Source organism: Strigops habroptila, chromosome 4, assembly GCF_004027225.2.
Source record: "Strigops habroptila isolate Jane chromosome 4, bStrHab1.2.pri, whole genome shotgun sequence".
Lineage (NCBI taxonomy): Eukaryota > Metazoa > Chordata > Aves > Psittaciformes > Psittacidae > Strigops > Strigops habroptila.
This window is the reverse complement of record NC_046358.1, coordinates 83,168,058-83,282,012: the sequence shown is the minus strand read 5'-3', so window position 1 is coordinate 83,282,012 and position 113,955 is coordinate 83,168,058. Positions and strand designations below refer to the sequence as shown.

The 113,955-nt window shown below is 53.4% G+C and overlaps 4 protein-coding genes across 9 annotated transcripts in view; 2 read left to right on the top strand and 2 right to left on the bottom strand.

Moving 5' to 3' along the window:
* The first annotated feature begins 1,497 nt into the window (after positions 1-1,497).
* On the top strand, positions 1,498-3,230 carry PLD6 (phospholipase D family member 6). Its single transcript, XM_030482333.1, has 2 exons — positions 1,498-1,941; positions 2,035-3,230. The coding sequence occupies exons 1-2, from the start codon at positions 1,518-1,520 to the stop codon at positions 2,271-2,273; spliced, it is 663 nt and encodes a 220-aa protein (XP_030338193.1). The 5' UTR covers positions 1,498-1,517; the 3' UTR covers positions 2,274-3,230.
* Positions 3,231-3,641: 411 nt separating this feature from the next.
* MPRIP (myosin phosphatase Rho interacting protein) lies at positions 3,642-84,289 on the bottom strand. Of its 6 annotated transcripts, none has more exons than XM_030482327.1 (25): positions 83,691-84,275; positions 73,698-73,775; positions 71,897-71,962; positions 52,364-52,515; positions 49,643-49,727; positions 45,115-45,325; positions 43,361-43,877; positions 37,771-37,912; positions 37,141-37,257; positions 34,256-34,312; positions 33,358-33,426; positions 33,059-33,148; positions 32,606-32,715; positions 27,796-28,381; positions 26,797-26,913; positions 19,990-23,856; positions 17,230-17,377; positions 16,545-16,662; positions 15,674-15,833; positions 15,442-15,561; positions 14,955-15,041; positions 14,062-14,224; positions 13,547-13,632; positions 12,390-12,455; positions 3,642-10,022 (listed from the first exon to the last, which is right to left on the bottom strand). In XM_030482327.1, the coding sequence occupies exons 1-24, from the start codon at positions 83,808-83,810 to the stop codon at positions 12,423-12,425; spliced, it is 7,299 nt and encodes a 2,432-aa protein (XP_030338187.1). In that variant the 5' UTR covers positions 83,811-84,275; the 3' UTR covers positions 3,642-10,022; positions 12,390-12,422. The 6 variants fall into 6 exon arrangements, with proteins under 6 accessions (XP_030338187.1, XP_030338189.1, XP_030338190.1 ...); XM_030482329.1 differs by having other exon boundaries at positions 12,394-12,455; XM_030482330.1 differs by lacking the exon at positions 12,390-12,455 and having other exon boundaries at positions 43,718-43,877; positions 83,691-84,289.
* A 19,471-nt stretch (positions 84,290-103,760) lies between these two features.
* LOC115607465 (tumor necrosis factor receptor superfamily member 13B-like) lies at positions 103,761-107,091 on the top strand. The gene is made up of 4 exons (XM_030484786.1): positions 103,761-103,899; positions 104,881-104,997; positions 105,557-105,784; positions 106,817-107,091. The coding sequence occupies exons 1-4, from the start codon at positions 103,761-103,763 to the stop codon at positions 107,089-107,091; spliced, it is 759 nt and encodes a 252-aa protein (XP_030340646.1).
* A 5,852-nt stretch (positions 107,092-112,943) lies between these two features.
* Positions 112,944-113,955, bottom strand: part of LOC115607619 (ubiquitin carboxyl-terminal hydrolase 22-like) — an 8,880-nt gene continuing 7,868 nt past the window's right edge. Inside the window, exon 4 of the mRNA XM_030485116.1 lies at positions 112,944-113,558. Coding sequence (XP_030340976.1) covers positions 113,516-113,558 — 43 coding nt within the window. The 3' untranslated portion in view covers positions 112,944-113,515. The remainder of the gene's footprint in view (positions 113,559-113,955) is intronic.

Sequence of the window (113,955 nt, the reverse complement as noted above, 5' to 3'; positions counted from 1 at the left end):
CCCCTCATGTGGGCTGAAAGTGGGGTGAAAGCAAGAGATGTAATTAGAAAAGCACAGACAGATCAATAGCCAGTGCTAGGTCGGTGCTTGCTCTCGTAGCAATCTTTTATGAAAGCTTCTTTTTCCACTTGAAAGCTGTTCTGCTCCAATCCAGACCTGCATAACACAACAGGTAAGACATTACTTGGCATCGTTTGATTGCTGAACTGTTTAATCTTTTGAAGAATAGCTCTCCCAAGCAATCCAACGTTAAAACCCAGTCTCCATCGAGCCTGCAGTCGGTGCATAAGCAGCCCGTGTTTCTGAACAGAGGTGTGGTTTCTTCTGAAGCAGCAAATAGGTGAGCACAAGGTCAAGGCTGAGGCTTCATCATCTTCTTCCTCGTGCTTGTGTTAATGGTGAGTTGTATGCAGTGGTGCTTGGTCTCTGCCCTGGTCTGTGCCATGGACAACCAGGCTCTGGATAACGCATCATTTTTGAGGCAGGGCAAGGAACCCACTAACCTAACGCTTATAAAATGCTCACAGAAACGAAGGGGGAGAGCTGCTAAGTCTGTGAACACACAAAGCAGATGTTCTTGCCTGCCAGAACAGATCTATACATGGGATTACCGAATAATTGCCTGGGCCAGTTCCTGCAGCTCCCAGATTATCCCGCGGGCGCTCCTTTTGCCATCAGAGAGAGTGTGCTGGAATGTGCAGAACTTAATTAACTGAAACTCATGTCTGCAGCCATCTTTCACCACCTTCCTTCCCTCTAAATGCTATGCCTCGAAGACAAACTGGTTGAATCATAGAATCCCAGACTGATTTGGGTTGAAGGGAGCTTAAAGCTCATCCATCCCTTCTCCCTTTGGGTTGAAGGGAGCTTAAAGCTCATCCAGCATCCAAAGCTCATCCAGTCCCTGCCACGGGCCGGGACACCTTCCACTAAAGCAGGTTGCTCCAAGCCCCTGTGTCCAACCTGGCCTTGAACACTGCCAGGGATGGGGCAGCCACAGCTTCTCTGGGCACCCTGTGCCAGTGCCTCAGCACCCTCACAGGGAAGAACTTTTTCCTTATATCCAATCTAAATCTCCCGTTTCAGTTTAAACCCATTCCCTCTTATCCTGTTGCTGCAGGCCGTCATGAAGAGTCCCTCTCCAGCATCCTTGTAGCCACTTTAGTCACTGGAACCTGCTCACAGCTTCTCTTCTCCAGGCTGAACACCCCTAATGTCTTAGCCTGTGCTGCAGCCCCTTTACTCTCCTCGTTGCTCCTCTGACCTTGCTCCAACAGCTCCATGTCCTCCTTACATTGGAGACACCAGAACCCTCCACTGCAGTGCCTCATCGAGCCAGGACCTCCCTTTATCCCATGTGCTTTTCGGTGAGTACCGAACAGGGCGGTGTGCGCGGGTGAGGGCAGCCCGGAACATCTCAAACCCGCCGGGTCCCCGCTCAGCACCTCGGGAGGCTCCCCCTGCTCTAACCTCCCTCCGGCCCACCCGCGCATGCGCCGGGCCGCGGCGGCGGGGCCATGTGGGCTGTGGTGGCTCCGCGGCGGCCGCTCCTTGCGGCGGCGATGGCGGCGGCAGCGGCGGGGCTGGCCCTGGCCGTGGCTGCGCGGCGCTGGCGGCGGCGGCGCCCGGTCCGCGAGGTGCTGTTCTTCCCCTCGCCGCCCAGCTGCACCGAGGCGCTGCTGGCCGAGGCGGCGGGGCCCGGCGCGCCGGTCCAGCCCTGCCCCTGCCCGCTGCCTCGCAACGACTGCTCCCTCAGCCGCCTGCTCCGGAGGCTCCTCTCCGCCCGCCGCTCCCTTGAGATCTGCCTCTTCGCCTTCTCCTGCCCGCAGCTCGGCCGCGCCGTGCGGCTCCTGCACCGCCGCGGCGTCCGCGTCCGCGTTGTCACCGACGCGCAGTACATGGGGCTGCGGGGCTCGCAGATCGGCCTCCTCCGGCACGCCGGTGAGCGGGGAACGGCGGAGCGCTGCGGGGTGGGCTGAAGCCACAGCGGTGGGGTTCTCGGGTCCCGCTGAGGAGGTGGTTGTGTCGTTGTAGGGATCCAGGTGCGCCACGACCAAGGGTGCGGGTACATGCACCACAAGTTCGCCATCGTGGACCGGAGGATGCTCATCACGGGCTCTCTCAACTGGACCACGCAGGCCATCCAGACCAACCGGGAGAATGTGCTGGTGGTGGAGGATGCAGAGTACGTGAAGCCATATCTGGATGAGTTTGAAAGGATTTGGGAAGAGTACAATCCCACCAAGTATAGGTTTTTATCCCAAGGACAGTAAGTGAGCTGCCACGTCCGGCTGGTGAAGTATTAGCAGATGATAGCATTCATGGACTTTAATATATAGACATCACTGCATTATCCACTTGGTAAGTGGATAATTTAGGTAAGCTCCTCCAGAGATGCAAAGTTCTCTCTACCCTGAAGAGCCACAGGTCCTTTGCTGTGGGTCATTCCCATGCTAGAGAGAACAACCCAGCTGTATGGGGAGTTGTGTTGAGGATAGCTGTGATAGGGCTGCCTCCGGAGAGCTTAAAACACTGCAGTGCCCTGGTGCAGATGAGGTGTTCACACAGTGCTAGTAGGTGTTTCAATGGTGAAATGGGTGTTTCTTAACTGGATATTGCCATAAGGAATTGTGGCCCAACACAAAGGAAGAGTTAAGAGGGCTACAGCGAAGATAAGAGTTTGTATAGATGGGTTAAGCACCTTAGTTATGTTTCTTGTTGGCATTAATTGTTAAAAGTTTGTAAAGGAAATCTATAGGAAATAAGAAGGCAGAGATTAGAAGTGTGTTTTGATTTGGTACACGGTTCTTTTGGTTTAAGATGAGGGTTTAAGATGAGCAGAGCTCCAGTGTAAAAGCTTGAGGTAGCAGGTAGTAATGAGTGCTCATCTTCCAGTAGGGAAGTGTTGGGATATCTGGGAAGAAAGGAGATATTCTCTGGGATCAGTCGGTCTCGAGTGCAGACCTGGCTGCAGTTGGCAGTGGCAAGGATGGGGGGCAAGTGAAAAATAAGAAGAAAGGAGGTGAGATCTCTGTCCCTAGAGGTCAGGATGGAACACAGATGGGTGCAATTGAGACTGTTTAACTACCATCTGTGTAAGAATTACTTAATCCTGAATATAAAGTGCCTCAGAATCTTTCGTTTTGATTTGTTTTGCCACCAGTTTTGCTTTGATACAGCAGTGCCATGATGGGCACTATCAAATAAACTGTTTTCACAGAGAACCTCGACATCATCATCTGGTTTTTTGTGCTCCAGGCGATCCCTGTGGGTTGGTTGTTCCAAACATCCAAATCATCAAGACCTCCTGTAGATCCTTAGATGTTATTTAGGATACATGGAATAACAACATCAGAGGGCAGATTTGTTCTAGCAGAGAAAGTTGGCGTGGGTCTGGAGGAAAAAGCATTGCTATTACATAGCACCCATGGAAGGAGCTGAGGAAGGTGGTTCTCTATTAAATCCCATTCAGCAGCATTAGATTTACACTACTTCAAACATATTATTGCTATTAAATACTACCTGTTTTAGTAGCAGTAGTGACTATAAAGGCAAACACCTCACTTACTTAGGTTCAGGCTCTGGCCTCTTCCTGTAGCAGCATCCTCTTTGGAAGAACACACCTCAGTACACAGCATGCAAAGGGTGGTGCAAAAATAGTTTATTAGGATATAGTTAATGTAAAGTTAGGTAATTCTATTTACAAAATAAAAAGGATCAGCTACATCCATGGGCACCTAGCATGTCACACAGGGGGCTGTAAGGAATAAATACAGTGAGAAGTGACCTGTTACAGTGAGCAGTTGGTGGGGAATGGTGGCTCTTAAGCTCTGAAATAAACTGGAGTGGAAGGGAGAAGGGAAGGAGAGAGGAGCTCGCACACACTGAAGAACAGGAGCCTCCAACACCTGCTCCTCTTTCCGGAGGGACAAAATGACACATGAGATGCCATTTCCAGGACTGATCCCTGTGGAAAATCCCCTTAAAAGAGGCTGTTCTGCCCTATGGATGGACAGGGCTTGAGGACAACTGTGCTCCCATCTCTCCTCACTATAAGCCTGCCTGGGTTTGAGCTGCTTTGCTTGGATAGAACCAAGGCAAAGCTGCCTGTTCCTGTTAGGATGGAGGAGGAAGACAACCAATACCACTCCAGGTACCACCACAGACTTGCAGAGCTGCCTTTTTCCTCCCCAAAACTTCATCCTTTCCCATAAAACTGATTCTTTAAAATGATTCCTTAAAATCTCGAGCCATCCAGAACTCCAGGTCCCAGGAGGGTGGGCACAGGTCAAAGCCTCTGTGTTCATATCTGCTTCCTACTTACCACGGTCTCTAGTATCTTACAACATGCTTTGCCATCTCTAGTTTAGAACAAAGAGTGTTCTTGTCAATCCTGCACACGGGCAGCACATGGAGAAAGCATGAAGAACACAACAGTGATTGCACTCATCATTGAGGAGTTCATGACCAGCTGCCTTAGTTCAGTTAGTACCAACTTACTTGGCTCTTCAGGGTTCTGCTAGTAAACCCCACACTCTTGGTTTCCTTCAGTAGTCACAGACTGAGGCAGGGCAAGCCTGTTGCTTCCAGCCTGGTGCTCCCTGATCCTGTACATTGGATTCTCTGATGAGAAATGCCTTCTACTGCAGGATCACCTAAGTTCAACTCAGCAGCATCTTATACTGCAAGTTATGTCTGAAGTTACACATTGTGAGTTGCGGCGCGCTTCAGGACATGTGTCTGTACAGCAGGGTCTGGTGTTCCCTTGTGAAGTCCAAGAGGATCTGGAATGTGCTGCACACGGGAGTTCCAGCACTACAGCAGTGCCTCACGAGCCCGTACCCACTGCACATGGTGTGCTCCGTCACCGAGTAGCTCTATAGTAGCACACCACTAGGTCACAGTCTGCACATGCATGATATTCATGCCACTACCAAATAAATACAACATTATGGAGCTCTCTGTATGGAAATAAACCAACCCAAGTTTATAGGTTACAGTTCTCAAACCATGTGCATGATCTTTGGACGAGTATCTCCAAAAGTAAAGGTACAGGTCAGCAGAAAAGGTTTGTAAAGATATTTATAACAGTCATTAAAACCAAACCAGGACAGTTTATAGGGTGGGTTGGACATGTCACACTCATTGCTCTTCTCCCAACCAAAGCGGGACATCTGGGTTAAACCAGGATTTAAACCTCAAAACCACAACGTAGGCACAAAAGAGACCCCTCCACTGATTGCTGAGTAATAAATATGTACATGCGTGCTCTGGATACTATAATACAGGCTTTAAATTACTCTTTTAAAAGACAAGAATAACAAAGCTTGGGGTTTTCTTCTCTAAAAAGGGGGAAAAGATTACAGAGCAAAGGCAAGCTGCAGTGAGTGCTTCAGTGGCCACAATCCAGGTACTGCATCCGACCAGGGGAAAAGGCAAAGGACTAGTCTAAGTGCAGAGCTGGTACAAGAGGGAGACACTTTGCAGTGCTGGGGACACTGCTATTGACACAGAGACCTTCCTGGGTTGCAAGATACTGGGTTTGAAGCAAATGAACACAATTTGCTGCTGCTTTTATATGTGGGCAAAGAAAAGGTCACATTTAAAGAAGGATTCAGCCTGTTTCAGGAGAGACAAATGGTGCGAAACTCTTACACAGGAAAATCATTACTTGGAGCCTGTGCCTGCACCATCCTCACACTTGACTCTTCCTACACGTCACATTTCGGTACTACCAACAGTGTAGAACTGTGCAAGATGCAGCAGCTTGTGTTTTACGTGTTGCTGTGTAGCTGTGGTGCCCTGGAAAGCACCTGAAGCAGGTCCCTGCAGTGGTACCACACACCAAAGGGTGATGCTGGGCAGTGGGATGATGCAAATAGACTTTGAAAGCCTTCTGTGCAAGTGGGGAGCTCACCCTCTCCCCCTGATGCTTTCCTCCCCTCTCCACACACTTCCTAATTTAAATTGCCACTGATTCATCCTGAAAGATGGGAGAAGCAGGAAGCAGCAATAGGATAACTACGGCACATTGATACAGGTGAAAAGCTTCCCAGCTGGCTTTCTGCTTTGTTTCCCTTTATTTTAAAGCACTGCTCTCTGCAGAAATATTTGTTTTCGGCTGCTTATTGGCTGTATTGGCTGTTTATCTCTTCCTATAATGCCTCTTGCTTTGGAGAGATGCTTAAATACTTGTCAGGCTGCGAGGAGAACAGACCCCAAAGCCTGGAGCTTGCAGCCACCATTCACAATATCTGTCTGCATCCCACAGCATCATCCCTCTTCCTCTCTTTCTCTGGTACCCCCAGAGCTCATAGCTACTACCATAGGATATCGTATACAGCATTCCAACCCAGTGATGTGCTGCCCCAAAGGGTGCAGGTGATCCTGAGGGTGCCAAAAGGCCCCTAATACCTCCTTGGGACAGCACAGTCAGGCTCTCTCTTAGCTTTCAAAGGAACCAAATTCCGCAGTGGCAGACGGCTGCTCCTACATGCTACAGCATGAAACCACCACCATGTTCATGAGAGACCCCTTTGCTTAGCGATAAACACTTTAAACCCACATCATCCAGCAAAAAGATTCATTAATTTGGCTTATTAAACATTGCTAAAATCATGGCAGAGGCGGCCAGTCCCACTGGTCCCTCACACACCACGTTCCCTGCACTGCCCTCCTGTTCTATTTCAGCTACATCTTGTTGTTAGTGCCAGTTTATACCTTTTTCCCCAGCAAACCTGCCTGTTCTGCCTTCCTCAGCTATCTGCAGGTCCAGAGAAGCTGCCAACATTAAATGAAAGCATCCTGATAGCAAACCTCTGAGCAGCTGATCCCCCTTGTCTGATGCTGTTCATACAGAAGGATGGGGGGTGATGGGAGCACTGACACTGTGTGTAGAATAAGGTAAAAACACAGGAAAGAGTGAAGATAATCCAGCTGCATCCCTGCAGCCCCTCACTTGGGCACATCCATAGGAAGGAGCAAGAGCTGTACAAGTGTTCCCGAATGACTTCCCCCCCATAAACACCAGTATATATGTATATAAATAAGAACACTACACTCCAGCCTCTCTTCACAGGGTAATGCTGAGCCAGAGCACAAGCAGAAAGCACATCCCTGACCTTCCTTGTCTTCTGTACCCCTGTTTTTATCTTACCTTCTTCTTCCTTCCTGCCCCATCCACCACTGAAGTGCTGCCACCTTTGCCAACACACTGCAGCACCTTCCTCACCCCTCTTAAACACCCAAATCCCATTAGTGTATTTACATATGAGCTTCACCTGGTAGCTCTGCCCGTGCCCTCCACTAAGCTGTTCTCTATTAAGAAATAAGGCTCCAAGCAGGAGCACTGGCAAAGAAATCAAGTGTTTCTACTCAATACCTAGGACTAAGCTGCAAGAGAGGATTGCTTAGTGTGAGCAAGCATAGAGCAGATAATATCCCTCCCATGGAGAGCCTCAAGATACTCAGTGGCATGATCCTGGATCAGAAAAGGTCCGTCTTGCATCCTCCACAGCACCCACATGCCAATGCAGACAGCAAGTACATGACTTCTAGTCCTCATGAGTGCTTCTGAGCAAATGAAGTACGCAAGGAAAAGCAGGATTTGCTAGGGGATGTAAGAAAGGTCAGGGTCCACGTGGCGAGAAGGAGACCAGCACATGTTCCTCTTGGTTGGCTAAAAAGGATAAAGTCCCATCGTATGTCTTGAGAGAAGAGGAAAAGGAAGGCATCCTGGAGCCAGTGATGTCTTGTAAGGGAAGAGCACTGGCCATGCTCCTCCATGGTGGGATGGGAGGAGGACTAAGGCAGCTGCTGGCTGATGGGTTAAAGCAAACACAATGCAGGAAGCAGCACTGAGACTCTCGGAGTGGCTGGTGGCTGATCAGACGTGGTCCGTGTGGGTCATGGCTGGAAAGGCTCCTGGGTCCAAAACATCTGAGGGCACGTGCCTGCTGACGAGGGAAAAGCCTTTGTATCCAAGTGGTTGAGCATCTTTCCTGTCCTGCTCCTATCTCCAGGACTTCCATGTACACCCAGGCAGAGATTACAGAGCACCGCAATGGGAGAGCATCCCTGTACGTGCTCTGCTCACTGCTCGGCACTGGCATCTTGGCTGGGGACAAGTGGGGCTCCTATGGGCAGGACCAGAGTGCTGCCACAAGGTGCCAGGCTGAGCACTTGGCCATGGCAAGGCCACGCAAGCTGGATGAGAGCCTGATGCACGTCGTGGTTCGATGAAGCCATCTCCTGCTGAGGGTCTGAGACACAAGCTTGCTGCTCTGATGGGAAGGATGAGGGCGAACACTCTCACCCACCATGGTCCAACCTGCCAGGACTGGAGGTGCCTGGTACCAGCCTTGTGGTGCTCACTGCTCCAGGGCTGCAGGGAGAGTTTGCTCTATGGGCTGTGCTTGTACAACCACCTAACAGCCCCAAAATCAGCCATGAAAGCACATAGAGCTGCCTCAACCATGTGTTAAGCACCTGATAGACAAGGCGATGCTTTGCTCCATGTAAAGGCTTGGGTGCATCTTTAACAGCCCAGCCCGATGTGATGTGGGTCAATAAGCAGCTAAACAGGGCTGGGAAGCCAATGTGCCAGAGCACTGCTTCAGCTCTGCTTGGTGAGGCAGGACCTGAGGTCTTTACAGATGGCATCTTGCAAATCAGCCTGGGATAAAGCAGCACAGGCTGCTTCTAGGAAGACAACCTCATGTGCTGCATCTAGTGCTACTAGCTCCCTCAGCTCTCTTAGTTTGCATCTCTTTATGGGCCTCACGGTGCTGAATTGTATGCTCTTTGAATACAGAAGCTATCAGGACTGAGAAGGTCTGAAGCACATACTGGTTTTGAGATCTTTATTTCAGGAAAAAAAAAAGATTAAAGAATTAAAATAGGAGCTGCCCTGCTGACAAGAAGAGTTTGAATTCAAGAAGCTGATAAAAAAGGGGCATTATATGCATTGAGCACTGTGCATTTTCAGTCAATATCGGCTCTACTTTCTACTCTACTTTCCTTTGACTAGGAAAAGGGAGTTTCACATGCGCACAGACCCTGGGATACACGGGACTCAATGAGAGGAAGGGAGTAACAGCAATAAAAGAGAGTGCTGGGCTTGATCTAACAGAGGCAAGGAAGTGATCTTAAAGCTCGGGCCCCCAAAACACCAACTCCAACCACCAGCGAGACGGGAGGCAAAGACACGCGGCTGGGGCGGACTCGATGGTGCGCTGGAGCATCTGCAGCTCCCTATCCACAACTACTGCAGCCACCAAAGCTCCACCAGGCTCCGGCATCGCCTACATTCAGGATACGGCAGAGTCACGGGGCAGGAGAATCACTTCTTGCATCCTTCTCCAGCGGGATGTCAGTGTTTGTACCTCCAGGCTGCGTACGCCGACACGGACCTGCGCTCCCCGACAGCTTCCCCCAGGCTTTCCCCCCCTTGTAGGTGCAAGTAATGCAATCGAGATCCAATGGTTAGATTAGGCTCCTGGCGTGCTCTGAGCACTGGGTCTCTTGACAGCAGTAAGGGCTAGGAATGGCTGATACGCTGATACCACCACCCAGGCCCTGCTTGCATACCAAAACAGTTGGTACGACAGAGCTAGCTTATTAACAGGCTACTGAGCCTTAATACTGACACTTAGTGTAATGGTTTACAGTAAAGGAGGGATTCTCCTACAAAGCGCCAAAGAGAGGAGGGGGAAAACCACCCCACTCCGATCCCTTCCTCTCCCTCTCAAGAGTCTCTGGAGCATCTCACAAGCAAGGGAAAGGAGCTGGGAAGGCAAAGGGGTGGCACCACCACCGCGGCGCCGGGTCCCGTCGGGGGCATCGAGACGAACGACAGCAAAAGGACAGTCGTAAGGAAGGAGAGACAAACGGTGCTGGTGCTGTGCTGCCTCAAGCTGGGAGGTGCGCGTGGTCAAGCGGAGCGGGGAGAACTAGGCATTCTTCAAGTCCCTGGATTCAAAAAGCTTCAGGCGTTCTTGCACAGTCAGGCCTTCCTTCAGACTCTGGGAGAGACAAAAGACACACGGCGTTGGGACACGGGTGGTGGGTACGGGGCACATGGAAAGGGTGCGATGCTCAGGCAAAAGGAGATGTGGGCAGCAGGAGAATGGCCTCGTAGTGGAGGGATTAGTGGGACATGCTAAGAGAGAACACACGGTTATGGAGGGTGGTTACTGGTGAAGAGCCCCTAGAGAGAGGGTGAGATTGCGGATGAACCAGGCGATGAGGGACATGCTGCAAGTGGGATTAGCTCCGCATGGAAAATGACCTGGAGCCTGCATGGTGATGGGGGTGATTTCAATGGAGATCCGGGCAGGTCAGCTCGGATCTGTTATGTTAAAGCACTGTGCTGCTGAGCAGGACCTGCAGGCTGGTCCTCCCTGCACCACTGCAGCATCGACTGGATGTGCATCCATGCGGGACGCTCCTGGCTCCAGTCAATGTGTGGGCTTTGCTCAAGCAGTCCTGTAACTGCGGTTTTGGTGCTAGCGACAATCCCACTCTTTCTCTAAGCCCATTTGGGGGCTCTCCCAAGCCAAAGCTGCCTCTACTGCACAAGGTTAGACAGAGGACTCGCTAAATGCTTGCTTCAGGTCTAGCAGGATGTGATGGCTGATCCAATTCGGATGCAGCATCCAGACTGCAAGGCACAACACTCCGATAGACACCAGAAAAGCCCATCCCGCTAGTCCTCAGCATTTGGATTTGTGAAAGCTCTCATTACACATGGGGACCCAGGAGAACAGCTATGAGAGGAGTAGAAACCCAGAAGCAAACTGCTTAACTCCTATACAACAGCTTTAACCTGAAACTAGCCCAAGGAGATGCACAAACCTAACACCAACCTTCACTCCATCCTCCAGCCCCAAAGCTGTGATTTAGGCTGGATCATGATGTGCTTTACAGACCAAGACATGGCAGGTTCAGAAGGCACTGACCTGAATGCAAAGCTCCTTCTATTAACAGGCAGCCAGCTCCCCTTTTGCTTGTACTTCCCTATGTACAATCATAGCACAGGTTGACATAAGACTTTTGGGCTGGGTTTTCTTTAATGTGTGTTTATCAAGGCAGGAATCCACGATGAACTTGCCCTGAGGCTGTGCAGATTCCCATGGTTACTGTACTGCTTTACATGTTCCTCCTCCCACAGCCCCACAGATACAGAACGAAGCAGCACGGAAATGAAAGCACTAAAATGGGTTGAATTTCCAAATGCTGTGTGCTCTTTTCAAAGGGCAGCAGAGTCTCTTGGGATGTGAGTATCTGAACAGACACTTCCTAAAGGAAGTTTACTTTGGGCCTCTTTAAATGGGCAGCAACCCATGGATTCCAGTTTGTGCATCTGATGTCTCGTGAGATGGAAGGAGACAACAGAAACCATCAGACTATGCTGCCTGATGGTATAAATTCCAGCAAATCCACCCCATAAGCAGTCTCACAACCCATTCAAGTTGCTCATGAGGGGAGCCTGATGAAGGGAGACTAATGTAGGATGAAATCTGTCCTAAAGGGATCCTCCATCAGACTTCCTGGGGCTCTCCAGGGAGCTGGGGAGCTCCCCTCTCTTCTCTAACCTCCCTCTGCAGATGCTCTAACCTCAGTCTTTACCAGGGGCCAGTAAATCAACTATTGCTCCAGTTACTCAAGGCTCATTAGGATCTGCCTCATAGCTCCCTCCTTTTGCTGGATGAGCTCAGAAGCCTCAGGCCAGCAGGATGGAGGTGCAATGCCAAGGGATGGAAAGCAGTGGGGTGGACACCAAGGAGCTGGAAGAAGCCTGGAGAGCAGGAGGAGGAGGAGGTTACTGGGCAAGGAAGACTCTTTTGCTCAGGCACAGATCAACCTAAAGAAGCAGCAGCTATAGGTAAAAGAAATTTAGGACATCCCTCTGCAGCTGAGACCAGGGCCACCACTTTACATGCTCCAGGCTTATGTGGGAAGTGCATTTATAGGCATCCCCAACCCACTCCTCATCCTGGCTAACAGCAGAAAGGCTGTTTTCCTACAAGACCTGGATGCTGCTGGAGTTTAGTCTGAGGCATGCAGAGTCATCCAAGCATGCACACTCAGTGTCCCACGCTCCCAACACAGCCAACAGGAACCATGTCCAAATCCTCTCTGTGATGGTTAGCTGTGTTGGCAAGGGTGGGAGGAGCAGGAAGACAAGAAAGCCGTATTCCCCATGGAAAAGGACTGCATTTCATATGGATCTTGGGTACACTGACTGCTCCCCTTCTCCCTCCCCCAGTAAAGTAATTAGCCATAAATAAATCACAGTCATTAAGAGCAGAAGGGCTCTGGTTTGCCATGTGCATGCAAAAGTGGCCGCTCCAGTGGTGGTGGGTCTTGGTGGGTGCCGGTCTGTTTACCTACGTGGCAGGGAACCTGGACTCGGGTTCATTTCAGTTATCCCATGAGACCTGCTCAATAACGGACTGTTGAAGGAAGAGGCAAAATAAAGAGAAACAAAAACAGAACAAGAAGCTCATCAATCCCAAATGCATTGGTGCAGCCCCAGCCCCCCAGCGATGCGAGCAGGCAGAGCCCATGCTTGCTCTCCTCTCCTCCTTCCCCACCAAGCAACACACACAATGGGGACCACTCCATAAGTGGTCTGAGTTGAAGTGGTGAAGGGAAACCCAGCATCAGACCTGGCCCAGCAGGTCTGGGCTGCCCTGAAATGCACAAGGATGCTCTCTGCATTTACTCAGTGCAGCACAGACTGTTTCCTCTGCATGGGCACTGAGCTAGAAGCCTTCTGCCTGTCCAGCTTCTTGCTCCACACAAGATCCCAACCACTTCAAACATCAGCATGAGACACCAGGTATCCAGTGGTGACGGCAAAGCAGGCTTTGCCCATGCTGATCTTCCTTCAACTGACCTATGGTTAACGATGACTTGTGAGCAGCTTTGTTTGCCCTTTTTTATCCCTGTGGTCCCAAAGCAACAGCCAGTGTGGAACATGATGTGACTGTGGCTGTCAGCAGGCCAAGCAGGAGAGCTTGGCACAGCATCACTCAGCTTTGAGACCCACAGCCAGAGAAACCCAGGGCCATCTGCACCGTGTTAACACACAAGCAAAGTGTGTGTTAAATACACCCAGGACCAAGGCATCGTTGTTCCATGTAAGACCAAAAACCTTGCAGTGATGAACACTAAAGCCTAGAATGATGTGCATGTTTCCACCTAAATTTCAACTGAAAACGGGGAGCAAGTACTGGGAGAGTCCTCCTGTGAAAGACCAAAGAACAGGGTGAACTTCATCTTTCTTTCAAGTGGGGAGCAGCTTCACACCTCCATCTCAGCAGGGTCAGGACTGTGTATGGGCATCTTGGGGGGAATAGGCCCTGCCTGGCTGCTCAGCCAACCATTTTGCAGTCAAAAGCTCACTTTTCTTCCTAGTGACTATCACCAGTGACTGGGACATTCCCAGTTTTCTTCCCCTATCTTTCCTTCCTACCTAGGACCACCACTGGAAACTAATACTGGGTATTCCCATCACACGGGGCAGGAGATCTGTGCTCACCTTTGACCTGATATTCCTTAGTTGCCGGCTAACACTGGATCTGTCTTTCTTCAAGAAATCAGGGTTGCTTTTTGATTTCATAATATCTGGGAAGAAGCAGAAGAAATGGTGTTAATGTGGTGCCTGTTGCATCCCTGCAAGGAGCAGGGCTGGGGCTTTTCTGCCCTCCCATCCCGGGCAAGTGCCCTGCTGTGCCCAACTCAAAGCAATGCTGCTGTATGGTCAGAGGGGACTCTCAGTGTCTCCACTCCCCTGTACCATGAGGTTTTCCCAATGCAAAGTGCCAGAAGGCTTTCAAATCCCATCAACTTCCATCTGTGGGCTGGAAGGAAGAACTGCCACAGGAGGGCAGCTCCACTGCAAAGAGTGGAGGTGGGAAGCAGCATGAAACAGCAAAAAAGCCCCATGGCAAGTCCTATCCTCAGACCCATTACTGCACAAGGGCTCATATGCCAGGATGCATATGTTAGCTCAGGAAACCCATGATTCCATAGAGCTGCTGGAGGAGCACTGACCATATCCCGATACAGTGGTGTTCACAGGGGATTTCTCTCCCTGAGCTTCTGTGGCTGCTTTCAGCTGCTCTTTCAACCTGCTGATATCACAGTCTGCCTTGGCCTTCACGATGCTCAGCTCTGTGTAGATGTCTTTGTACTTGTCGCTGGCGTATTTCTTATCCTGGCAAAGGAACAAGAACAACCCAGTGGAGTCAGACACACAGTTGGAGCCGAGGAGGTTGTGAATGCACTGAAGAGGAGCTTGGCAAATGCCCACGGAAGAAGAGCCGGCACCAGGGAGAAATGCTTGGCTGGGGCCATGCACATATTTCATACACAGCCTAAAGCTGCCTCTAACAGTGGGACAGGGCTTGGGAGAGGCAGAAAGCTCTTCCAGTGGTGAGCGTGGAATCATGGAATGGTTAGGGTTGGAAGGGACCTTAAAGACCTTAAAGGAGAAGAGCATACAGCACTGCCCATGCATACAGCCCCTTCATTACAGGATTACTTGTTTGTGGGTTTTAACTTCAGCAAAGACACAGAAATCCAGCAAAATTCCCAGAAATGGCCTTGGCACAGAGGCCATCCAGAGCAAACCAGATCCAGTGCTGGGAGGCTGGGCAGATCCCTAACACTGACTATTTTTACCATTTAAATTTGATCTGATGTGACAGGAATAAGGAAAAAGCACTGAAGGGATGTTTCCCACACGGTCTCCCTTGAGGGGGTAAGTCCTAAGCTGACACGGTTGTGGAGTGCTTTACTGATGACACCAAATGGGTATTCAACTCCACGCAGGGGAAACATTAACTATTGCTTCAAATCTGGGTATAAGTGAGCTGAAATCTGAGCACACACACACACAGGAGCAGAGCACATAAGAGGATTTGCAGAACCATCCCTGGCATTACCCTCAGTGCTGTCTGCAGCTCGTCTTTGAGGGAGCTGATCTCCTGCTTCAGGTACTGGATTTCTGACTCTTTGACCCGCAGCAGGACCTGTGGGAACAAAAGCAGCACATGTTCACACCTGAGAGATGCAGCATGATCCCGAGATGCTCTCCCACTGTGCCCGGTGACAACCTGCTACATATGGTTCACCCATCTGGTTCAATGAGAAAATTAGCCCTGGGTCTCTTGGGAACTTGCCCAAGCTCCCTGCACACCCCTTGTTTTCTGTCCCCACTGCTTTGTATGGACTGGATCCCAGGGGACAAACAGGGTGTGTGTGAGAAGGGAACATCAGGACTCCATAATCCCCTGGCCCCACTGCACCCCATAATGCACAGCACTGAGCAGCCACACAGACCCGCTGCATGGAGGTATGGATGGCTGTGGCATGCTCCCAGGGGTCCAAAGTCACTTGTGCTTGCCCTTGGGCAAAGCAGAGCTCACTCACCTCCAGCTCGTAGGCATCCTTGCCTTGTGTAAGAGGCGACCCAGCAGCCTCTCCCCCGCCCTCCCCGGTCAGCAGGGTCCTCAATCGCGTGATCTCCGCAGCCAGGCGGTTATTCAGCTCCTGGGAAGAGAAGGAGAACCATGTGGGAATGGGGAGCATGGCCACGGCTTGGAGCCCACCGTGCTGCCCACTGGGCTGTCACCCCCTGCCCTGGGCATGGGGAGGATCTCACCTGGTTGTGGGCATTGAGCTCCTGGTTCTCGCGCTGGCACTGGCGGAGGGCCTGCCTCTCAGCCTCCAGCGCCTGCGCCAGGTGAGCGTTCTCCAAGCACTTCTGGGAGTACTGCTCCGAAAGCACCTCCAGCTCCCGCTGCACCGACTGCAGCTCCTCCCTGTGGAACACACACGGGTAGTGCCCTCCCTGCACACATACTGTGCCACCAGCACCCCGGGACAACACAACTGGGATCTAAGCACTAAGGAGGACTTTGTGTGTTCCCTTTGGGAAAAGCCTCAAGCCCAGAGTGAGGTAACTCTTCCCTCTCCTGGCACAGCGGTGCTTGGGCACCAAAGGGGATGGGAGGTCTCTCTCTAGGGGGTTAAATGGCAGAAACTTCCTCAGGTTTCCAAAACTGAGCTGAGATCTATCAAGCTAAACTGAAAGAGGGGAGATTGAGATGAGCTCTGAGGCAGAAGCTCTTCCCTGTGAGGGTGCTGAGGCGCTGGCACAGGGTGCCCAGAGAAGCTGTGGCTGCCCCATCCCTGGCAGTGTTCAAGGCCAGGTTGGACACAGGGGCTTGGAGCAACCTGCTCTAGTGGAAGGTGTCCCTGCCCATGGCAGGGGATTGGAACTGGGTGAGCTTTAAGGTCCCTTCCAACACAAACCATTTTATGATTCTAAGCCTGGTCTGGGCACTTGCGACCGGTGTATTTCCGCACCTACACATCTTACATAGATGCACCAAGGTTAATAAAGCTGCTTGGCTGTTCTGCTCAGCTCCCACATGGGGATAAGCCAAAAACTGAAGGAGAATAAGGGGTGTCCCACATGTGTGATCTCTTTGCAAGACACCGTGACAGAAGGAGGAGGATGATGGTCTTACAGGTATTGCCTTCGGAGGGCCTCGATGTCGGCGTTGACGCTGCTGATCTGGGAGCGCTGGGACTTCTCCAGCTCCCGCTCCAGCTCCTCCCGGTGCGCGTTCTTCATGGCTTCAATGGCTGCATAGGACACACAGTGCCCAGCACAGCATCAGCACCCAGCACAGCATTACCACCCAGCACCACTCCACCCAAGGGCATTCTGTTTGAGCTTTTGTTTGGTTTTGAAAGGAACAAAACCCGAGCCATCCCCATGAACCTCCCACAGCTTCACAGCTTCAGTTTGTGTTCCTGGCTTCTGCAAATCTTAATGAAGTGCAAACAATTGTCCTATTCACATGTTTTTTGCTGAATTGTGGGACTCCTAACGCAGAGTCCTCGGCTCCAGTGCTTTAAAACTCCCTGGGGCACCAAAGAATGAATTCAGTGTGGAATTGGCAATAAATTAACCACAGGAATGACCAGTGCCAGACCACATTACAGCCAGGGAGAGGGGTACCAAGCCTGGAGAAGAACCAGGAGATGGGCCTCCATCCAAAACATCTCTCCCACCAGCCCTTTTCCATCTTTCTGTGATCCCCACCCATTCCATGCTCTGCTCCTCTGTACTGGAGCAAACACCACCCCTTTGTCCCCATCGACACGGAGCTGTCCCGCCACAGGGGACCCTGTGGCATGTCCCCATACCTGAAATGGTGGCAGCCGTCTCCTCTGCCAGCAGGCGGTCCTTCTCCTCCCGCAGCTTCTCCAGCTCCCGCTGGTGCTGCCGCTGCAGGTCCTCAATCTTCTTCTGGTGTGTCTCCTCCATGGCTGCAAAGCCCCTTTCACATGTTGCCTGCAAAAGGGATGAGGGGAAGGGGTTGGCCTGTGCTGGGCTGATATCATAGTGGTGGTGAGACCACCGGGAGCCACACACCAGTGGATAGGTCAGCACCCATGTGCTATCACTGGGATGTTCTCCCTCCCCAACCATGGAGGAGCTGGCTGAGGATGAACCTCGCAAGGTCAGGGCTTGTCCTGCAGTCACTAGACCCTACTGTGCTCCTTCTGCTCTCTTCTGCAATGCCTGATTTCATACAGCCACCTCTGGGGTGGACAGCAGGTGACTCCTGACAGCAACAGGACCTTAATTCCCAACTGAGCATTGCTTCAAATGCTGCACAGGCAATTATTTGGTAATTGAATTAATAGGAGTGAACTTAGGCCAGGGCATGGAGCAGTGCTCTGGGGCTTAGGAGTCACCAGGGGTGAGATCCTGCATTCCAGCATGGTCCTTCTGCCCCAGATGCCTGTTTCCAGCTCAGCCACCAGCCTGGTCATCCCACCGAGGGCTTCAGGATGCTGGATGGACACACGGCTGCAGGACAGAGGCAGGGCAGCAAAGCCACAGGCAGGCTCAAGCTATGAGCTGGGAAGGGGCACACACTGGGGACATGGTCCTCAAGCCCCATTAGACAGCTGGGGGCAAACCTGATGCTGAGCACTGCACTGGGCTTTTCTCCCTTTTCATGCTCCAGGCTGGCTTTATTTCCTGATTTCTATGGATTTCTTCTTGATTCACATTTGTGTTTTCCAGGGGAAGCAAGAACTGTCACCTTGGGATTCCATGGGAAATTTAAGGGGGACAAATTCACCTCCCTAGTGACAAAAGTGCTCATGACAGTCTCACACCACTGACTACACTAACATACCCTCCTCGGCACCACTTTTTGTCTAATGCTCTGTAACCTGTGCCATCCTCATTCCCTATTTTCAGCTCTGGTGACTTTTTCCCCTCATTTTTAAGTTTTAATCCCGAGGCATTCTTCACTTTCTCAGCCTTATTTGTTTTTGAAACTCATAACTCAGAGCCAGAACCTGTCTGGACTTGTCTTCGAGTGGCGTGAAGGAGCCTTGCAGGGCTCTCCATTACACCTCTAATGCTGGAGGAAAATGCTCCTCCATAGGTCTGGCTGTAGATTCAGTATTTAATGTATTGTAAATGCATTGCTACAAATCCAGGACATCTGAACATGTACAACCCAGTACCTCGTGTTACTGATGGTACATTCTCCATCAGGTTCAGATGAGAAGAATCAAGCACATTTAAGCCTGTAAATTGGACAGCTTTGCCATTGCTGGTTAGCTTTCTAGCCAAAGGAACTTCTTACTTTGCTGGCTGTCCCTCTGTTTCCTACCAAGGTGCACAGAGAAGCTGGCTCTGCTCTCCTCCCGGACCCCTCTGCTTGGAAGATGCTTTTTGCCCTCTTCCAAAGCAAGAACATCCCCTGGTATCAGCGCCCTGTTTGGTGCCTGGCTCACAGGACAAGGTTACTCCTGTGTCCTGCTGACCTGGGCGCAGGGTTCAAGAAGGACTTTCCCTTCCTAAGGGTTAAGATGGAGGAGATAGCATTGAGTGAGCACCACTGCTTCACCCTCCTCTCCCCAGCAGTTCTCCCTCCCATGGACGCTTGATTCACACGACGGGATGCAGCAGAACTACTGCTCTCACCAGGTTAAATCCAGCTTTTGGCTGGAGCTGAGCCACGCTTTACCCCATGCCCAGATGTGCACTGAAGATCTCATGGCTGGAAGGAAGCTCTCCTGTACTTTTGCTCACTCTGAAGAACGACTGCTCCATGAAAGCCTCAGCAGCGTGGCCTCTGCACACAGCCTGTATCGCTGCCCGTTCAACCTGCTGCTGCCAAGAGTCCTCTGCTACCCTAAACCCACTTCCCAAGTGGAAATGCTCTCCGATCAAAAGCAAAACACCAATCCCAATAGGTTATTTTAGATGCTGTACCATCTCGGGCTAGTTTTACAGCAATGTGAATGATGGCATTTAATTGACAATGGGTTTCTTTGCACCTCGCCTGGGTTTCCTGTAACTGTGCACTGTTTGTTGTGTAAAGACTTGCTGGCGTACAACACACCACCAGGGTGGTTCTCCTCACAGCCTCGTGCTTTGCTGTGGAATTTGGCATCTGTTTGCAGCTACTTTCCCCAGGAACATACGTTTTGAGAGCATTGAGTTTCCATTTCATCCTGCATTTTTGAGGGCAGCAGAGACAGACTGGAGATTTGATCAGATTGAGAAAGACAGAGTTGAGGAATGCTTTTAAGGGGAAGTCATGAAGAAAATGCACCTCAGGTATGAGAAGAAACACTATGGTCTTCATAAGGAAGGAGAGCGTGATGTTATCAAGCTACTTTGACACTCTCCCTCTACATGCAGACACCACCTCCAATAATCAACCCTCCCACTGAGACCAAGCCTTCAGCAATGCATTTAGAATACCCAAGCATAGAGAACAGGAGAATGCCATGCTTTAGAGAGACCGTTCTACCACTTTAGGGCTTGCTTCAGCATGCTGGCTCTTTAGGGGGACACCCTAACAAGCAAACCCCAGGACCAAATGCACCCTCCCGGTCACTCAGCAGCAGAAAAAGTGTTAAACGTATCAAGACCTTTAAGTTTTCAAAGTCTTTCTGGTATTTCTCCCTCAAGGTGGAAGCGTTCCCTTCTAAATGCTTGTTCTCCAGCTCATCCCTCATGACATTCATCTGGGCCTCCAGCTCCTGGATGCGTTCCCGCAGGCCATGCATGGAGTCCAGGTCACTCCCAGGGTCCTGTCCGGTGCCACCAGCCTCAGTGGCCACCCAGGCATCCCCATCACCCGGGTCCATGGCGGGGGACACCTCGGGGTGCTGCCTCTGGTACTCATCCAGGGTCTCCTGCAGGCGCTGCAGGTTCTGGTTGTAGTGCTCCTGCAGTGCCTGCAGCTCCTCGCTGTGGATGACCTGCAGCTCCTTGATCTTGGCTTGGAACTTGTCCTCCAGCATCTGCATCTGCTCCAGGTGGTATCGCTCCATGTTCTGCTTGTCACGGACAATGGCATCCAGCTGGTTGAGCCCTTCCGTCCTCTCAGCCTTCAGAGCATCCTCTGTCCTGTTCAGCTGCTCTATCACGTTTCGGATCTCCTCTTCATACCGTCCCTGTAACTCACTCAAGCTCTTGCTGTGCTTATGCTCTTCTTCCTCCAGGAGCCTCCTCTGACTGTCGAGCTGGGCTACCTTTGCTTTGAGATCAGCATTCTCCCTTTCGAGCATGGCAATCACCTCGCTGTACTCACCCTGCTGCTTCCTAAGCAAGTCTTCATACTCATCCCGAAGGAGAGAGACCGTCTTCACGCGCTCTTGGCAGAGAGCATCCATGCTCTGCAAGGACTCCTTGTAGGACTTCATCTCTCTTTCATACTCCAGCCGCACTTTGCAAGCAGCATAACAAACCTGAGCCTGAACAATTGCATCGTGGACTAACAAAGAGGAATACCTTTCAAGGTCTCCCATGCACGAATGATACGAAAGACTCTGAGATATCTTCAGGAGCTTCTGACAGTCTCTCATTGCCTCCTCAGGAGGCAGAGAGAGTAAGGCAACAGATATCTCCTTCAGAACATTAGCTTTGTCCTTTAGTTGTTGGGCAAGATCTTCCTGAATGGAAACAAGAGCTTCACTGCTACAGTCCTGCAGGCTGCCCATCTGCTCCACCTTGGCTAATTCCTGACACTGTCCCATTTGGAGACGGCTCCCATCCCAGGAGATTTGGGTTCTTTCTGAAGCATCTTTCTGAATCTCAAGTGCTTCAGAAATCTGGTGCATAACTCTGTCAAAATCAGGAGTCCTGTACGCTTTGATGATCTCCTCCAACATGCACTTATGCTGCTGGAGAGCTGTTTTGGTATTATGGAGGTCTTCTTCAATGGTTTTTAATCTCTGATGAAAAGATTCTCTCATTTTCTGTGCAACAAACCCAAGTTCTGCCTTGACCAATGTAGCATCTGCTACAGCACTGAGAAAACACGGAGAAAAGCCCAAACTTGTTGTTTCTGGTTTGCCCTCAGCTTCTCCTTCTCTGGTGCTCAAGTGCACTCTCAGCTCCTCCACTTGGCTCCAGAACTCCCCTTCCAGCAGCAGCTTCTTAGATAGGACGCTGGCCAAACTGATGGCTGTATGAGAAACATTTGCTGGCTCCAACACCACCACCTCAGCCGTTCCCTGGATCTCTCTCAGAAGCTGAGATATCTCAGAGCTCGCGTTTTTCAAGGACTCTGCTATTTGGTTGATGAGAGAGGCCTCAAATGCCACTCTCTCCGAGAGCCACCTCAGCTGGCCCATGTCAAACACTTCCACTCGCTGCTCCTTGGAGACATGCTCCTCTTCTCCCACATAACCTCCTTCTGGAGGAGGGCTATTCGTGATAAGCCTTTCACTCTGCTGATACTCTGATGGGATTGGCGCCCCTCTCAAGGCTTGGATTGCGTTTGATAAGGTTGTTTCCATGCTGGAGAGAGTAACAAGGAACAAATCACCCTCTTTCTCCTTGTCTGATGTGGGTAAAGATCTCAGTTGCTCCCTGCACTTCTCTAAGCAAGTCAGAGCTTGATCATTTCTCATTTGGAAACCTCCCAGCTCGCTAACGTGGCTTTCTATGAGCTTGAACTTCTCCTGCCTCTCATTCTCCAGCTGCGAGATCAAAGCACTGACTTGGGATAAGCTGGTCTGAAGCTGTTCCCGCAGCTGAGTCTCGGTGCTGGCCCACTGATGGTGGAGGGCAATGAGTGTCTCCTGGTTATGGCCGTGCTGGCTCTCAAGCTTCATCGTTACATCTTTGAGCTTTTCCTCTGTGATATAAAGTTTGGTTTCCAGGGAATGGATGATTGAGAGATAGGTCTCAGAGTCACTTGTCCCCGATGACAGGTAACCAAGAGCTGGCTCTGATGACATGCTTTCTTCAGACAGTGATCTGTCCTGGCTTGTGTCTGAAGAGGTGCTGCTTGTCCAGTTCTTCTCTGATCCATCTGGATGGATGTATTTCTGGCACTGGATGCTTGAGAAACGGATTCTTTGCCTCTTGGCCCCCATGATTCCTACATCGGGCTTTGTTAAGGCTTTCTGAACCAGCTCTTGGTCCTGGAGCTCTACAGCTTTGGATGGGGAGCCAAATTCCTCTGTTTGCCTCTGGCTGGTCTCAAGAACCTCATCGTCCTCCTCCTTCAGTGCATAAGTCAGAGCTGGGAGGACATCCTGAGTTTGCAGAGGCTGCCCTAGTTGGGATGGATGACTTTCGTCAGCCTCGAGATCGTGGCCAAGCTCTTCTGCCTCCTCAGCACATGGACCTGTGCCTACACTAGCCAATTTCTTTAAAGCCTCCTCCTTGGCCTTTAGCTTTATTTTAGTCTCCTCCAAACTGCTATCTAAAGCAACCATTTTAGCCAAAGCCTCACTGAGATCTTGATCTTTCTTCTCCACAATTCTCAAGTGCATTTCCTTAACGTGTCTCAGCTCTTCTTCTTTCTCCTTCAGCACCTCCTGCACACCCTGGAACTGATCCGACACCTCCTCGAACGACTGCTCCAGGTTGTGGTAGTTGGTCTCTTCCATTTTCAACTTTGCTTGCAGCTTTGCCACTTCATTATCCGACTCAGCAACCTGATTCATGAGCTCATGGAACCGACATTTGATCTGATCTCTCTCTCTTTCGAGCTCCTTGATGTGCTCTGCCAGTTTCTGGATGCTGGCCTCCTTCATCAGTAGTTGCTCCTCCAACTGGTGGACAAGCTCGCTGCCTTCGAACTTGGCACTCAGCTTCTCCTTCTGCAGGATCTCCATTTGCTGCTCGCTGTTCTGCAGCTGGATCTCATACTCATTGGCTTTATCCTCCACCTCCTTCAGGCTCCGTATTAAAACCTGCTTCTCCCTCTCACAACTCTCCAGCAAAGCCTCGTAATTCTTCTGCAGCTTCTCCTCCATGAGCATCCGCGCTTGCTCGCTGGCGTTCAGCTGCCTGCTCAGGTCCGCGATCCTGTCTTGGAGCCGCTGCACCTCCTTCTGATGGTCCCTTTGCAGAGCCTGCTGCATTTCCAGGTCCCGCAGCTCCTGGGTCTTCTCCAGGAGCAGAGCCTCCGCGCTCTTCAGCTTCTGCTCGCTGGCCTTTAGCTGGGAGCTGAGCGCGGCCTCGCCGTGCTGCCACTCCTCCAACTGCTCTTTGGCTTTCTCCTTTTCGCTCCTCAGGTCGCTCTTGAGCTTGGCCAGGGTCTGCTCCTTGATAGAAAGCTCTGCAGCTGCGTTGCTGAGCCTCGCCTGCAGGCTCTGAATCTCAGCTTCGTGGTGCCGGATCACGTCCTTGGCCTCGGCGTAGCTGCGCTTCAGCGACTGAATCTGCTGATTGATCAGCTCTTGGCGCTGGCATTGGGCTTCCAGCTCGCTTTGGAGGTCTTGGTTGACTTTGTGGAGCCTCTGCCAGGCACCTGATGGCGAGGCGGCCACCTCGGTCTTAAAAAGATTGATTAAATACTAGATTAGTAACACTCTTGGCTCTCCCTTCTGAGTGTCACACCTCTGGCCAGGCAGGCCATGGAAAAGCTCCTCGCAGTGATTTGGCTGCTACACACATGCTCCAATTGGGATGATTTGTTCTTGGCATAATTTGTTTGGTTTGGTTTAACCTTTTTTTTTTTTTTTTGTTATTTTTGAATGAGCAATAACTGCTTTCCAGTAACAGAAAACATGGACCACAACATCAAAACAGCTGTACAGTAACAGGCTTAAAAGGAAAACAAAATAACCCAACCAAAACTCAAATAGAACCAAAAAAAACACACGATGGAAAAGAAACACCAGCAGTAAAACAGAGACAGACAAGAGAAAAACAGGGTGTGAAGAAGGAAGGATGATAACAGGTTAAGAAGTGCTTTTTGAGCATGTTTGTTCGGGTTGTTGTGGAACAAAAAGTGCACAGTTCAGGTAACACAGTCCTACCGACCCAAAGCAACAACAGAAAGTGAGGTGACAGCAATGACATCACATCCCACCCCAACGCAGGACAGCGGCGTGGCGATGTCATGTCTGTGCCTGCCAAACAGGACTTAGTGGCTGCTCATCGCATGACAGAGATGTTGTTATGTTAAAGGTTAAGACTAAGGAGGATCTAATTCCTCTACCTGCAAAAAACAAACCCAAAACCCAACAAAGGACAAAATAAAAGAGCCCGACAAGTGAAGGCAGGGGAAAAAGGTGTGATGAGAATGTAAACTAAAAGAAACCAACCTTTGTGAGACTCAAACCAAAGCAATGTAGCATGCAACGAGAAAACTCACAGAGAGAGAACTCATGCAAAAAGGCGACAGAAATGATGTATCTTGAAACAAAATACACAGACAGGAAGAGGTGAGAGAAGCACAGCGTGAAGCCTAGGAATTTGGCCTGCCTTTGCTGTACTCTGGTTGCTGATAAGGAAAGCCCACAGATGTGACACTCAGTTATGTTAAGTTATATTTCATGCTTTACACCAAAAACATGCAAGAACATCCGCCCGGGACAGGTTAGTACGTGACCCTTCCCACCCACCACGACTGGAGCCCGGGGGCATCTCCAGTCTGTTTGTGAGGAGCAGGAGCTCCCACTGTTTCTCCCAGTAGGGGTGTCCCATCCCAAGGAAACTCAGAGCAAGAGAGGGGTTACACGAGGCCAGAGAGGCTTCGGTGCATGGCACATGCATCAGGGTGGGGATCTCAGTGGCTGCCTTATGAAACGTGCAGCGTTTTTTATGTCAGGGCAGTGCTTGGGGGTCTATATGGGGCTGGTCTTGCTGCCAAGGATGGGGTGGTCCCCCCCAGGTAGCTCAGAATGGCAGCAGTCAGGCTCCTCCATCATCCCCCCCCATAGACAACCTCTCAAAGTTAGGCAGGATGGAGGTGGGGGGCACAATTCAGAAGGTCCATCCAAAAAGATGTTTGCCCACAGTGTGGGGCTGCAGAAGCACCCCAGTGATTCCATTCCTCCACCCCAGTAGGGGTTTGGTGGGGTTACTCCCTTCTGCAATAGGACTTTAATCCCTCTGCTCCCAGGGAAACACAAGGGAAATCCCCAGAACAATGAAACTGGAGCAAGCAAAAGCATCCAGCCCTTCCAAAAACCCTCTCCAACTTCTAGATCACAAGTTGGGTCACTTCTCGCTGCAGTGATGATTTCTCAGCCCTTCTGCAGCCTTCCCCCTCCTTGTATCAAGGCACTACGGCCAACTTCAACTCAGCCAATCTGACGATGGATTCAGCATCCAGCTTTTAGCCCCATTCCCTGTTTTTTTCCAGGCTCCAGGCAAACGAAGGCCGGATGCCTTTGCCCCAGGGAAGTAGGAGTTACTCTTCCAACACTGACAATTGAAAATGGAACTCCTCCAAGCAAGCACTGTCAGCCTGGGGACTCCAGAATTAAATGTATTAATAACTCCTCCAAGGAGATCACTGGAAAAGAAGGCAAGATGCTCCTCTACCTGGGCTGGCTCCACTGCCTGTGCAACTCCTTCAGGGGAAATTCCTCCCATGGGAAAAAGGGACACAAGATTCAGCATCAACACCGGGTTTGCTGCCATGGGAGCTCAGTGTGTGGTCACTTTGATCCAGAGCCAAACTGGCCAAGTACATCCGAGCAGGTCAAAATGCTGCCCCTGCAAGCAACAGGGCTATGGACCCATGAGAGCAGCCAGAAGCTGCCCTGCAGGCGCCACAGCTCCTCCGGGCATGGATGCTCCCAGAGGAAGGGCTGGGAAAAGACCGCTTTCTTTGGAGGAGGGGAGGAAAGGCTTCCCAAGAGACTCTCCCGTCTCTTTTGCCAGAACCTCCAAAACACACGTAAAGGCTTTGCTGAGGAAAAGCATCTTGTAACAGAAGAAACCACCAAGATCCAAGACAACAGGTTCTCCTTGTGCAAATCCTGCTCTGGCTGCAGGGAATGTGTCTGGGAATACGCCTGCATGTGCTGTGTTTGCCCATGTAACCACCACACCAGCTCCCCATGCAGGAGCACACTTAGAAAGCCTTATGAGCACCCCACAGCCTGAGGGGAATACCTGGAGCATAGAAAGAGGGTAACAGTGGTTGCATAGGCACACACAGGATAGATCAGAGGTGGACTCTGCTGAGGTCCCACCTGCCTACCATGGCTGTGTATTGTTTTCCCTCTGGGATGCTAGTAGGCAATGCTATCTGCTGCCTGTTGCATCCCAGATCAGGGGTTTTGTTAAGCAGATGATTCTGTAAGGCTGCAGAATTAGCAGTATTTGCAAGAAGATCAAAGCTCCTAGAGCCCACTCAGCGGTTCACATCCCTGCGTCAACAAAGGTGCAAGCACGAACACCCCACACCGAAGCCCACCAGGGTCCCCCCTGGGCACACGCAGAGGAGGATGGTTTCTCTCTCCTCCCTGCTCCCCTACCTGCAACACGTAGCCCTCACGGGCGCTCTGCTCCCGGCCCAGTGCCACTTTCAGCTGGTCCTGCAGGTGCCGGTTCTGCTCCAGGAGCTCCAGAGCCTCCTTCTGCTTCTGCTCCAGCTGGAGGGACACAGAGACAGAGTCCAGAGAGTGGGCAGGGGGTTGGTCATAAGGAGCAAGGGGCTCGGAGACACAGAACAGCACGAACAGGGCTTTTGATAGCACTGCTGCTTTGCTCTGCTCTGGAATCTGTGTTCCATTTTGCCAGGCAAAACCCCTCCCCTCTGAAAGAACTAAGTTATGTATTAGTTTAGTTCCTTAAGCTCACTGCAGCGAAGGGTGAATGGCACCAGCTTGTGCCAGGCATGACCCTGGCAAATCCCAGCCCAGTTCAGATTAGTGATACTCCTGGTTACTTCCTGCCCGTACCCCTAATACACCTCAATCCCAACTAACAACAACCTTTGTTATCCCAGGCATGGATCTCTTCCAAGTGAGCTGAGTCTCCTCCTTTCTTTTCCTAAAATCTAAGATTGTTTGACGTAGGCTCCTCAAAAAGGGAACCTCTGTTGTGTGTGCTACAACTGAAGCCAGTTTATAGTTTTGTAGACATAACCATAGACACAAATCTCTACAGCTGCAGAGGCACGCAGAATTAGGAGCTTGATTTTAGGGTCTGGTTGATACACACCAGTTGTGCCCATCTCATCAGAGGCAGGCTGGCCAATAACCAACACGAGTGGTTGGGAGTGGGTAACAAAGTGCCACTCTTGCAAGAACAGCCCTTTCTGCAGCCGTGGGAACATGGAAGCTGCTGGCAGGGCTGAACGGGAATGGACATGGATCTGTGCCCTGCCAGCTCCCCAGGGGACCCTACAGCATCCCCGCCCCTTGCCATTACAAAGCAGGAATAAAAGGAGCTTTTTTAAGCCTTGCTCAGGCTTCTTATAGTTACCACAGTGGCCTAAAGGCTGTTCCAGCACCCCACACACCCTCCTTTACCTCCTTCTCCAGCAGTGTGGTCAAGTGCTGCTTCGACAGCCCCTCATCCCGGTCCTCAGCATGGGCGAGGTGCAGTGGCGTGATGGGGATCTGCTTCTCCTCCCGCAGCGGGGTGGTCTCCACTTGGTGCCAGCGCTGCTCGATCTCCACGTGGACGTTCTGCGGTTTGATGTCTGCTGGGACGGGCAGGATCCGATCCACCTCCATCCTCAGCGCCTCTTCCGACCCTGCCCCATCCACAGCATCGATCATCTCGAAGCGCTTGCGCCGTTCCTCCCGCCGCCGGGCCCGCTCCCGCTCCAGCTCTCCCGGGTCGGTGTCGGTGGCACCGGTGTCCCTGGGGAAGGTGGCAGAGCCGCTACTGGAGGAGTCTGCAGTGTTCGCACGCTCCTGCACCAGGGCTTGCTGGATGGGGCGAAATTCAGCCCAGTCAAAGGTCTTGGACCGTCCTTCTCGCCGGCGCTCCCGGGCACGGCTCCGCTTCTGCTCCGGGTCCAGCTCAGCTTGTTCTGCATCTGGCTTCTCGCTTGGCTTTGGACCAGTCTCGAAGGAAGAGCTTGTTTTGCTTTTCTCTTCCGGCAGAGAGCTGTGAGGACAGAGAGAGGGTGAAGGAAAGTGTCAGTGGGTGCTCGAGACAGCCAGGCGCTCCCACGCATGCCTTGAAGAGCTGGGTGGAAAGGGGCTGCTGGAAGCCCAAGCCAATGCCAAGTGGGTGCCCCCCTGCCCCTCCATCTCTCATCGCCTCTCAGGTGCAGGAGCTGCTGCTGCCTTTCCCTGGGGTCACACTGGTGTGCAAAGCTTTGGTGCAAGCGGCCCCAGATGCTCTGGGTACCCATGGCCCCCAGACAGCAGCTGATCCCAACCTCACTCCTCCTCAGCAGCCGCCCCACGGCTGGTGACCATGACCCAGCAGCAGCCCGTGGCCGAGGCAGCGACCCCAAACCATCCTGCCAGGCAGGGAAGAGGCTTCCAAAGCTCCTCCAGCACCCGGTGGCTGGCTCAGTGCCCACCACCCTGGTTGCAGGGCTCCATGCACACACGCTGGTCGATGCAGCCATAGTCATGTACTTGCAGGGAGGATGCCACCAGTCCCACCAAAGTCAGTCTGGCTTCAGAGCTGCGGGGCGGAGAAGCAGCTCCCAAAGGTCTTGGGTAACAGGGGGGGAAGGTTTTCCTTGAGCTTGGCAAAGTCGGGGTATTAATGGGTTGAAAACTTCTCCGTGCCACTATCTGCACTGAAGGCACAGATCTCCCCTGGGGAACCAGCCTTGAGGGCAGCACGGGGGCTGCACGCTGTATGAGCAGTTGTCAGTGCAGCAAAGGAGAGCAAGAGTTATTCAACAAATGCCCATTTCTCAAGCAAGGAATAATTTTGAGTGCTGAGGTGGTGGGTTGGGAGGGGAGACATACTTGTCGAGCAGGGAGAAGTTAACAGGGGAAGGCAATATCATTTCCAACCTATGGATAATCCATAATGCAGGATTAGCTTATTAATACATGCCAGCCTTGTCACATGCAGATCAAAATCAGAACGGAAAACAGCAGTGTGCTAAGTTTGCAGAGGAAGCCATCCCGAGGGAGTGGCAGGCATGTGCTGAACCCTCTTTGCTATCAGAAGCCCCTAAGATGCCTCCTGAGGCACAGCCCTGCTGCTCAGGCTGACTCCTGGCTTTCCCTGCTTCCAGTACAACCACAGCCTCCCCTCAGGCTGCAGCCTCCAGCACAGCCTCAACAAGCTCTCCAGAAGGACACAGTGGGAAGAGCTGGAAAGCAGCTCCTCAGGCCCTTCGCTGCAGGCAAATCACTGCTACTAGGGCTCTGACCCATGGGACCACATGCACTGAGACTGCGGTGACCAGGAGGGAGCAGCACGGCCTCTCCTCCAGCCTTGGAAACACACCCCAGCAGCCAATAACCTCATGTATGTGCATACACCCAAAACAAAGGATGGAGCAGAAGAGATGACTCTGCATGGGTCCGGGGCTAGTATCTTCCGATGCACTTTCATCCACGATCAAACCACAGGCTCAGTAGAGCTGGATTGCAAGACACTGACAGTTACAGGCTAAAAGCAGCTTGAGATAATTCTTTCTTCAGCTCTGTCACTTGCAGTGAACAGAATAAACCCAAAGGCACCACAATGAAACCTGCTCGCTCCTCAACCATGAGAAGATACTGCACAATTCCAAAGCCAGGCACTCAATCTGGATTACAGCTGCATTTAAAACAAGTAAAACGGGATGAGATTGAGTCTTAAACTGCAGAAGAGCACTAGGAAAAAATGGGGTTTGGAGGCCCCTTGGATGCTGTTGAGAGGCAGAAATGATGCTGCTCTAAATACCACATGGAAGAATCTCGGCATTTCTAAAGGTGACACATTTCATGAGCTCATTTCTCCTCTCCTGCTTTCCAAAGGGCATGGGATGTGTGTCAGGGAGCAGCGAGAGCCACTGGGGACTGGGTTAAGACACTCAGAAAACTGACCCAAAGATTCTCGTTTCATCTCCCGCAATTGCCCACGGCTATTAATTCTGCTCACACATCTCACATCTCCTCCATCCCAAATTAATTCACATCACGTGTTTGTGTGTGGGATCTTTGCCTTGAAATGGTATTTATAGGTCAAAATGAAAAGTCAGGGGTTTTAATACGGGTGGCTGTGGGAGCGGTGTGTGCAAGAGGCTGCAGGGAACTGGGGGAGCTCTGGGGAGCTCACCCTCACCGGGGAACCAGTGCCCCAGCGCTGAAGCAGCCACCTTCTTGCTTGTGGGTATATTATATCTGCATGGTGATCATTAGCAGAGGGTAATTAGTGTCTCTGCAGACTGCAGGTCAGTGCTGAGGGCAGGGAGCAGCGCAGCATCTGCCCCCCCGCCAGGGGCTGACACATGCAGCAATCTAAACAGTAATTAGGACTTGAGTAACGAGTGTGTTTGGCACAGTGGACACATAGCAGTGGGTTAATGAGAAACACAGCACAAGGCTGCAGGAGCATATGGAGTCAGACCAGCCCTGGAAATGGGGTGAACACCATCATCCTCTCAGCGCAGTCAAACATCCAGGCTAACGTCCCTCTTGCACCCCAGCCACACTGTGCAGACATTTGCCACCTCTCCATCGTGAGCCTTTGGCTTTCCAGCAGCCCTGTTCGGAAGGTGGGTGCAGATGTTAATGATGGGCCTGAAGCCAGCTGGGATGGGATGGGATATCCCACACCATGGCAAGGGGCTTGTGATCAGGGACCGGTAAACACAGCCCTGCTCCACGCACGGTGCAGCCCTTCAGCTAGCAGCAACATGACTAACCCATGTACCCCATCCAAATCAGTGGAAAACAACAGAAGTGCACCTATAATTCCCTTTTCCCCAGCTCAGGATTGTGACTGATGTTCTATTAATGCAGTGTAACAGGTTACTGCCCAACTGGTACCTGTGCTTGGACCCTCTCATGGGGGTAAGCCAAGCCAAACCACTTTGCATGGGCTTGGAGCAGATGCAAAGGCAGCAAGCACAGGACTACTGTGCTGCAGTAACCTGTTGAGCTATATCTGGCTCTTTACAGCAGAGAGATCCCCTCAAATTTCCTTGGTCTTCATCTTCATCTATAGTCACATCGGAAGATACCAGTGTGGGGAAATCAAGTGTCAAGACCATGTTGCTTCTTCCCTTCTCTCTGGCTTTTATTTAAGGAAAAAAAAAATAATGGGGGGGGAAAAAGGAAAGAAAACTAAATGGAAACTGCAGGACTTCCCATCCGAGGTGCAGAAAAGGAGCATGCAGTGAATCACGAGATAATACAAACCACAGAACGTTAATACAGGAGAGAACACAGTTTTCCAACCTGGGCTTCAGCACGGATAGTTTCAAAGAGAAGTTTTTCCTGGGATTGCATGGAAATCAAACACACACAGGAATGAGGAGAGAGGCGGCTTCCCCGAGACCCCCGCGAGATCCACCAGAGCTCGGGCAGGGCTGGGAAATGGTGGCCGAGTGCCAAGCGGGATGGGGAAGGAGAGGCTGGAGCATCTCCGGGTCAACAGCACCGGGTGAGAAGAGCCATTCCATCAATGCAGGGACAAACCTGGCAAAAACCTGCTTGTTTCAGCTATGGTAAGGACAGGAGACGGAGTTAATGGTGCGGCCGTGTCCATGAAGCCTGGAAGAAGTGACCCATACGAGTGTGGCTGGCACAGTTAGCTGTGAGGAGGTTAAACACCCTTTACCCGCAGCCACAAGCGCCCACAGAAGGTACTCTGTGAAGCGAGGGGGTCCCTTCCTCTGGCACTGGTGGCAGGAGGAGACGTGAGCGTTACTAAGGGGAATGAGCTCTGGAAGATCAAAAGAGGAGGGAAGATTTGCTGGCTGGAGTTTAAAATACATCAGAGCCAAACAGCTTCTAAATTGAACCCTGGGCTCGTGCTGCTGTGACCCGCGAAGGGGATGGGCAGCTCGTGCTGAACAGTAGCCAGAGGAAAGGGGGAACCCGGCACAACTGAATCCAAGTGGTTTCACAATACCTGGTAGGAATCCAGAGGAGCCTTGATATAGGAACAGTATTGCATATTCCTACGCACAAATTAAAGCCACATTTTCAACCCTCTTTGAAATGTGCACGCGTTAAAAGAGTAACTCAGCATATCAGCATCCCCACAAAGCGTATCCAAAATAAGCCCAGAGAGAGGGATGTGAGAAAGAGCCGCAGCTTCCAGGAACGGACAGGCTCAGAAAGAGGAAAGAAAAGGGATAAGGGAAGAGTTATTCCTGCACAGCAAACCAGACAACTGCAGGGGCTGCTAAACTCCCCCCTTTACCTTGTTACATCTGGAGCAGTGGTGGGACGAACGTGCTTCATGATGGTCTGGATCCAGTTGCGGCGAATGCCCGTCGTCATGGCTGAGAGAGTGAACTCCCCTTCCTTCGTCTAGGGAGGGAGGAAAACAGGCTCAGAGCAGCTGATTGCACCCACCAGCACCTTCCCATGCCCCCAGTACAGCCCTGCACCCAGCCCCAAGCCCCCAGTGCTGGGACATTGCTCACTGGCTGCGTGGAGGTCGCATCCAGCCCCTCCATCCCCAAGCATGCTCACAGTGGGAATTAGGCCATAAATCCATGGAGCTCTTTGAGGGTGCTGGGTGGCCTCTCATACGTGTCTGGGGACATGTTTCCTTTGCCACAGATGAGCATCCCCAAGCAGTAACACAGCATAAGCAGCCCCATTGGCTGTCCCACAGCCAGACTCTTCCTTCTTCCCATGTTTTCCTTACATGGATCTGGAAGCCGTAGTTTCGCTGCACCGGGTACTCAGTAACATCATAGCACGTGGATAAATCGATTTCTCCATCCAGGTCAGCTGCCTGGAGAGGGAAGAGGTAAAATAAGACCTAATGCTTTATGACCCCAAAGCGCAGTGGGCTCACAGCGAGGAGGTTCTTGAGAAGCACAAAGCACTCTGAAGAGCAATGCTCCAAGACCTTGGCATCTGGGAAATCAACCTGTATGGGGTTGGTCTGGGAGCACCTGAGTGCAGAGCGATGGGTTGGATGCTGATGGGGAAGACACTTACCTCCTCAGCCACTGAATCCCGGTAGTATCTCAGGCTCTGGTCGGTCAGCACAAACCAGTGCTTCTTCCACTAGGAAACAACCAAGACAAGGCAGTTACACTCTTGCTCCTTCCACATTAGCAGAGCCCAGGCAGCTTGTCACAGTCACCCAGCAGAGACACCCTCATTTCCCCTCAACAGGCTGAATGGGAGGTAAGGAAATCCAGGGAAGGGGATTGCAAACAGCCAGTGAACCCATGCTGGCACCGGTGCCTGTCTCTAAGGCTGTGATAGAGCAGCGCATCCCGTATCCCTCCGGGAATGGACAGGAGGAAGGCAGCAGCGGCTACTTCCCTCAGTGCCAGCTCGGAAGCATTTATTTATTCCTTGGCCTTGCCATTTCCCCAGTGTTCAAGAGGCCTCATCTGAGCCGCATTACTGACGCCAAAGAGGTTGCTGGGTCGCAAGGGAGCTGGTTGCTCCCAGTCTCGTGACTAATAGAGAACGGGAACACTAAACCAGTGCTGCCATCTAAGCTGCCCCAGCTCCCTAGAAACCCAGGACATGATATCCCACTGTGGGGCTTTGAAACCTCCCCAGGACAGAGAACCAGATATTCCTGCTCCAAGACAAACACCATTTGCACAGGGTTTGCACACAACCACTGCTGCCTAGCTCCAGAGTTAGATAAATTCCCTGTCGCTGCTTTGCCCGAGCACCTACAAGTGGTTTCTCCCATCTGGAGCACGGCCCGATACTCATCCACCTTGCAAGGACACTGGAGCTTTGTCAGTGCCAAGAGCAGCCCCATGTGCAGCCGGCACAGCCAGGACATCCAAGTGAGTGTCAGCTGCCAGAAAACAGGACTGACCATGGCATCAAACACCAATGTTAAGGGCAGAGCTTCCCCCAAACTCACCTGCCCATCCTCGTACTGCTTTGTCAACCAGCCCTTCTTGAAGTTCAGCAGGTCAGGCTGCAAGAAAGGAGAAAGGTGAGCAGAGGGGAGGGCAAAAGCATCTGCACCCAGAAGAAAAGAGCATCAGCTCTATAAAACACAGCACAGCAATAAGAGAGGCCAGTAACAGTTAAATTCAGAGAATTGTAGAACAGTTTGGGTTGGAAGGGACCTTTAAAGGTCATCTAGTCCAAACTGGATCATTATACTGTGTGGTGGCTAAATGTCCGCTCCCAGGAGGAACAAAGACCTGCTGTATGGTTTATTCAGGCTGTTCTCTTCCTAGCACTCCTCTTGGAATTTCCTACTGCTACACCAGCATTACAGAGGAAGGAGAAGCAATGAATTAGCAAGACTGCAGGCGGTTTTGTCCCTCTATTGTATATTACAAAAGTGCTATGGATGCAAGGCTGCATCCTAAGTTCCCAAGGATGGAAACACAGGGAATCCGAGCACTGCACCACCCAAACGACACCTGCTCTTTACTCCAAAGAGGGTGCAATGGGACGTTGAAGCCCTCAGAAAAGCAACCAAGGCAGCGTGGGATAACTCCTGCCAGCCCTCGCTCCCAGCCCTGCCCGTGTGCAGGGAAGGATGTGGTGGAAATGCTTTCACTCCCTCGAGGCTGAGCTCCTCCAGCTGCTCCACGTGCTGCAGAGTGGAGGAGGAAAGGACAGCAGTGTGTGAAATGCAGCTGCAGTGCCTGAAACAGGGTATAGCAATGGGATCAATGGAAAACTGGGGTCTGGAAGCCTATTCAGTCAAACCAACGCTGGGAAGCACACACATTTGGGTGCTCCCATCGTGGTGGGAACACAGCCCCACTCCACAAAAACACAGGCGGGAAGTAAATGCCATGCTGCCCTTCGTGAATGCCTGTGGAATGCGATGAGGGAACAGAGAGACACCAGCTGGAGCAGCCCTGGCTGTGTTGTGGCTGCAGGCAATAAACGCACCAAGCCCTCCCAGGGCCTGCTGATGAGGCAGCAATAAGCCATGAACAAACTATAGAGAATATTGCATTGGCCATGACTACATCCATCTCTCAAGAGCTGGGCATCCTGATCTCAGCCCTAATTTACCCTGAGAGAGCAACATCACCACCTCTTCTCTGCCAAAGTGCAGGTAAGATCGTGCTCTTGGGGTCTGGGTCCTGTTGAAGCCCTTTCTTGTGCTACAGGAGAGCATCAAGCAAAGAATCTGTATTTGGATCAGAGATAACTGGCTCCCAACTATGTAGAGAAGGAAAACAGGACTACAAGAGTTAGTTGTTCACTTGTTATTTATCAACTGGGAATAAACAGAATCATCTGGAAAAGCAGATAAATCTCTCCTTAGCAGCATTCATACTACACCTCTTAGTTTCTCTAAAATTTAAGCAAAGCTATAGAAGCAGACAGAGAGGAATAATGCTGCTAAGCAGTATACGCATGTTTTAGACTGGGCTGCAGTGAGATACTACAGAAGTACCAGGAGCAGAAGGTTTCTCCTGCAGGTCCCACTCCACATGGAAACCCTGCTTTTCTCTGAGTGCTCGGGCAGACAGGAGAGCACAGACTGTGCTTGAAGCTGCAAAGCTACTGCAGCATGAAACGTCTGGGACCAGCTGCCACTGAACGGTGCAGACATTAGAAACCAAAATGAGATGAAGCACTTGATGGAAGAGATACCCAACGCAGCACAAGCCACAGCTCCTCTGTAACCTATGGAGCCTAACAAGGGATGAACTCTCACTTGGCTTTTATCCTGATGGATAACCGATTTCATCTGACACAATGAACCCAATGGGCAGGGGAGAGTCTTGCAATCACGGTTGCAAGCCAAGCAGGCATGCAGGTTTTTGTTATGCTGCTACTTTTATAGCAGGAGTGGCACAACACAGGCTTATTTAATGTAAGGAAAAGCTTTTCTTCCCACTGACTTTCTTGCCTTCACCAGATGCTGTGCATTGCCATTTAAAGTGCACCTCTTGCACCTTTTTATTACCACCAAGAATTTAAAATCCCTCTTGTGGCTGTACAAGTCTACATGAAAAGCTACAGGAGGACTCAGCCACTGCATTTTTTCTGCAAGTCCTAGAATGGAAGCTGCCCCTCCACAAAAAATGCAGCTTGTATTTACAGTGGCTCTGTAATCTTTGTGAGAGATTAGCAAGTGTATTTATTTTGCTCCTACAGAAGGGTGGTGAGTGAGAGGAAAGCATTCTGTGTTTGTTCTGTACTGTTTGCCTTCAGGTCTGCTGAGCATTTGAAATATGCAAAGGGAGGAAAGCTCAAGAGGGAGGTTTGACCCCTCCTCACAGCCTTCATCCCACTCACACCCACCTGCAACTGCACAAACATCAAGGTAGTAGCATTAGAAAACCGGGCCATGTGTTAGCTCTGTCTGAAGATGCATCAGTTCATGACTCAGAGACAGCACAGGGCAAAGAGGAGCTCTGGCTGGCAACCCCAGCACCTCAGCGGTGACCTACAGCATCAGTGTCTAACACATCAAGCAAAGCATTGAGGAAAGAGGGTATTCCAGGGAAAAATAACTAGCAAAATGGGTGTCTGCTTTCCAAGCTGCTGCTGTATTGAAGGAAAAGGACTCCTTGTAAGACTCTGTTTTAAACAATAGAAGGAAACAGGCAAGAAGTGCAGGTCTCTCCAGCTGAGCCCCTGTGACTCTCAGGATTGGTCACACCTGATTCAGGTCAGTGAAACCTGCTCCAAATCTGAGTGTATCCTATATCCTACGTCCTGGCTCTGGCGAAAGCAGCAGACAGCCCAGTTTTCACTGGACCTGCATGGGAAGGGCCTCTCACGTCCTGCCCCAAGGCAGAGGACACGGCCCTGGCGTCTCACCGTCATAGAGGACTCTGTGGACCTTCTGTCCAGTGACTTTGCCCGGCGGTGCGGGGACAGGGGAGACGCAGACACATCCAGGATGGAGCCCACAGCTGCAGCTTCACAAGTGAAGTCCTGTGTGAACAGCGTTAGCCCAGATCAGTGCAGGAACTAGGACAGAGTCCTGCTCTCTTGGCTCATGGCATAAAAATCCCTGTTATTAAAGGACATCTCAGGCTCAGAACAAGTGTCACTGCACTGGCAATACGTTTTTGTCCTCTCAGGCACTAATTTGTTCCCAATATATCTAAGCATATCTGGGACTCTCAAGACTACCTATTTCTTTTGTTACCTCACCCCATCCTGCTGTGTTCTGCCATTCCAGATCTGAAGTTTCCCTGTTTCTATTTTGGAGGAAGGAGAAAAGACAGCCTCATTTTCCACTCTGCAGCTGGGCCATGAGAGCAGAGCAGCAAACAGCAAACCTGCATAGGCTGAGCACACACAAACGGTCTGGCTCCTGCATGAGCCTGCCTGTGATCCAGATCCCCTGCTCCAGCCAGGGACAAACCCTATAGCTAAACCTTCTATTCTGGGATGCCAGATCCCATCTTCCAAACCCCACAAGACTTGGGATGAGCAGCTTACCCGTTTCCGTGGGAAAACCCTCTTCTCACTCCTGCCCTGCCGCGTCTCACTGGAAAGGGCAGCACTGGCCGACACGTTCGTTTCCATGTGCTCTGCGTTCTCAATATCTAATGCCTCAAATTTTTCAATTACCTGGGATCTCCTGGAAAACAGACAGGAAAAGGGAAACCAGAACGGATTTAAACCCCAGAACTGAGCTGAGCTGTACAACCCCACACATTTAAGGCTGCAGAATTGCTCGACCCCAGTGTTCATGCACACCGGGCTTCTGGTCCCTCTCTGTGAGCTTCAGAATGCACAAATCCAGGGCAAAAACCACCCCAATCTGACAATGCATCATTTCACCTATGGCCAAAGAGGGACAAAAACCTCCCTAGTATCCTCTTAAATATCTAGAAACCCCTTGCAAAACCAGCAATAACTATTTACTCATAAATTTTACAGCCCTTTGAGAGGCAGGGACTGAGCTTTGGCTCAAGCTTTGTCTTTACTCTCCAGCATTGCAACTGTCGATGGCTCCCCCAGGTCACAGAGCAGACACAACAGACCAAGCTGGGGTGCAGAGGTAATGGGTGGCTGTGGGTCACCCTGTGCACCATCACTGCAATAGATAGCCTGTAAAAACTCAGCCACAGGTAACACCCAGAGGGCTGCACTGAGAGAGGAGTGTCCATAGGTGCCTCCAGACAACAGGTCTGGCTTGCAGGTTGTAGCAGCTGAAGAGGCATGAGATGAGGAGCACCCTGTGCAGGCACCCCCTGCAAAACCCTGGGGCTCTACTCTCCTCTCAAACTGGTCTGCAAATCCAGTATGGACAGCAGGGAGCACAACTTGGGCTCTCAGACACTGCCTTGGTGACCCATTGCACCATGGCACTTAGATCTCTGAGGATGGAGGAGAACTATGAAGAAATGTGGATAGAGCAGGAGCTGACCCCAGAGCAAACCCAAACGGGATGCTCCTAAGAAAGGAGCAGGTGGAATTAAAGCACCATTCCAGCAAGAAAAGCTGCTCGCTGACCCACAGGAAATACTGGAGTTCTCAAAGGACCTGCTAGTGTCTAAGTTTGCATGCCCAGGTTTCTGTATCAACCTGGTCTTTAACCACAACATGGGAACATGAAGCAACAACCCACCACCACCACACATGCCAACTGAGCTCCAAGCTCAGTTCTGAAGCTCCCCAAAAGCTCAGTCCAGGTGAGTTCTGGACACAAAATCCATACCCACACATGCTGCATCTCAACTCAGGGCTGCTTGCTCTGTGTGAACCTCTAATGTGCATGAAAACCACAATGGTAACCACATGAGGGGAAACAGGTTATCCAAAATAGCACTTTTAACACTTCCCAGAGAAAGGAACAACAGATTAAGGGCTCAAAACCCACAAGATGTTCAGTTTTTAACCAACATTTGCACCAAATTCCATCAATGAAACCAACAGTCTGAGCACATCACATCCCCCAGGGGGCTGGAGCCCCCCACTGCTGCTCAGAGCCAGGCTGCCAGGACTGGGTGCTGAAGCCCACAACCAAAGAGGAAGGGATAAAATCGGCTGGGGGAGACTTTGCTTTGTAAATCCAAACACCTCTGATGTTTTTATGGGACATGTGCTCAGCCCCTGCTGACTCCCAGTTTGCAGACTGGGAGCAGGCAGATCCCAAGCTTGCACAGAGCTCCCAATCTCTCTGGGATGTTCTGCTCATGAGATGTCCATTCACAGAAGCCTGTGGAGCATAAATCCACATCCTCCATTCACCAACAGATGGGGAATTGCTTTGGAAATGCAGTATTTGAACCTTTTTTACACTGGCCCAGCCTTCTCTGAGTTTCAGTTTAGGAGGGAGTAAGAGATCCATGAATTAACATTGTCTGTGCCCTATTTAGGTGAAGGCCTGAAGAAAAACAAAATCAGGAGGAAAATAAAACCAAACCAAAACAACCAAATAAAACCATAAAACAAAATCAAAAGCAGGTTGATTTCTCATGAAAGGGGCTGCACCACCAGGTTGTTCTACGGCTTGAGATTGAGATGAGATGGTAGCGAAGCAGGCGAAGTAAAGGTGGACACGTCACACAGCAACACAGCAGGAGAAGGTGGAGAGCAACAAGACCTGGAAGAAAATAAGGCTGGAAAATGAATGAACAGAAGAGGAAATTATATCTCTGCATCTACATACAAAACAAAATCAAAATCATTCCAGTAATTCGTCATTAAAAAAGGGAGGAGGAAAAAATAAATCACTGCAACCAAATCACAGCCCCGGGGGTTAATATCATCCGGATTACAGGAAAGAATTGTCTTTATTTCCCATTAGCTCATTTCAGAGAGGTTACTGCTAGAGATCCTGGAGGAATGGGGAGGGGAAGGGCTGTCCTCTCCTCCCCATCACGAGGGGAGAACTGCTCCCTCTGAACAGCAGCTCTGTGTTGCCAAAACAAGGCTGCGGGCAGGTACCAAGAAGCGTTTGAAAAGCTGCGGTGCCATTCAGTGCTTTCTCAGCTACAAAGCTCATCCCAAGTTGTTCCTCGGCCATGCAGGCTGTTAATCTTTTCCAGGCCATTAAACCCGAGCTGCAGATCTGGGCTGTGAGGTGGAGGGGTGTGTGTGGTAGGAAGGAAAGCTATAAAGACCAGCACGAGCTATCGTTAAAGTGATTCTCTTTGATTGGAAGAAAGGGCTTGTTTTTATTGGATTCATTCATTATTGAGCAGCAAGAAAGACAGTGAGTGTCAGGGAAAGGAAGAGGAATTTTCCCAAAAGGTCCACAAAAATGAAGAAGATAGTTTTACAAGGAAAAAAATATATATACTTGGGAAAGCAGGCACTCCTCTGTGGGTAGAAGCTGCATACAGAGCAGAGCTTGCCATCTCCAGAAGCTCCAGAGAAGGGATTTGAGAAAGGAAAGTCTTTTAAGCAACTTCAAGCAGCTATTTATCAAGGCTAGAAACAGACCCTCAGCCCCCTGACCATGCTCCTACAGCAGATCCAGCAGATGCCACAGGGGACTCTTGCCAGCATGAGCAGAACATGGGGTCAACCAGGAAAACCACAGGTTTAGAGGCTGCATCCCTAAAGTGTGCAAGAAAAGCCAAGTTTGCCAATCAGAAATCCCAGTGCTTCCCGGGAAGCTGCATAAAGAAAGGGCTCCAGGTCTCTGCACCCCAAGGACTCCCCACCTGATGGTGGTCTCCTTCCCACCCTCGCGAGATGTGCCAGGATTTATCCCTGCAGCTGCAAAGTCCCACTGCGATACAGGGACCAACGTCCAGGGACATCCCTGACGCTCTCTGTGCCAAACAGGCTTCAAGATTCATCCATGGGGTTTCCAAAGAGCTGCCCCTGCTCTTTCACCCTATGGATGGGTCTGAGATGGGAATCTGGAGGCACGGCAGCCCCGTCCTGCCACGTGCCAGCAGAGGGAACTCGCACTCTGCTGCTCCACCAAAATCCTGGAGATGATCTCCTGCTTTCTGGTTCCTGGCTCTAAGTGGCTGCGAGCTCAGACGGGGCGTGGAGGCAGCCTCAGGTATAAATGGTCAACATGGAAAACTTCCAGCCCAATCCTGGACTTAAGTCTTGTAATCTCTCTTACTATAAGGAAACGGGACAAGAAACCAGCTTTATCGGGAGCTAAGCCTGCAGGTGTGCCACTCAGGATGCAGCACAGGGTACCTAAAATAATCCTTCTCCATCCATAGCTCAGACACTCGCACTGATTTGTGGTGGGTAAACAAAGAAAAAACGGGAGGAAGAACCCAAAATACCACCAAAATCAAAGCAAGTTCGTTTGGCTGCACTGAGGGATGAAAGGCAGATCTGAACCATGCCTGGCTGGCACCTACGGGGTTGGCATATGGGCAAGTGACTTCAGGCAAGTGTTCCTGGATGTGTTAGTGGGTTACTGAGAAGGATTGTTAGAAATGGTGTTAAACTCCAAGGGAAAAGCTGACCCCAACAGCAAGGAAGTGAGTTATTGTATCTGCTCAACCTCAAGGAGCACAGCCTGAGCTTGGAGGAATAAAATAAGAGGGATATGGCGACTAAGTAAACAAATTCAAGAAGCAGCCAAGCCAAGCTGAGTAGGGTGCTGGTGAATGGTCATTCTCTGGTGTGATGCTCTCTGCCATCAACCCCCTCCGAAACACTGACCCAGGCTCAGCCCCATGGGCAGCAAGACCTAGTGCAGCGCCTGCTCCTTTCCCTACACCCATTCTGCTCTGATAAAAGGCCCTACTGATAAAGCACTAAAAACCTGTTAACAGCTCCAGGAGCCCAGCTGGGCTGGGAAAAAGAGACTTTCCTTGGGAAAAGGCACCCGCCAGCAGGCAATGAATGGGGCTGACATTAAAAAAGGACAGTCTATGCCAGCAGCATCCTCTCCTAGGCCCATTATCTGCCTGTAAATCTGTTCCTCCCTGCCCTCGGCTGGTACATCCCAGCTCCATGCTGGATCCCAGTGCTGCACGATACCCCGGGCTGGAGCAAGGGACTGTCAGCACTAGAGGAACACGCTGTCCTCTCACAATGGGACAGGCACTGGCCAGGGCGTCCTGTGCAAGCAAACCCATGCTCTCACCCACACCTGAACCAACACACTGCACCAGTTCAGCCAGCAAACCAGCAGTCACCAGCCTTCTCTCAGCCCAAGAGGCCAAGAAGCCGTGTGGCATCCTTCTCCCTCCTGGGGAAAGCCTAATTCCCAAGGCAGAGAAAGCCAAACCCATGTTCTTCTCCTTTATTCCCAGCCCAGCACTCGCTGTGCGCACTGCCAGGGCTGGGCTGGGTTTGGGATCCTACTGCCGACTGGCACAAAGTTGTGCCATACTTCCCAGACCCACTTCCAGCTCCTGGAAGCCAGGCTGGAAAACAATCCTTTAGGGGCTGGGAAGAAACAGAGGAGAAATGCCTGCTGAAACCGTGCGAGAGAGAACATGCCCGGAGGAAAACCAGGGCAAGACAATCAGACTGGCAGGCGGCCCTCTCGCCCGAGGCCTGTCTCCTGGTTTGCTCTGCTGCCCTCCCTGCACAAATCCATCTCTCCCAGGGCAAGTCGAGCCTGTCCCTTGCCCGGAGAGCACAGAACATGCCGGTGCATGGAGCAGGCGTGTGTGTGTGGATGCTCTCCCTCCCAGTCCTCCTCCACACTAAGCAGTTCTGCAGCCCTGCTTTGGCACTGCACCCGCCTCTCCTCTCCCAGATTAATGCCCTGACATTCTGCAACCTCTCTCAGCTCATTAGGCAGTTGCATAAGGTACCTGGCACTAACACCATTTAGAGAGCTAACCTAGTTAATGGTGCCAGCTGCCAGAGTGTGCCGTGCTGGGGAGGGGACAAGGAAGGGTGGGCTTGCTTGCAAATACAGCCACTGAGAATCACCCACCTCAGCCAAGCATCCTCAGAGCAGCCAGGCAGGGTGATACCTGCCCGCTGGCACTACTAGAGACATCCCACCACCTAGTCAGTGTGGATGAGCATCCTTCAACCCAAAAGCACTGATATAAAGGGGTTCCATCCAGAGCTGCAGCAGGGATGCAGCCTCACTACTGTTGCAAGCATGCAAGGAGGAGATGGGCCACTCATCCCTTACCTTCTCTCATTGCCAAAGAGCCGGGCCACTTCTTCTCTCCCAGGGCTACGGGCCCGGGTTCTCCGTTCTAGCCGCTTCCTCTCCACCTGGAAGGCCTCCCGATTACTGATCCTAATGGCCTTGGGAACGTCGGCCAGGGTGGTGTACTGCCGGCTGGCTTTAAAAGAAAGGGGACGCCCCGATTTTTCAGCTCCCCTTCCTACATCTCTGTTGCTGGAGTCCTTGTGCATGGGGCAACTGCTCTTCGAGTCCAAGGAGTTCAGAGAGAAGCTGTGACTCATTCGGTCGCCTGCTTGGGTACCTGGGGAAGGAAAGGGCTGGGCATGCTCCTGTGAGGGCGATTTGGGATAACTGTACCTGTTGTTCGGGGTGCTGGGGCTGGGGGGGCTCGGTGGGGGCGGCAGCTGCTGCTCTTCCAGCTTTGAGTCTTGTTTGGTCTTCTCCAAGGAAAAGTACCCGCTCTCGACACGAGTCTTCCGCCCGCAGTCTATCCGGTCTCCGTTCATGGAGCTCTCGTCTAAGGGACATAGAAGACACCGAGCTTGGTTTCAAGTACAACTTGGTTTCAAGTTGGATTTTGCTTTTAAGATCACTATGATTCCACCGAGGAGAGGAACAGGAAACAAGAGCCCCAGCCCCACGCTGTCCCACCTCTTGCACTCTTGGCTTTTCTACCCTGACCACCCTTCACGCCCATGGAGATGGGATGGTCTGCAGGGAACTGGGGATGCTGGTCCAACCCTTGGGTTGGGCTTGCATAGATGAATAATAGATGGTTAGGGTTGGAAGGGACCTTAAGATCGTCTAGTCACAACCCCCTGCCATGTGCAGGGACACCTTCCACTAGAGCAGGTTGCTCCAAGCCCCTGTGTCCAACCTGGCCTTGAACACTGCCAAGGATGGGGCCCAACTTCTCTGGGCACCCTGTGCCAGTGTCTCACCACCCTCACAGGGAAGAACTTCTGCCTAAGATCTAATCTAAATCTCCCCTCTTTGAGTTTAAAACTCTTCCCCATTGTCCTATCACTGCAGGACCTAAACCTTCAAACCAAGAAATGGATGGCTGCAATCACAGCTCTGCACTCATTTCCATCCCTGTCCTTCCCAGCCCAGCACTGATCACAGCTCCATGGGCACAAGGCAGTGAACACCTCGCTCCTGGCAGCTGGGAGCGGGTGGAAAGCATCCCCCATCCGAGTGGGCAGGTAAAGGAAACATCCATAGCCCATGGGACCTGTCCCCAGCTCCGGCAGGCAAAGTCCCCAGCCCCTATTGTTCCAGGGAGAACAATGCCACGGCCTCGGCGCCTTCCAGGGACTCACTTGGGAGACCAGATGTAAACAGGACCCTGGAGGAGGAAGGGGCGCACAGGGCTTGGCAGCCCCTGCAGCCGGACACAGCCTAGGATGTGGAGGGGCTAGAAATGGCATTTTCTCCTTCATTTTGCCCCCAGCACAAGGGCAACATCACCTTTGAGGGCAGGCAGCCCCATCTCCCTGCTGGGGCAGGATTGGGCTCCACTCTGCGGTTTTCCAGCATGTGATGCCCATTTTTTCCTTCCTGAACTCCAGACCGTAATGCCTTGGTCCAGTCCCTGCACAGCAGCGATGAGATCTGCGTCCTCCTCCTTACTGGGATGCTCCAGGAACCAAATCCACACAAAACTTTTCCCTCTATGGTGGTTTTCAGCCAGCTCAGCTGCTCAAACCAGGTCACAGCAGCATCACACCAGTGCCAGCATCCCCATCCCTCACCTTCTTTGCTGTCCAGCACAGAATCCTTCAGGGAGCTGGCAGCCCCAGCCTGGCCTTGCACTGGGCTCTGCGCTGGGCTGATGCCGCTGCCCCCGTCCGCTTGGTCTTTGCCCCTCATTTCTTCCTGCCAAAGTGTGGATTTGGTGGCAGGGATCTTCTCTGCACTGGGGATGTTGCTGCTGGTCACAGCCATCTTCGCGGGACCAGGCTCCTAAAGAGAACAGGGGATACAGCAGGGTTAGAGGGATTGCCCCAGCTCCACACACAGAGTCCCCATGGGGCTGTTCATGGAGGTGTGGGAGCCACGTGGGCTTAGGTGCTGCCCATGATGCTCAGCCACGTGCCACCACCACATTCCCAAGGGAACAAGCTCGCAGGTGGAAACCCTGCCCAGTGTGGGACGGGTCAGTATAAAGTGACCATCGCTGCTCTCAAAATGAGACAGGAAACATCCTTTGCCAGGGAGGGCTCCAGAAACCAGTCGCACCTCCCCATGCATCCAGCTGGGAACAGATCCAGAGCAAAGGCAAGCCAACAATTGCTTCGGCCAATGCTGCAGCAGCACCTGGCTTTGTTTGGGATAGGAACTGCTCCTCCCAGCATGGCACGCAGGACGCTCTGGCCACCTACACATAACTCCTTGGGGAAAGCTCATCTCATGCTCACACAGCACGGAGGGTCCATTCCACTTACACTCCAGCACAGTAGCTCTTCCCAAAAGCTGCCTGGTGCAAGCATGGGGCTCTGCACCCACATTCATATGCAACGCCACAAACTCACAGAGAAACAGGTCTGTCAGGTCCTGACTCATGGGGAACCTCTAAATGCTCCCCTCACCTCTGCCAAACCCCAGTCTGGGGACACTGCACCCTCTGTCATTGATGGAAATGAACACAGCAATTCCTCATTACCCTCTGCACATTCCTGGTCCTTCTGTACAACCCCAGTCTTTCTGCAGGCTGTCTCACAGCCTTTCACAAATACAGACCAACACCAGCCTTCTCCCCTGGGACCCATTTGCCAGGACTGAGTTTTCTCACTGTTATAACTAACATCACCAAAAAACCCCAAAGAAATCAAGCTAAAGGACACAGGATGGAGAAGAAAATGAACTCCCTGCCTCCAGCAGCTGTGTTGTTTGTTTGTCACAGCTGGTTTGCTACAGGCCACTGATAAAGAGTAAAACCCATCCAGTGCTGCTCTCCTGCTGGGTGCTTCGTTTACCTAACAGGCTGCTTGTTTTACAAAGGAAATACAACATCACATTGAGCTTTATGCTACTTGAAAACAATACCCATCATCTTAACTGCCTCTCACGGGGCTCTGGAGTCCACCCGATGATGATGGCTGCTTGGTGGCCCCAGCCTGGGCAGCCCAAGTTGGGTGCATGCCCCAGAAGAGGCAGCAGCTTTCACAACAGGGTTTGGCTTTGCTCCTTAGCAGCTGTTTTGCTGTTGTTGTATTAAGCTCCTGCATTAGCAGATTATTTTCCTTAAAGCCACCAATAAATCAATGACAATTAACCCCCCCCTTCAAAGTCTCCGGATTGTGGGAAGTTTCCCAGCTGCTTGTTCCCTTCCCACAGAGCAGGGGGAATCCAGGAGTGCCTGAGCCAGGAAACAAGGGCTGGGGACAGGGGCTGCAAAGAGCATCCTCTCCACATCAGCAGAGCCTCTGGTGGGTTTTAGCCCTGCATGTCCAAATCAGCATTTGGGCTGCTGGGGATCTCCCAGGGAATGGGTCCTGGCTCCGTTCACAGCCACAACAAGCAGCAGATAACAGCAATTTAAACAAAATCCCCTTGGAAATTTCACTGCAGTGTTGGAGGTAAATGATCCAGAGTTCATGGGCATCCTGCTCCAGGGAACCCTCCTTGCGAACAAGCTCTAATCATCAAGGTCCCCTTCACGCTTAACCATTGATCCAAAAGCCCAAAGCTCATCACCAGCTCAGGATATATATCCTTATATATCCCTTCCACACACCCCCACATAATTATTTGTAGATATGTATTGAATTAGACAGAGCTATGAGGGCCAAAAAGCAGTCTATAAGCAAGCAAAGAAATTAACTCTGTGGTATGAACAGCTCCAAAGAGGAGTGGGCACCAAAATCAGCAAAACAGGCCCAAAACAGGCCTCCAGTTGCATTAAGTGTGTCTGGGCACGCTCTGCTTACCTGAGCCTGCCACACCCCTGTGCAAACAGAGAGCAGCACCTCAAATCCCACATTTCAGCCCCAAATCCTGCAGGCAAAAGCAGCCCAGTGGCTCCTGCTGCCTGCATTGGAGTAAAGCAAAAGCTGCAAGAGAAACCTGTCCTTTTGCCCTAAAACTGCAACCTGCTTGCAAAGCGAAGGTGTAAATGCCTCTAGGATTGCACCAAACAACCCCTGTCGAAAGATCTGGAATCTCTGGAACCATTCCAAAGAGCTGGAATGGTATTGCCAGCTTCACCTGCATTGCTCCCACCCCACTGATGTTACAGGGGAAAGATGCAAAATGATGAGGGGAGCTGGAAATAGCCCTGATGCCCCAGGAGTGCCAGGCTGCAGCCAAGCTCAAGACAAGGAAAAGCTACATGGGAGTGAGAAAAAGCAGCAATATCCATTGTTTTAATGATTTCTTTAACTCATAAAGGTGTCCATCCCTCCCTGAGCAGCTCTCAGACAGGATCTGCTGCTGGATTAGTGTGCTGCTGTCTTTAGAAAGAAATCAGGCTTTCTCCGCCAACACACGGAGAGGGAGCTGAACAGCAGCCAGCTCCAGGAGAAGCCATTTCACAGAGGGGGATTTGGTGCTGCTTTTCTCCCCAGCATCCTCTCTCCTTCCCTGGTCCAGCTGCCTGCATCAGCATGGTTCAGGACACAGCAGAAAGATGCTTTGCAGGTTGCTTTGCAGTACCCAACAGGTTGCTTTGCAGTACCCAACACAACACAGCATCCATCTGGCAGCAGGTCCCACACAGAGGTCGGTTTTGCAAGTGAATTTGAGTCTTTTTCCAGTGCCAATGGGATGGAGAGAGTGGAAGGAGGGTAACAAGTGGGATGGGGCTTGGGGTGGACCACTCCAAGCCGAGGAGGTGGAAAGTGCCACCAAGCTCCATGCTCACCCCATCCTCAAGCACCTGGGAAGCCCGTCTGCGCACAGGGAGCCAGCATCCTTCCCGCAGCCGCTTCCCTTATTTGGTGCTCAGGAGCACGGATCCTGTACGGTTTCCAAGAAGTTTCCATGGTGATGAAACGTAACCCAGAATGATGTTTTTCTGGCTCTGCGCCTCTTCTCCTTTCCACCCCGTCCCCCTCCTGAACCCAGCCTGGGTTTAGTGTTGTGCCAGGGACGGGGTGAGCATCCCTGCCCTGCTCCATCAGCTCGCTGGGGTGCCCTGAATGCAGCAGCACCCCCTCTGGGGCTTGAGGATGGGGTGAGCATGGAGCCTGGTGGCACTTTCCACCTCCTTGGCTTGGGGTGGTCTGCTCCAAGCCCCATGGGGCTTGAGGATGGGCAACTCGTAACACATCAGCTCTTAGCCATGGAGAGAAGAGGCATCTTCCCTGGAGCACCACCAGAGCCAGTGCTCGAGGGGCTGTGATGACCCCAGGAGGAGACTTCCAGCTTGATGTGCAAAATAACATCATCTCCCCCCTATTTTCCCATTGCCCAAAACCTGTTTATCTGATGGAGTGATGGAAACTTGATTCAAACAAAGACCATACCAAACCCACCATGGCCCAGTCTGCACCAGGACCACCCTGAGGACTTCACTGAAGGGCACCTTAAGACTGGGGGCTCAGGGATACTGTTTTCAGCCCCATGGCTCGGCCACAGGAGCCCTCCCAGCTGGTCCCCTGCAGCAGTGGGACACACACCCGGAGGCCAGGCGGCCTCAGGGATGCGGCTGTTCTCAGCCCCGGCGAGGGACCAGGGTGGCCTTGGGGTCACGTTCCCCATCTGTGGGATTCTCCCCCATTCTGGCCACGTGGGAGCCCGGCGGGAACGAGTGAGTCACGGCCGGGCCCCACTCTTTACCATTTATAGTCAAATTGAGCATGAAGCCACTGCTCAGTCCCTGGAGAGCCCAGCTCCGGCCCCCGGAGCTCCCAGCCTGGCCCTGGCCTTTAGTATTTTCCTTTCATTCCCATTATCTCCGGGGTCATCTCAAAGGGGGTAACCGGAGCCTGATGGAATTTCAGCCTGTTTCTGCCAAAATGGCCCGGGAAGGGGCAGCATCTCTCCATGGTCCCCCACGGGGACCACGTGGATTTGTGTGCGCACCCGGGACAGCGTGTGAGGGGCTGGTGCCACAAAACAGCACCCAAGGGGGGCAAAATGTGGCCCCAAAGCAGCCAGAAAGCAGCAGTGTGTGAGCCTGGGAAGTGATGACCAGGAATGAATTTGTACCATCCTAGCTCTCACCCTCTGCACAAATCCCACTGGACGAGTGGGTTTGGGGCATCTTCCCCAGCAGCAGAGTAATGCCATGGTCCTGAGAGGGAGGCAAGGGACCGGTGTGTGTCCCCCTGGGGTTACCTGGGGAGTTGGGGGCTCTACCTTCCTCTTCTTCTTCTGATTTTGCTTGTTTGTCCTTGGATAGACTATCAGCATCTCCAGCCACCTGCAGGCAGAGAAAGCAGAAGGTGAGGTGCGTGCTGAAGGGCAGCACACAGGGATGGGAGCGATATTCACACTCCTGTAATGCAGCTTCCCACAGGTTGCGGATCCCAAAGCTGTTTCCCCACCAAGGGGGGCTCTAACCACACTGGCTGGGGGGATGCTTCCCTATCCCACCTCCAGGACAGGCTGCCTGCAAGCTCCAGAGATGGAGCATCCACGTTTCACCCCTAATCCCACCCTTCTGGGGTTTGTAACTTGGCCATAGCACAACCCCAAGCTGGAGATGGGCACACGGAGGAGCTCAGCTTCTCAACCTGGTCAGCGTGGTAAATGGTACCCAGAAACCATCCCAAGCAGCTCCTGGGGGGAAAATGAGGCAGGACAGAAGGGGACGAGGGATGACCCCAGGGTGCTTTGGCTCAAACCTACTCACTGCTAGAGCGAGGCCATGGCCAAGGCTGACATGGGACAGGGATTCAAGGATCCTGAGAGGGACAGAGCCTCCAGCAGGACCTTCCCCCTTCAGCAATGCCAACACCTGCACACTGCACACAAAGTGCTTTTGTCCAAGAAAGAGCAGCATAAACTTGGCATTGAGAAGCCCATGCCCTGCACAAGCTGCTTATTTGGGGGACACTCCTGTGCCCTCTCACAACAGCCTGACAACCTGCCTCTGCATCTCTGAACATCACAGGGATCCATGGACCACTGGGAAACATTCCTGCTTCAGCTGTCTCTGCTTCCCTCTCCTGTTCCACCCACTTCACACACTGCTGTAAAGCGTTTTGGGATGACCACATCAAGTGGGTTTTGGTTAAGCAATAAATGCCAGAAGCACGGAATGAATGTAAAACATATTCTCCCCTGGCTGGGGGAATCTTCCTGTCGTGCTGCAAGTGCAGATGGAACCCGCCTGGCTCACAGTCAGAGCAGGACTCTTTGGGGATGATTAATGCTTGCAGTCAGGAGCAAATGAGCTGCTTCAAAATCCAGTGCAGGGCCAATGAACAATAAATCAGCCCCACCTTGCTCTGCAATGCCTCTCCCTCCCATACAGCGAGAGCAGGACCAGCAACAATAGGCTGAGCTGTGAAGCAGGGTGTAAGCAAAAGAAAAGAGCAAGGCTCGTGATGGGAGTTGGCCTTGTTTTGGGGTATAACCATTGCTTCTGCCTTGGTTAGAGGAGAGGAGATGGCTCCCCCGTGCCACGATTTCCCTGGCTATGAAGCTGCTGCAACCCCACCGCTGCAAATGGGGACAGGAGGGTGGTCGTGCTGCCAGAGAACACCAAGACAGTGCACAGAGGGGGAATCACCCATGCTCACATGTCTCAGTAGAGCAGGGAAGTTTCAACACATGAGAACATGAATCTGATCAAAATCCCAAGTTCTTGGTAGAAAAATGACAATTTCAACCAGTATTTACCAAAATGGGGGAGTCACAACCAAAGAAAATGCTTGGAAATAGAAATCATCTCAACAGAAAGCACTGACTTTGCTGCTGCCAGGGCTTGGGCAAGTAGGAGACACGACCTCAGGAAGAGGTATGGCCCATCCCTGGCCAGGTTGGACGGGGCTTGGAGCAACCTGCTCTAGTGGAAGGTGTCCCTGCCCGTGGCAGGGGGTTGGAACTAGATGATCTTAAGGTCCTTTCCAACCCAAACCATTCTATGATTCTAAGAGTGGGAAAAAGCGAGCACTCCGTCCCTTCAACTTTCTTCTCTAGTTTCAAATGTCAACAAATTTTGGGAGGGAGCACTGAGCTCCACACGGGAAATGCTCACAGGAGAGCAGCAGCACCCTTGCAGTCCACCACTGCATGCCTGCAGCTTGGCTCTCCCCGCAGCTCTGCACCCTTCAACCCAAGCCAGCATGTGAGTGATGGATAAGGATGTTTCTAGGTCACCATCCAACACCTGGAGTTGGGAAATCTACCACGATCTGCTCATTTTAGTGGTCTAACCAGCAGCGTTGCTGAGCAACTGCCCCCCAGGGGCAGGCGCTCCTATGAGCGATGATGTTCTAATCATCCTCAGAGGTCAGATGCTCCACTGGGACCAGAGGAATGGGCTGCATCCATCTCCTCTGCCAGCCTGTCCACAGCCTCCAACCCCATCCTGTTGTTCACCCTGCAGCCAAGCCAGCAAATAGCTGCTTTCTGCTGAGGCTCAAGCTGCCAAGGCCAGCCCAGGAGCACCTCGGCATCAGATGTATCCTCTGAGCACCCCACAGATGCTCCAGTGTATCTCAGCTTGCTCCCAGTGGTAAATGCCCCTAGGAATGTTGTTCTGCAGCAGGAAGCAAGATATTGCCCAATGGCAGACAAGAAAACTGACCTGGAAACGGTGGCCTTCATAAGTAATGAGTGACTCAGGAGCATCTCAGCTCTGGGGCCTGGCCAAGGCTCCCAGGAGAGGCTGAGTTTCCTTGAGCATTGGCTCTGAAAGGTGTCCAGCACGTTGGGAAGCCTCAGGCTCCAGCCTGGCATGGCTGAGCACATGCACTAGGCATGGAGGAAGGACTTACTGGGTATATACACTGGGACAGCACCCAGTCTTGAGCAAGGTCCTACCCACCCTCCTCTTCCTCCTGGCTAAGGGAAAAGCCTTGTGGTGGCTTGGTCCTGGACTGCACTCACCCGCTGATGATCTCCTTGTTCTCAGCCCGGATGAAGTGCTCCTTCTCCGGCGTCAGGATGCACAAGGAGAACTTCTGCCCTGTCCGGCTCTCCCCGTCCACCACATCTGTGCACTGGTTCATGTTGATGGTGCCCTGCGGGAGGGTTGTTGGCTGCAAAGGGAAGGAGAAAGGAGCAATGGTTAAGGACGGAAGAGCAGATGAGTGCAGAGTTGAGCCCTAAAACCTCTCCTGGTGGACACCAGGATCCTACACACCAAGAGTGAGTATCCAAACCCATTCGTGTGCAGTGCTGGCATACAGCAAAGCCCTGTGCCACACATATGGGGACACAGGCCAGCAGGCACAACTGCCAGCCCGCTCCAGTCCACTGCTACCGGCAAGATGCAAGATAAGGCACCAAGTGGTTGGCTTTGGGTTTGCAGCTACAAACCATCTGGGGTGGTGGGGTGGCACCTGAGGACAGGGGGTGGCAAAGCAGCAAGGCCACACTGCCCTCAGTGCAGGGCAGCATCACAGACAGACAGACACACATGCCAGAATTTCCCATTAAAAACATGGAGTTCACCAGGGAGGGACCACAGCATAAAAGGGACCTTGTTTGTCTGATGGGCTTTGCAAATACACTGTCACCTCCCAACCCACTTGCTCCAAGCAGACACAGCACAGTGGGACTGGCTGTGGCCCCCCTGGCCTGAGGGGATGTGAAGGGACCCAGAGGGGTGTCAGCACTGACAAGAGGTGACAGGTCCATCTGGAGTGGTGCTGGCTCATCCGATTACAGCGTGGCCACCACTCCAGGTGCACGGTGCTCGGTGTCAATGGGCTCGGTGACAATGAGCTCCCCACTGCATCCTGGTGTGAACCTGTACTTGAGGCATAAATGACCAGGCAGAGAGACCCCTCTGAGCTGCCAATGGCACCAAAGGAGCACCCAAAGCAGCTCACAGCCATCACGACCCCACCAAAGTCTCACTGTGCCCTCCAGATGGCCAGGCCAAGGTGGGAATGGATTTACAGATGCTGTTAAGGTTTCTACCATGGAATCCACAGCTCCCCTGCCAGCAAACCTCTTCCAAAAGCAGCCTGCACCATACAAAGAAGGGAAGACTGGGGAGAACATGATGACCCCAGCCTACAACCCTATGAAATTCAGACCAGCCCCCTGAGGTCCCCAGTTTACCCATCTGCAGGCCATGGGAAATGCCCCATTCCCCAGGAAAAGGGCTTTCCCTGCCCCAGGAGCATCCTATGCCAGCCCAGGGGCGGCACGGAGCTATCATGGGTGCTGCAGCATCAGTGCCCAGCATGGGCAAAGAACAGGACCAATTATACATCAGGGACACCAAAACCTCCTCTTTTCCTTTATGGAAATCAGCATCCACAGACCCTACGGGATGGAAGGAAAAGGAAGGAGAGCAAAGCCCAGCCCAGCCCCCAGCACGGCGCAGGCACCGCTGTGGGGAGTCGCCTCCTAAAAGGATTTTTTGTCTTAGACAACAAAAATAAAACCAGGAGCTATAAAAACCCATTGGAAAAACTTTCTCCTGCTCCAAGTGGAGCCTTAGAAACGTTTTTGTCTCATTCAGCACAGCCAAAGCCTCCAGGAATGTAAGGTCTGGGTCCAACCTCCTTCCTGATCCAAATCACTAGGGAATGCAACCAGGACAGGGGAAAAAGGGGATGAGGGTGTCTCCAAGAGGGAACCCTGAGCCGCTTGGTCCCTCTTGCACCCCTCAATTCCCAGGGAGGCCCTGCAGGGAGCTGGTACAGGGAAGGAGGAGAAGCCTCCCTGCTCTCCTCCCTCTTTCACCCCATGGCAGCGTTCAGGGCGGCTTCCCCGGAGCTCACACCCAACCCAAGCGTGCCCGGAGCGGAGGAGCCGGTTTGGGGCCCCACCACCACCGGACCAGCCCATGAAGTGGTTTTGCCACACACCTCTCCTTGCGAGGGTGAACGTTGGCATCTTGCACAGCCCAACCCATCCCCATCCACTATCGCACCTCCAAGCCATGATGCCAGGAAGAGGGGCTGCGAGCAAATCTGGTTCTAGCCCAACTTGTGCCTGTGGCCAGGGACAGGTCCAGCACCAGGGACGAACCCACTACCCCCCTGGCATCCCCATGGCTCTCGGAAGCAGATGAAACCTGACAGACCAGGAGCCTGGCTCGCTCCAGATGTAAATTCCTTTACACCATTTACTTCCTTCCTTGTAGGCAGCGCAGGAACTTCAAAGCAGAGCAAAATGCAAATGGCATCAGGTGGAAATGTGCACACAACCTCCACTGAGGAAAAGGATGGGGCAGCACTGAACCCTGGGAGCATCCCAAAATCACCCAGGATCCCAATGGAGGAGATGGCCATGGCACACAGCTGCTCTCCCCAAGGAACCCGGAGAACAGGGACAGCCTTTGCGTGCTGAAGCTGCAGGGTGGTGGTGTGGGAGCAGGGGAGATGGGAGAGGCCCTGAAGCACGGGACAAAGACACACGGACCCCTTCCCCACCTATGAGCACCCGTTTCTGTGCTGGGGGGTTTCTCAGGGCTGGGGTTCCCTGAGGAAGGAAGAGCAGAGCTGGTCCCCGGGCTGGTCCCAGGTCAGGTGAGGACTGCATGGCCTCAGCAACTGGAAGGGAATAAATAAATGCAAAAGCAGGGAGGTGTTATACACCAGAGACACCAAAACAACAACAAGGCTGGGACTTCAACCAGCCTTTTGAAGAGCAGATGCTTTGATAAAAGCTTGAACTCAGCGTCAGACCCCAGGGCCATGGGGAGGTTTCGTGTCAGGGTGAGGCAGGAGCGGATGCTCAGGCTCAGCTCCGGCTTCTGCCGATCCTCACCTTGCAACAGCCCCATTCCCAGGCACTGGCCCTTCCTCTGCTATTTCCATTGCTGCAGTCAATGGGATGGAGCACACAGCTACCCCACCCCACGACTGGATCCGGTGCCTGGAAGCCCAGCAGGGTGCACCAGCACAGGACACCATTGTGGGCACCATCACAAGCAGCATCTCCCCTTGGTGCCTCCAGCCCAGCATAGTCCCTGCCACATGGGGAAGGCAGCACTTGCACCATCTGAGCAGCTACAGCTCTCCATGCTGCCAGTATCAGCAGGGGAACCAGAGCCAAGAAACAGTCGGGTTGTTGTTTCCCGCTGGTATGACAGATCCATATTTACACACACACGTGCTCACAGTGTCCCTCTTCATATTACACAAAGCCTATAGTACGCTCTCTTCCTCCTCCTCCTCTCCCTTCACCAGGCACCCAGGAAGTGAGTCACGCCATGCTCTCCTCATCCACAACCCCAGCAGCCTCCAGATGAGATGCTCTTAGGAAGCAGAGCCCAGCAACTGCAGCAGCCCCCACCTTCTACAGCGGAAAGGAAGGAAAATATGGGGACCTATTATAAGCCCAAAAGAAGACATCCCAAGTGCGATGTTAATGGGGGAGACACAAATGTGGCAGGAGGATGCACAGTGCTGGATGCTCTGTGGGCGATGAACTCCCAAGCGCAGGGGTTGATGCTGTAAGTCAACAGGGTTTATCCACAAGAGTCCCTCATTTCCATATAGTTTTGAAGAGCTGAGATAGAAATAGAGGATTATTTAGACTCAAAGACTTCCAGATTTTCCCCAAGTACCTTCCCCATCGTTTCTAAGACACTGGAGGAGCTCGATCCAAAAATACAACAGAGTTTTGCCCAGCAACTGTACACAAGATGTTTTCTGAGCAGGTAACCCCAGGGTCAAGCTCCTGCCACAGCCTCGGTGGGACACGGCCAATGCCCACGCCATTCTCCAGGGCTATTACACAACGTGGGTTGATGAAATCTGGAACACAACCTTTAAAGAAAGGCGACGGGGCAGGGGGAGGAGGCAACCAAACAAAAGGCACATTTTACTTTCTGCCAAGAACCAGGAGGGGAAGGGAAAGAAAAACCCCACAACCATTTGTCTATCTCGCATGGCGGGATGGTTGCCTTGGCACCAGGGGCTGTTCTGGGGGGAGACCATGGCTCTGCTGTCCTGTTCTATTGCGATGCTGCACGGGAAGGGCTTGGACCGGCTCTGCCCTGGCTCCCAGCACTGCTTCAGAGCCTGCAGTGCCTGGGGAAGACACATCCATAAATGCTTCTTGACAAATGTTAATTCTCCGAGCTAAAATATTCATGAAGGTGGCTGCCGAGAGCGTGTTGCTCATTCGCAGCACTCCTCACTGCTCTGCAAAGGCAACTGCTGAACATAGAACCGCAGAATAGTTAGGGCTGGATGCTAAAAGCTTCATCCATCCCCAGTGTCCAGGCTCACTGACTGTGATGCTCAAGGTGGGATGCAAGCAGGAGCGTTGCTGTAGTGTGGGAGGGAGCAAAACTCCACTGCCCCATCGCCATGGGTGCATTAAGGCAAGGGTAGCAACACAGCTTGGACAGGCAGCTCCCAGCACCAGCACGGCACAGGGAGCCCACACTGGAGCCACATCCACCCTTCCCACCAGCAAGAAAGCACCAACTCCTTGAAAAGTCACAGAGAGCTCCCTTATCAGCTATGTACGGCATCCCTAAATCCCAGATAGGGATGCACCAGCACTGGGGCTGCCTCATCCTGCTGCTGGGGTGCTGAGCTGATGGTCATGGTGTGCCCTGAGCTGCCCAGGCGCTGGGCAAGCCAGGCTGGCACAGCAGCAGGGCTCTAATGAGCCTTTCAGGCTTCCTGCCACTAGAAATGAGGTTATTGATATGGCCACAACACGAGAAGAGCTCTGCGGCGGGCAGATTTTATTACACTTATAGATCATCTAACAGGCTGAGCATCCTGGATTTATTAGATTAGACAAAGGCTCTTGAAAACAAGCTCTGAAAAAGGATGGACTGGAGCAGCCACCCATCAAAGGGGGAGCAGAAGGTTGTGCTCCTCTATCCCCACACAGCTCTCTGCTCTCCCTGTGCCATCCAAGCAGGAGGTAGGTATCTTTTCTTGGCCACCTGAGCACATCTTTCCCACCCACAGCCTTTCCCTATCAACAGCTACTGCTCAGTGAAGCCACTGAGAAACCTCTGGCTTGCTTAAGCCATGCCATGCTCTCCACAACCACAACCCCAGCAGCCTCCAGACAAGATGCTCTTAAGATGCAGAGCCCAGCAACTGCAGCAGCCCCCACCTTATAGAGTGGAAAGGAAGGAAAGAAAGAATGGGGAGCTCTTGTAAGCCCAAAGGAAGAAATCCCAATCAGGACATGACTGGGGAGACGGGGATGCTGTGGCAAGAGGATGCACAGCACTGGATGCTCTGTGGGCGATGAGCTCCAAGGCACAGGGGCTGATGTTCTAAGTCAAACGGGTTTATCTGTATGAGTCCCTCATTTCCATATATCCCACACCAGGCAATAAAAAACCAGGATTACTGTGGGTAAGGGAACTGAATGGAGGTACCGCAAGGAGCCAGCTCGGGGAGGTGGGCTTGGAAGATGCTTTAGCCCCATGCCTGCCTGTCCCTGCATGCCCAGCCCTGTAGAGCCCTCCGAGCCTCTACCAGGAGATAAACCAACATCAGCTCCACTTTTGCCGGGGGAAGGAATTTTCTCTCCAGGGAACAGTTTGGTGAGGGGGTGAATTGCAGGGGCTGGGCAGGAGAGTTCAGCCAGGGGCCGCTTCTAAGCAGAGTTGGTGTTTATGTCCATAGACAGCGAGTCTAAACACTGAGTGAGGCCGTGGGCTGGCCACAAGCACCCTGGAGCTCCTCTCCCACCCAGTGCCACCTCGATGAAGCACAGCAGCACCCACCCCAGGGGTGCCCACACAGCAAGTTTGGGGTCGTGCGTCCCATCCGCATCCATCCCCATGGGCACCCATCCGGGGAGCCGGTGCTGGAGCGGCATGATCCCGGCTGGAGCTGTGCTGGAGAGGCTGAAGCCGGCTCCTCTTGGCCTTATATGGGGATTTTCGCACCAGTGTTGCAGCTCCCAGCTGCTCCCAGCCCAAAGCGGGGTCAGGAGCTGGCAGCCAGCGCTTAGCCTGCCTCCTTCCTGTTAACCTCTTTCCTGCTGAACGGCATCCGAGGGGTCCCTGTGCGATGGGGACAGCCCTATCCTGTCATGACAGTCACCCATGCCAGGCAGGGAGGGTGACCAAGTGGGTGGCAGCATCCCTCAGCGCTGGGGTCCAACCCTCTGGGTCCTCCACAGCATCCCCAAATTCAAGGAGCCCTTCAGGGAAACTTGCATCCATGCACATAGACACTCCATGTCCAACTAGAGGGGAAGAGGGACAGAAGATGCAGAGAACATCGGCACTGTGATGGGAACAAGGGCAAGGTCCCACTGGGATCAAGTCAAGGGGCTGCTCTGAGCTGCCATCCTGGCTTTTTAGGGACCAAAGCAAAGCCCAGCATTGCACAAAATGCTTGGAGCAGCTGCTGAACCCATATACTGGTTCTTTGGGGACCAAAGCAAAGCCCAGCATCACACAAAGAGCTTGGAGAAGTTGCTGAACCCATATCCTGGCTTTTTGGGGACCAAAGCAAAGACCAGCATTGCACAGAAAGCTTGGAGAAGCTGCTGAACCCATATCCTGGCTCTTGGGGGACCAAAGCAAAGCCCAGCACTGCACAAAGAGCTTGGAGCAGCTGCTGAACCTATATCCTGGTTCTTTGGGGACCAAACAAAGTGCATGGGCACTTGCCAGCCCTGCCACGCTGAAGGCACCATCTCACAGCCCTTCAAACCCAAGAGTTATTCTTCCCTCTTGCTCTCTGGGATTTAAATGCGTTTCAAATGCAAAATGTCCTCCTCCCCTCCTAGAATGGGGTGGGAGGAATACATGATAACGGATCCGACCCCATCTGCTCGCAGCTGCCAGCGTGGCATCTTCCCTGCTTCCCGACGCGCAGGCACAACAGCTACAACAGCGACCAAGCCAAAGGGGAAGCAAATAAGCAGCATTCCAGCGAGTTGTCATGGTAATCAGCCTGATGGCAGAAGCCTGGTGAGACCATGAGCCTAGGGACTGTACAGGCGGTGATGGACCAGAGCTCGGTGCAGGGTGAATTGCCTGGAGAGGGAAATGCAGTCATTTGGGGGTGGGAAGGAAAGGAGGGCTTCATTTGCATCTTGATAGTTGAGTTTTAAATTGCACTGTTCCAAATTGGCCTTGTCAGCTTTGTTCTCCACCCCCTCGATGTAGGAGACAAGCCTCAAGTGGTCCCCTGCACCTAGGGCTGCCAGGCACACACCATCACCTCCGTGCACGCCGGCTCGCATGTCCCTCCCCAGCAGCAAAAGGGCTCCACCAAAACAACATCAGACACCACGTCCCCATAGCAGGGCTCGTCAGGTCACCCGCACGCAGAGATGGTCATAGACACGGTGACGCCAGCTTTGGAGACAGCTCAGGAGGTGGGAAGCTTGGATTGAGGCTGGATGATCTCCACCCATGTTGGCCAGTCACCCAAACCCTGTCCAACTGCACCTAGACATGGACTGAGCATCTACCTGGGCATTGGTTGTGCTGGAGAGAAGAGGCCAAACTGGGGCAGGCTCTGCCCAACAGCCCAGGCTGGCTCTGCAAACCAGTCACACCAGTGCTGAGGCTGCTTAAAGCTCATCCAGTTCCAACCCCCTGCCATGGGCAGGGACACCTTCCACTAGAGCAGGTTGCTCCAAGCCCCTGTGTCCAACCTGGCCTTGAACACTGCCAGGGATGAGGCATCAAATCAGACTGTTTAGAGACTTCGGAAGATGCAGACTAGAAATCAGAGAGGAGAGAAAGGGCTGTGAATGAGCTGCTGCTTCTGTCTTCTCTGAACCAGCAAGGATGGGCATGGCCAAGGTAAAAGCCATCAAAGGAAAGCAGCAAATTAAAGCAACCAAAGCCCTGTACCTCCCTAAGTGACTCCATCTCCCCTCCAGCCTAGAGGGGAAGGAGGGACGGATCTCCTGGTCTCCAGCCATCCCACAACCTCTCCTGCAAGCAAACCAGAGCAATCAGAGCAGACACATAGCAACAGACAGAGCCATCAGCATCACCACAGCCCTGCAAAGCCACCTCTGACAGCCATCATCTTGAGCTCTGGATAATTTAAGGCCCTGCATTACACCAGCTCAGGAAGCAGTGAACTGCACACAGAGCAAAGTGAAAACTGGCAAGTGCTTCCCACAATAAAAGAGCACATAAAAAGGGAAGACATTTCCCGGGGTTTCAGTACAAGAAAAAACTTTCCATTCCATATAAACTAGACATTTTCTCTTCTTTTTCTTCCACTAAAACACAAAACTAAAAGGAAAGCACCACCTCATGATGGACCACACCAGCAGAAGCCTCTCAGCTGAACACTCAAAAGACATAGGGTTAGACCCACTCAAGCCAACTCCATGCTGACCCGATGCTGCACTGCAGGGCCACAGATGTGGTTTCTCACCAGTTTGGCTTATTTTGGGCCCAGCGGATTTTGCTTGACAGTGGGTAAAGGCAATTTATAGGTGGTCAATGCTCTTCCCACCCCACCACTCAGACAGAGGTCACCCAGCACGTGCCTTCTCTCCCTTCTATGGCAAAGCAGAAGGCTCTGGTCCGGATGCAGCAAAGCAGACACTGGTTACATTCCACACTGCACATCTCTTGCTGGAGCCGTGCACTACACCCCATGTGGTGGGGTTTCCCCAAGCCTCCACTTTCACCCCCGAGGACAATCAATGCAGCCCCTTGCACCAGCACTCAATGGTAAGGAGGTGAGGAAAACCCTAGGGAAGGGCAGCACCAGATCCGCAGGAAGCTCGGGCAACTCCCATGAGTGCAGATGCTTCAGTGGAAGCTCTCGAATCCAGCCAAATGAGTCTGGAAATCTCATTACTTCCCAGAATTGCTCTTATGAGCTTTGCAGAGCTTCCTGCTGGGCTGGGAATACCACACAGCCGGGCTCCCAGGGCGCTCGGGGGGCTGCAGCTAGAGGTGCAAAGGCCAACCCAAGAAGAAGAGGTTGGGTTGGCCAACCAAGCAGCACCCACATCCTGCACCTCACCCCTATAGAAAACCCCATACCTGCTCTGCTCTGTGCTGCTCCCAGCAGCTTCCATACAAGCTTGGACTTCACAGACCTTCCCAGAAGCCGAGGCGGTGGCTGGAAAGCATTTTCCAACCTTTGACCATTGGTCATCCCACTGAATGGCACAAAATGGGAGGCTTTTTGGCCCAGGAAAGGCAGTTCCAAGCAGAAAAGCTTCCAACAGGCACACATTGCTGTTGTGTGGCAAGGAGACTGCCCAGCCAACAGCTCAGGCTGGGCTTTGCATGGTGCAGTGGAAGCACTGATGCAGACACCAAAGAGCCATCCTGGCCAGGCAAGCACCACTGGGTTCAAAGGCAAAGAGCACACTCAGGGGAAAAAGTGCTCTGAGTGCCCACCATGGTTAGGGATAAAGGCTGGGAATAACACACCAGGCTTCCGGAGCCTGTGTCCCAGGGGAGCAGTGTTTTCTCCCTAAACCTGCTGCTCACATCTGGCTCCTGCACTTGCACAGGGAAAAGAGCAAATTCACAACCATGAGCACTCCCCACAACCTCTCATTTGGCCCCAGGAGAGAGGAGAAATATGGGTCTGTTGCCTCCGAGGGGGATGAGCCCCAAGAGATTTCTTCATCCCCCATGCCTGGGACAACAGACTGCACAGCATCATCCTGTGCACGGCATTAACCACCCGTGCAAGCCAAACGTCCCCTTCCTCCACACATCTGCTCCGTCCATAATCCCCACTGTCCCTCCCCTAATGGGAAAGCAGCCAGAAAAGTGAACCAAAGCCCTAATTATATCCCAGTAGCTCCCCAGTGCCCTGGTGATCTGCTGTGACTTTACTGATGCAGTTACAACAGGGCTGGTGCAACAAGGAGGAAAGGGGCGAGGATGGGTGTGCTCCAAAAACCCACCCTTTCTCCCCACCCACAGCATCACAATGGGTGGAAATCCCATTGCAAGCTCAGGGTGCTGCTGGGACACTTCTAAAACCAATCTGTGCACCCATCCCCTCCACAGGGATCCCCCAGCACTGCAAGTGTCACTGTATGGGACTGGGAGGAGAGCAGTGACAACCATGGACCACAGTGGGAGAGCATCCCACAGCCACACTGCAGATTCCCAGGCCATGAAATCATGGAGAGACACAGCTATGGAACCTTTAGCTACAACACATGAGGTGTGCAAGAGAGAGAATCCATATCCACATCCCTGTAGCTCCATGGCAAAGGATGCAATAGGGCATGGGCTTGGAGTGCGTGCCAGGAAAACATAGGGAAAAACCCCTTCCTGGAAGATGGGAACCTTCCCAAGCTCTCCCATGGCTCCCAGAGCAGCACCTCTGCCCCAGAGACCTGCTCTCCCTCCACAGCAGAAGAGGTCGCAGAGGAAACATGTTAATATACAGACAGATCCACTCCTGGATCCCGCGGGAAGGAGGTGAAGGGTAGTGTGGAGTTGCTACGCATGTGATTTACCTATGGTAAGTTTAACTTCCAGCAAGACTGGCTGTTTTATCTTGTTGCCAACGTAGAATCTGACTTCAATGACTGCAGGGAAGTCTCTGCTTTAGCTTTGAAGGGACAGGGTGAAATAAAAAGGTCTTAGTAAATAGGAATTACCAAAAGCACATTCATTACCTGGTCAACATGAGGGGAAAAGCAGTGTTTTGATGGCATTTTTTCTCCACCTTATATATTTTGCAACCCATGATAACACATAATAACAAAACCTGCCTGGGAATTCTCATTTTTTCCAGCAGAAATGCCTCAAAAACCCCACAGACAAAAGGGGGAAGACTCCAGTGAAAACCCTGCATTGAGCAGCGCTGAGAAAAGCCGTTTACAAAACCTCCCTGAAGCCCTCGGCTTGCCTCCACGCAAGTTTTAACCTGACAATGTCCCTTTTACAGCCTCCAAACCTGATGAATAATGCATGCCTGGGATAAAGCAGGAATATAATATTCACTAATGCTTACCCTAACAGAGAAACAAGGCCTGAAAATAAGTCATTTATTAACCCCAAACCGTGTTGCTGCTTGAACACACACCTCAGCTTTCAGCCCTGAAAACACCAGTGGAGTTTGCTCTTGAGCATGGAATGAGCCTGCCAAGAGCTGGCTGAGACCCCCCCTTGCTCTCATCACACAAACAGGGCTTGTTCTGGACTTTAGGAGATGCTAATGGAGGGAAAACCCCCCTGAAAGCAAAGCTGGGAGCTGCCACTCTCCTGTTTCCTCTTCCTTGGGAGCCACAGCCACCCCTTCTCCATCGGGATAAGAGCGATGGTGGGAAGCCCACGGCTCCAAGCCGCTTTCTCAGGCATTCCAAAATCCGGCCGGAGCCTCTTTCTGCAGCACACCCCCTCCATAGCTGGATGTCTGCCTAATTGTCTATTTATTTATCCCTGCCTTTTCCCAGCTCCCCGCACACACACTGGTGCAGGGGGAAAGCCAAGGCCGGCTCCCAAGGCAGACCCCAAAATAAACCCCAAGGGGAGGGGGTGGGGGGTGCAGCTTTCCCCTCATTCCCAAGAGGAAGCCAGGAAGCGCTGGCCAGGAAAGGGGTGGGAGCAGGAAGGGGGGATGCTGGAGGCATCACCCACCCCCTTTGCTTAAAAATAGCTGCATCCAAAGAGTGGCTGCAAAGAGCCACAAAGAGCGTGTTGAGCGAAGGCAGCTGCAAGCTATTTGCTGCCCCTGGTAATCAGCATCTCGGCTTCCAGAGCCCCCCCGGCCCCTTCCTCTGCTGCCAGAAGCCGCTGCTGCCTTTCTCCAAGCCACATATGTCATGTCAACAATCAATGAACACAGGATCTCTGCCGGGGAATAAAGGGGAATGAGCTTTGATTTTCTGGAGCAGCTTCATTGCCTTGTTTCATACACGGCCTCGGTCTCCTCTCCGAGCTGCCACCGAGGGGTCTGATGCACCAAATCTCACCAGGCAAGACCAGGATACCTCACGCCACCTTTAGCGGGATCAGGGATCTGCCAGCCACTAGGATGCCACTTATAGGGATTCCTTTGTGGAATGGATAAAGGGATGCTATTGCCCAGCATAAACCAACCCACTGGTGGTCCTCACCGATCTCAGCCGGTGGCCCACGACAGGGCTGGAAAGAATTAAAACCAGCTCTACCCCCACGTGGTGTTGCTGGCAGGTACCACAGGCACCTCGTTTCACATCCCTCCCCGGCACCAAGCAACAATGGGGCAAAAACCTGTGGTTTTGCTGGTTCCTTGGCTGGGCTGGTTGTCTCTGTGGATGGCTACGGCCACCCAGGGACTGGGGGATGCTTGGGAGCCCAGCAGTGCCCTGGCTTGCAGGGAGATGGGATCAGGCACCCACCATTGCAGCCCTTTCCTCAGCATGTGGGGTCTACAGCAAAGCTCTCACTGCCTCCAGTACCATTACCAGAAAGGAAAAAGAGGAAAACACAACTGGAGCAACTGTCTGTAGTAAATACCAGTGCTACCATCTGACACTCAACTCACCACCACAGTGTTTGGGGCCACTGATTGAGTGCTGTGTGTTGTTAGACATTACAGCATGGTGGGATGTAGAGGAAAGGCAGGTCTGAAGCAGAGGGTGGGAATACCAGCAGAGCCCAAAGGGCTCGTGTGAAGGGAATCATGTGCTCAGCTATCAGCTGTGTTATTTCAGTCCCAGCTCTGACATCCTCACTACTAAACACTGTTAGAGGGAAGGTTTGATTTCTGCATTAGTGTTTTACAGCAGATCATGGGTTTTCTTTCACTGAGAGCTTGCAGCCAGGCTGGAGGCCATGGGTATGGAGCCCAGCTTTCCATAAGTCATGAAGAAGAAACTCCAGCTGCTGCAAGCTCCTGAGTTCCTCTGCCTCTGATACACGAAATAAAAGCGATTTAAAATCCAGCTCATGTCCCTCGCTGCTCCTGCACACGTCTTCTACACAAACATCTTTGCTAGGGCTGAAGAGATGGAGGATTAGGGTAAAAGCAGAAAGGACAGAGCCACTCGAACCTGTTCTCAGCATAAGAGCAATTCCAGCTTTGCAGCTCGCCCTGCAGAAGACAATAGGGGCTGTGTTGTTTCCAGGAAGGAAGCACCTGGGCCAGGTCATCAAAGCCGCTTGTTCAATAGGAGGTCGCTGGCTCTATGGAGCATTCCCAACTCTGCTTTCATCCTCTCGCCATCTGTTAACTCCCAAACCTCCCACCACGGACTGCTTCACACCAGAGCCTCTCCTGAGTGGGTCCTGCAGGCACCAAACACCCTTCTGGGAGGGCTTAGATCCACATCAGTGTCCTCCATCCACACTCGATAAAACATGAACAGAAACAACCAGCTTGATCCACCTAAACAGTAAACCCAGGCACTTTTAGGGCCCCAGAGATGGTTCCTGGCCACGGACCAAATGCCAGGACTGGTGTTAGAGCCATCCCTGAGGAGCCCTTCCCCGTTTCCTGCTCTCTCAGCCCCTATGAACTGCCCTATCGCAGCTCAGCAGTTTTACTTCCCCAAACACCGCACTAAACCAGGCTAAAAGAGGCAAAACAGAAGAGGGAAGGGACCCATTCATGGAGGTTCAGTAATTCCTTTCCCTAAAAGCAATATTGAAAATTAAACATAACAAATCCATCAGAGATCTCCGAGCTCTGCCGGGAACCACCAGCACTTGTGCTGTCTCTACATCTCCTATAGAGCGATCACAAGGACGTGCTTTACCCCCCACCTCCCTTGCACCCTGATTTCAGGTGTCCCCATCCTGCCCATCTTCCCTGGATGAGAAAGGATGCTGCTCCCCAGTTATTCCCAACACTTCCTAATTTCTGCTGCATCACCTTTGGGATATGCACTAAACATCCCAGATGAAACCTCCAAATAGATCATCTTCCGCTCCACTCCAAACCAAACCAGTTATTCCTCTAACTCTGCTGCCCATCACTCCCACCCCAACCAGCTCACATTCTACATCATTTCCCATCCATAGGAACACCACAGCCATGAATCCAGGAGATCCTGGATGAAGCCATTTCCCCCAACATTGCATAAACTGGTGGGACTGGCAGGGCACTATCACCAGCATTTACCAAGGTGACAAGATGCAGGATGCAGCCATACAAGGGGTTGCTTTCTCCCCTCCATTGGGATCAAACTGAAAGCCAGAGGAGGCAGGAACAAAGTCTTCCCACTGCAAGACCAAGTCAGATCCACACATTGGAGAAATCCGGGATGGGAGTCCCTGCTGTCATCCCAGCCTTTCTGTTTCAGCTTGCTCTAAATTGGAAACACGCTTTGATTCAAGCCAAAAGCTTTTTATGCTAAACAGAAACTGAAAGTCTTGAAGCTCTGGCAAACAGAGGCACTGGCAAAATCATGGCCTTGAAGGGAAAATGCTGAGGATGAAGGGAATAGGGGTGTTTGTAAAGCCTGGTGCTCCCACGGAGGAGGGGGCAGGGAGAGCTTGGAAACACTTAAATGGCAAAAAGTGTGGAAAAAGGACGGACAGAGAGGCCAGGATGTTTAAGGTTTGTTTTTAATCCCTGCCAATGAATTCCCATCCTGTGCCAAAACTGAAGTAAACGGCTTTGATCTGAAAAGGAGGAGAAAAACACATGCACAGATTCTTGGCTTCTTCAAACAGTATAGATGACAAAGGAGGGAACTACAGGGAAAATTAGCTCTGCTGATGGTGACATTTTAAAATGCCCCTTTCTGCCAAACAAAGAAGAGGGGGGGTCAATGAGGAAACAATAACCACAGACATCTATGCATCACAGCATCACTGGGCACACATCCTGCCCTCTCCCTGATCCCCCCCAAGCAGCCACTGATGCTTTACACCGTTCTCTATTCTCCCATTTATCAACTCCGTAGGTTTCCATGGCCAGGAGCAGGGCTTGGGGCTGTGCAGGGCTCCAGATGTGACCCTGCAGCCCCCTGTGCAGTGCCAGACCTCCCAGCTCTGAGCTGGCCTCTCTTCTCCTGTTTATACACCCGGCTCAGGGGTCCTGGTGCTCCCCTAACCATTGCCAGATGCCATCTGGTCTCACTCTTCATCCCACCCCAGTTCCATCAGCTTCCAGCTCCCTCCTCACCTCCCTCCCAGCCATCCCAGGCTGGAGCAGGGATGTCCACTCCATCGTGGAGTTAATGCTATCAGGATCTGTGTGAGTTCCTGTATTAAGAGCAGGACTATGGTGCTGCAAGACCAGGAAGGGTCTCTGCAGAGGATGCAACCACCCAAGCCTATATGCATGAGCAAACTCTGGCATGGAGGTGGCTGACTACTGGTTTAAGCATCCTCTTAGAAACAAAAGACTTAATACCCCCCCTATTTTAGAACAGCATTTGACTCCAGCAAATAAGGGGTATGGCAGAAGCAGGGCTCATAGCCCATCCTCACACTTCACCCTGCCACAATGGAAGGTGCCAGACATGGAGCAAGGTGCCAGTTTGTTGGGATAAGGACACACAGTGTACAGGGATGCTCCTCCTGACCTCCTGCTGGGGAGCTGGGAAAGCCCATCCAGAAGATGCTCTCACCATGGTGTTAGTTATCCACAACAGCAATAAGTTTGAGATGCTCCCAAGTGAGCCTGAATTTTGTCCTGCTTTCAAACCAACATATCCACAAAGGAAAAGAGAAATAGAGTCCCAGGCAGGCCTGGTGTGATGGGAGAACACTTCCAGGAAGGATGCACCTCTTGCAGGGCACAAATGCCACCCTTGTATAAATCCTAGTCCAAGGGATGTGGCAGAGGAGTGAACAGAGGCACAGAGATGAACCTACAGACATGAAGTCATTAAGAAGCTGGGCTTGAGATCCAAACCTTCTTCTCTGACCTGCTCCAGGGCTGGATTTGGGAGGGCATCACCCACCCGCAGGTCCAGGGAGGGATGGGACAGCATTCTCCATCCCTGCAAACCCCTCCTGCACAACCTCTGCCTCTCCACTGCGTTCCCACGCAGCAGGGCTCTATTTATAGAGACCTCGGCCGCTAAGTATAGACCAGCAATCAAAACAAAGGGAGCAAACGCTCTGCACTTGCTCCATCCCCTCATCCCAGCACTGTATTTGTGGCAGCTCCCATACCTCAACCAAAAACCTCCCAAACCACCCCAGCACCGAGGTTTTGCTCACCATCCTGGCAGGGGTTTCCCTTCATCTCCTGAAGCAGCAGCACGATCCCTCCCAGCCCAGGCAGGGCTGTTTCCCCACAGGCTGGAGACTCTAGAGAGGTTTAGTACCAAATATGAAGCACCAAAGGTCTTTAGATGTCTCTTCCACCTCCAAAACAAGCCTCTGGATGCATTTGGCTTGGCTTATGTGTTTTGGCAGGCTTTAGCCTCGCACTTCATGTAACCGGGAATAAGGGAACGCACCTCCTGGGAAAACCAAGGAAGTGCCACAGGACTGGAGAGCACACAGAGGCAAACGTCCTCAGACACTCAATACATCAGCTCATCCCCAAGCCTGTCCCTGACTCTGTCACCCTCTTTCCTGCCTTCTCTCAACTCAATGCAAGAGTGGAACCCCCTGTGCATCATCCAGCCCTGCATGAGGTTTCTCAAAGGGCAGGAACAAGCCAGCACGGAGGGGCAGTGGCAGCAGCTCAGCATGGGAAGGCAACCCCAAGCGATCACACAATCCGCATCCAGCCGTGGTTGGGAGGGAGGAATTTCTGCACGTCTGAGCAGGCTCGGCTTAGCCAGGGCTCAGCGGAGCTGGGAAGGGCCCCTGGCATGCTCCCTGCAGATGGGAAGGGGATGGGATGTGCTCCGCTTGGCATTCCCAGGGAGTAATAGCACCCAGAGTGAAAGAGGGAGACCTTGGGGGACAGATCTGGCAGCTCACTCTGGGTCCAAGGGGATGGAAGTCCACAGCCTGTGCACGTCCTTCCCATTGCAACCATCGTGCAGAACTGGTCTGAGCTTTCAGACTGGAAATATGGTAGAGAAAGGACAGATGGATGGAAGAATGGACCTACACGAAGAAGGTGGCCGAGCAGGAGAACAGACTCAGGATCAGCTTGGGGACACCTTGAGAGGAAGCTGGGTGCCAGCAGAGTGGCTGGTGCCCACTTGTGCCATCTTCTGCTAAGGGATTTCCATGCCCAAAACACTCCAACATCAAACTGACTAAGTCTGGGTTGGAAGGGACTGGGGCTCCCCTCCTGAGCCCACCCCTCCCACTTTTAATAAGAGCAGAAATTGCCAAACTCACAAAACTCATGTCTAAAAGGTTCAAGGCCCAGCAATCCCATCCCTGCAACTGCCTGGGAGGTCTCCAGCCAACTGCTGCCTGGCTCCCATCACGCTGAGGAGGCTGTCCCTGTGCAGAATCCCCCACAGGACCCTCATCCCCCATCCCATAGGGATGTGCTTGCTGACAGCCTGACCCGGGTGCCATCAGTCCCCTCCAGTGACCCTGAACACTCAGCCACCACAGCCTGATGCTGTGGGATGGTGACAATGGGGCCCAAACCCACTGGAGCTGTGGCACCCTCTGAGCCATGCTCTGGCCCTGCCTTGTAGAAGCCAATGTGCTTGACTCTTGGCACATAGGGAGTGAGCCCGGCCCTGCCACAGGGGACAGAGTGAGGGCATCACAGGCTGCTGGAAGGGACCCTGGTCCTGCCAGCCAAGCCATGCTGGCACCCGATGCACAGGGATCAGGGCCTGGTGGTTTGGCAGAAAACAACTTCCCCCAAGGTCAAGCAGAGGACATGCCCCAGGACAAGTTCCCACATGCAGAAGATGGTCCCTGTCTCTGGCATTCCTCAGCCCCAACCCCAGCCCTGCTCCTGCATGGGCTGAGCAGCAACAAGACTCTCTGTTTCCTCCTGCTTGGAAGCTTTTCCTCCTGCCCCAACATAGCCAGCGTGGCAGGGATGCTCCAGTGCCATGGGATGGAAGGGGCTGGGGCAGGCTGTGCCCAACTACGGCCAGGCAACACCTTTAACAGAGCTGGTGCACACAGCAGCATGGATCCCACATGGAGATGTGCTCTGCAGAAAGGTCAGGAGGGTATTTTTACACCATGTGTCAGACCCCAAGGAGAAGGAGGAGGAGGAAGGAGCTGCGACCATCTCCTCCATCTATGGCTATAGGAAGGCCAGACCAAGCTCTCCTGCCCTTCTCCAGTGGGACCACAAAGGGCCACAGGGAGTCCCAGTGCCTCATCCCAGCAGCGCTCTGCTGGGTCAGAGCTAAATCACAAGGCTGGAGGGATGCAGGGACCCAGCATCAGCCAAGGAGGGGTCCAGCATGGAGAGGTATGAGCAGAGTGGTACATCTCACTGCCCAGGACACTGACCCACACTGCACACATACACACTCCCTTTTTGTTTGGGTTTTTCCACTTTTTCCCTTTTCAAGAGGAAAAAGCCCAAGAGGTGCCTGGAAAACTGCAGGATGCTTCCCTTCTCCTTTGTGTGCTCTCCAGCAATGATCCCCTGTGGTGCCACAAGGCTGGATCACTACCCATCTGCTCCTGCCCTGGAGCACATCAACCTGCTCAGGATGCAAAGCACCAATATTACAAACTGTGTTTCCCAACACCTTTGCACCTCTACCTCGAATTTGGGCACCTCCCCGCTCCAACCAGTCACACACAGCTCTCCTTATCGGACATGAAACACCAGGTTGCTGAGACACTAAAAATGTATTAAAAGCCTCCGCTGCTCCTTCCCGAGCCATTTAAATTATTTAGGACACTTGGATCAACCCCAAGGAATAAATACAAAGCACCAAGGCATGAAACTCGAGCAACGCTCGCTATGCTGCTGTGCCCCATCGCACGGTGCCCTCGCAGAGGCATCAGAGGAGGACCAAGGCACCTCCCCACCACAGACACAGGTCCCCACACGTCCCTGCCCCACATCCCAGCACGCCTGGCTTCCCAAGCCTCCCGCCCAGGCACATCCCAGCACGTGGTGTGTGCTGGCACACGCAAACATGGGCATCCTCCTGTGGGTTTGTTATAGTCAGGAGGATAAAACAGCAGCTCTGGGTGGTCACAGCAGGGGTGACCCCACTGGGATCACGGGTCCTGCTTTGCAGCTTGCAGCAAGTGGGGTTCCCTTCCTTTCAGCTCCCTGCTCTGTTTTACAGAGGGCAGCAGCAAGGTGTTCCAGATGCCCTTTCCAAGGGCATCACTCGGCATGGCACTGCCAAGGTGATTCACCATCCCCAAACACCAGCTGGCACCAAGGATTAGGGCAGAAAGGAGGCAGGACAACCTTGAGGATGCCCCTAGTGCTCCCTACCAGAGTGGGATTTGTCAGCAACCGGATCCCAATCCCATGCCAAGTGGATGCCACATGGCTCCAAAACCCACCACCCTCCACAGACCATCCACAAGCTCCATCCAAACCCAGCCTGGCGTTAAGTCAAGCCCAGCAAGCACAACTCTTTGCTGGCTTGGCAGAGACCTCCCCATGCCCTGTGCCATGAGCATCACCCCAGGCTCCTCCACGGGCAGCAGAAGAGGCCCTGGTTGATCCCCACAGCCTGAACATGGCCACACTCCTCGATGGCAGCACTCACCATCTCGTCCAGGGCGTAGCGCAGCAGCCCGTGCTCGTAGAGGATGAAGAACCGACGCTGCCATTTCTGCAAGAGAAGAGAACAAAGGTCACAGCAGTGCCCACCAAGCCCTGGGCCTTGCCAGGGGCACCAGAGCTGCACATCAGAAAGCTGGGGCAGAGAAAAGGCACCAAAACCCCTTCGTGGCAGGGGACTCGTGACAACAGGGGTCATGCTCTGGTCTCACTAAGCACCAGAACACAGACCCCAAACTGGCCTGGTTTAACCACCCAGGAGACATAACCCACCAGCTTCTAGGCTGGAACCAGGCATTTCCTCCTCCTCCTCTCCCAAAGGATGCCCACAAGCCCTGTCATTGCCCTCCAAGAGACCTGCAGGACCCCAAAAGGATCCTCAACTAAGTGCTCCCAGCCCTCAGCTTCACCCTGTGACATCTATTCCATCACCCAGTGCTGCAGGGTGACAGGCTGCCACATTACATGTCCCCCAGCAGGGCATGAGCTCAATCTGGAGAGTGGCTGCACCTCCAGGGGTGGCTTTATCCAGGCCCTGCCTCCCCTGGCACTGCTGCTTCTGCAGCAAAACAGATTGGAGAGCTGATCTGGCTGGAAAACTGCCTTTTTTTTTCCTTATGTGCCATGTTGTTTTCAGCCAAGAGCACAAACTGGTTGAACAGGCTGAAAGAAAAAAGGTCCCAGATTCATAGCCCCAGTGCAGCAATTCTTATCTTGCTTTTCTCAGCCCTTCAGGCAAAGTCCAAGGTGCTCAGGGACAAGCAGAACTAGCCAGGACCCTGCAGACCTCCACAAGCCCCAGCACAGCAGGCAGACTCTGCTCTAGGGGGGACCAGAGTTCCATGTCTCCTTAATGTTGGGCCAGCAAACCTGCTACTAGCTGTGACTGCAACCCATGACCCACAGATCCCAGGCTGAATCAGAACCCCGAGTTCAGCTCTGAGAGCATTTTGGCTGCGTGACAGAGGGTTCAGAGGCATTTGCCATCGCAAGTTCCCTGGAAGAGCAGCTTGGGGACAGGCTGGGAGCCCTCATCACAAGCCAGCAATGAAAGGACTTTAGCCTGGGCACATACTTCTGGGTCTCACTCCCCCCCCAGAGCAGGAAAGTGGGGGATGCTCTGACCATACATCATGATGATGCTTCTGCAAGGTACAAGTAAACCCCTTTGGGCAGGAGCTGAGTGTGTTCCATTCTGTCTGTGGGTCTCTGCTGCCAATGCACTCAGCTTCAGAGCTCCACAGGGTTATAGCAAATGGGAATCACCTCTCAGCCCTTTCCTTGCTGCAGGACCTGACACAGGGGTATCCTCATTAGGAGATGAGATGCAGCCTCTCTCCAGGTCTTTGGGCATGCCCATGGTGAGCTGTAGTAAATAAAGCAGTTGTAAAGAGAAACTGGGTGCCTTGCTGATGGTCCCAGCACAGCTCAGAGCCTCACACCCCACACTCTGCTGGCCTGAGAGCCTTCCTATCATTATGGCACATGTCGGGCCAAGCAGAGCAGCATCAAGGCATCAAAAAGCAACAGCAGCAAGCAGTAAAACTGCATGGACTGAGCCTGACCAGCACTGCAGTGCCCCATCCTGCTGCCCAGCATGGGAGACCTTGCACCCCAGAGCAGGCATTTGAACCCTGCTGCAGGAAACCTTTCCCAGCTTCCTGGTTTGCACAAGAGGATGGGTTCATGAGGTGCGTGCAGCACTCCTGGGGCAGGGGCAGGCCCTCACTGCTCCTCCTGCCATCCTCACCCGCAGCACAGGGAGAAGGTGTCTGAGCTTTGCTTACCCGGGAGCGATGGACAGGGTTGTCAAAGTCCGTTCCTTCCGGGGCCAGCAGCAGCCAGCCACCATAAATGGGTTTGGCCTGCAAACGAACAGCAGAGAAACACGTCAGGCACAGCAGAAACCAGCTCACCGTGGACCAGCACCACAGCAGATCGATCGGGAAACCGTACCACACCCTGGTGTGAAGGCAGCTACATGAGTTCAGGTTCCTCCACACAAACTGACCCCTGCCACCGATGCTTTACGGTAATCCGTGGTGTTATATACCCCATTTGCAGACAGGACTGAGATGAGCACTTGGGATGAGGTAAAACCCCAATCACAACCTCCAATCTCAGCTGCTTCTGCATCATACCAAGAGCAGCAACCTCCCTGGTACTGCCAAGCTGCCGAGCTCTGCCTCACTGACAACTCTTCTCCTCGCCATCAGCAGCACGCCCCTACTCCACAGCAAAAACACACTCCAAAGGAGAGCTCCATGTTTTCCTTCTGTTAATTAAGAGAGGAAAAACTACCCGTTGCTGGCAGTTCTCCAGCTCGCCGCCGCTTCCCGTGCGCTGCACATCCCACAACCCTGCCAGCCCGCTCCTCCCCATCAGCAGCTCCCAGCACGCAGGAAGGTCAGAGCCAGGCAGAGGGAAAAACAGCTCATTCAGCCTGGCTGGGAAGAGAAAGGGAAAGAATACCCGGAAAGGAATGCCTTCCAGCACCAGTTATCAGTGGAACAAAATAGCCAGGCTCTTTCCGCCACTGGTTTGGGCATAGAAGTACACATAGAAGCCAGCACGAAGCAGACCCACACCATGGTGAGCGGTGGGATGGGCACCGGGCATGTTTTCCCCCTCAAAGTCCTATAAGCACCACTCCTGCTGCAAGCTATTAGCCAACCCCATTCCTGGCAAGGGCTGGGGCCAAATCCTGGTGCAAGAGTGGCAAGGCATTGCCACATCGCTGAGGCAGCTCCACAGAGGTACTGGGAGTGAGGAAATCCAGGGCAGATCCAGCTTCAGGAGCCTCTGAGTCCTGGGACGCTGCTTCCCACCATGAAACATCAGTGCACGCCCAGCAGTAAGGACCCACATTCCCAGCTCCTCTCCAAATGATTTGGTTAATCTTGTTGCTTTCATTCTTTTCTTTTTCCTTTCTGTTTTTCCCTTAAAGCTTAAAACTGTTCCCAATCCAGTACCTCCCTGAGATTCCTCCTGCCAGTTTCTGTGGTTTTGTAATGTTAAAAAGTTTCCCCTCTGGAAAAATCCCTGCAAACAATAGAAGAAACTGCCTATGCACCAAAAACTGTCAAATGCATGAAGCACTGAGTAAGCAAACTGGAAACAAGCCGGAGGAGCTCTTTTAGTGTTTATAAAGTGAAAAGAAATAACAAAATCTCCTCTCCCCCCTCCACAATGTAATATATCAGCTTTAGGTGTTGCTCTGCCAGCAGCTGGGAAAACATGATTTGAGAAGATCTTCCTTCCTTGCCCCTCGCTTTAAAGAGAATTAAAAACAATGGAGTGCTGGGAATGGGATCAACTTTGGAGAAGTTGGCCTGAGGCATCCCTGCACCCGCCTGTTCCCACAACCAGCACCAGCCTCACCCACACCAGGGGCTTTGCTGGCACACGAGGACACCCCACAGCCCTCCCTGGGTTCAGTGTCACCCCATTGCTCACCTGGGTGCTGATGCCCTGCTCGCCCATGGCCCCCATGGCGCCCCGACACCGGCTCTGTGCCCAATCCGTGCCCGGTGGGATGAGCCGTGCTCCGCCACTCCCCCGGCACACCCCGGCATCCACCCGCCCTGTGCTCCCACCCAAAGGTGCCCGTGACGCATCCAATGCCCACGCAAGGGGAGGATTTTGGAGCTGAGGCTCCCGCTGCTCCCCATGGTGTCGGGATGTGGCCACAGTCACTTGTGGCCTTGGCAGGGACACCTGCAATGGCCTTGCCCTAATTTCCCTTCTGGTTTATAAAGGAAAAGGCAGAATTCCAAGTAACTAACCAAAGGTGACCCAGCAGAAAGCTGGGAAGTGCCTTCAATGGGTCACTGTAGGAATGAAGGGGGGTCCCCAAACTCCTATGTGAGGCACTCGCAGTGAGCCCTGAGCAACCAGCTCTTCTTCTCTGAGAAGACAGTGTGAGTAGTCTCCATCACCCGGGAACAGGGAAGAGGATGACAATGAAGGCAGGACACAACTTCCCCAGTGCTGGGTACTGCCAACCCAAGGCAGCACCCTCAGAGGTGAAGCTATGAGCTGCCGAGCTGCTTGCAGGGCTCAGACCTTCCCTATCTCCCTATATTCCCCTCTGTGTACAGCCAAATACTCAACCCACAAGCAAAATCTCTTCCCAACACAAGCCACAGCACTGCAGCCCTCCCGGGCAGGACCATCCCAAGCATCCCATTGCACCCCAGCACCATCCATCCCCACTGTGACAGGCAGCAGGCAAACTCAAGTGCCACACCAGGGACAAAGTACCAGTGAAATCCAAACAGGAGACACCAGGGACACCAAACTGGGTCAGCAGCAAACAGCCTTAACCCAGTATTGCAGGCATGAAGCCCTGTCTTACTCAGCCTGGCTCACACCCCTCAGCAAACACTATTTTGCCCTCAACCACTCCAATTTTGGCTCGAGTGACTGTATATAAAGCACCAAGCACCTGAAATACATGCCCTTAACATCAAGCACAGTCATTTCTTTTCCGGTGTCATAAAAAAGCACCAGTGGGCTATACTTATTTCAGCAGAAGAGTCCAATTTCAGATATTGAAACCAAAATAGCTGAAAGGTAGGAATTCGAGCCAGGCAGCGTGGGCAGCCTGGTTCCACCCGCCAACACATGAACACACGGCAGTGCTTTTTAAAGCCAACCCAAAACAAGCTCCTGCTAAAACCAAGCAAATGCCCAGAAAGGTACAAGCCTAAATAAAAGGGATGTCTGAAATAAACCCATCACACCTGCATCAGAATGGCCCTGCTGAAGTGAGGCTTAAAATAAATCTGTGGAAGCCGCTGTGGGAGGCAGGTCCAGGGGGGTGTTATTGCACCAGGATGGAGCTCGAGCCTCACACTGCTTCACACCAGAGAAACTCAGCAAAGGAGGAAAATGCAACGCTCAGCACTAAGAGCTCAGAGCAAAAACTTCCCTTGTCCAAGCGGATCTGTCCAACCTCACGCTATGTGACAGCATTAGAGCAACCCCAGGATGCCTTTGATGACGCAGAGCCCCATCCACCTCCCAAAAGCTCCGGCGATGTCCAAAAGGCCATCCCAGGCGGTGTTCCCGCAGCCACATGGGATGCTCAGGCGACTTTGCCTTTATCCAGACAGTACCTGGCCAAAGGGTGAGCCACAGACCGACATGGAAGGCAGAGCAGAGGGCAGCTGCCGGCGGCGCGGAGCATCCACTGGGGTGGGGTGACACTCGCAGGGCGGGCAGGAAGAGGAGAGCCGGTTCCTCTGGCACAGCTCGCGGTGACGAAGCCAACCACCCACCATGGCCTCAGCCGGGAGATGCCGAAGCTGCTGCCTCGCTGCTCTGGGAGAGATCTGTACCTCTCGCCACCCAAAAGCAGTGCTACAGCCACAGCGCCTTGCAGGGGGAGCACTGGGTGAGAGGTGAGGTTGGAGCCCCACGGTGCCCGGTTGTGTCCTATCCTATGGGATCAGCAGAGGCTGACTCAGGCAGAAACACCCTTTCGTCACCGCTCCGCTTCCTGTCGCACCTCTGGGAACGCCCAGGTATCCCATCCTGCCTCTGATCCTGCCCGGCCCTGCTTAGCTTCAGGATGTGCCACCATCCGGCTGCTCCGCAGCCCCTCACCTGCCTCTCAGGTCGCTGTCCCACCACTGCACCATCTCCTTGGCCTGTGCTGCATCAAGGGGAGGACCAGCTGAGCACCCCAGGCTGGTGCTGGCAGCACGGAGGGTGGGAGGAAGCGGAGAAGGAAGCAGAGAAGGAAGTGGCCCCAGCTCGGTTTACACAAAGCTGTCAGGCTGCTGCGCTGATGCTGCCCAGGCATGGACAAACCCCCCCAGCCAGCTCCACCAGCACGGGGAACGTGATTCCCAGCAGCTGCGGGACTGGACTTAAAGGATATGCAGAACCACACAGCACTTCCCAAAGCGCAGGGTGATACAGGAACCCCTGCACATCCCCAGTGCAGAGAAGGCATGGTCACCACCTTTCAGCGGGCAGGACAGGTCACAGGAGCGTGACAGCCCACAAGGCCAAATGTGGGCTGTGACACCAACCAGCACCACTGGACAGGCTTTTACATCTGCAGTGTTTGCTGGTGGTACCTTCACCTCTTCCCTCCCTCATGCACACCAACCAGCCATACAGTACCCTGCAAGAGCTCACTGCAGAAGGCAGAACAGCAAAGCTTTACTGACATCCACATAGAACAGTTAGGGTTGGAAAGGACCTCAAAATCATCTAGTTTAAGGTCCAGACTCAGCCCCATGGCAAAGCACCCACATCCCTGTTAGGGTCTGGGGATGCCCCCCCAGCCAGCCCTCACCCATCCCAATGTGCTGTGAGGAAGGTCCACATCCATGGCCGGGAGAGAGCTCCGGCTGGGAGCGTGTGGCAGGAGGGATAATCTGTTTAGGCTGCCGGCAGACGTAATGAGCCTGTCTCGGGTGGAGGCAGGGCTTGTTTTGTTCAGGCTTGGCAACCGAGTGGGAAGAAGGGGGGGAAAATGGACTGTTGCAGCAGAACTTTAGCCTCTGAACACTGAACGCAGAGAACCCTGGGCACTGGGGAAGTAGCAACCCCGAGAGAAAGCCATGTCCCCAGCCTGGCCCAGGCTGTGGGTGAACACACGGTCACTCCCATCCCGCCACCTTCATGGCTTCAGTCCCAACAGTCACCAAAGGAGCCTCTCTGAAAGCAGCCCACTGCTCCCTCCACCACAACAGGGTCCCTGCTCTCAGCCAGACCCACAGGAGAGCATGGGCACAGAGCGGGGGACAATAAGGTCATAGTCCTTTGTGCACCATCTCCTGAAACACGGAGGGCTCCCCAGAGGAAGGGACCTGTTTCTGGCACAGCTCGAGGGGAAAGTCACTGCAAACGCTGTGGTTGCAACCTCAAAAGAGGAAATCTGGGACATTTCCGCTCCACTCTCGGTTTTGCACACCTTGGAGCCAGAGAGAACATCGCTGATGGGTGAATTGGAGCTGCTGTCACCTAGCAGGAATGGGGAAGGTTACGTGGTGCTTGGGGAGGGAATGGGATGCCATACCCAAGCAGGCTTTCCTGCTCACAGCATGGCTTCTAGGAACTGAGAGACAGGCACTGCATGCTCCCAGCAGGATGCCACATGGAGACCCATTACCCTGGAGTCCCCTCTCCATCCACCTCCTGCTCTCCTGCAAAACCACATTTACACAGCATAGGGGAGGGCATGAGCTGGCTGCTGCTGAAGCTGCAAATCACCAGGTCAGGCTTCCACCACCAACACACCCCAATGTGCAGGAAGAGACCAAACCAGACTGGACAGGCTGGACCTGGGGTGTGCGGAGCACAAGGTGAGACTGCCATGGGGCGGCTGATGGGCACCATGCACGGCACAGCCCTCCCGGCACCCCAACAACCCTCACCCTGCCATCAGCAAACCCCAAAGGAAAGGAGCTGCGTGGGCAGTTTGTGGGCAGCAGCAGAGACTGACTGACCGGAGGAACAGGAAGGGGAAAGGTTGAATTCACCCTTTGTGCAAACAACCTCCCGCAAACACCTTGGCCCTAGGGCTGTGCTTGGGTCCGAGCGCTGCCAGCAGCTTGGGAAGTCGGAGCCAGAGCTGGAAGAGGCCGGCTGCAGCGTGCACAGGCAATTTGTCAAGCAGCAGCAGCAGCAAGATGGAAGTAGGAAGGAACAGGCTTTGCAATCCCAGCTCCTCGCTCCTCGAGCAGCCCCACAGCCCGGCGTGCCCCGCAGCGAGCAGGCGTATCTAACCACCTCCCACGACGGGCTCCCTCAGCGCCTGGGAGAAGCCACAACATCTCTCTGGAGCGCTGGAGAGGGGATTTATCACTTCCCCGGGTGCCACAGCAGATAAGGTGCGGCGCCATGCAAAAGAACAGCAGCAAATAAGTGTGTGAAGGAGACGGTTCTCCAGCACCCAAAGGCACCGCCATGTCCCTTCCCTTGGGTCACGGGGAGGGTTAAGTGCATCCAAAGCCCAGCCTGGCACCCAACGTGACATCCCTGCCCTCAGAGCACACTCCAAGGGTGGAATGCTGCCCATTCCCCATGACTCTTCCCACCCCAACCCCTCTGGCCATGCCCCCCAAGTCCCCAAGGGAGGCGGGTCTGACATTTGCAGAGAATCTCCCCCTGTTTAGTCCTAATAATCAGTCAAGTACAGGCAGATTTTTGTGGCATGATACAACAGCCGGGAGCAGGGAATGCAAGAGCGGGGGCTGCTTCCAGCAAAGAGGGGGCTTTTCCTTCCCTAAGATCAGTGGATAGAAGCAAAAGTGTGCCCGGGACATGATCCCTCACCCTGCTGCCCTTTGGACAATGCCCAGAGCCAGGGTAAGACCCCAGCCCAGGGCATCACAGCCCCATGGATGCAATGCCCCAGAGCTGACACTCCCCAGCCTCAGGGCTATTCAGCATCCAGAACAGTAGGAAAGTGATAATGTCCAATGGAGGAGAGCTGGAAATAACCACCCCCAGCACTAAGCAGGGGCGTCACAGGCTGGGAAGAGGCAGTGGGAAAAGTCTGCGAATTCCATTTTCTAACTGGGTGGTCCTCTGGGCATCCATGCCATGATCTCCAAAAGGAAGGGGGGAGAAAAAAAGGCACTGGTAGCTGGAAAGACGTCCTCACATTCCTCTATCTGTGCCAGTCCCCATGCCCCGAGAGAGCATATGCATGGAGAAAATTAAAAGCAACTGCTTTACACTCTGCTCTTCTTCCAATCCAGGCCAAGCGGAGTTTTGAGGTTAATTCCCAGCCTGCTCCCTGTTGTGGGGGGCTTCATCTTCCTTATGAACCAAAGGCATGTGTATACAGGTCCAGGCCAGCTGGTGGGGAGAGTGGGGATCCCAAAGGAACACCCCCATGGACCTGCAGAGCTATGGGTGGCTTCCTTGGGAAGAGGGTCCCACTGGCTTTCATCTGGAAGTGGAAGGGGGTGCCAGGGAACCATCCCTATTCCCAGGGTAGGTGCTGGAAAGCTGACCTCCCCACAGGGTTTGCAGGATGTTAAAGGGGACCGTGCGGTGCCAGCACAGCCACACCTTGCCAGGAAAGAGGGAATTCCCATGAACAGGGAACTTCTCCCTTGCCGGGAAAGGGGCAGCACAAGGTGAGCTGGCAACGGCTGAGTGGAGCAGCCAGGACAGAGCCATTAACAGCACTGTCCACCAGGGACCATAGGCCAGATCCTGCCACCACACAGGACCACAGGGCTCTGAGCACCATAAGAACATCAGGGCAGACCCACAGCAACAGATTGTCCCAAAGGGGAAGCAGACACAGTGACTGACCCAGTTTTTCCCATGCCAAGCAGGCACCCCAGAAGGTCAACCACAGGTTGGGGGGGGATTAAGGACATGTCACCTCCTATGTGCAGCCCTATGGGGGACAGCCAGAGCTCCAACCGGTAGTAGGACCACACGTAGCTGCCCCACGTCACACTGAGCCCCAAACAGCAGCACAGCCACACACAAAAACAACTCGTGAACGCAGCGCTCCTGGGATTAGGGACTTAGCGTCCACACAGCCCTTTGAAGTTGGAAGTGCTAAGTCTGATTATTATTAGGGAGCTCCAGCTCATTAATCCTGATGTTTGGGGCTGGATTTCCACCCCCCCTTCCCAGCCCCATTCCTAATTCAGTTCCTGAGTGCAACAGGAATCCACTACGAGCACTAAATACTGGTGACTCTTTACAAACACACAGGGGGCTCCAGCACCCTGAAGCACCCCGAGAAGCTGGAGAAGCAGCTCCTGACACACACACAGGTATTTTTATGCAATAAAAAGCCAAAAGAGACACGAGTACGTAAGTGTGAAGAACCTTCACCTTTCCTGCAAGCCAAATGGAAAGGTCAGATGACTCAAAAAGACTTTTCCAGCCTGACTCTAGGTAATCACCAACGCGATCCCTATCCATGGGGTGAGCAGGGATGTACTGAGCATGGAGCCCTAACGCAGCGGTGTGGGATCCCCCCTGCCCAAACCAAGCTTAAATGTAACTTAAATTCAAAAGGAAAAACAACCCAGAGCTGTTAAATGAACCGTTATTCCTGCCGGAGCACACCCTCGCACCCAGGCTCCTCGCTGCAGCATGAATTCGGATGGGTGGCAGGGAAGCGCTGGGAATGCCGCGGCCGGGGGCTCCTCGGCAAGGCGGGAGGGTGCGTGCCTGCATCACACGCTACCAGAGCCACCATCTTATCTGGGAAGCGGGATTACTTCACCCCAGCTGCAAAGGGAGAAGCCGAGAGCAGGACTGGTTTTCCCAACCCGAGCCCCTGCGCGGGGCCTGGATCCGGCTGCAGGACCGACCCTCTTCCCGCTGGAGCCGGAGTTCCGGGGGGTCACCCACCACCCTGACAGGAACAAAGCAAACAGGGGGCTGTCCAAAACACAGCCCCTGGGTCCCCATGGCAGAACCAGGCAGCGTGCAACGCTCTGACCCCCCCCCAGTTAAAATCAAAGCGTTGCACTAAAGAGACAGCAAAACCCCAAGCAGGGCAGCAGGAAGGAGCCGGCTGGGAACGGGGGGCTCTTCCCAAGCCCCCTTTGGGATGGCTCCTTTGTCTGGGCACGGCCGCGACGCTCCCGGCCGCCCGCCCCTTCCCGCACACACCACGGCATTTTTTCCAGTTACATTTTTTCCATATTAGCCCTCAGATTTCATTATCCCCCCCCCCCCCCCCTTTCCTCGCCCCCCCAGCGAGAGCAGCAATATGTCTGATCTCATTGCCATAATAGGATCGGGATTGGGGATGTCAGCCCCAGCACAGAAAGGTGTGGGAGAAGGAAGGGTGGCTCTGCTTCCCACACCCCAATACCATGGATGGACCCCCACAACCCTAAACACCCCCCCTAAGCCTCTAGGCCTGCGTCAGGCCTGGGAGGAAGAGGAGGAAGGCCTGGACATGGCAGATCCCATGCTGGGAAGGAGCAGGGATCGCCTCCCTGTCCCCCCTGGGAATGTGGGGGGCTGTAAGATGGAGGGAACATGTCCAGCACATCCAGGAGAGGATGTTTTGTTTACAGCTGAGCTTTTCAGGATATAGCCCACAGGATACCCCCCACCTGCTGCTGTGCACCCCAAAAGCGGCTGGGATCACCCCAAACATAGGTGCTGGTGCCCCAATAGCCTCAGGAAAGGGGTGAAGAACTGAGGGACCAGAGGGCGCTGTGGGGATGCCGGGTGCCCCGTGAGACACTTGGGTATCCATGGGGTCACCAGGCACCCCATGGGATCGCTCGACAACCTATGGGACCAAAGAGCACACACGGGGCTCCTGAACACCCCATGGGGTTCATGGACACCTGTGGGTCCCTGTGCTGTAAGTGGGGTCAGCAGGCACCTCATAGGGCTACACACACCCCCCAACAGCCCACACTAGCCATGGGAGCAGCAGGCACCCACAGAGCCCTATGATATCTATGTGACCAGCAGGCACCCCATGGGACCCCTAGAGATCCCACAGGAATGCATGCTAACCAAAGGGGCCAGCAGGCACCCATGGGACCTTGTGCTAGCTGCAGAACCCTAGGACATCCATGGGACCCTATACTACCGATAGGTTACCCATGGGGCCACCCCTGGAACCCCAAGTTACCCAGTGGACCCCGAGGTACCCATGGGGCCATCAGGCACCTACGGGGCTCTACACCATCCACGGGGGGAGGCCAGCAGACACCCCAGAGCGCCCTGAGGCCGGACCCCTGGGGGCGGGCAGGGGGCGGAGCCCCGGAGCGGATTTTGGGGGTAAACCAGCGTGTTTTGGGGTCAGTTCCCACCTGGTTGAGGTCCTCGTCGTTGAGCAGGTGCGACTCGCGGGGCTTGAAGCAGTTCTGGCACTTGCTCTTGTTAAAGATGTTGGCCTGGAACTTCCTGCAGGGGTTGTCCTTGGCGGCCATGGCGCGGCCCCGCGCCCGCTGCGCGCCCGCTCAGCGCCCCGCGGAGCGCCCGCCCGCCGCCGCCGCCGCGCCCATCGCCGCCCCGCGGAGCGCCCGCCCTCACCGCGGGCCGCGGCCTCCGCCTGGCGCCTGCGGAGCGGCAGGAAAAACACCGACCGACAACACAAACAACCACCCCGGACAAGAAAAGCGATTAGAACCGGCGAGACCGGAGCTCAATGCGGAGCAGCCGCCTACCGCTGCGGCTCAGCGGGCGCGCATGGCGCGGAGGGGCGCGCAAAGGCCGCGGTGCCCCAGCGCTGCGGGGCTGGGCGATGTCGGGGTGCGGGGCCGGGGTGCGGGGCCGCGCTGCTGCCGGGGAGGAGCGGGGGGTCCCGGGGGGTGCTCGGCGCTGCGGGAGCCGCCGCCACCGACTGCGCCGCCCGCAAAGTTTCCAGCGTCGCGGAGCCAGGCGGAAAGGAGGGCGGGGCCTCAGGGCTGACGGACAGCCCCGCCAGCCAATGGAAACGGGGATCCGCCGCTAACAAAAGGTCTCTCTGGCCAATGGGATGCAAGGAGAGGGAACGGAGCGGCGGGGCCGCTTCGGCACCCTTCGGCTGTGGCGAAGGGGCGGTGCGCTGACAGCTGGGGGCGGGTTCGGCTGCTCTCGGCACTGCTCGGAACGGCTCGGCTCGGCTCGGCCCCCGCGGGAGGGGTTGCGTGGGGCCCCCCGCACTCTGCTCCGGGCTGAGCAGCGCTGCGGTGCACGGACCCCCCATTGTGCACCAGAGCCCTTGGCTCGCACAGGCCCCTTCATGCACTGACCCACTGTGTTGTGACCCCCATGCCATGCACTACCCCCCCCCGGCCCGTCAGACATGAACCCCAGCATGCCGACCCTCCGCACCACGCACATTGTGCACAGATCCTCCATATAGCACAGTGACACCCAACCATACAGCCCCATGCCACAGCCCAGGACCCTCCTGACCACCCACCCATGGGGTGCAATGTGTGGGTTTGCACCCCCAGAACCATCCTCTAAACATAGGGGTGCCCTGGGGTTCAACCCCCAGGGCCAGCCCACACTGTGCTTGGGCTGGATGCGGTTCTGGGCAACCTGATCTAGTGGAAGGTGTCCCTGTCATTGGAGGGGGTTGGAACTGGATGAGCTTTGAAGGTCCCGTCCAACCCAAACCATTCTATGGTGCCATGGCCCCATGGATGGCACAGACCTGGGGTGTGAAACCGCTGCAGAAAGGCACTGTCCCCATCCCCAGCCTTGGGCACATGGGGGGGTTCATCACCCACTTGAACACCCAAATCTGGTGGGGGGCAATGTGGCCTCATGCCCCTCCTGCATGGCTACGAGGTGCAGCGCTGGGGACCCACCAGGAATGAAGCAGGAACAGGGGTGCACGTCCTTCCTTGTCCATCATGCCACCACCCCGGGGCCAGCAGGGAACTCCTGTTTGTCCAGCGTGCTTTTATCTGGTGGGAACCGGCAGCGCCGGCAGGTAAATACGCTCAGCCAGGCGATAAGGACCCAGTGCAAGGGTGCAGGTTTGGCCTCCACGTGCCACGTCTGGTTTTACCCTCCCAGGCCTACCTACCCAGGTAAAACCGAGGTAGGTTTTACCTACCTACCCAGCCAGACAAGAGCCAGAACAGGGACCTCAATGCCTGTGGATCATCACCAGGGCAGGAGAGAGGTGGGAACACCAGCCCTGGAGCAGGGGGATAGGGCAAAGGTGCCAAGCAGCACATCTAAAGCGCACCCCAGCCCAGCACATCCTGCCACATTCGGATGCTGCAATGGCACACAGTGTCTCCCACTCACCCAAATATCCCCCACCGGCATGGGATGGGCTCTGCTTTAAGCCTCATAGACCTTCCTGGGATTGTTGGGACCAGGAAAAACCCGTTGGAGAAGAGGTGGTGGCGCGGTCCCCTCACGCCTGGCGCTGCCCCGCTGTTTGATGTGGGGCCCGGCCTCGGCGGCCTCGCCACGCCGGCTCCACGCTGTCATCCCGGAGTAAATAAAGCCCAGCACAATTGCCTGCTTGTTTATTAACTTTTGCTTCATCAAAGGCTGCTTTAATCATCTCTCTCCCTCCTGCCATTGCCACTCGCAGCACGCAATGCCATGGGTTAGCACGGGACAGCGGAGCCACGGGGCTGACCCTGCTCCTCCACCAGTGTGACTGCTGCATCCTGGGTGGCCCTGAGCCCATGGGATGCTCCCAGGAGGGACATGCAGGGCTGGGGGTACCCACCAGTTTGGGTGGATTTTCTCTCCTTTCCCTTGATCCTAATGTAACAGCAGCACAGCCCTTCCCCAGGGAAGGGAGGATTTTCCCCTCTGGGATTCAGAGACCCTGACGCCCTCATTGTGGGTCCAGGGTTCACCTGGCACATGACTGCAGAATTCCTGCTCTGCAGAGAAGGGCGGGCAGTTTTCCCAACCCTTTTCCTGCTGTGATCTCCCTTTCCTCCCTCCGTCCATCCCTGATATTGTCAGATTCTTCCCCACCACATTCCTTGCTGATGCTCTGCATCTCACAGGTCCCAGAGATGCCAAGTATTTACTTTTTAATCCAACAAAAAGCCCCTCTGCAACTCCTTGGACACCCCTATGTGCCTCATAGTCCTCATTTCCTTGGGGTTCCCTCCTGCAAGCCAGCAGAAGCATGGTACCCATAACTGATGCAAGGTCCCCTGCACACAGCATCCTCCTGTGCTGCCCAAGAGAGGCAGGATGTGCCTCCCAAAGCACTTTCGGTGAGGAGCAGGGGGAGAGGGGATGGGGGTGACCAGTGCAAGCCCCCCCATTGATGTGCACAGAGATGGGGCAAGGACCCCACAGCCCCTATTGATGTGCACAGAGATGGGGCAAGGACCCCACAGCCTGGGGGGTCCCTCCAGGAGCGATGGGGCTGCTCTTTCCCAGCACCACGCAGGGCACAGCGTTGGCACAGAGCATGGAGCAGGGGCCGGGGGTGGTGACTCCCATGCCCTGGGATACAGCCAAGCTGCACCATGGCTTGAGGCCACGACCTGGCGCCATGCACGGCCCGCTGGAGCCAGCAGCACCTCTCGGGAAGTGGCTCCAGCCTCTCCAAGAATCCAGCTGAACGGGACAGGCCTCCCCACAAACCTGTCAGGCTGCATTCAGCCGCCCTGTGCCGCATTCAATGTGTGCAGCTCATGGGGATACCAAAACCTCTCCTTGCATGGCCCATGCATGGCCATGGCATAGCCCCCATGTGTCCCCACCATGGGGACACCCAGTTAGGGTAGCTGTGCCTAACAGGTTCAGCCCAGAGCCAGGATGTTTGGTTTCCTCAAACAAGGGCAATTCAAGGAATGTGAAAATGGAAAGTGTTTGTCAGGGAGCTGCAGTGGAAGGCGCTGCGGTGAGTCAGGGATCCAAACCGGAGCCCCAGCTCCAGGTAAACAGGCTGCAAACCAGGAGGTGTTAGTCACTGGTTCTGGCTCTGCTGGGAAAGGGCATCATAAAACCCTCCTGCTCTGGGAAGGGGATTGGTGGCACCAAACCCCACCGGTGAGAGCAGCACCCACTCCTTGTTATAGCATGGAGGTGCTGCCAGGACCATCCACCACCTCCTCCTGTGAGGGCATCACCGGAATAGAATCATAACATCACAGACTGGTTTGTGTTGGAAGGGACCTTAAAGCTCCTCCAGTTCCAACCCCCTGCCACGGGCAGGGACACCTTCCACTAGAGCAGGTTGCTCCAAGCCCCTGTGTCCAACCTGGCCTTGAACACTGCCAGGGATGGAGCATCCATAGGGATGCGGTACATGTGGCTGTGCCTTGTTTTGCAGCTGGGTGCTCTCCCGGGGTGTCCATCACTGCCACAGGACCTTGGGCAACTCATTTAATGTCTCTGCGCCGCCACCTCGCTGTCATTACGGTGGAGCCAGACGGGTGGATGCCCAGGGGAGAGGGCAGGATTCATGGCAAGCCCTGGGATCCCCAATGGATCCAGGCTGGGACTGAGCGGCGCCTGCGAGGGCTCCCCTCCTCCTGCCCTGCACCATGTGGAGTCCCAGCCAGAGGGGCTGGATGCAGCCCCTGGAGCAAACCAGGCTGGTTGGGGGGGTCCAAAGCCCCCAGCACAGCCCTGCCTGGGGAACCAGTGGCCAGAGGAGGTTTGGGTGCCCTTCAAGACACCCTGTATCTGATAGAGGTGACACCCCCAGGTTAGACCCTAGGATGTGGGGTGAAAAGCACACTCCTGGGTGCAGGGAACGTCCCCTGAGCTGCCCCAGGAACTGGCTCTGAGCCCAGTGTTCCCATTGGGAAGAGTAAAAGCACCCAAATCACTCGCTGGAGGAAATCTGCAGTGTTCAACAGCAGCTCAACTACAGCTCAGCTCAGCCCAGCTCAGCCCAGCCCAGTTTAGTCCATTTCAGCCCAGTTTGCTCAGTTTAACCCAGTCCACCCCTGCCAGCGCAGTTTAGTCCAGTCCAGCCCAGCTTAGCACAACCCAGCCCTGTCTGGCGCCGTCCAGCCTAGTCCAACTCAACCCAGTTCAGACCAGTTCAGACCAGTTTAGCCTAGTCCAATCCAGTTCAGCCCAGTTAAACCCAGTTTAGTCCAGGCCAGCCCAGCTCAGCCCAGTACATCTTAGCCAGGTCCAGCCCAGCCTGGCCTACTTTAGCCCAGTTTAGCCCAGTCCAACCCAGCTTAGCCCAGCCCAGCCAGCCCCATCAGCCCAGTTTAGCCAAGCCCAGACCAGCTCAGACCAGTCCAGCCAAGTTCATCACAATTCAGCCCAGTTTACCCAGCCCAACACAGTTTAGCCCAGTTCCACCCAGTTTAGCACAGTACAGCCTGCTACAGCACAGTTCAGACCAGCCTAGACCAGTTGAGCCCAGTTCAGCCCCGTTCAGACCAGTTCATCTTAGTTTAGCTCTGTCCAGCCCAGTTTAGTCCTTTTCAGCCCAGTCCAGCCCAGCGCAGCCCAGTTTATCCCAGTTCAGACCAATGCAGCCCGATTCAGCCCAGTATAGCCCAATTCAGCCCAGTTTTGACCAGCCCAGCCCACTTTAGCCCAGTTTGGACCAGCCCAGCCCATTCCAGCTCATCCCAGCCAAGTTTAGCCCAGTTCAGCCCAGTTTAGCCCAGTTCAGTCTAGTTTAGCCCAGCCCAGACAAGTTTATTCCAATTCCAAGTTTAGTCCAATTCAACCCAGTTTATCCCAGTCCAGCCCACTTTAGCCACTTTAGCTCAGCCCAGCCCGTTTAGCCCTGTTCAGACCTGTCCAGCCCAGTTTAGACCAGTTCAGCACAGTTTAGACCACCCCAGCTAAGACCTGTTGATCCAAGTCCAGCCCGGTTCAGCCTGGTTTAGCCCAGTTCAGCCTGGTTTAGCCCAATTCAGCCTGGTTTAGCCCTGTCCAGACCAGTTTAGCGCTGTTCAGCCCACTTTAGCCCAGTTCAGACCAGTCCAGCCCAATTTAGTCCAGTTTAGCCCACTTCAGACCACTTCAGACCAGTTTAGCCCAGCCCAGCCCAGTCCAGCTTAGCCCAGCCAAATCGAGCCCAATTCAGCCCCGTTGAGCCCAATTAGGTCTGGTTTAGCAAAATTCAGCCCAGTTTAGCCCAGCCCAGCTAAGACCTGTTGATCCAAGACCAGCCCAGGCCAGCCCAGTTTAGCCCAGCCTGGCCCCATTTAGCCCAATTCAGACCAGTCCAGCCCAGTTTAGACCAGTTTAGCCCATTCCTGCGTGGTTTAGACCAGTTCTGAACAGTTTGGCCCAGTTCAGCACAGTTTAGACCATTGTACCATGGTTTAGCCCAGCCTAGCCCAGCCCAGTTCAGTTGAGCCCAGTTCAGACTAGTCCAGTCCAGATTAGCCCAGCCCAGCCCAGTTTAGCCCAATTCAGAACTATCTAGCCCTGTTTAGCCCAGTTCAGAACAGTTTAGTCCAATTCAGCGCAATTTAGCCCACTTCAACCCAGTTTAACTCACTTCAGCCTAGTTTAGCCCAGTTTAGCCCACTACAGCTCACTTCAGCCCAGTTCAGCCCAGCTCAGCCCAACTCAGCCCGGTTTAGCCGAATCCAGCCCATTCCAGCTCATTCCAGCCAAGTTTAGGCCAATTCAGCCCAGTCCAGCCCAGTTTAGCCCGCTCCTGCCCAGTTTAGTCCAGCCAAGCAAAGCCCAGCCCCGTTCAGAGCTGTCCTGCCCACTTTCGACCAGTTCAGCCCAGTTTAGCCAGTTCAGCCTAGTTTAGCCCAGTTAACCCACTTTAGCCCAGCCCAGCACAGTACAGCCCAGCCCAGCATGCTTTAGCCCAGTTCAGACCACTTTGGCCCAGTTCAGACCAGTTTAGACCAGTCCAGCACACTCCAACCCACTTTAGCCCAATGCAGAACTGTCCGGCCCACTTTAGCCCAGCCCAGCTCAGTATAACCCACTCCAGCCCACTTTAACCCAATGTAGCCCAGACCAGCCCACTTTAGCCCAGTTCAACCCACTTCAGACTAGTCCACCCACTTTAGCCCAGTTCAGCCCAGTTTAGTCCAGTCCACCACATCTTAGTCCAGTTTAGACCACTTCAGGCCAATTTAGTCCAGCCCAGCCACTTTAGCCTGGGTTAGCCTACAGCAGCAAAGCCAAGACAACTTGAGGCCAATTCAGTCCAGTTTAGCGCCGTCCAGCCCAGTTTTGCCCACTTCAGACCTCTCCTGCCCAGTTTAGACCAGTTCAGCCCAGTTAAGCCACTTCAGCCTGCTTGACCCCACTTCACCCACTTTAGCCCAGTCCACTTCCAGACGAGTGTACCATGGGTTAGCCCAGCCCAGCCCAGCCTGGTTCACTTTAGCCCAGTTCCGCCCAGTTAAGCCCAGTTCAGGCCTGTTCAGAACTGTCCAGCCTGGTTTAGCCCAGTTCAGAACAGTTTAGCCCGGTTCAGCCCACTTCAGACCAGTTCAGCCCAGTTTAGCCCAGTACAGCCTGGTTTGGCCCACTTAAGCCCAGTTCAGCCTGGTTTAGCCCAGTTCAGCCCAGTCCAGCCCAATTTTGCCCAGCCCAATTCAGACTAGTCCAGTCTAGCCCATTTTAGCCCAGATTTAGCCCAGCCCAGCCCCCTTTAGCCCAGTTCAGACCAGTTTAGGCCAATTCAGCCGAGTTTAGCACAGTTCACAACAGTCAAGGCCATTATAGCTCCGTTTGGCCCAGTCCAGACCAGTTTAGCCCAGTTTAAAACAGTTCATCCCAGTTTAGCCCAGCCCAGCCAAGTTCATCCCAGCTCAGCCCAGTTTAGCCCAGCCCAGCCCAGTTTATCCCAGTTCAGCCTAGTTTGGCCCAATTCAGACGAGTCCAGCCCAGTTTAGCCCTGTTCAGCCCAACCCAGACCAGTTTAGCCCACTTCAGCCCAGTTTAGCCCAGTCCAGCCCAGTCCAGCCCAGTCCAGCTTGGTTAACCCAGTTTAGCCCAGTTCAGCACAGAGCACCCCAGTTTAGCCCAGCCCAGCCTAGTTCAGCCATGCTTAACCCAGTTCAGCCCAGTCCAGCCCAGTCCAGCCCAGTCCAGCTTGGTTAACCCAGTTTAGCCCAGTTCAGCACAGAGCACCCCAGTTTAGCCCAGCCCAGCCTAGTTCAGCCATGCTTAACCCAGTTCAGCCCAGTCCTGCCCAGTTTAGCCCAGTTCAGGCTGGTTTAGCTCATTTCAGACCAATGTAGCATATCCCGGCCCACTTTAGCCCAGCCCAGCCCAGTCCAGGCAAGTTTAGCTCAGTTTAGCCCAGCTCAGGACAATTTAGCCCAGTTCAGACCAGTTTAGTGCAGTTCAGCCCAGTCTAACACAGCCCAGCTCAGCCCAGCTCAGACTAGTCCAGCCCAATTTACCCCAATCCAGCCCAGTTCCGCCCAGTCCAGGCCAGCTCAGGACAGTCCTACCCAGTTTAGCACAGTTTAGCCCAGTCCAGCCAAGCTCAGACCAGTCCATCCGAGTTTAGACCAGCCCAGCTCAGAATAGTCCAGCCCGGTTTAGCCCAGTTCAGCCCAATGTAGCCCAGCCCAGATTAGTCCAGCCGAAGCCAGTTTAGCCCAATTTATCCCAGCCTAGCCCAGTCCAGCACAGTTTAGCCCAGTTTAGCCCAATTTATCCCAGACCAGTCCAGAGCAGTTTAGCCCAGTTTAGCCCAATTTATCCCAGCCCAGCCCAGTCCAGTGCAGTTTAGTCCAGTTCAGCCCAGCCCAGTTTAGCCCTTTCCAGATGAGTCAGTGCACAGAGAGGTGAGGCATTGTTACTAGAGAGAAAGTGTTTGCTCCTGATCCTGAGCGAGTTTAAGCACCTCTCAAGGCCTCCACCTGCCTGATGTTCTACAGCCCGAGTGGTGGAGACTCCTTCTAAAGGGTGCCCAAAATGAACAACAACTCACAGGTTGCTTTTCTTCCCTGTCAAAGCATTAGAGCAGGCTGCTGGAGAGCATTCAGGCTCAGCATCACTTCTCAACTCCCAGCTGATCCCCTCTTGAATCCACAGAGCAGAAATCCCAAGGATTTCCTGGTTAGGAGTATAAAACAGAAGAGAGCTTATTTTAAACCACATAACGCTCATAGACTCATAGAAGAGTTTGGGTTGGAAGGGACCTTGGAAGCTCATCTTTGCAATGAGCAAGGACATCTTCAATTAGATCAGGTTGCTCAGAGCCCTGCTCAGCCTTGCCTTGGATGTGTCCAGGGATGGGGCATCTACCACCTCTCTGGGCAACTTCTTCCACTGTTTCACCACCCTCATCATAAAAAAACATCTTCCTTATATCTAGTCTAAATCTGCCCTCTTTTAGTTTTGAACCGTTACCCTTCATCCTGTCACAGCAGGTCCTGCTAAAGGTTTTGCCCCCATCTTTCTTATAAGCCCCCTTTAAGTAGTGAAAGGACACAGTAGGATCTCCCCAGATCCTTCTCTTCTCCAATCAGAACAACTCCAAATCTCTCAGTCTTTCTTCACTGAGTTCCATCTCTGATCATCTCTGTAGCCCTCCTTTGGACCATCATCAACAGGTCCATGTCTTTCCTGTGCTGAGGGCTCCACAGATGGACATGGTACTCTAGGTGGACTCGATGACCAAACCCTTGTTGCAAACATGCTCAAGTTCTAATTCTTATTACAACCTGCTCCCAGGCACATCTGCTTTGTGACAGCTACCCACAAAGCCTCGCCTAGGGTTAGAGTAAATAATCTTGCTCAGAAAGACAAACTCCCTCCTATTGTATTCTCTACCACCTTTAGCTCCGCCTTGACAGAGGCATCGGGGCCCTGAGAGTGCTGTTTGTCAGAGCCTTTCCTCCCTGCATTTCCCATCTGCAGCTGGGAAAAGGCAAAAAGGGGCAAATTTAAAGCCTTTGTCAGAGTTGCCCCAGATGACGAGCAGCTGATGCAACTAGAAAAGCTTTCTCATCTAGAAAGCCTGTTGCACCTGGGTAGAGAGCACCAGGGAAGCAACATTGTAATGCAAATCTGGCAGCATGCAGGTAGGATAGAGGACAATAGTTTCACTCTTTTCCCTTCAAAATAACCTTGCTGTGACGTGTCGCAGAGTGCCTATAAACACAGTGTATATACCACGCTGTGGTGCAATACGTTCTAAACGATAACAGACATTTCAATCTATTATGCCTTTATTTTCTAAACACTGCGATTTTACCCCAAACAACAAACTCAGCTTCACAAAAGTGTCCAAGAAAAGTGCTCAAGGCCAGGTTGGACACAGGGGCTTGGAGCAACCTGCTCTAGCGGAAGGTGTCCCTGCCCGTGGCATGGGGTTGGAACTGGGTGAGCTTTAAGGTCCTTTCCAACCCAAACCATTCCATGATTCTATGATCCTACGTTAGAGTAGAAGCAAGAACTGAAGTGCCTGGGCAGCTCCCTGCCCTGCTGAGCTGAGCCCAGGGAACCACTGGAGAGGAGAAAGAGAAAGGAACATCAGGGAACATGTATGTCCCTGCCCGCCTGGTCCCGGCCTGGTGCTGCCCTGCTTGGTCCGTGCCCGGTCTCTGCCCGGCCCTGCCCTGCCTGTTCCCTGTTCGTGGCCGGTGCCAGCCTGGTTCTGCCCATCCCTGCCCATTCCCTGCCCGGCCGGCGCGGAGCTGTCCCTTCAGCACCACGGCCGGGGCGGCGGGGCACCTGATCCCGCCCGGCCCGGCCCGGCACGGCTTGGCACGGCTCGGCTCGGCACGGCTCGGCATGGCCCGGGTGTGGGTACAGAGGGGGTGCAAAGGCTGAGCCGCTCCTGCGTGTGCGGGAGGGGTGAGAGCCGCAGGGGCCGGGGGAGCGCACATCGGGCGCTGTGGATGCTGTGTGCGGGGACGGCTGTGAGCAGGGTGCGGGCTGTGTACGTGCACCTTGGGAAGGTGCGTGCAGGCAAGGGTGTGCAGGGGGAGTCTGCACAGCGTCTGCGGGGGGCTCTAGACGGGCGTGTGTGCTGGGGTGCAGGGACGGGGAGCTCCGTCGGGGTCCGCATGCGGGAGTGTGCATGTGCGCTCCTGCTCGGGAGGAGCCCGGCCCGGCGCTGCCCGCCCCCCGCTGCGCCGCGGGACCGGGGGAGAACCGAGGAACCGGGGCACCGAGGGGGGGCAGCCGCGGGGCTGGGACAGCCCAGGAGCGGGGCAAGCAACTTTCCCGGCACGGAGGGCAGTCGCGGCTGGCCGGGGCTGCCCTCCCGAGGTGCAACGGGGGCCGTGTCCCCCTTCTCCTCCCTCCCGCCGGAGGCACTTGTCTTCCCCGCGGCCGCTCAGTGGCACCGTCCCCAATGGCTAGAAGAGCCCATGCCCTGCCTGCTTGTACACCAGCACCCAGCACAGCCGCGCACTCATCTTAGCAAGTCCCAGAACCAACCTCTCCTTCCTGGGGGAGGATTTTGTATTTCATGGAATTCAGGCTTTTGATGACTGGGGAATTATGTTCGGGAACATCTAAGTTTCAAAGAATATTCTCCTGCCTCCTGGGAAGCCTTTTGCTTACGAAGAAAACCCCAGAGCCAAAACAGAGCCATTCAGCCCAACAGGATTCCCACCTTGGCAATGATTGCTCAGTAACACCTGATTTGAACGAGGATCTGCCTGGAAAGTAGAAAAAAGAAAACACAATTCAGCCCAGTTCAGCCCAACCCAGAGCAGCTTAGCCCACTTCAGACCAGTTTAGCCCAGTCCAGCCCAGTTCAGCCCATCTTAGCACAGATTAGCCCAGGTCAGTCTAGTCCAGTCCAGCCCAGCCCACCCCAGTCCAGCCCTGTTTAGCTCAGAGCAGCCCAGTTTAGCCCAGTTCAGACCAATCCAGCCCAGTGTAGCCCAGTTTAGCCCAGCCCAGCCCAGTTTAGTCCAGTCCAGCCCAGTTTAGCCCAGCCCAGCGCAGTTTAGCCCAGTTCAGCCATGTTTAGACCAATTCAGTTTAGCCCAGCCCAGTTTAGCCCAGTTAAGTCCAGTTTAGCCCAATGTAGCATAGCCCAGCCCAGTTTAGCCCAGCCCAGCCCAATGGAGCTCCACCCAGCTGAGTTTAGCCCACTCCAGACCAGTTTAGCCCAGTTTAGCCCAGTTCAGCCTGGTTTAGCCCAATTCAGCCCAGTTTAGCCCTGTCCAGACCAGTTTAGCCCTGTTCAGCCCACTTTAGCCCAGTTCAGGCCACTTTAGCCCATTTCAGACCAGTCCAGCCCAATTTAGCCCAGTTTAGACCACTTCAGCCCGGTTTAGCCCGGTTTAGCCCAGTCAAGTTTAGCCCAATTCAGCCCAGTTTAGCCCAATTAGGTCTGGTTTAGCAAAATTCAGCCCAGTCTCGCCCAGCCCAGCTAAGACCTGTTTACCCAAGTCCAACCCAGTCCAGCCCAGCCCAGGCCGATTTAGTCCAATTCAGACCAGTCCAGCCCTGTTTAGCCCAGTTCAGACCACTCCAGTCCAGTTTAGCTCAGTCCAGCCCAGTTCAGCCCAGTTCAGCCCAGCCCAGCCCAGTTTAGCCCAGTCCAGCCCAGTTCAGCCCAGTTCAGCCCAGTTTAGCTCAGTCCAGCCCAGTTCAGCCCAGCCCACTTTAGCCCAGTTCAGCCCTGTTCATCCCACTTTAGCCCAGTTCAGCCCAGTTTAGCCCAGTCCAGCCCAGCACAGCCCAGTTTAGCACAGCTCATACAAGTCTGGCTTAGCCCAGCCCAGTTTAGCCGAATTAGGCCCGGTTTAGCAAAATTCAGACCAGTTTAGCCCAGTTCAGCCCAGTTTACAACAGTTCAGCCCAGTTTAGCCCAGCCCAGCCCAGTTTAGCCCAATTAGGCCCGGTTTAACAAAATTCAGCACAGTCCAGCCCAGTTTACACCAGCCAAGCCTAGCCCAGCCCAGTTTAGCCCAGTTCAGCCCAGTTTAGGCCAATTCAGCCCAGTTTAGCCTAGTCCAGCCCAGTTTGACTCAGTTAAGCTGAGTTTAGCCCAGTCCAGTCCATCCCATCTGTCATAGTTTAAGCCCAGCCGGTAACTCGGAACCACGCAGCCGCTCGCTCACTCCCCCTCTTCTTCCTCCCCCTGCTCCTGGAGGGATGGGGAGGAGAATGGAAAGAATGTAAACCCCACGGGTTGAGATAAGAGCAGCCCAGTAACTAAGGTATAATACAAACCACTGCTGCTACCACTAATAATAATAATGATAAGGGGAATAACAAGTGGAGAGGATAAAATTGCTCACCACCTGCCGATCGATATCCAGCCCAACCCGAGCAGCGATCTGGGCTTTCCGGGTAACTCCCCTGAGTTTATATACTGGGCATGACGTGCTGTAGCATGGAATAGCCCTTTGGCCAGTTTGGGTCAGGTGTCCTGTCTCTGCTTCCTCCCAGCTTCCCCTCCTCCCTGGCAGAGCATGAGGCTGAGAAAGTCCTTGGTTGGAATAAACATTACTTAGCAACAACTGAAAACATCGGTGTTATCAGCGTTGTTCCCAGGCTGAAAGTTAAAAACACAGCACTGCACCAGCTACTAAGGAGGAGAAAAAAAATGACTGCTATAGCTGAACCCAGGACAGTATCCACCCCTTATTCCATATCACATGCACAGTATAAAAACTGAGGGGAGTTACCCGAAAGGCCAGATCGCTGCTCGGGTCGGGCTGGGTATCGGTTGGCAGGTGGTGAGCAATTGTATCCTCTCCCTTTGTTGTTTCCCTTATCATTATTACTATTGGTGGTAGCAGTAGTGGTTTTGTGTTATACTTTAGTTACTGGGCTGCTCTTATCTCAACCCATGGGGTTTACACTCTTTCCATTCTCCTCCCCATCTCTTCAGGAGCAGGGGGAGGCAGAAGAGGGGGAGTGAACGAGGGGCTGTGTGGTTCTGAGTTACCGGCTGGGCTTAAACCACGACACCGTCCCATCCTGCCACCTCCCACCCCAGCCTCAGTATCGCTGCTAAAATCCCTGCCCCGGCTCCAGCTTTCCCCATCCCCACTCCCTTGGGCCCGTGCAACCACAGCCGCTGGTCTCTGCTGCCTCCATCCAACCACCTTTCACTGATGAGAACATCCCACGGCCATAAAGCAAACCCTTTAGATGGGTTTTGACGGAGAACCCATCATAATGCAGCGACACAAGTGGCTTCATCACCCAGCACAGAGCCATGCCAGGCACCAGAGCCTGATGCTGACAGGAGTTGCCATCCATGAACCCACCCAACCACCTGCATTACACTTTTAGCTTCATTTTTGGCTGTCACTATCCCCAATTACCCAGCCTATAATATGCCCAGTGACTGCCATCACCTTCGTGGTTCATCATTCCCAGGGTCAGCCCTTTTAGCCCTTTTATCCAGGGTTTAAGGATCAACAGCTTAGATCCTCAGCAGCCTCTGAGCCCCTTCCGGCAGGGTCCTGCTAGAAACACCCTTGTCCTGAGCGAATCCAGGGATGCTGGAGCTGGGAATGGGGATTTGGTCCTGTTCAGGCTATCTGATGAGCTGCTCTGGCCAAAGGTTGTTCTTTGACTCATCTCCCTGATCTGCTACTCACGCTTTACACCTCAGCCCCAGCGCTGAAGTCGCCTTTCCCTGCTTCTCTGCTTTGCATTGACAGGGTTTTATCCTTGCTTCCACTCCAGCCCTCAGCCAAACTGAGTCTATTCCCATTCCAGGTCCTTGATCTCCAGCTGGGTACCAGGTTTGGGGAATTGGCTCTGAACACAGCCTGGTTTATGGTAACACTTCCCTCTCCCGATCCGTGCTGGGGTTTGCCAAGTAGCTCGTGCCTAAAGATGCTCATGGGCACCTCTGGAGCCTGGATCACCCCATGGCTACGCTGCAACCCCCCGACACAGTCACTGCGAGGGGACAGACCCCACGGTACAGGAGCTGCTGCATCGCCTGGACCCTGGCAGGTGCTGAGCATCCTTAGGATGATAGCCCACTGCAGCCCTGTGGGGCAGCGGCAGGATGAGGCTGTGGTGCAAAGGGAGGAATGGAGCAATGTGGGCTGGATGGGGGTTTCCGAACCCCACTTTGCACCAGCGGCCGGTGCAAACGGAGGTGCTGGGGCCTGGCTGGAGCCAGTGTGGGCAGCACCCACCTTGGCACAGAGGAGGCTGGGCGCAGGCAGGGCTGGAGGGGCCGGTTGGAGGATGTCCGGATGCAGCCAGAGCACCAGCACCCAGCAGGAGCCAGTCTGGGCTAGCCAAGGGTGCCATCTCCTGGGGAGAGACGCACACAACCAGAGCACCCAGGCGCAGGATGGGACCCCAGGGCAGCGGGGACCTGGAGCTGCACCCCGAGGCTCTCCAACCACCCCAAATCACACCACCACTGCCCTTAGTTCATGGATGGGCTGTGGTGTTGTGGGCAGCCAGGGATGCTTGAGACGCAGCCACAAGCACACTGTGGGTCTTCACGAATGGGATGGCCACAGCTCTGCAGTCGCATATGGGTGCAGGTCCTGCACAGACACCCCGTGTGCCACCACGGATGTGTCCATGCACTGAAAACAGGCAGCACCAGCGGGTGCTGTGCACCAGCAACCCCGAGGCTTTGGCCACGTAGCAGCTCTGAGCTTTGCCATGATGAACTGGTGATGGTGGCAGGACATGGAGGGCACCAGGCAGTGCACAAGGATGGGCACATCCTGACCCCAGCACCTCTGAGAGCACCCATCCGCAGGGAATTAGGGTGAAAGAAATGAGTCCTCAGCAGCCGTGCCGGAGCCATCTGTGCTCGGTTGCTAGTTTCGACCCAAAATGACTCCTCTTCCTCTTCCCCTCTCCCTGGCCCCTTCTTTCAGGTCCCAAAGGGAGCACGTGTGCCTTGGCCATAGCCCAGCCTTGCCTGAGCACAGGGACTGCGAAAGGAGAGGTTGGGAGGAAAATACCCCAGCAAAGCTGCTCCAGGGGAAGGCAAAGCATCCCAAAAAGGCCTTTTGGAGCCAAATATTATCCATGTGTTTGTGTGTTACCTGCAGCACTCCTTGCAGCAATGCTACTGGGGAAAGAGCCCAGGAAAGAAGAAGATTCTATTGTCAGGACAAAACTAGTCTCCATCACCCCAAATAGACCGTGGCACCTCTGCAGATGGGAGCTGAAGGATGCAAAACCATACTCGGGATGCAGTGGGAATGAGACGGGACACAAAGCCATGCAAAGGGGTGCACCATGCTGGGAAGCTGCATGGGGAGCTGCTGATGGATGCTGTCCCACCAGTGGCACACAGTAAGGGAAGGGTTTAACTCAGGAACTCAGAATGGTGCTGGTGGCTGCTGCCCGATCCCTGCCTGTGCCCCAGAGCACAGGGATGACCCCAGGCAGGGCAGGATGGCAGCTACCACTGTGTTTGGGGGTGCTTAAGAGCCATACACCGCCCTTGGAGGCTGTAAGAGGGGGTGATGCCTCTGAGGGCATCGAGGGTCAGGCTGCTGGGGCACGCAGGGCTCTGGTCACAGCACCGACCAAGCATTACAAAGCTGCGTGATGTGCTCAGCGAGGGGGGACAAACCACCCCCAAGTGCTTCTCACTTCCCCCTTGCCGCACACCGGGGTGGAAACTGCAAGTGTCCCGATGCTATTTACGGAGGCAGGTTTCCCCTGCAAAACCCCGAGAGCTGGAGCCCAAGGCTGGGGCTGTCACTCCAGGGCCACGCTCCAGCAGCACAGGCAATGCCAAGGTCATGGTCTCCTCACTGCAGGCTCTGCTGTCTGCCCACAGCACAGCAATAGTGGGATGAAGCCATCCATGGACTGGCAATGGGTGGTCAAAGGTGTCTTTTCTCCCCAAGCCCACTTCCAGCTATGTCTCTGCCTTCCTGCTCCCTCCTGACACCCTCCACAGGTTTTCCCAGTGGGAGACTCAAGCCCAGCAATGGTCCCATCAGATGCACGTGCACGTGCAGGGCTACAACACACAGCACAGCATCAGTGCTGCAGTGTCCCTGTGGCCATGCTCTGCCTCCTGTTCCAACCCATGTGCATCGGATGGTGCCAGTGCTGGTTCCCTCCTTCCTGCAGGAGCTGGGACATGATGGGCCACATCCAGTGACCATGGAGCTGAGCAGCTACAATGTTCTGGGTTTCTCCACTTTGAGCTTTGCTCCCTGTGAGCAGGTTCAAGCTCCGATATCCCTGCCATGGACACATTGCATCCTCTTGGTTTCTTTGTTGGAGACCACCATGATGGGCACGAAGTAGGAGTTTTTGAACTGAGTGGAAAAACCTTGACGCTGGCCCACTGATGTTTATAGAAAGTAACAGGTATTTGCTCCTTCCTTCCTCCTTCAGCTGCTTCTGAGCTGAGTCACTGTCCTGCCCTGCTCCCAGCACCTCTCACCCCTTTCCGGTGCCACAGCACAGTGGGAATGGGGAAAACCTCCAGAAATGAATGTGCCCGGCTGCTCCTTTGCTGATTGAGCCCATTCCTCTTGCAGGGTGAGGTGGGATCTATAAATACACTGTGAAAACCAAGCTGTGCTATTAATGCTTCGTGCAGCTCCACTGCTAGCAGCGAGGATGGAGCAGCACAGCCTCCTGCAACCCTCCTGCCTCCGAGACATGGATGCACTAGAGAAAAGCATTGTTTAAAGTGCCTTACTGAGGCCCACGAGATGCTTTACATGCCATGAGACAGGCCAGTGGCATGGGCTGACCCTCCCCTGTGGACAGGGAAAGGATGGGTGCACAAGGTGATGCTTGGTCCCGACTGGAGGCAGGGTGAGCTGCAAGTAGGAGAGGATGGCCAGCACCGAGCCGTCAGTGGGATGCTACTCATGGGGCTCTGTGCCATGACAGAGCACAGAACTCCCTGTGGCTGCATGTCATAGAATCACAGAATGGTTTGGGTTGGAAAGGAACTTATGATCATCCAGTTCCAACCCCCTGCCACGGGCAGGGATGCCTCACACTAGACCAGGTTGCTCCAAGCCCCATCCAACCCAGCCTTGAACACCGCCAGGGATGGGGCATTTACCACTTCTCTGGGCAACCCATTCCAGCACCTCAGCACCCTCCGAGTAAAGAACGTCTTCCTTATATCTGACCTGAACTTCTCCTGTTTCAGTTTAAACCCATCACCCCTTGTCCTGTCGCTCCAGTCCCTGACGAAGAGTCCTCTTGCTCTGACATAGCTGCTCCTTCTCATGAAAGCAATAACCCACAGGCTCACCCACCAGCTCTCCTGACCCAGGGCAGCTCCATCCCCTACAGAAGAAAACATCCCACTGCAGCCAAGCAATGCAAGGGCAGAGCCCTCACCCCTGCAAGCCCCTCTGCAGCATGGCTGCATGGCCCAGGACCCCCAGTGACACCACCCCGTGGGGTGCCTGGACACCCAATGCAAGGCGCCGTGCGTGCAGCCCATTTGCATGGAAGGGATAAGGGGAACCCCCAGGAAACGCAGGGCCCAGGCATTAACCAAATCGACCTCTAATAATAAACCTCTCGAGCGATGCAGGGGCTTGAGGCTGGAGCTCCCAGTGCCATGGCAGGAGCCGAGGAGGACTAGACACCGTGAGACGTGAGTTACCCCATGGAGGGGCTGCACATGGGGACATGGGGGTGAGGGGACACGGTGGCATGTCCAGGGTGCTGGCAGGGAGCGGAAGGTCTCCCCTGGCAGCAGCCACTACTGCTGAAGACAGTCAATGCCATGGGGCTGGAGGTGAAATGGGTGCTTAGTGCTTTGGATGGGGGTCCATAGGGGAGTTTGGGGTGCTCATCCTGGGTGGGTGCAGAGGCAGAGGGGAGATGCACCCAGCTCTGCAGGAACATGCATGGCTACAAAGCCTGGCTACTCCATACCAGGAGCACCGCATGTACCTTGAGGCTCTCGGGGAAGGGAGTTCATCCATTGGGCAGGAATTTCCTACACAAGGCCATAAACCACCTTGGACCTGCCCTTGGAGCAGCAGCAGGGAAGGAGCTGCCCTGCCACAGCCCCACGGCTTAGACACAGCCTCAGATCTCCCTTATCCCATGTGAAACCCCACTGTAGGTTAAGGATGGGCTCACCACAACCCCAGGGCTTGCTGCCATTCGCGGGAGCTTCTCATTCTTCTCTTTGGGTACAAAACATCTTCAAACAGCATTCAAGGAGCACACGAGCCTGAGCCTCGCTCTGCCCTGGGGAAAGTCTTCAGTGAGCTCAATAGAAAGCAATTATTGACTGTTATAGCAGTGTTAATTGAACAACCAGGAATATAAGGCCAGCATCCTGGATTTATCCTTGAGGATGGGAAGTGCTGCTCTGGGTAGGACCCAGTTGACAGCGGGCAGTGGAGGAAGCCCATCCTCAGGCCCTCTGCAGGCAACGGCAGGACAGAGGGATGCAAAGTGCCCGGTGTTGCATGCTCCCAGGTCCTAGAGAGAGAAGAGAGATCCCCATCAGAGGATGGAGGGTTCTCTATATAGCACTCAAAGCCTGGCTTTGCAAAGGCAGCGGTACCAGGACCCTGCTGTGGTGCTGGGGAGCCTGAAACCTTTTGGTCCCCATCAGCACCAGCATCATCCGCCCCAGCAGGAAACAGCTGCGGCTCCTGGCTCCGGGGAGAGATGTGGTCACCCACGAGCCCTCTCGGTTGGCAAACACCACATTGCCACTGGTTTAGGGCTTCCTGAAGATGCTTGATTGTGCTTGCCACAGACCTCGTGCATGGCACGGCATGGCAGCAGGATCCCTGAGCAGTTGGGGATCGGCAGCAACCAACATTGGCGCTCCAGGGCCATACCCTGCAGTGGTAGAGGTGAGGCCTCACACAGACATAAGCAGCACCCAAAGATGGGGACATGCACAGATATTTCAGCTGCTAATAAGTAAATTCTTAATAGGACGATGATTCCTAAAAGGGGAAGTTCTTGGCTGGATCTTGCTGCTGCTCCTCTCTGCACCTTTGGCATCACACCCAGCCCACATGGGCACAGGGGCAATGGCTCCTCACAGGGACAAGGGCATGTCCACCCCTGGGCATTGCAGCTGGCGGTGGTTAAACCAGTGCTTACAGCTCTCACAGAGACATGTCCCTTCTTCTGCTTTGGGGAGTTTTACACATCAAAAAGGGGTTTCATTATGATGCCAGAACACCGAAGAGAGGTGTCAGAAATTACGCACGGGATGACACGAACCACCCTGATGCCACAGAGGAATTCAGAAGTTTCCAGAATTCAAAGTTGTTCCAGAAGACGTTGCCAGTGATCATTCTGGTGTGTTTCTGTGATTGTCAGGGAAGCAGGTAAAGAGGAGCAGATCCCACTCTATTACACCCACAGGCAGATGTGTCCATCCTCAGATGCTCAGGGCACAGCCTATAAGCCACCTATAAGCCAGTGTGCTCTCCCTGCGTGTCCCTTGGGGTTGGCACAGGACGTGCTCATGCGGGGTTATCACTAGCTAAGCCTGAAGTGGATTTTGGGGTGTGCTTTTGCCCAAGCCAAGGACCAGAGCAGGTCCCTGCAAAGGGACAAGGTGGTTACAGGCCACTCCGTACCTAAGTGCTTCTCATTCCGCAGCCATGGATGGGCCGCGTGCCGGGGGGGATGCCATGAACAACTGCACGGATCAGCAGTACTGGGACACGCTCGTCTGCCAGTGCATCCCCTGCAGCCTCGTGTGCGGGCGCCCCGCCGTGAGGAGGTGTGCGGCTCTGTGCGGTGAGTGCGGCTCCCCCTGCGCCCAGCGGCACTGATGGGGCTGGGGATCCGGCCCTGGGATGAACCACGGGGCAAGCTCTGAGCCAGCTCAGCTTAATGGAGCTTTGAGCCAATCCACTGAGGAATGTTACAGCTTCCCAGTGATGGGAATGCACCAGCTCAGCACAGAGCAGGTTCAGGTTGTCCCTATCTCTGTACTGCTCCTTTCCGGGGTCACGGGGAGCCTCCCCAGAGCTGCATTAACACTTCTATCCCCCATCAGCGACACTGCACTCTCCAAAGGCAGGACTTTAGGGCTTAGAACTAGATGATCATGAAGGTCCTGTCCAACCCAAACCATTCTATGACCTCAAGATACAGCAAGTTGAGTTGATGCGGACAATGATAAGTGAAGCTGTAGGTTTGCAAAGCTGTGCTGGGGCAGGCACCAAGGTGCAGTGATAACAGGTAGGGAGGAAGAGGTGAGACGGATGCACTTTGCACCCAAACCCTGACCACAGCCTGTGCATGGCCCCTTCCCAACCCAGCCAGCCTCAGTCTGGGACTGCTGCACCCTGTCCTAGGGCAGAGGGGACCCAGCCCTATGCGTGCTGACAAGTCACATCTCCCTGTTGAGGATAGGAGATGCCATCCCTGGTGCTGAGCCAGGTCTAAGAGGAGCGAGCACGAGCTGCGTGCTGCAGGTGGGTACAGCTGCATGTCTAGCTGCATCCCACCCCTTCTCCATGCAGCTACATCACCCCAGTATCCATTATACAGCCAAAAGCACCATAGATCCCATGGATCTCTTCCCCTGTGAACACTGGAGATGCTGTCAACACCAGCAGCACCCACTGGAGTTTGTTCAGAGCTGCCCCAGGCTCATCCTCACATGAACCCAAGCACTGAGGGTGGTGGGATGGTGGTTTGAGAGCCTCATGCTCACATGGCAGGGGAGGAGGATGTGCTCAGGATTCCGTGTTGTCTCTCTCCTGTGCGCAGAGTCCATGGACTGCAACAGGAAACCCGGCTTCTACTACGACAAGCTCCTGAAAAACTGCATCAACTGCAGCACGGTCTGCGGGCAGCACCCCAAGCAGTGCGTCCCGTCCTGCGAAGGTAGGGATGTGCTGAGGGCAGAGGATGGGGGGCAGGACCCCCGGGACTGGGCTGGAAGAGGAGCCAGGTTATGGGACTGAAGGTAGGGAAAGGGCAGCAAATCCCCCTCTCTTCATCCTGGTGTGATGTGTTTGTGTGCTGCCCTTTCACTGCGTCCCTCTCCCATTTTCTCACCATACAGAGTGTTTTCCCTTTTACAGACCCATCCTTGGGCTCTTCCAGCCAGGGGCAGAACCATCAGTCGTGTTTCCCCCCTGCTGAGCAGCCTCCAGCCCTTGGGGAGGGGATGGGTTATTGTCCCTGAGATCTATAAGTCCCACATTGGCATTGAGACATGATCAGTGGAGAAGGAAGGAGGGTGGGGAATGGGATGTGGGAAGGGATCTCCTTTACCTCACCATGGAAAAGAAATGTGAGCGAACGGAGGCAGCGTGTGGCTGCTTTCAAATGCTTCCCAAGCAGAGTGCCTCTATTAGCACTTTCCCTATTGGAAAGTCCATAGCATGAAGCATGGACCTGAAGGGGTTTCTCAGCTCACCCACCTCTGCCTGGCCCACAGCGGGTGTCCTGGGGGCCACCCCGGTCCCGGCCTCGGCGCCTGTGCTGGAGCAGAAGACGTACGCGGAGCAGGAGCCGTGGCTAGTGGTGTACCTGCTGATGGGGCTCTGCCTCTGCGCCCTCCTCTGCTCCCTGCTCCTGGGCTGGACCCACCTGCGGAGGAAGGGAGAGGGGGTCTCCTGCCAAGACAGCGCTGGGACCTGCCACCGCAGGGAGGACTCCTCCAAAGGTGAGCGTTGGCTGCACTGCGGGCACTGGGAGAGGATGGGGAGCGCAGTTATGGGCAGGCTCCAGTCACAAGTCTTTGCATTAAAGTGAAAAGATAGGGAAAGGATAACGTGGAGTAAGCCAACATCATAGAATCACAGACTGGTTTGGGTTGGAAGGGACTTTAAAACTCATGTATTTCCAACCCCCCTTCTACACCTTGCACCAGACCAGTTGCTCCAAGCCCTGTCCAACCTGGCCTTGAACACTGCCAGGGATAGGGCAGCCACAACATCAGAAATGATGTTTTTATTCTCCCTCCTCCTCTTCTTCCCTGCCTTTACAAAAAGAGTTTGTCTACTCACCCATGTCTGCACACACAACCATGTTCACACACGTACACCTCAAAGCCAGTCCTGCTGGATGTCAGAAACCACAGAGAAGCAGCCCCGGAGCCATTGTGTTGCTTGGAGCCCCCCTCCAGCAGAACTGCAGTTCAAGCCATTCCTGTCTGCTTTGCTTGAAGGACATGCTGACACTGAGCACTCACTCTTTAGAGAAGCCCCAGGTTCAAAGAGATTTACTGTGTGTTTTTCCATGCTCCTGCTTATCATGTCCCAGATGGATGGAGCAGAGTCCTTTGGCCAGCTCACAGAGCATGGTGGGCCCCTGGAGCCAGCCTGTCCCATTGCTGGAGCTCCAGCACCTCTCACTGTTGCATTTGCATATGCTACAAAAGCAGCTTGTAATGAACAGACAACTTACGTATGATGTTATAAATACTATAAATGCTTAATGCTGAACCTGCAGCTTCCTTGTTCAAGGCACTTCCGAATTGTCCCCCCCCCCCAGATGTCACCTTCCAGGGTGGCAGGACTAGGTGTGGGCATGGAGGTGATGCATTACAGACAATGCAGCATCATGGGCTTTATCAGAGTGGTGGGAGATGGGCGTCCTCTCCAGCTGCAGGACCAGCCCTGGTGCAGCTCTGCAGAGCATTCCTTAGGGAAAAGCTGCTCCTAAATCCCTTTAAGCTAATACAGTTTATTTACAGATCATCTGGTGGAAGCAGGCAGTGTTGGTGATGGATCCACCGGCTGCAGGGTCCCAGAGCCGGTGGAAACCTGTGGCTTCTGCTTCCCTGGACAAGGCTCTGCTGTACAAGAGACCAAATCGTGCCACAGCACCTCCTGTCACACTGGGGAAAGAGCTGCTCCCTCTCACAGCGGGATCTGCAGCACGGGAAGCGCTGGGGCCATTCCCAGCCCTGACGATGGCCACTTCAAAATCATATGTTCTCCTTCACAAGAGAAGACGCCCATGGTGTGATGTCCATGCATCCATGCATGTGGATGTGCCTGCACAGGGGCAGGAAGGAAGGATGCTCCCTCTGCCCCCAGGACACAGCTGCTTCACTCTCCGTTTCCAGTGACTGTAATAGCTTCTTCCAGGACCGGCAGACCCAGCACAGTCTTTGCCCAAGGGCTGTAGGTTACAGATAGTGCTGTCTTCTTTCACTCGGGAATTCTCCTTATTCTTGTGCACTCCCAGTGATAGAAGTCTCTTCCCATTTAGCAGTGCCTTCATCCTCTGACTTGACCTCTGCAGACTCCTCCATGCATCCCAGTCATTTGGAGTGATGTCTCATTGGGGTTCTTCATCCTGGCTCCACCATCAGCATCACTTGTTGATGCAGAGTCAGGGTCAGACTGTGGTGTCCCCATGGAGAGCACACCTTTCCCTGCTCGAAAACTCTACTGTGCCACACAAGTGATTGCAAGCAGAACTGTAAGCACCTCAAACATGGATTCACACCCAAGAAGTTACTCATGGAAGTTATAATGACCATGGAATGCCACTGCCATGCTCTCAAGAATAGTTTTCTGACTTCAACAGAAGTTTCTTTACAGGACATTGTATTTGGCAAGACACAACATGGAAAGGTCGTCTGACAGCTTTCAACGCTGCTTGGGAGGGGAGGACAGGCCATGGGTGACAGAGAGGCTTTGCTTTGTGACAGGACATGATGCTCCATGGGACAGGCACCAAATCCCCGATGGAACTGGGTTTAAAATGTGAAAACTCATCCAAGGCTGAGAACTTTCTGAAAGACTGGATTTATGTACATCTGGTCTGGGTTACTTAAAATAGCTGGTAAAAGTGATGAACCAGCTACAGATACAGCTGCTTTGAGGGAAGGTTCTATCTGACCTGGCTTTGGAAGCCACTATGGAAAACTATGGATTTCAATACGTAACTTGAAGTTCTCATTTTCACTAAAGGAGAGCACAGGCATGTTTTGCTTGGTGAGAAATCACCCCTGGTAGGAGCTCCTCCCCTCCACTGTCTAAAACTAGAGCTTCAGACTTGGAAGAATAAACATGACTCAATATATGCACAAAGTAGTGCTGGAAAGTAGACAGTTGGAGAAAGCAGATTAAAGTTATACAGACCTGCCCCCTCCATACTATATATTTCTTCAAATGTCAATGTTTTCTTATCACTAAAGAAGGCACCACAAGGAGGGTGACCATGACAAAGCCAGAGTGATGTCTGGTCACAAAGCAGAAAGGTGTTAGGACCACATGAAACCCACTAAATAAGAAAGAGCATGAGGTGGCTTAAGGTGAGGACTAAGAGGCCACATGTTGGTGCCACAGTTGGCACATGAGGCAAAATGCTCCAGGAACAAGCCTGGCAATTCTCCATCTCATTGTCCTTGTGTATTGCTTTTCGCCTCCTCCCTCTGTTTAGCACAGTCCTTATCCTAATGTAGCACAAGGGATGAGTTTTGTATCATCCTGCATTTGCACGCAGGGGAGAAAATAAGCCATGTCAAAACTGCAACCTCGTTTTACTGAGATGGGTCTCCTGAACACGATGGGTGAGCCCTGAAAGCCCCCAGCCCACAGTGTAATGGGGAGAGCAAGCGTTTACCCATGTGCGCAGAGAACATAACGCAGACCTCAGCCATGCGCAAGCTGCCGGCAGGGTACAGCAACAGCAGCAGCTTCCACTGGCTGAGCCTCACACCCATCACTTCCTAACCTCAGTCCATGGGCCTCTCACCCTTCATGCCTCTTCTATCTTCCACCCTCTCAACCTGAAGACCCTCTTGGCTTCCCACTCCATCTTTGCTTCTCCTCTCACATAGCCAATGTGTCCCCGGTCTCAAGGCACCCGTTCCTGTGGTCTCTGGTCCTGTAGCCTCCTGCCCCGCAGCATCAGCTCTCATATCTCCAACACCACAGCCCCACATACCGCAGCATCATCAGCATCCCAATTCCTCTAAGTCTCTGGAAGCCTTTCAGCCCCAGCAGCCACCATGGCCTACATGCATACCCAGCCTCAACTCCTCCTCGTCCTCCCACCCCTCCTCAGCCTCAGCTTCTCTTCGACCTGCATCTTTGTGCAGACATCTCTACTGCAGCTTCCCCAAGCCTCTTGGTCTCTGTTCCACTTGGCTTTACTCTTTCTTGCCCTGTCTCCATCTTCTGGCATTTACTCTTCCTCTTCCTTTCATCTCCTACATGCTTTAGTCTCCACTTGCTTGCTCAGCCTCTGCTCCTTCTCAGCGAGGACAGGGGCTCCAGAAGGAAAACCCTCATAAGCAGATGTGGTGCCTCATCACGCTGCCCCTTCCCAGCACGGAGCTCCTGCAGGGACCGGTGGCTTCAGCCCAGGTCCGGTGCCTTGGGGACATTCCGGTGTCACCTCCAGGGACAGGCGCTTGTCACCCATGGGAACTCCCAGCCACGCTACTTGTGCAAGGAGATTCAGAACCTTATTTATAAATAGCATAGAAATGACTGAACATGTGCCACCAGCTCTGCCATTAGGGCATCTCTGGAGGATCTAGAGGCATCAATTATTCAAACAAGAAAGCTTTTAAGAAAGCCATTATGCAGCCAGCCACAAGCTCACCCTGTGTGGCACTGGCACCCAGCAGTGTCACTTGCTTTCTGCACTAAGCCCATGGTGGGATGGGGCTGTCATCAGAAACCAAGTCACCGAACCACAGACTGGTTTGGGTTGGAAGGGACCTTAAAGCTCATCCAGTTCCAATCCCCTGCCACGGGCAGGGACACCTTCCACTAGAGCAGGTTGCTCCAAGCCCCTGTGTCCAACCTGGCCTTGAACACTGCCAGGGATGGGGCAGTCCTTCCCTCCAGCCCCCATACACAAGAGGGGAGCGTTGCTCCCCCTCGCAGACATGCCCTCCCCTCCTTTAGGGAATATAACTATTACTGTTATTAGCATGTAAAAGAAACGGTAACATGGAGCAACTACAACAGGGTCCCAACCTTAGATGCCACAGAAACCAAGAGGAATCAATGGATTTGGTATCACATTTGCAGCCACTGATGGAGCACACCTGGAGCCACCACTTCCTATATTAGAGAGACACTGCAAGTTTGGGACATAAGCTGGGATGAGTTAAAATACATGGAATTAAGGGCACTGATATTAAGCAAGAGCATCCACGGGGGGGGGGGGGGTAACCAATTCCACATCTCTGCTTTTGCTCAGGCTTTCATTACGCACCAGCATCACATAAAGCTTTCTCTCTAGTCGAGTGACTGAGGGACAAGAAAATACTGTAACTAAAGCAACTTTCTGGCTATTTGTGCTCCCCATTTGCACATTCATTGCTGGTAGGTAACAGAACACCCTCCAACATGAGCCTGCATCACCACACGCGCCTTTGTTTTGAGTAATTTCTGCAGATGCTTCCTCACAACAGCCCAATCTGTGCCAGCGTAAAACCAAACCTCAACATTCACAAGCCAACCCCAAACCACTCCCTGAGATGAAGAGGGTCAGCAGCTGAAGCCTTCCCCTGTGCTCTGCACTGGGGAAGCAGAACTCCATCAGCCCTTCGTTAGCATCTTGCTGCACAGCAAGAACTGGTTCTGCTGGGAATAAACCAGTGTATGAACTGCATGGGATAAAGGGTAAGAGGAGGCTGTTAGAGAAGCAGCATCACGAGGGGTAGGGCTGCTCCTGTGACAGCAGTTCCTCTTCCATTTTTATAGGAAGAGGAGGGAATATTCTCTCTCCTCCTTTAGCAACCTGCACTGATTTACTGTAGCTGGAAATAGAAACATGCCCGGTGCGATTCAGGGAGGGAGGGTGGGATGATGGTGGCGGGGAGGAGAAGAAAAAGAGCTTTTAATACACCAGGAATTCTGCTTTTGAAAGCAGAAACAGAGCACTGAAATGTCCCACCGAAAACCATCTGCGCTGGTGCAGTGACACAGATCACAGCCCTGGGAGAAATAACATGAGGGTTGATTTATATGGCTGGCCTCATCCCTAAACCATTTGTTCCTAAAGGATTAACAAAGCAGACTGCATTAGCTCTGGTGGTCGTGCGTATGTCAGTGGGAAGCAGGATTCATTAGCTCAGGCTCCAGCATCACATAGAGCAGGCGAAGGCTCAGACCAGGGTGTCACAAAGCAGCAGCATCCCCGGCACGGCGAAGCCCATCTGCCGCGTGGTGGCACTCCTCCTCCGGCACAGGACAAGGTGGGAGCAGCCCTGGAATGATGAAAGGCTGATTCTTGTCTTCCTCTGCAAGCTTGCTGCATTATTCAAAGGGAGCAGAAAGCGGCGCTGAGCATCTGCACGCTGCGGTGCAGGGCCCCCCCGGTCCCATGGGAGCACGTTCCTCCATCTGCATTCTTCCAGCCATTATTTCATTTTGCCACGGGAAGGCTCAGGTTAAATCCTGCAGCACCCAATTACAACCGAACATGATTTCAAGCGTGACGATAAGGAAAGATGGGTTACAAATGAGAGTATGGGATTGCTCCTGCAGGAATCATGCAGCCGTAGGTATCTCCTGCACCATACGGAACGTTTTCCATGTCTGATTTGGTATTCAAGGTGCTTCAGTTCGTTGTCCTTTCTTCCTTCCCTGGTGCAAGCTGTCGCAGAGGTCTCTTGATGCACAGAACTGCCTTGCCCTCTTCCAGCGTGGGTACAAATCAAACATAGCTCTTGTAAGATGCTCATTTAAAAACAAAACTCCTTTCTCTTATGTTTCCTCCTATTTCTTCTGTTTATCAAACCTCTTTCCACCTCTGACTCGGGCAGGTTGGACAACTCTTACTCATTTCTAGAGCACAAAATCTAAAAGCTTAAGGCACATCCTTTGTTTTAACCAGTGGTAAAGTTGGAAGGCTTGTCTGGAGCTCAATGACCTTTTTGGTGTTGCTCTTACACCCATCTATACAGTACCCAACTCTACACATAGCTCTCTATAAGCCCCAGAAGAAGGCAGCACAAAGCTATTTTTGCTCTTTTCAGCTCTTAAGGATTTCTCTCACAGCCTGCAATTCAAGTCCAGCCTCCCGAGAGCAAGACACAGCACAGGGGTGGATACTGCTGGCATCTTGTCAAGCCAACGTGGTGATGGAGCAGAACAGGAGCAAACCTGTGTTTGTGACAAAGCAAGAGTAAGCTGGTGCACCCAGTGCTGCAAGTTACAGATATGGAGGCTGTGATTCTGCAGGGAGGAGTAAGTGAGGAGTTAATACATGTGGGAGGATACAAGGAACCAAAACCAGCCTAGCACATAGCAGGAAAATGTGTTGTTTACTTAAAGCCCGAGTGCACTGCAGAAGTGCTCAGTAGCAGCAGCTCCACCGCTCAGTGCTGCCCCCAGCAGCAGCCGGTTCCAACAGATGGTACAGTTTTCAATGCTCGAGTTCTCTCCTGTGTCAGATAGAAACCTTTGGAAGGCAGCAAGGGAACAGAAAAAAAACCAAGCCCAAACCAAAACCAGCAACAACAGAACAAGCAGTTTTGACAAATTCAAACTTCTTCACAAGATTTAGGAAAAAGAAAAAGAACCAAGACCACTCTTACAGTATAAACACGCCAATTCATTCATTTTACTGATGCTTGCATTTATGAATTTCATTCTTGTGGGAAAAAAAAAAAGGGAATAAAAGGGAAAAAAAAAATTTAAGAAAATAGCTATTTATAGAAAACGAAACCAAAAAAAAAAGGGCTCAAACAGAAAAGAATCTGTGCTGATGCTTTTGATGAGCAGTCCGATGGCATTAACCATTACCTGTGCAAGCAGGCATGCTTGAAAACCTGTTTTGAGTGCTGTAGCTTCAGTTCCACAATCCAGGGTTTCTTTGATGGTTGTTGGAAAAGAAAGAGCCTAATAGTTTCATACTGTATTTATTTAATAACTAAAATTCACAAATAAAAAGATACTTGCAAAGTCCTTTAGTTGTGTCATCCCCTCCTCCTCCACTCTACTGCTTTCAGACCCATATGCATAAAAAATGGGCTTGGATTTAACTTTTAACTGTTATATGATTGGTCGTTGGAGCTGAAGCACCAAATGGAGAAGATGCTTTATGGAGATGAGGGTAGAACCCTTTGCCTTCCCACACACATGTTGGAGGAACATAGGAGATGTACCAGTGCCCGGACTCCTCTGCTCCCATTTCCCCCACCCCGAGCATTCCTTTCGTTTTATATTTCCTCTGTTAAGTGACTGACTGTAGCCTCTTTTTTTCCCCCCTTTCTGTCCTTGCAGGACTGCATACACGTTGAACATTGTTCATTCCTTACTCCGCCAGGCTTTCAGTCAGTGTCAAGTAGGTCCTGTTACAGCTCAGTGCTAGTTGGTTTTTAATGGGTCTTTTTATTTCAGGTAGGTTTGTGTGTCGATTCAGAAGGCTTGCTTATTTTCTTCCTTGTTTGTATCTGCCAAGCTGCTGGATAAGGCTATTCATACTCCAGGAACTGTTTGTGATAGAACAGCAAATATCTGCAAGAAAGCAGAGGTACAGTTTCAGCTCTCTGCTATGCACCACAGCAGATTAGTGCTTCCATTCATGCGATCATAAGAAATGAAGGCTATTAATTTTGTTTTGCTTTCCAATTTGAAGCGATTCCAGGGACATGCCAGCTCCCTACAGTAACCATGGATGAGGAGGAGGGAAGCCAGCTGACATAATTTCACCAGCAACTCAGGAAGCTGAACAGTTGTACATCAGTCAAACCTTCTTCTTGTACAGAATCCTCTTAGCTTCCAGACCTGAAAGCTCTGGAAGATTGGATGTGCTGGTGCCCAGACAGGGAGCATCCATCTAACAGTATCACGACACAAAACACAACAGAGGTGCTTTACCTGTTGCTTTGGAGTCACATTACCAAAGCATCAG

What these genes read in the sequence shown, in the direction of transcription:
- PLD6 (XM_030482333.1), top strand. Translation starts at nt 1,518, where the DNA reads ATGTGGGCTGTGGTGGCTCCGCGGCGGCCGCTCCTTGCGGCGGCGATG. An exon ending in CGGCCTCCTCCGGCACGCCG is followed by an intron (nt 1,942 to 2,034) that starts GTGAGCGGGGAA and finishes GTGTCGTTGTAG; the next exon opens with GGATCCAGGTGCGCCACGAC.
- LOC115607465 (XM_030484786.1), top strand. Translation starts at nt 103,761, where the DNA reads ATGGATGGGCCGCGTGCCGGGGGGGATGCCATGAACAACTGCACGGAT. An exon ending in GAGGTGTGCGGCTCTGTGCG is followed by an intron (nt 103,900 to 104,880) that starts GTGAGTGCGGCT and finishes TCCTGTGCGCAG; the next exon opens with AGTCCATGGACTGCAACAGG. An exon ending in CAGGGAGGACTCCTCCAAAG is followed by an intron (nt 105,785 to 106,816) that starts GTGAGCGTTGGC and finishes GTTTATTTACAG; the next exon opens with ATCATCTGGTGGAAGCAGGC.
- MPRIP (XM_030482326.1), bottom strand. Translation starts at nt 83,810, where the DNA reads ATGGCCGCCAAGGACAACCCCTGCAGGAAGTTCCAGGCCAACATCTTT. An exon ending in CTCTTTGGCAATGAGAGAAG is followed by an intron (nt 37,913 to 43,360) that starts GTAAGGGATGAG and finishes TCTGTTTTCCAG; the next exon opens with GAGATCCCAGGTAATTGAAA. An exon ending in CACCACTGTATCGGGATATG is followed by an intron (nt 13,633 to 14,061) that starts GTCAGTGCTCCT and finishes GCTTCTTCCCAG; the next exon opens with ATATTATGAAATCAAAAAGC.